The sequence below is a fragment of the Arvicanthis niloticus genome, chromosome 23 (assembly GCF_011762505.2).
Source record: "Arvicanthis niloticus isolate mArvNil1 chromosome 23, mArvNil1.pat.X, whole genome shotgun sequence".
In the NCBI taxonomy this organism is placed as follows: domain Eukaryota; kingdom Metazoa; phylum Chordata; class Mammalia; order Rodentia; family Muridae; genus Arvicanthis; species Arvicanthis niloticus.
In genome coordinates this window covers 10,952,700-11,085,281 of record NC_133430.1, presented here as the reverse complement: position 1 = coordinate 11,085,281, position 132,582 = coordinate 10,952,700, and the positions used below count along the sequence as shown (strand labels likewise).

General features: G+C 49.6%; 1 protein-coding gene across 5 annotated transcripts; it reads right to left on the bottom strand.

The window, feature by feature from the left end:
* Positions 1 to 36,645: 36,645 nt before the first annotated feature.
* Bcl11b (BCL11 transcription factor B) lies at positions 36,646 to 131,086 on the bottom strand. Of its 5 annotated transcripts, none has more exons than XM_076921236.1 (4): positions 129,746 to 131,086; positions 115,989 to 116,351; positions 92,030 to 92,245; positions 36,646 to 43,569 (listed from the first exon to the last, which is right to left on the bottom strand). In XM_076921236.1, the coding sequence occupies exons 1-4, from the start codon at positions 129,801 to 129,803 to the stop codon at positions 41,555 to 41,557; spliced, it is 2,652 nt and encodes an 883-aa protein (XP_076777351.1). In that variant the 5' UTR covers positions 129,804 to 131,086; the 3' UTR covers positions 36,646 to 41,554. The 5 variants fall into 5 exon arrangements, with proteins under 5 accessions (XP_076777351.1, XP_076777352.1, XP_076777350.1 ...); XM_076921237.1 differs by having other exon boundaries at positions 92,042 to 92,245; positions 115,989 to 116,354; positions 129,746 to 131,085; XM_076921235.1 differs by having other exon boundaries at positions 115,989 to 116,354; positions 129,746 to 131,084.
* Between the last annotated feature and the right edge of the window lie 1,496 nt (positions 131,087 to 132,582).

The window sequence follows — 132,582 nt, the reverse complement described above, 5'->3', positions numbered from 1 at the left end:
TGTCTAGAAAACCATTCCTCAGGTTACTATGGGAAGAAAGATTATGCCTTCCAGAAGAATGGGTCTTCAAGGAACCAAAACTGAGTGAAGCCTCCAAAAGAGTAGAAGCCAGGAGAGAGGCAGGAGGCCTGGAGCCAACCATTGAGTGGGACCAGGTTGGGTCCAGCAAAAGGTGCCCAAACCCAATGAACCCACTGGACCCCCACTTGGAGAGATTTTAGAGTCTTCACTTTTTAGAAATGAAGGCAAGACTTCATGAAACTACTCACCTAATGGGGAAGCTGAGACTCAAACCAACAACTGAAGGGCCCATATTTCCAGGAGAAAGGTAGCCCACAGGTTAAGTTCTAGCCACACTGCCTTTGAACTCTGTGCCCCTTATCCTAAGTCATGGATTCAGAGATACTCAGCTCTTTGTGTGTGTGCTTTTCCAGTTACTGGCTGTTACTATGTTTCCCATCTACTGTAAAGACACGGGATGCTCCGGTAAAGCAAGGGCCAGGCTATTATGAATTTATTCTCCAAATGGATGTCTGTAGCTGAATTCACAAACGCTGGGGCCAAATGGTGTAAATTCTATGCAGATGCAGCACAGGCTGAAAGGTTGGGGTTTGGTATGTAAACACAGGTCCAGAAGTTAGCTTATTAGACTTACGAATAGGTAGAGCAATGATCTCAAATGGGAAGAAAAATCCATCACCTGGCATTGTTCAATGGTACTAAGGCATGGGAGAATAAAAAACCAGCTTACTGCGGTTGAAGCTCACCTTGTAAGTTCCTTGCAGGCGCTGAACCCTGTAGACGGGCTCTTTCTCGAGTCCTGGCCAGTGTGCACCATGACCTCTGCCCTATAAAATAAACACTGGGCTTTGACAAGTGGGGAGATGGCTCAGTCAATAATGTGTCTGCCATACAAGCATAAAGGTCTGAGTTCGATCCCTAGCACCCATGTTGAAAATAAGCAAGAAGGAACCCACAGCCAGGCATAGCAGCATGTATCTGTAAACCAGCGTTAGGGATGGGGGAGTCAAGTGGTTCTCTGAGGCTAGCTAGAATATGATGATCTTTGGTTCAAAGAGAGACCCTGCACCCTGCCATATATATATATATATATATATATATATATATATATATATTTTCTTTTTGAGGAAGACATCTGACATGATTCACTGATCTCATATGTGAATATGTATGCACAAGTGCACAAACATGCATGCGCGCACACACACAGAGAGAGAGAGAGAGAGAGAGAGAGAGAGAGAGAGAGAGAGAGAGAGAGAACACAAGAACTCAGGGTCAAGGATCAGCAGCTGAGCCAAATAGGCTGTCTCAACTAGCAAGTATCAGAAGTGAGGCTTTGTCCAGGGACAGATGCTCATCCCACTGTCCAAGGCCCCTCTCTGCCTTGATGGGGCACTAAGTACTCCTCCCAAGAAGGCACACTTTTCCTGAAAGGAATATGAGCCTCAAGACCACATCCAGAAGAACCAGGTTCAAGTCCTGGACTCATCTGTGACTGGAGATATGGTATCATTTCAGGGTTCCCCACAGGTGCTCCATACACACTGCTCAAAGGGTTACACTAAGAGACCACAGGTTGGGGAGCAAGTCTTAAAGGGAGCATTGGCAGGAGGAGGGCTTACCCTGAATTCCAGGACCTATTTTCCACCTGCTGGAAGATTAGGATGGCCACCATCTGGAGGAGGAGAGCCGGACCAGGGGCTGTGGGCCAAGAAGCATGCTCCTGAGGAAGCCTCCCGGGAGCCAGGCAGCACCATGTGTCTGAGCAGCGCCATTTACACCCAGGAGCCCGTTATTTAGAAAACAGGGCTGGTCCCAAGCACGCCATCTGTGGCCATGCTTTCCCGGCCCGTCACACCATATTGTGAAAGGCGCCGGCTGAAGGAAACAACGTCCCTGTGTCGTGTCGAGCAGTGTTTGTTTGGTTTGGGGCTTTTGTTGGTTTTTTTTTGTTTTGTTTTGTTTTGTTTTGTTTTTTGTTTTTTATAACAAATTCAAATGCGGCTTCCTCACTTCGTAAAGCAGGCTGACTGATCCCATGGCGTTGCTGGAGGCAGAGAGGAGTCGACGAAATGTGTGATCTGTACACTGGCACTAGGTGCCGACTAGCACCCGGCGCACACCAAGGGGTATTCTGTCAGGCGCTTGGCTAAGGGTGGCACACAACACATACCTCATATGTGCGTTTCTGTCATTTACACAGCCACCTCATGTGGTATTTACCGTCACCATTCCATTATATAGATGTGGAAACGGGAGCACAAGAGAGACTGAGAAACTTGCTTGTGTCGACACAGCAAGCAATGGCAGATGCCAATTGAGCTGGGTTCGGTCCATTACCACCTGGTTGATTTCTAGAACCTTCTTAGTGGCTACTTTCAGGCACTCTCTTTCGCTTACCCTTCTGTATTTTCTTCTCTATGTATTGGCTGGCTATGGAACTGTCATCTGTATTCATTTGTTTTTTTATGTTGCCCTCACCAAAATGCCAAGTAGAGAGGGCTGCTCCTACCTAGTTACCTATGGACCCCAGTATCTAGCACAGGGCCTGATAATTGTGGGGCATTTGCCGTCCACCCCAGGTGTACCAGCATGCCAGTATATGAGGTGTACTTCAGACTGCATCTCCAGACCCAGATGTGACCTGGGACGGCACAGTGGCCCTGGTTTAGCATATACTCTATGGGAGATGGAGCCGTGTCCAACTTCTCTGCTGCTTGGCCCTGATAGTTTTTTTTTTTGTTTGTTTGTTTTTTTTTGTTTTTGTTTTTTTTTTTTTTATCATAGGACATTCCTATTTCCTTCTCTCTGCCTCAGTTTCCCCATCTAGAAAATGGCCCAATGTTCTGGAAAGCTCTATGCCGCTCTGGCACCATTTGGCCTCATTCCTCCAGCCACACAGAGCCCGGAGGGCTCCGCAGTGGAAAAGATGACCAGAGAGCACAAGACAGTGCCCTGACATGTAGGACAAGGCCCAAGGTGCTGCACCCTGCACTGGTCAAAACCAGTCTCCCAGCAGCCCCCCTGGAGAGGAGCCACCCATTAAGGAGCCATGCGCCACTCCTTTGAGTGACGGCAGGAGGTTTGGAGAGTGGGGCAAGCTCTACTTCGGGAGTACGTTGTAAAATTTGATGGAATTAGTAGTGAGTAACACACATTACTACTAAGATTGTGCTTGCTTGGCACTCCTTCCCTGCCTCGGGATGCCTTCTTTCTTTACCCCCCACCCCCACCCCCGCCGCCGCCCAGAAAGGAAAAAAAAAAAAAAAAAAAAAAAAAACACTCTTCGGGAACCGAAGCAAAATAAAAATGCCAAGAATTAAAAATGCAAATTCATCCAAGATGTTTTCTGCCCAAGACAGCAGTGGCCACATGGCTTGATAACATTTTAAATGTTAAAAAATGGGTAATTTTCAGTAAAAAAAAAATCAACTTTGCCAGAGCCCGAGTCTAAAGGAGTCCTGTATAGCACTCGGGCACCCCGCCAGTATTAATGAACAAGTCCCTGCAGAAGGGTATGTACTATTAAAACAGGACAAAAACACAGACTTCACATACACAACTCTGGTCCTTGGGAAAGGTGGATGACTGGCTGTAAATCCAGCTCAGCCACAACCTTGAACAGGTCTGTTGCGCCCCCCCCCAACCGCCTCCCCTCCCCCACCACCCCTCCCCACTTCACCCCCTCCCCCCACCGCGCATGCGCGCTGTATTTGGCCGTCTGTCTGTACTCTGTGCATGAATGAAACCCACCTAGATTTCCTAGGATGCTAAGATCAGCAGAGATATATTAAAAACAAACAAAACACACACACACACACACACACACACACACACACACAAACCAAAACAACAAAAACAAAAATCCTAGCCTGTTTTCTGTAGCTAGAAATAATGCAGAAAAGATAATGCAGAAAGAAAGCCAAGTTTGGCAGGAGCATTTGAAGGTGGAGGGTGTCCTGCATCATCTGCTCGGCTTCAGGGTAGGATCGCAGGCAGCTTCCGTTCCGGGTCGGAAGTCAAAGTATGAGCCGCTGCCTGCAGAGGAGAACATCGGATGGTGGGATGTGCCCACCGTACATGTGCTCTCCTCATTGCTATGACAAAGTGACCAACAGAAAGCAGCTTCGGGATGGAAGGGTTTATTTTGGCTCACAGTCTGAGGGAATGCTGTCCACTGTGGCTGGGAAGGCAGGGCACGGGGTGGGGGCTGGAAAGCTGGTCACACCGTGTCTGCACTCAGGAAGCAGAGAGGCAGGAGTCCCTGTGCTCGGCTTGCCTCCTCCCTTCTCTACAGTCCCGGCCCGAAGAGTGATATCACCTGCAATTAAGGTGGGTCTTCCTGCCTCCGCTAACCCAAGATAGAAGCTTCCTCACAGACTTAGCCAGATGTTTGTCTGCCAGGTAACACTAGATCTCATCATGCTAACAACCAATGTTGACTATAACACCCATGTTCAATAGACCAGTCTCAGAGAGACACATTTAGCCCCTTCAGTCCCCCCATCTCCCTACCACAACCCTGAGAAACTCAGTTTCTCCTCTTCTTAAGATGAGTCTATATAGCCCTGGAGAGCCTGGAATTCATAATCCTCCTGCCTCCGTTTCCCAAATGCTGGGATTATAGGCATGAACCACACCTGGAGGCCAGATTTTCAAAGGGAGTTTTGGTGGAGACAAGCCACATATCCATGTGATAGCAGACAGAATTAGTGTCTTCTCAATGAACACTAAGCAGGTACCCTGTTGCAATACCTTGCTAAATGGAAATGCTTAGAGACGTCATACACACCACATTTGTTCTACAGTGACATTCCCTTATCTCCCCATTGAAGTAGGCCGGGTGTATGTGATCTAAATTTTTGAGGAGAGAGAAGGCAGTCAACCTAACTGTTGGCACCCAGGTGGGAGCCCTGGAATGGGGGACCACACCTCACTGTGTTGATGGGAGATCCTGCCTCCAAAAGGGTCACTCAGGTTAAATGTGTACCCACCTCCTCACCTTCACTGGGATCATAGGTGTCATCTGATACACGGGGATGGTTGGATTCATGGGTAAATCCTGTGATTTACCCTTCATCCTGTCTCTGTCCTTTTAAAATGCGCGTGCTGGGAAGAGCTAGTATGAGGTCTCTCAGATCACCCAACACTTCATGATTTCCCCCCTTCAAGAAGGTTGTCTCACTGTGTCTGTGGACTCCTCCACTTCTCTCTCCAGCTCTCTTCCAGAGGTAAATATCCACAACAGTTTCAGCACATCCCGCCCTGCGTTGTGGGATTTCTCTGTCTCTCTCCTCAGCAAAGTGATGCCTGTTATTCCGCCAGCTAACAAAGCCAGACAGTCAGCACATCCATTGGTTGGTGGATGGATGAACTAGTTAGCTGATTGATTGGTGATTGGTAAATTGGTTCACGGGTCAGTTTGTTAACTGACAGATTGATGAGCAGTGGTTGGCCGATTAGTTAGTGCACTGGTTGGTATAGGGCAGGTTTTGTTGTTGATAGTTGGTTACTTGGATGGTTGCTTTGCTGACTGGTTAGTTTATTCGCTGGTAGGCTGAGTAGTAACCTGTCCAAGGGTCTGGCTGTTTGGTTTATTAGTTGGTTATATATTGGTTAACTAGTTGGTTGGATATTGGTTAATAAGTTAATTGGTCGGTTTGCTGGCTGGCTGGCTGTATTGCTTCAAATCAGCATGATTTAGCACAGTGTCTTGTACATAGCAGATGTATGACACACATTCTTCAGCTACTCTCATGGTCCTTGATTTCTCAGCTCAGTGACATGGGCAGGGAATAGGAAACTTTGGCTGGGAGAAGGCTGATGCCCATCCACTCACGAAGGGACCAGGCATCTCCTAGCCCCCTATAGATAATTTAGTGTCCTGTATCTTTCTGGGCATCCCATCCTGCTGTCCCATGGGGTCTGGATGGCTGTTATCGGAAGAAGGTGACAGAGACTCATTGCAGGGGCTCTCCACTCCATGAGCAGCTCTAAAGTCAGGATGTCTGGTTCAAGTAGGATAACTGCCTTCTGAGCTGTGGCTTTCTCATCCTGAGAGCCAGTGTCCCCAAGACTCCTTTGCAAAGACTTGTAGCAGATGTACAAACCATGAGCTCCCAAAGCAGAGGAAAATAACCAGGACATAGAAGAACCAGGCAGGAGGCAGGCACCCATCACTTGACAGGCAGAGCCTTCCCAGAGCTCACTCGGGTAGATGATAGTCGTGGAGATGGTAGGCCAGGAAAAAAACTGAAGGCTCCACACAGAAGTCCTAGTCCTGCCAAGAGCTCCTTACCCACCAGGCTACAGTGCCTGACTCCTTCTGGAACCCTCCAGGGGCATAGCTGAAGGGGCAGTATGCTGTCCTTCCCTGCACAGGAGAGATTCAATCTGGAAAGCCAGAGTTCAAATTCAACAACTCAGGCCAGGAGCCAGGCATGGAGCAAGGGAGTCCCTGGGCCCCTGGCACCACCCCCAGCCCACCCCCAGACTGCCAGCCAAGCTCCTGGAGACTGTCAGCAGGCTCTCGCCTCTGATGAATGAGAGGAAACCCTCTACAGCAATGTCAAGAAAAGAAATGAGGGAAAATAGCATGTTTGTTCTCTATTACTAATTGTGCGGCCTTTGGGTTTTCTTACTCTGTATTTTTGGTCCACTGGTTTTACATAAGCACATTACTCTCACACCACTTTACAAATTCAGTTAGCAGGCCCTGTCTCCCATGTCCTCGTGCACGCCGCCATGCCGCACAGGGCAAGCGGCGCTAGAAGACCATCTGTTTCAAATGCACATGAACCTATCAATTAATTACCAGCCCCACCCTAAGGAGCTTCCTACCTCACTACTACCTAGGGGTGTGCCCTCCATCCTTCTGCTTACATAAAATCCAATGAATTTCCAAAGGTCACTGGTCACTGTCCCACCCCTGCTCCTAACTGCAAGGCAAAGGTAATGAGTGACCTCAGGCAGTGACTCCCCAGCCTCATCAAGGAACTCACTGGCTTCACCAAGTTCTAGTTCATAATCATCCAGTACCTGGTCTACACACATGGCCTGTGTAGGAATGATACAAAGCCCTTCACTGCATCTTACAGGGAAAATATCGGGTGCGGTGCGGTGCGGTATTGTAGTGTTGCCTTACGTTGTAGTGCATTGTGTGGTATTAAGAACCAAGGCTTGCTTGGGTTCGGCATAGAAGCCAACCCTTCCTATCTATCAGCCTTCATTGTTCATCACCCTTGCTTTCCATAGAAGGAAACAGACTCTAAGAGCTGAGGACCTGGCCTAGGATACACAGCTGCTGGTGGAGGGTCAGGGATCAGCCCAGGCAACTGCTGGTGGTGTTCCCATCCATTGCCGCCACCTTTACAAGCTCTATATGGTTGATGTCGTTGCTACCACTAAGGTAGAAGTGGGCACAGGGTCAGCCTGCTCGGGTATTCTAGCCTGACGTTGGCAGGCAGTTTGCTTTTCTCCTGGGGCAGATGGAGGGTCCCTGTCTCTGGCATAGTGTCACAGTAGCATGATCCACACATAAAGGAGACTGGAGTTTGCAAACCCAACCCCACGGCACGCTCCATCAGTATAGAAACCATCAACAAAGACCTCCAAAGATGAATTGTAGCCACTGTGGGTTCCTGCCAAATCCAGCCACCCAGCTTGCGGGACAGGCGCACGCACGCACGCACGCACACGCTAGCTCACTGTCACGACTTGCCTCCCCACTGCCCCATCAGAGGATAGAAAACTAATCCTTCAACCCTTTCTTCTCAGCACGCAGGCCAGGAATGCCCAGGCTGCTCCAAGGAGGGGTAATTTGCTAACTCCAGCCTGTTCCAAAATCAACAGAAAGCTTGTACTGCCAGGTTCCTCCTACAGTCTGTGAAAATGATGTGTAATTTCTCTTTCACACCACGCATGCTTGTGCATGCGTGTGCTTGGACCGTGTGTGTATGAATGAGTGCGTAGTGGATGTGTGTGAGCTGGGGGTGGGGGTGGGGATGGCACATACCTTCCCCCATGGAACAGTGCTGCTGAGAACTGGACACACTGAAGAAATGCTTTTTCTCAACGAATTGCCACTAAAATTCCCTCCCAGCTTGTCTCTCCCTAAACACCGTAGGCAGAAAAGCCCTGAACCTCCCCCTTGGCTCTTTTGTGCCGAAGAAATAAAGCCATACTGGAGAAGGTTACAGGTGGCCAACTTATCAGTATGATGAGAACATCATTACCCTTGTCTCTACTGAATGCATTCTGTAACCACTCTGGGCTCCATCACACCGCACTGCATGTTGGGACCAAGCTAGAGGGCCTAGACTGCCACACTGGACTGCCTGTGGGGAGAAGAGTGGGCTGAGCCAGTGCAGGATGGGGTCCTTCAGCCGGTGGAGCATCTTATTGATGTAATTCTTGAGAACAAAGATTATTCCATGGCATCATGGAAAGTATCCACTGTTCCCCGTGTCCCTGAGAGCTAGGCAGGTGAGGGGACAATCAGACCCATAACCACTGAGGGGCATGAAAGGAACAGAGCTTTGAGTGTGGTGGTTGCCAGTGATGGGTCAGCTGTTACAGCTGGGTTAAATCTGGGCAGAGGATCACCTGAAAAGCAAGCCCACGGTCCTCTTCTTTCCAAATGGTTATGGGGTTGATTTTCCTGCTCTGTTTAGATTGAGTAGCTGCCAGCACCCAGGCCATCTAAGGCCTGTTGAGATGGGCACCTGAACATGGCCTGGAACTAGACAGGCCCCTGTGCAGGGCCTGGAGCTTCAGCTACATCCAGGTCTGGTTTTGACTGGCTGTCTCACTGAGAGGACACCACGTTCACAAGTTGGGGTCTTTGAGGGGACAGAAGCCCCCTGCAGAGGAGTTGAGGTAGCTGAAGTGAGAAACATGGGTCCTTTGCAGGGTCTGCTTCTGCCTCTGCCCTTCCACCTTGGTCTCTCTGCCTCAGCTTTTTTACTCTTTCCCTCAGACCCTATAAAGTCCTCCCTTTCTCTCTCTCTCTCTCTCTCTCTCTCTCTCTCTCTCTCTCTCTCTCTCTCCTTCCTCTGAGTCTTCAAGGCACTTTCAACTGCATCTGCCTTGTGATGATTTGCATATGCTTGGTCCAGGGAATGGCACTATTAGGAGGTGTGGCCTTGTTGGAGTAGGTGTGTCACTGTGAGCATTGGCTTTGTCCTAGCTGCCTGGAAGCCAGTCTTCTAGCAGCCTTCAGATGAAGATGCAGAACAACTCTCTCCTGCACCAGGCCTGCCTGAATGCTGCCATGCTCCCACCTTGATGATACTGGACTGAACCTCTGAACCCATAAGCCAGCCCCAATCAAATGTTGTCCTTACAAGAATTGCTTTGGTCATGGTGTCTCTTCACGGCAGTAAAACCCTAAGTAAGACAGAAGTTGGTACCAGGAACTGAGGTATCACTGTGATAGGCCTGACCATGCTATCGCTTGGAAGAATGTGGATTTGGGAATGTTGGATTTGGAAAGCCATGGAATGCTTTAAATGGAGCTTAATGGGCCATCTTAGTAGGACTATGGAAGACTTTGTTAGTAAGCATAATTTGAACTGTACAGACCTGGCCCAAGAGGTTTCAGTGAAGAATTTCAGTAGGTGGCCTGTTTCTGTGGTATTTTGGTGAAGAACATGGCTGCTTTTTGCCATTGGCCAAAGAGTCTGCCTGAGGTTAAGGTGAAGAGATTTAGATTAATTGCTTTGAAAAAGGAAGTCTCGAAACAGCCTGATATCAATTCTGTTGTGTGGTTGTTACTAAGCATTTTAATGAAAAGGAGCAAGCTGAGAAAGGAAAAATACAAAATATATGGTTCAAGTATTAAAGGGGCACCAGGAAGTGGACTGGAGCTGAATCCAATGTTTTAGGAGTTAACAGATTAAGAGAGTGGGACTTTGGGACAAGATCCCACCCAGCAAAGATTAGGTCTAGGCATGCTGGTACACCCCTTTAATCCCTGGAGACAAAGCCAAGCAGATCTCTGAGTTTAAGGCCAGCCTGGGACAGAGCAAGTTCTAGGTGAAGAAAAAAGGTTAAGTCCAGGTGTGGTGGTACATACCTTTAATCCTAAAAAAAAACAGCTGTGCAGATCTCTGAGTTCAAGGTCAATCTACAGAGCAAGATCCAGGACAGCCAAGCTTAGGCAGTGAAAGAGTTGGAAAACAGAAAGCTGTAGATAACGGAATAGAAAATGGGGGCCGGCTGTATTCCAACCTCAGCAAGCAACAGAAGTCGTCAGCTTTGACCACATGGCTCTGGCTTTAAAGCCCAGAACAGAAAGGACTACTAGGACAATTGATGCTGGCTAGCTAAAGCTAAGAAATTAACGGTGATTAATAAGAGACCAGCATCACTGAGGTGAAATCTTCTGGAAGTGTTTTCTGAGAGCACAAAGAAGCTGTGTTCCAGAGATAGCCAAGGTTGTACCTCATGCTGCAGCTGGACTTGGTAATGTGTAAGAGTCACCCAGGTGGTACTGGTTTTGATGGCATGAACGGGTCATGAAGAACAGCTGAGGCTTGGCACTGTGAGAGGCCATGGAAGGCCATTGGTGAAGGTGCAGCCTGAGTTGCAGTTGATGACCCAGGACTGAAGGGGTCATGCAAAGGAGCTGAGGCTTGGCACCATGAAGAGAGCCCATGAGAGGCTATTGGTGAGGCCTAGTTGCAGCAGAAGATCCCAGTGTATTGGAGATGCCAGTACCCAGTACCATGGCCTGATCACCAAGAACAGCAGCAGCAGTGGAGTGGATCAACCTGTGCTACAGAGGGCAGAGCTGGAGAAGTGACGCCAGCTTTGGAGGAGCCCAGAAGATCATGTGTGGATTCCAGACATTGGAACAAGAAGCTGTAATATTGAAGTTGCCTTGGAGACCCTAAGATGTTACAGATGCCAGAGCCGTGGGCTATGTGCTGAGGAAAGCTGCTAACAGAGAGTGGAACCAGCCCAGGAGAAAGACGTTTGTCGCAGTCAACAAAGATGGAAAAGGAATTGGAGATCTGAAGACCACTTTGACATCAGACATGGAGATGCAGAGTTTGGAATTTGCCCAGCTGGTTTACTGCCTTGCTTTGGGGATTACAGTTAAGTGGTTGGATAGAGCTCAGAAGAGACCTTGAACTTTGGACTTTTAACATTGTTGAGACTGCTGTAGACTATGGGCTTTTGGAAGTTTGACTAAATGTATTTTTATTATGATATGCTATGGGTAGGTATGGCCCCCATAGACTCATGTGTTGTTTGAACAAGCCTATGGGGGGCCAGGGAGTGGAATGTGATGGTTTGTATACGCTTGGCCCAGGAAGTGGCACTATTAGGAGTGGCCTTGTTGGAGTAGGTGTGTCACTGTGGGCTTGAACTTTATCCTAGCTGCCTGGAAGTCGGTATTCTGCTAGCAGCCTTCAAATGAAGATGTAGAACTCTCAGCTCCTCCTGTACCATGCCTGCGTGGATGCTGCCATGTTCCTGCCTTGATGATAATGGACTGAATCTCTGAACCTGTATGCCAGCCCCAATTAAATGTTGTCCTTATAAGAGTTGTCTTGGTCATGGTGCCTGTTCCCAGAAGTAAAACTCTGACTAAGACATGCCCTCTGCCTTCCTCCTCTCCAGCTTCAAACTTGTGTGTTCACTTCCAGCGTCCTACTCTTGTCTCTCCAGTTTCCTTTCCCTGGAGGAGCTTCCCTCAAGTTCTTTATTTCATCTGACCACACAAGGGCTGCAGGGCATCAGCTTCAGAGCCAGGCTCCACCCACCCAGTCTCTAACCACCAGAGATCACTGATCTCTCTCTGACCTCTGGGAGAGAGTCCCACGCTGTAAGATGTCTCATCAGACTCTCAGGAGGACCACTGAGGTGATGCACACAAAAGAGCAACAAAGCAAAATTCAGAGATGGGAATGTGGGCTACACATGGGCTGTGCCCACCTTCCTCTCCTCTCCTCTCCTCTCCTCTCCTCTCCTCTCCTCTCCTCTCCTCTCCTCTCCTCTCCTCTCCTCTCCTCTCCCAGCTCAGCCTCCTGGCTCCTCCCTACCCAGATCTTCCTAATCTCAGGGCTTCCCAAATGCCAAGTTGTCCCCAGCTGTTCTTAGTCCCTCTTCTCAAGAAAGAGCTAGGCTGGAGCCCATTTGGCAGAAGAAGAAGCTGGTAGACAGTTCTAGAAATAAAACCTTTACCACGGAACAGAGAGACCCTTCTTTGCCTACTTGCCATCAAAATTGGCAAAATTAAATAGCCACAAACTAGGAAAGAACAGGTGGCACATGAGCTCATGGGCTACAGACAGGAAGAGAGGAAGGAGACAAGGTTCCAAGCATCAGTGTCTACTGAGTGGGGGTGGGGCTGTGGGGGAAAGACCGCAGCAGCAGATGAGAGCACTGTGGAGTGTGGAAGTGCATGCCTGTGAGCTGGCATTCAGAGGCTAAAGGCAAGAGGATCATGAGTTCAAGACCAGCCAGGACTACATAGTGAGACACCCACCACACACACACCATCTGAAAATAACAAAATGAAAAATAATAATAAATCAACAAAATAAAGATTTTTTTGATTTAAATTAAAATGAACATTGTAAAAATCTTTTCGAGTTTTTTTTTTTTAAAAAAAACTTTTATATTTACTATATCAGATAGTTTGCTAAGCACAGAAAGGTTAAATAATTTTTCCAGAGACACACAGCTAATAGGGTTCAAACATATAAAGTTATAAACATATATGATATATATGTTAATATAGTATATATACAGCATAAATAGTACATAACATATATCAATATAGCTGATATTAGTTTTGAATGTGATGTATATTTAATAACTTAAAAAATTTATTAATGATACATAGTTTATAAAAGCACATAGCTTGTATCATGAATCTATAAAATATCTAAAGCATATATAAATTTACAAATGAGAATATTGTAGCAGTATGAACTGTCCAGACATGTCATTGGCTACCTTAGGGAGCTCTCTAACGTGGGAAGCATGCAAGCAGAGCCTGCAGGGCTGTCATGGGAGCAGCTAGCAGGCATGGAGGACATGCACTGAGGGCCCATGGTTCTCATACTCTCTGGGTGGGAGCCAGCTCAGACTTCCCTTTGCAGGGTGGGTAGCCTGAGACCAGGCAGCAGAGGTCAGGGGCAATGTTAAGAGCAGCCGGCTTTTCTTCCCTGAGGTTGCCGGGTGGCATGGCACCACAGCCAGTAAACAGGTGATGCTCGGTAGGGGATATGAGAAGACTGAGCAGTCATGCGGCTTGGGGGAGTGCCCCTGGCAGAAGCATGGGCGAGCTCTGCTGGAGGCTCAGCAAACTGTGGGTTCTCCCTTTCTACCACCCAGCCCTGGAAGTCTGAACCAGAGGGATGTGGTTCTAAAATCAGCACTGATCCCCAGTGACCCGAGTAGCCATTTGTCCTGTCCTTACTTCCTCCTCTATAAAATGGGCTAACATCAAGTGTCAGTGGTATGATTGACAGCGAGTGGTGTGATTGCCAGCAAGAGGAAATGCCATCTACAGAGGGACCAGCTCTGAGCCCTGCCCACTTGCCTGGGCAGTCCAGCGGGATGTGCAAACTCTATAAAACGTGTGAGTCCTAATGGTAGGCTGAACCAGGCAACACTCTGAGCCTAGGTCCACTTCTGCCTACCCTATGCACTCCCTTTGCTTCTCGTCTGAGAAATTCGGGACTCAAACCCAAAGTTGATCAAAGACTGCACACATCAGAATAAGCCTCTGACCAAGGAGACATGCTGGGCATTGAGTCCACATCTTAGAACATCACAGGAACCCATGACAGACAGAGACTAGTGACCCGCTGCTCAGGGTACATTCTCTTTCAAGTGGACGGCAACCCCGAGAGTCCAGAGCTCTGTGTTTATTGCTAAGATGGGGGAAACAGAGGCCATGTCCGCATCCCACAGGGTAGCATTCTACCTCGTTCTCTTGGCTTCAAAATCAAAGCATTTCTCGTCTCCACTTCCTTTTCCTGGAAAAAGATATGCATGAAATAATCTTAACAAGGCAATGGTTCAGGCAGCCCTCTCCACACTACAGGGAAGCCCGGAGCTAAACCAGTCGCTGAGTCTTGAATCTGCTTTCTTCGTTCTTTTCTGAGCCCCGAAGCATCCATGGCTTCCTCAGTTGTCCCAGTCAGAGCTGGAAATCTCCAGAGAAAACCAAAGAAAGAAGACACAATCAGAAGGCACTGGGAGGCAGGGGCTACGGGGCAGGGCTGGGGGGGTAGCATCAGAGGATGAGGCAGTCTTCTGTGTCTTCTCAAAGAGGTGCCATGTCCAGAAGCCTCTGCCTTGATTCTGATTGGATCTGCCTTAGATGTTCTTGGGAGAGAAAAGGGACTTGTCACATTTCTGCCATGAAAGCATGTTCATACCGAGAACAAGGTAAGGCTCCCACAGCAGTCTTGCCATCACCACAGATGGCAGCTGAGTTGAGGACTCTTTCCCCTGGGCACGTGTTCCTGGTCGCCTATGAAGCGGCTTCTCTCTGGGGAAAGCAGAGCTCCCTGTCAGTCCGCAGTCTCCCAGCCAGCCCTCTGTCCTGTCTCTGCTGCAAGTTTAAGAGACCCTGTTTCAGGAATGACAGTTTTCTCCGGGGTGAAGACAGAGGAGCCAGGGCCAACTTCTTATGGAACAGACTTCTTGGAAGGAAGCCGGAGGTTGTGGCAAGGAAGACCCACGGTGGAACTGGGACAGCAGTTCCCAGGAGGAGCCCAGCAAGATTCCACATGATCTCAATCAGGGAAGGACACCCAGCTGTCAGCCACCACCTCCCAACCAGAGCCAGGCACATGTGTATGTCTACAAAACATCCTGTCTTCCAGGTGTCCTGCATCTTCCCTCCCAGGAGCCTCTTCTTGCCTCTGGGAGCCCACCTGATTCTCCAGTACTCACTGTTCTATTCTCCAAGGCCAGTTGTTACCCAGAACATTCACGTCTGGATACAGTTTACGGAGTGTCTGGTAGCTCTCCTAGTGTTGAACGCGAAATAATAAAACAGCATAGGCCCTAAGCTACTCCTGGGCTGCTGTTCCTGGGGGAACATTTCAAAGAGTTACACAGAAAGTGGCATGGCCCTGTCTGTACTCAGTGGGATCGTGTTTCCAACCAGAATTTCCAGCAAGAAATCAAAGGGATGCATCCTTCTGTCAAAGGGAGGGCTTATACATTTCGAGCAAATCTCCACACTTAAGCACTAGAGCCAGCAGGGGTGAGGGGCAGGGGCTACGGCAACACTCAACCCTGCCTCCATCTGACATGTACAAGACAAAGCAGAGAGGACTTGCTAAGGCAGCTTCAGGGCACAAAGCTAAGTAAGGTGTCAGCACAGACCCAGGCCAGTAGTTCAAGCCAGAGCAGCAGGGGCTGATCTAACAGCCTGGAAGATTGTCCCTAAGCCTCCCTGGCCCCTTAGTAGGATTGGCCAGGAGCCTCTGTCTAACCCCCTTTGCGGTCTTTCAAGTGAGATGTGATTTGGTTGAATTCTGCCTACCCATGAGCCACTTCCACTAAGTCCCCAGATTAAAAGTCCATCCAACATTACTATCCATATACAGATAGATAGATAGATAGATAGATAGATAGATAGATAGATAGTTACTTACTTAGTTAGTTAGTGGGGCTTCCCTAATCCTCATTGAGACTCACACCACATTGAGCAAAGCCCGATGGACAGACCAGCTACAGAAGCCCCACTGCGTCACCTTTAAAATGTACCATGGTGCCCAGTCCACAGACACCTGACTGCTGCTGTTCAGACCATCCTTCCTCAGGGTCAGAGCTGGAGACCACTTTGGCTGTGATCTTCCTCATCTTCACCATCTGTTCTCCCAGGCCCCACACCATTTGTCCACCTGTAGTCAAAAGCAGCTTGGCCAAAAGACATCAAAGGATCTCATCCACTGTAAGACCCGGGGGACTCTTCTCTAGATTCAGCACCCAGTGAGGTTCACAGAAACCAGTGAGGTTCAGGAGCAGAGGAGAGAGGGTGAAGATGAAGGGTTCGCGCTGCGCCATCAGGCAGAGGTGAGGCCCAGCTTTCCAAGAAAGCCTTTGCATAGTCTCAGCTCTGGGAATCTCTCAGATCTGCTTGCCAACTCTGTCTGCTCCTTCCCACACCAGGGCCTCCCTCTGCTGGGCCACGGCAGGGGCCCATTCTGCTCTGAAATAAACACTGCCAGAAAGATCAAGAGATGTCAGTGGATCTGAAGGGAACCTGGGTATTTAGATCAAGTTCTTTAGTCTTAACCCTGGACCTGACAATGGGGAAGGGGTAAAGGGGACCAGGGGCCACTTTCCTGGAGGAGGCAGGGGGCATTGATCAAGCTCTCGGACTGTTCTGCCCACTGCCAAAGACTATGAAAACTGAAGCTGGAGCTGAGAGGGAGGAGGAGGTTCCAAGTGTCTGCTCCTTGGTGAGTTGGCCCATCACAGAGTGCTGTTGGTAGAGGGCCGGCTTATAGCTGGCTCAGGGACGACGTGTGCTGGGTATACAGTGGAGACTAAAACAGTCTGCAGGGATGGGGGCTGTCAATGATTGATCAGGTAAACATAAGCCGATAGTTCTGGAAGGCTGAAGAACGAGCCCAGAGGGCAGCCAGCAGCCTAGCAGGCTGCTGAGATAGGAAACGGTCTCAGGGCTTGAGTATGGACACAAGACAGGATGAAGTCACATCCAAGAGTCCTGAGTCCCTCCAGCTCGTCATTTGCAGATGTAAAGAGAGGTGCGTGGTCTATGCAAAGGCTGGGACTAATAATACATTAATAATCCACAAGGCCTGGCTGAGCAACCCCATTGGGAAACTGGAAATGAATATTTGGGGTGCCTCCCTCTGCGGCTTCATGGGAACTTCTAACATCTCCTGAGTGGCTTCTGAAAAGAATCCTCTATAACCAGAACCTCCAACTGCCCTGGAGACCTGCTTCCTCCCACCACCACAGGTAAGGGTGGCTTCATCCTCAGGGGGACAGACACATGGTGTACCATGGGCAGACTCCCATTGTTGGGGGAAGATGGCAGAAACCACATCAAAGTCCCTTACTTATCTGGAGACTGGGAAGAACACAGAAACCCAGGGGCCAGGGTCTGCTTTTCACAGCAAAGACTGTTCTAGAACCATAGCACATAAAGCCGTCCGTCAACAGTCCATAGCTGGAGAACAGCAGACCACATATTAGGTCCTGTGGCTGCTTCCAGTGGACAGAGCCAGAGCACAGCTCTGAGCTTGGAAAGCACCACTCTCACTGGTCAGTCCCTGAGTCCACAGTCTAGCAGTCAGCTGCTCTTGGCATGAGAAAATGAGCATCGGATGACACTGGCCCAGAGTGGAGCAGGACCGTGTGCGGGGACGGCTGAGCTCCAGAGATCAGCACAAGCGGGTGGGTGGTCCAGCCAGCTGGGATCAGGCCCTCCCACACAAGCAGCCCTCTGCCCCCTCTGCCACTGTGCCCAAGGCTATAAAGACCTGAGATCTCACTTACACAGCATGGCCTGCCCACTGCCTGGAATTCCACAGGCGTGGCTACATCCGGGCCTTGGAGAACAGAGGCCACACACACTCTGTCTGGGGAACATTAGGGCCTCCACAAAGGAGCAGGGACAGGGCTGGACTTGACCTACATAGCAAACAAGAAAATACGGAGCAAGGACAGTCAAATAGGGTATTTCTTGGGGAAGGGTAGGGATTGATGCTACACAGACTCGGCAAAATAATGAAGCCAGGATAAGGAGGCCAGAGCTGGACACAGAGGAGATATCCATGGTCATGCTGAATCAGGAAGGTCCCCTCTCAAGTTCATGACAGCCTCTGACCAGAGCTGTGTCCTGGTCCAACTAGCCTTTGCAAAGGAAAGCAAGGAGAGATGCAGCCAGGCCCTCACAGCTCCCAGCCCGCCTGGCGCCAATCAATTCCCAAACCCCTCCCCCTCAGGAAGCAGGCCTAGGCTAGCTTGGAACAATCCCAAATCAATAATACATCTTAATCAAATAGTAACAAATCTTTAATTGAAACCAATCACGAAATTGCCTTCCCCTCCCTTCCCCAGAGCGTGCTTTTGATTAGGCAGACAGAAAGTGGCATAATTTCCCACCCAGGGACTCGGGGGTCCTATCCAGGCCCCCTTCTTTGCTCGCAGCTGGGGAAGATAAGCTTCACAGGGGTGGGGGAAGTAGGGGTGGTGAGTTCCCAGACAGGCCTGGGTCCGGGGCTGGCCTGCAAGTGTGGGTTTCCCTGTGTGGTCCCCAGAGTGTAAGAAACGCTTGGGTACACCTTCTGTGGTACCAGAGAAGCTTCTAGAGCCTACAGGATGGGCTGGTCTCCCCAGGCTCCTAGAGTCTGAAGGAATGGAGGATTCATGGGTAGCTAAGACTAGAGGCACCATGAGTGGCTTGCCAGTAGAGGCCGAGGGCTCACAGTGCGGGCTACCAGCCTCTGTCTCTGAACTTCTAAGCCACTGTTCGAATGCAGCCAAGAAGCCACCCCCTACCCTGTCACGTATATTCAGCTTTGAACACCTAGAGACTCTACTTTGTCAGTAGGTAAGTGAGCTCAACCTCAATCCCCTACTCTTAACCATTCATGCCTTTGACCCTGGCCCTGTAAGGTGACCTGTACCTACAGGTCTAAGCCCCCCGTATAGCTGTATGCTGTGCTTGCACACCCAGTAGTGCAAGGGGTCCCCCAGGGACTTTCTCAGGGCCTGGCTTTGGGCCTACCTACACCACACCATTCTGCCCAGTGCCATGCCTCCTCAGGACCTCTGGATCATGCTTCGAACCATCATTGAAGTTTGCCCAAGCCTTTGGGGTAGGCAGTAATAGTTGTAAGCTGGTGCCATGTGAATATCACCCTTTCTACCCATTCTTCTGGTTCCTTCGAGGGTGTTCCAACTCCATATGGTACTGGGAAGATCAGATCCTGTCTCCCATCCATACAGTAGCCAAGCTGTCAGAGCACCCTAACCTGGCTACAGCAGCTTGTCTAAGATGGACAGAGGAACCCAGGAAAGAACAATCCTGCTAAGCTTGAGAACTCTGAGGAATATCTCCAAGATGCCAGAACCATTTTAGCTACCAGCAGAAACCAATGGAACCACAAGATTCAAGATGCAACCATTGTCCCATAGAAACACTTGAAGCCACACGTTCACCTGAACTTGCAGGCTTACTAGAAAGCCTTCGGTCCAGACCCATTTGAGCTTAATTTGGTCACTGGCACCAAGCGATTACTAAGTCTGTCATGAGGAGTGCTCTTATCCTAGTGTTGATGGAAATGTCACAAGATCTGTGAGCTTCTCAGTGTTTATATGTCTGGTTACAAACAGACAGGCATCAAGACACTGATACAAAGTCCATGGTCAGTGGCTCTCAGCCACGGACTTTATAATTCTGTCAAATCTCCCAAGTCCCTACAAAATAACCCCTGCATCTTTGGTGTCCCTAGACTGAGAAAATATACAAATCAGTACATTTTTAGAATGAATTTGGTTTCTACATCAGCTGCATCTGCATATGCCAGAAAACCACAAAGCATCTTAGTTTGCCTTCTGTCTCTGTGATAAACACCACGACCAAGTTCAACTTAGGGAGTGAGTGTCCAGGCTGGTTTTATGTCGACTTGACACAAACTAACGTCACCTGAGAAGAGAATCTCTCAATAGAGAAAAAAAAAATGCCTCTGTAAGATTGGGCTGTAGGTAGGCAAGCCTGTAGGGGAGTTTTAAAATTTGTGATTGGTTGAGGAGTGTCCAGCCTATGGGGGGGGGGGTGGAGCCACCCTGGGCTGGTGGTCCTGGACGCTACCAGAAAGCAGGCTGAACAAGCCAGCTCCTGCCTCCAGGTTCCTGCCCTGTTTAAGCTCCTGCTCAGACTGCCTTTGATGAAGAACAGTGTTGTGGAAGTGTAGTGAGCATAGTGAACCCTTTCTCCCCCACGTTGCTTTGGGTCACAGTGTCTCATCACAGTAAGAGTCACCCTGGCTGAGACAGGTGCAAAGAAATTGATTAGGTTTACCTGTCCGGGTCACAGTCTGTCACTGAGGGAAGCCTTGGCGGGAATCTGGGGGCAGGAACTGAAGCAGAGCTCATGGAGGATTACAACTCTTTAGCTTGCTCTTCCATTCCTTTGCTCAGCCTGCTTTTTCTCTACAACCCAAGCCCGCCTGCCAGGTGCCAGTACCCGCCCCCCCCCCCAGTGGACTGGGCTCTCCCACGTCAATCACTAACCATGAAAATGGCCCACAGATGTGCCCACAGGCCAATCCAATTAGAGACAATTCCCAGGTGTGCCAAGCCGACACCTAAAGCTGACCGTGTCACAAAGAGCCCTTCAAACGTGCCGGAGACTGTTCTTCAGCCCTAAAAATGTGTAGTAGAACGTGGACCTTAGTGGGAATCCTGGCAGCACCTCCTGAGGGGTTCACTTCCATCACCGTGACAGAGGATAGCATTTAGGGGAGAAGAAGGGTCCCTTCTGGCTCAGAGTTTTGGATGCTTTAGCCATGGTTACTTGGGTCTCCGGCTTTGTGGCTTCTCGGCTCATGCGTGATGAGGCAGGTTGTTTCATGGACCAGAGATACTAAATAGTCTTTCTCCAGCTAGGCTCTCCCTGAGAACTTTCCTACCACTTCCCAGTCCTGCCATCCTATTATGGTTCAATCAATGGAGTCCACTGATTAGATCAGAGAAAGCCCTTTGGACCCAATCGCTTGTCATTTCTCAATTTCTGGGGGCCAAGCATTCATTTCATGAGCTTGTGCTGGGGTGTGGGGTTGGTTCATATACCAATAGCAATATTCAACAAGGTTGAACCTTCGTCTCCAATCCCTGAGTGACACAGTCACTCTCACACTCCAGGTCCTGCCCTGAGAAAGCAGTAGTCAACTTCCGCCAGGTAGCTAGGAGGCCGTTTTTTTCTCTGATCCTACCTCATTCTCTTTCCAAAACCTCTTCACTTTTTCCAAGAGGTCTGTGCCACCCTTGAACCCTGGGTCTGCCCAGCCACCACCAACCAGCCTCAGGGATGCTATCTCCAATTCTATCAGGGACATTGGTTTGCGGCCCGCCTTCACGATTTCTACCCTCTGTTAGAGGAACCATACATACTACAGTATGGTTGTTTTCTCTTCAGGTCCCTGGAGAGGTTCCCAGAATTTGGAGAAACCTGAAGGTGGTGAAATCACCTTTGAAAGCACTCTGTAGCTGGGCACATTGTCTCCTGCCTGTAATCTTATCACTGAGGCAGAGAGATTGCTATGAGTTCAAGGACAGATTGGGATAGAGAGTTGCTACAGCCACTGTGCAAAGCTGGATTCTAGTCTAGCCCCCACCCCCCAAGCCCACTAGCCCCCCAGCCCCATCCCTGATTCCTTAACCTCCACGACCCCCCAACCCCTTATCCTCGCCACCTGCAGCCCTGGCCTGCCCCTGGGAAATGGTGTTTAATGACGTAGGATTTTTATAATGAACTTTTGGGCAACAGTCTGACTCTAGACTTTCTTTTGGAAGACACTGTAAGCTGCAGGAGGCGTGACTTATTTCTCTCTTTGCTTTAGCAGCTTGGAAGCTCAGAGCCAGAATTCTAGCAAGACTAAAAGCGTATATTTCCCCTTCATGGAATAGAGTTTCTCTTCTTCTTCTTCTTCTTCTTCTTCTTCTTCTTCTTCTTCTTCTTCTTCTTCTTCTTCTTCTTCTTCTTCTTCTTCTTCTCCTCCTCCTCCTCCTCCTCCTCCTCCTCCTCCTCCTCTTCCTCTTCCTCCTCCTTCTTCTTCTTCTTCCCTTGATGACCCTCATTCAATAGCTTTTCTTCTTACACTATTGTCAAAATGCATGAAAAACTTGCTGGAACTGGAATCAGAGTCTGCTTCTCCTGACCCCACCCTTACTTCAGTGCTCTCCCCAGGCTTCCCCAGCCTCTCCACAGGTCTCCTTCCAAGGAGCTAAAAGTTGTGGGATCTTGGTTAGTTCGTTCGTTGGTTGGCTGACTGGTTTGTTTGTCTGTTTTTGTTTGTTTGTTTGTTTGTTTGTTTTTGTCTGTTTGAAACAAGTCTCACCCTATATCCCAAGCTGTCCCTGAGCTCATAGTAATCCCCCTGCCTCAGTGATACAGGCATGAGCCAACGCACCCAGATGTAAAGTGCTTTCAAAGGTGATCTTACCACCTTCATTTCTCCAAATTTTGGGAACCTCTCCAGGGATCTGACTTCACATTTTCCCAGCATGCAGCAAGCACAAAGCAAAAGCTCCAGTTCCTACCTTGCTTCTCAGGTGAACAAGAAAACCCAACAGAAAGCAGTATCAACGCACTTGGTTACCATGACGACACTGGGTGGGTGGAGGAAGGGGGAGACAAAGGTCACTGCTTCTGATCTGTTTGTGTCCCTTTGTAAATGACACTGCCTCCCATAAATACCCAAATATTACAGAGGGTAGAACTGTCCCTCGGGACCCTGCTCTCTGTCACTTTACAAGGTGGTGATTAGCTGTGTACAGAGGACTCGTCTGTCCTTTGGCACCTTGTAGATTGGTCTTTCAGTCTTCCTGGTCTTCTCTCCATAGCAGCTCAGGAGGTTACAGAATCTAGACGAATCTAGAAGATTTTCCCTGCCTTACCCAGCATGCTAGTGCAAGCAGGGGGAAGACTGTTGTTGCACCCCATTTCTCTCTAGCTCTCTCACTTCTTAGTAGATGGAGTTAGAAAGACCTCCCAGGGGAAATCACTGTGTAGAGCAGGGACAGAGGTGACATTCCCAGCAGAGCCTGGCCCACGGTCCCCTGCAATGGAGTCAACTCCTACCCTGCAGCCCCTGGCCCTCTGCCACTCTCCCCAGATCACAGTAACCAGCCACACATTCAGGCCTGGGGACATGGCGGCTCACCACTACCAATCCCAGCCTCTTGTTTCTTTTAGTCCCACCCTGGACTGGACGTCTAAAGTACCTTTAAGCTCTGCCTGTCCCTTCCTTTTGTCTCTGTGCCCAGATCTCTTAACTACAAGCTTGACTCCTCCATCTACCAGACCTGGGAGAGATTTCTCGCTTGTAGAACGAGGTCCCTGAGCTAGGTGGTGTTCCAGCATCCTTGCCTTTCACCCCTAAGACACTCGTCCTTCTCCAGTTTTGGGTTTGTTGTCGTTCACCTCTCCATCCACGCTGCAGATTCCCAGGTGAGATGGACACTGCCACCGTCAAGCCCACAGCATATTAAAACACGTAATCGGACTGAAAGCATCTGCCTTTATCCTACTCAGAGAGCTTGCAAACAGACGCATATACACTGTGAGAACTTGCTTGTATGCTAAGGCAGGCTCACCCATCTTCCTAATGAAAGTGTTTCTGACTCAAACAGCTAAGCATAAAAACCTCAAGGAGGTTTTTACATCTCACTGTGAGTCTTACAGAGCCCCATTGCATCCAAGTGGGGGGGGGTCCTCCCATACCGTGATTGTCCTTGAAATCTGCTGTGGGGTCAGAGGTCATGGGGGGGGGCAGAGGTCACATGAGCAGTGTCAGGGCTCTGCACATTGGCCAGTGGCAGGCTTTAACAGGTGATTGCATCTGTCTAACAATGTGTAGAGACAAGCTGGGGAGGGGGAGAAGGCACTGACCAGTGAACGAACACGGCAGGTCGGGCTGATGAGGCACGGGACAGCAGGAATGCCAGGGAGTGCTCCCGGGCTTCAGGTTCTTACAGCAGCGTGTTCAGAATATAGCATGAGTTCTACAGTGGCTAAAATCACACAGACAATTACAGATGTGTGCTTCTCCCAGATTTGCCTCCTTCTGCTTTCCCAGAAAGTTACCAAGTTCATTGTTAGGTGTTCTTGTAGACAGCCACCTTCGGGAATGTATATTCAGTGAAATTCACCAATTTTCAGTGCGCCAAGTTGGAAAATTTTGTGACCTATATTCAGTCCTGTAGCCACCACTACAGTCACCTCAGAAAGCGTTTCCACCACCTCCAGAAGCCCCCAGGACCCGATGCAGTCAGTCTCCCCATGTACTGGTCTGCTTTCCAGCACTTGGCTTCACCCACACCAGAATTCTGCATGACTCCAGTCATGTCAGCATCTTTCACAGAATGTTAAGAGTCATCTTTGAGAGTCACCTGTGGTCCTGCAGGAATAAAGGATTCCTCCCTTTTTCATCGCTGACTAGTATTCCATCCTGTTTATACAGTTAACCATGGATGGACACTTGGACTGTCCTCAGGACGGAGGTTTTGTTCTGTGTTGTTGGCTGGTTTTGAATAAAAGTTTTTGCTTTTATTTCCCTTCAGCGAAGGCTAAGAAATGCAATCACTGGTTCCTGGGGTAAAAGTATGGTTAGCTTCCTAAGGCTCTACCAAGTTATTTTCTAGAACTCTATGCCATTTTGCATTGCCCTGGGCAGGGGGTACCCTTGAGTTTGTGTTGCCCTACCCAGAACCAGTATCTGCCAGTCTTTTAACATCAGCAATCCGTGGCTACGATTTCTCTTTCTGTTTGCAATTTGCCTTTCCTCAAAGCCCCATGGTAATGAGCACCCTTCCTCTACGTATTAAACATTCATGGAATGTCTTTTTCGTGGAATGTCTTTACTATACCGGATTTCACACCTGTGACCTATTCTTTCCGGTATTGTCTTCTGTCGTTGAGTGGTGAGGATTCTTTTTCATAGACTACATCTCCCAGTTTGTGCCAGCCTTCCTAGCAGAAAGGAACTCAGAAAGGTCCTTACGGACGAAGCCAGGCTGGTGGGGGCAAGGATGGTTGAGGCTGAGAGGCCACTCTGACCATAGCACATCTCAGAGGAGCTCGGCTGCTGGGAGACCATTTGTGAATTCGACTAGAGCAGTGCTCCGGGTCTGGAGTCACAGCAAACATGACATTGTAATCTCAGTTATGTTTTATTTATGGGGAGTGTTGCTGCAGCCAGGGTGTGTTAACAAACAAAGATGATTGCATCTGAACCACTCTCCCTTCCTGAGGTAATTAACACAAAGTAATGCACCAGTTGTGGGGTGCAAAGAGATGGCAGCTTTTTTTTTTCCATAAGAAAATGTGATCCTCAAAATCCCGGCGGAAAGGGTGGGGGCCCAGGAAGCTGAGACATGTTTTATCTTTGGGTAAAGGTGCGTCATTAAAAGGCACTGGCATAAATTATTCTTCCTCTTTAAAAAAAATCCATACAACATTAAGAAAACTAGAGAGTATAAAATGTCAGGGGCAGAGATGTGTGGATTCGCAGCTGTTAGCAGAGTGGGCCGGGGGCTCCCTGTGTATCTCGAACAGCATAAATTAAAAATATTGACTCCAACCCAAATAGCATTTGCAATCAGCTCGATGTTGCAATGTGTTATACACACCATTTGCTTTTAAAAAAATTAAAATATGAATCAAACCTAGATGACAAAGAAGTTCAGCTTCTGGGGGAAAATCAAATATATCATCCAAAGGCCACAATTCATGGACAAATTGCTGTTAAAATTTATTACTTGTTTGCAAAATGTACTCTTGATCATTGGTAACTGCTAAATGCTTGGGCGCTTCTGACTAAATAAATAAATAAATAAATAGCGTGCTCTGTGTGTGTTATGGGGGAAAGGTATGAAAAAAATACCCAGAATGCTCCAGGCCAGGTGGAGGAGGACAGAAGCTAACGCTGTCGAGCTGGGTGGAGCAGAGGTAGGGAGAGCATGGAACTCAAATGAATAAGGAGGAGATAACTGTGGACCATCCATTTCTGATTGGCTCCTTTCTGGAGCAATCTGAATTATCCAGTAATGTGAGAAGCACCAAAGTTCAAGTGGCAGGCTGACTTTAACCGGGAATGATTGTGAGGCCATGGGACAGACTCATAGACCCTGCGCAAGTCAGTGACGTGTCCTAACAGCACGGTCCAGGCAGCACGGTCCAGACCTATGCGATGAAGCAGGTATTTGAGCTTGTTTGTTTACAAGTGAGATTGCATATAGGTCTCTGAATTTCCGCATGTATGAGGTCATGAATTCTACTAGTATTCGTGCTAATCCCGTCCCTAGCAGAATGCCACACGTGGGGCGAAGTCCTGTTGTACGCATTGTGGTCTGTACCTATGACTCCTCCCACCCTCTGCACCTGAGCCGCAGCCATGTGCAGTTGGTTTGTGGGCTTCTTCCAGCCGAGACTGGTTTGGGACCAGCCAATGAGATATGAGAGGAGGATGGCCCGAAGCTTCAGGTCTCCCTGACTTCTGAGAGCTTTGGGGGAATTCTAGCGATTGGTGCCCTGACACGTTCGATACGGGTGAAAAATACAGGAGGAAGAGTGGGCTAAGGGGAGTTGTGAGATGAGACTGGGAACACTGAGGCCATCCGGAAGGATTTAGTCCCGAGATGAACTTCAACAGAGTTCCTGAGATCGAGATGGAGACACATCACTGCCTCCTGGTCAACCAGACTGGGACGGAAGTGTTGGAAGTCGTGTCTCCCAAGCCTGGGACATAAAGACCCCTGAAAAAGAACCTGTTGTCTTCTACTATGAATGGCTCAAGGCAGAGGATTCAAAGTCAGTACTATCCAAAAGCTTTCTGTGTTAACACAAGTATGTCATGTTTGCGCGCCTGTCCCAGTCATCAGCCATACTGTGGAGCGCTTGACATGCAGAAAGAGCAGCTGGGGAATTGGAGGTTTAACTGTAGTGACTTTTAACTAGATACAGATAGATATAAGTATAGATATAGATATATAGATACATAGATACATAGATACATAGATACATAGATACATAGATACATAGATACATAGATACATAGATACATAGGTACATAGGTACATAGATACATAGATACATAGATACATAGATATATAGATATATAGATATATAGATATATAGATATAGATAATAGCTTCCATATTGGACAAGGTAGAAAGAGCCCCCTACCTACCACATGAAGGACTGTTTCCTAACTTGCTGGATAGGACTATGGATTAGCAAGAAAGACACCTACACTGGACCAAGCTGGAGGATGTGAGGGTTGTTTGTTTCAGCATCTGGCTGATATATCCTGACCAATACACTCAGCCTTACTGAATGTTTGCTATGTACAAAAGGCTCAGCACTCGCCTACACATGAGTCTATGGGACCATTTCTGTTCAAACTGCCACAGGTTCCCTGATGGGGAAGCACCACACAGCCTGGGTGTGGGGTGGTCCAGCAGCCAGGGCAGAGGAATCCAATATCGTATAACAGAAGCGGAAGTTGGATGGGAAGACAAAGGCTTTTCCAGGGGGGCAGAGTCAGCAAAGGGAAGCCTGTGGGGCTCTGGGAAGAGCAGGGTTTCATCTGAGGAGTAGCTGGTAGCAAATGCGGGGGAGTGGGAATGGAACCCCCATCACTTCTGTAGTTTGTTTAGACGTCGTCATTTTCTGACGTTAGTTTAAAGACACGGAGTCTTCATCATGCACCATGTCATCAATCCTGCCCACTGTGCTGTGCAGACAGATTGTCACCTCATTGAATTTGCAGAGAAAGGGAAAGGCCAAGAGGTGAGGGGACAGGTCAAGGTCACCCAGGCGACAGGAATAGCAGATCCTGGAGTCTATGATGGGTTGAGGATCCCAAGTTCCAAGCTTTACTAGCTACATTATAGCTGCCCTTGGCCTGAGCCCAGAGCCCACCCAGTGCCCCCCACCTCCTTTCTCCAGTCTCTGTCCCAGGAACCAGGCCTTAGAAAGAGCTGTAGACAAGAGCGAAGGGATTCATGCTAACCTGGTCATAGGCTAGGACAGGCAGGCCCTGAAGACTGAGTGTGTTGGACCTACAATAAGGTTCTTGCTCATGCCCCTTAAACAGTCCCTGCCCCAGAACCTTGCAGGATTCATGTTTGAAGACACAAATATTTTACGTTCTGAGCAGGGAAACCAGGAGTCTACATTTTCACAAACTTCACAGAAGATCCATCTAGTTCAAGTGTGAGAACTGCAGGATGAATTCTGTGTTCTAGTCCTGCACAGTCAGGACACCTGTGAGCTTTCTCCCAGTGGCACCAGGGCCTCTCAGGACACCACCTTTCCTGGGGTTCTGAAAATGACCAGAGTTGGGGTGGGGGTGAGGATCAGGCTGCTGCCAGAGACATACAAGCTCATAATGGTGTACACCCTGGGTGGAGGAGGAAGAGAGGATCTAGAAAAGATGGGGCCACAGCATCAGGAGAAGCCCAGATAGGACCAGGGAGACCAGGCTAGAACAGAGTCGATGGCGTTCTTAAAGAGGCATAGCCCGGCTAACTGTAGTAAGAGAGTGAAGGGGGATGGGGGAGGGATGTAAGAGCACCATCATACATGTGTGGCTTCTAACTCCAGGTCTTCCAACCCTCAGAGACTGAGGAACAAGTGGACAGATTGGTAGTGTCCTCTAGAGGTAGCCCTTTTGACCCCCTCCCCCACATGCCTACCAATCCCTACCCAGCTGCCAGGTGTCAGGGTTATGCCAAGTGGGCATCTCTCTATCAGGAGACGCTCCTTGAAGGCACTCGAGGGTGGGGCATGGATGGCTCAGACACCAAGAATGCCAGCAAGTGTCCAGGGACTCTGGTCCTCTACAGTGGGCCAGACAGTGTTTGTGATACAGGGGGGAAAGAGGCTGCCTGGGGTAGGTTGGGAACTTTCTAGGGACAAACAAGAATGGAAAAGCCAGTGGGTCCATGTACCACCTTCCCGGTCTTCACCTATCTGACCCTCACAGGGGCTCTATAGATATCCTTACCCCCACATTGCATATAGGGGAACAAAGGCAGAAAGATTCTGGCCCTCGGCTACTTAGCTAGCAGGCAAGAGGCAAAGATACGATTCCTACTAAAAGTCAGGCTTGCTCCATTTTAACTGCTTGTTCCTGGGGCTGAAGTGGTGGCTCAGTGGGTAAGAGCACTTTCTGTACAGGCATGAGAGCGTGGATCCCAGAACCAAGAACTAACAGTAGGCATGACCACACACATGCACCTATAAACCCATGCTGTGCAGAAAGGAGTCTGGGGTATTGCTGGTCATTGGCCTTACTGCAGGTCCAGTGAGAGACCCTGTCTTGAGGGGAATAAGGTGGACAGCAGAATAAGCAGACACCCAGCATCCTCTTATGGCCTCTGTGAACATGCATAGACATGTATACCCACACTCGTGTGTGTGTGTGTGTGTGTGTGTGTGTGTGTGTGTGTGTGTGTGTATGCACCATACATATACTTCACACCAAACACACACAAAATAAATAAATTCCAGTTCCTTCCCCCACAGATGTGTCTAGCGTTCGACGTGAATGTTCACACTTGAGAAGCACATAATCACGTCACAAAAAGCTTGCAAAGGCGAACCTCATAAAATTATAAACCGGTTTATGATTTTGTGCTGGGCTGAATTCATAGCCATCCTCAGCCACATGTGGCCCATGGACTGCAGTCTGCTATCACATTTCTCGGGTCTTAATAACACTAAGGACAAATGGAGTTTGGAAGCAGTACAGTTTAGAGTATCAGAGTTGTGACCCTCTCCAGCCATAGCAGCTCAGATGGCAAATGCATCCGGGGCCTGGACAGGAACAGACAGCATGGACAGGCATCCTGTATGGCTCTGTGGGGACACTGGGCATCATCTCTTTACTTATTAATAATTCTTTATAAGAGCATCTTCAATATTCATGAGGTTGCAATAAAATTACATAGAGAATGGTCGTATCAAAATGCTGCATCAAAAAGAATATAGAAAGAGGATTTTTTTAAACCTGAAATGAATATTTCTGATGTTTTGATTGAATATTAAGTTTAACACTGAGCCCCCTGACAATAGAGGCAAAATGTAAGGTGCAGTTAGTTGTGTGAATTTGAATACAAAATGAAACATTAAAGTGTTAAGGGGGTAGTTATTCCTCACTGCTAAGTCCTTACAGAAGGATAGCATGTTCCAAATACTTACTCTCCTGTTCTATTTATATAAGTATGCATTTATACAAAAGACAAACACATATGTATGAGCAGTGTGTCACACACATATATAACAATACACCTGTGTGCATATATTCAATTTATGAACTCTAGGATACGTGAAAGCCAGAGATGAAAAGCCAGATTGTTAAGAATTGACTCTGCAACTTAAGGGTTTCAGACCCAGAAAGGGAAGTAGGGACATTGAGTTCTAATGTCCCTGTGTGACTGTACGCGTGGAACCTCACGCACACGCTTTGGCTTTTGCGAGTTAATCCATCATCAAAACTAAGATAGGAGAAGATGCGTTCATCAGAAGGCAGTTAAGAAAGTGTATTGCCTACCTCGACCCTACTTGAGAACGAAAATTTGGAACCATGAGTGCATGGGGTCCACCAGGACAGTCTCTTCCTGTATTAGTTACTCTTGTTTCTGTGATCAAAGACTTAAGAAGAAGCAGCTTCCATCCGAGGTAAGGGTTTATTTTTGGCTCCCTCGGAATACGGCCCATCATGGTTGAAAAGGCGTGGCAGCTGGTCTCATTGCATTTGCAACCCAGTGACCCACTTCTCCCAACAAGGCTCCACCTAAAGGCTCCCCCCAAGGTGAGAACCAAGTTCTCCAGCACGTGCACTTACTGGGAACATTTCACATTCAAATCACTCCCAGCTAAAGTCCCTAGACAGTCCCCAGACAGAGCCGAGAAAGGCACTGAAGCTTCCAGGGCTGTTTCCATCGTCAGGACACTGCAGATGTGCTTGGGAGAAATCTGCAAAGATGAGCTCACAAGTCTGAAATTGCAAACTAAAGAGTCAGATCGATGCGAGTCCTCAGAGGAGAAACCCCCCTGCGGGGATGTGATGTGGGTGATGGAAGGCACTGAGCGAGACTGTAGAACTTCTATGTTCCATGCTCGGCAAGCTTTCTTCTTGTCCCCACGGTCAAGAGAACTGCTTGGTGGCAAGAGTTCTTCTGGAATGACCTGTCAGCCGCAGATACAAACCCAAACACTACAGTGAACCTTGTTTTTGATGCTTATTTATATGGACCGAGCAAAGATTAGGCGATCTGGATCCTCCTCCCATCCCTCAGATTGTCACCTCCCCATTGTACAAATGAGGAAACCGAGACAAAACCACGTTGCATAATTGGATCCTGAGCTCACAGGCTGCAAGTCCAGGGCACAGCTCTAAGCCAGGATAGTAGGCTCCCAGCATGCCTCTCGCTCCCAGCATGCCTCTCGCTCCCAGCATGCTTTTCGTTCCCAGCGTGCCTTTGTTAGCAGAGCTTGTGTGCAGTTGCTTGGCAGACAGAGATTCCCGAATTCCCCAGCGAGTCTGTGAGGATGATTTTGTCAGCCTTTAACTATGTATCCTCTCTGGCTTCCCGAGTCACAGAGAACTCTGGATCCCCTTCCCTGACTTCCTGTCACCTCAGGCTTTTCCTGCGTCAGCATGTACTTACCCTGCTGCCTCTCCCCTTCACTCCCACACTGCTTCAGCCTGCTTTCTGTTGCTGTGATAAACATGACCAAAAGGAACTTTGGGAGGAAAGGGGTTTTTGTATCTGACAGCTTGCAGTCCATCATGAAGGGGAACCAGGTCAGGAACCCGGAGACAGACACCGAAGCAGAGGCTACGGAGAAACGCTGTTTACTGGCTTGCTCCCCGTGGCCTGCTCAGCCTGCTTTCTTATAGACCCTAAGACCACCAGTTGTAGGCAGTTGTGAATCCCTCTTCATGGGTTCTGGGAACTGAATTTGGTCCCTCTTGCAAGAACTGTGTGTGCTCCTAACCACTGAGCCCTTTCTCGGGTGCCCTTTTCTAGCCCTTTAAACGTTAACATTATCCTGTACAGTTTCCGTGTTATTACAAAGTCTCCAGTCCCCTCCGTCTGGGTGGATGTAAATATTTTCTAATAAGAAAGTAGTTCTTGCGGGGGGGAGGGGAGGCTGCTTATAAAACATTGTCATCATACATGTCACGTGTAACAAGTATTCTCATGCTTAATGAAGACCGTAGTTCTGTTTCCCTTTTCCCTTGGGCTGCCAGGAAGCTTACATTCAATTTATGGTTTAAGTAGACGGTTCTACTTTTTGTGAATGTGCACAGGTACTTTATCTTTTAGGATCTCAGATCCTGATGCTTTGTCTTATTTGTGTCTTGTATGGTTCCTACTGATGGGCTCAGAGCCTGTGGGCCAAGGACGAACACCAATTGTTAATAAAACACTGTCCTGAGGTGACCACCCAGGCACCGAGTTTTTTCCATTTGTCTGGGAATCACTGATCAATCCCCTTAGTTTTCGAGAATGACATCACTAGATCAAACACTCAGAATATCATTTAGACTGTCCGTACACACTAGCTCAGAGCTTTCCCGGGAGAAGAGGGACATGGGGTTGAAACATGTTGCAGATGATAAAGCCAACGCTCAATCATACTCCCAACACAGGCAAAGGGTGGGGCCAGCCCCAGTGTGGAAGGTGCTTGGGTGGCATCACACCTGCTGACCACCCCTTAGCTTCTTAGGTTCACTCTGAACCCAGAAGTTCCGAATTCCCCTCCGTGGTGCACAGGACTTGAGCAGGCTCTTGGCAGAGTCTCGGTGATAACAGGGGAAGAGGCAGGGTGGGTGGCATTGTTCTTAACCGAGGTCTCCTTCAATGGATGAGATGCTAGCCAAGCCTTTGGAATCTGCAGTTTTCAGTGCATTCTGAGCCAACGTCTTCTATAATCTGGACCAAGAGCTACACAACAGCATCACTTAGGATTTGGGCAGATAAATGTTCCTCTCCTTGTTCTAGACAGGGCCCCTAGGATCACACCCTGCACTGTGTCCTAAACCAGACAGTTCCTATTCTTTCATTGCTTTTAATTACAAAAGATTACAAAAATACAAGTTCCTTCCCAATGTGATCTGAAAAACAAACCATAGTAAAGAGATACATGGGTAGGGAGAGCCCTAGCTCCAACCTCCCGCTGAAGCCTTATTGATCACCTTACAAAGCCCTACTTACCTGTTCCCTCGTGGCATGCCCAGCTAAAATGGAGTGATTCTATTATACATGGTCTGTGTTTCCAGGCCCTGTAGTGTGGGCCAGAGGTGGGAACTCAAGAGACTGAAAGGAACGAATGAGTAGGTGGGCGGACAGGTAGTTGGATGAATGCATGTGTTAGATAACTTGTTTTGCCCACTGAAATAGAAGTTCCTGAAAGGCAATGAGAATTCTACTTCCCCCTAACTTCCATCAGTGCCTGAGACACGGCATGGGTCTTCAGTGTTTGTGAAGAAACATGTGGGTGGGTGGATGAGTAGATGTCTGAATGAGTGGGTAGGTGGGTGGATGGATGGACGGATGGACGGACGGATGGATGGATGGTTAGATTGGTGAGTGGATGATTGTTTGCATTGGTTATGCAGATGAATGCATGCATGTGTGGGTGTACTCATGAATCAGTGATTGCACTGAAGTACTTCGGGGTTTGGGAGGAGTGGAATCCAATTCCAATGTTAGCTATATATACTAAATGAGTTTTAAGGATGTCAGCCAACTCTGGGATTCTGCTTCTCTATGAACTTGACTATGCTCTTCCAAGCGCTATGGGGCTTCTGCCTCGTGCCCTCTCAAAGAGGCGCCATGTCTTCCTTGGTTCTCATCTTCCTGGTGAATCCTCTTCGAAGGAACAGCGTGCTTTCCCCCTGGCCCTCCTGCCTCATGGCTGGTCCACTCCTCCCTCTTCTTTACCCCTTTGCTGCCCACACCACCTAGCCCGGAAAAAAATCCTGCCTACCCTGCTTCTCTTCTTGGAAGCGAGGAGACAAGCTGAGTCCTCCCTGCGTTCACACTCATGACATTCAGCTCAGTCCTTGCCTTGGGAGTTAAATTGGTTTCCAGGTTCAGCCTGTTTAGACGTCTTTTAAGCGTCCTGGATGGTCTGCAATCAGAATCCGATGGAGCCGTTTTGAAGACTATTCAGGGTAGGCAATTAGTGGCTGAGGCATCACCTGCACGGAGCGTCAGCGTTTCATCCTCCCCGGCTTGAAAGTTACATGAGATTCATTATGTATCTGCATCACATTAACATAAAGAGTTCCATTCATCTAAGTTTATCTCCAAAGCAGACAAGGGAAATTTTCTCATTTTAATTGCTGGACCTTGCAGCTCAGAATGGGGTGACTAAAGCTGTCCAGAAACTTCAGAGATGCCCCCAAACCACAACGGGATGGTTGGAAACTGCAGAGATCCCAGGATTTCTATAGAGGGGGCTGGGGGGCGGGGGACCTTCAATCGCAACCACCAACTGGGACGTGTTCTTCTCTCAAGACTCTCATTCTCAGTTGGTGGAGCCCAGGCAGCTGGTATTATGTTGAGGAACTTTCTGTCTGAAGGCAAAATGGTTCAGGCCTGTTGCTTTAACCCTTTGCTATGCAACTAAGGAGACTGAGGCCTGGGTTGAGGGGACTGACCTGAGATCATAAAATGAGTTACCAAGGAAACCAGTCGGAACTCGATCAAGCCCCACTTTGTCCCCAATTTGCCCCAACGGCCCTTCCGTTTGTTGTAAGCCTGAGCTTTGGTTAACTTGTTCCTCTGAACAATTTCCGTGACTCAGCCTAGGCATTTGTTAAAGAGGGGAGTGTCTGCCCCTGAACTTCCAAAAGAGCTCACTCTCTGAGTTCTTTGGGTAAGAGACAGGAATATTTCAGCTCCACTGTGTCTCTGGGTAGGAAGTACCAAGGCTCAAAGCCTGTGTTTCTAAGCCAACTGAGGGAAAGGCTGAGGGGGGGAAAAATTAAGCAAAACGAACACACAAAATGTCTTCCCTGGGAATTCTTGTTCCTTGGGCTCAAGAAAGCGCTCGGGCCTCTCCCACTCTCCTGCTCCTCATCCACAAGCTCCACTCCACTTCCGGTGCAGCCGTTCAAATTGTACTTCCTGTTCAGTCATGTGACAGCTTCTCCGGAGGACATTGTCTGGTTTGCGCTACAGACTGGATGGAGAGGAGCACACCGCTGCCCATGCTCTGTAATCTCCGCGGGCGGTACCCACAGAGCGCCTTGGCGGTTTGGTTCCTGTGTTTCCTTCCCTTCATTGTGCGCTCCCAGCACTCAGCTCATGAAGAGAGTGGTGGGTGATTTCAGGTGGACTTCCCATTTCGCTTTGAGATCAGGAACCCAGGGGGACCCTTCCTTCTCCCCATGGAGCTCAGGTGGGCCTTGCTCACATGGAGTTATAAAATTGTAACTTCACTGTGGTGGATAGCCCTAGCCTCTTGTTGTCATGGTAACTCCACTCCTGGGAGGGGCTGCGAAGGAGGAGTGAATCTTGTAAACCTTCTGTCCAATCAAATTTGTTAAATAAAGGCTACAGCCAGTGATTGGGCAGTAAAAGAGGAGTGGGAGGAGCCAGAGGCAGGAAAAGTGAGGAAGACGAGGAGAGAGAGAGGGCGGCATGGAGTTGGCAGTTGGTCGAAGCTAGAGGGCAGTTGGTGGAGAGAGAAGACGAAGAAGACCTAGGAAACTGCAAGTTGTTAAGAGCTCTCATAGCCGGGGAATAGTGTAGTTTAATGGTAAATCTGCCCAATCTAGGCATGCAGCATTCATTTGATACTTATTGACTTGTGTCTTTTCTTCTATGGACTTCCAATGGGCGAGAGATTTACCGCAACACTTCACCTGTGCCCAGAACCCTACAGAACCCCACCTTCTTCCAGCCAGCTGCTCTGCATGCGAGCCAAGTTCGAGGCTCTTTCACTGTGCACGGATCGCCATTGATGAACCCCAGAGACAGTTTCTTCCACTTGTTAACGCCTTCCACAAAGGAAGGGAAGGGAGGGGAAGAAGGGGAAAAGGAATCCTCCTGTGTGACCACCCGAGAGGCTGCCCGAACCCCGAACCCTCATTCAGCACCTAGAAAGGCAAGAACGCTGCCCAAGAGAAGCTGGCAGGGCCCCTATACTCTGGTTTCCAGTTCTGAGTATCTGCCTGCTGCTTTTCCTTCTGTCTTTCCTCCTTCGTGTCTTCCTTACCTTCCTCCCCTTTCCTTTCTCCCTTCCTCCCCATCTTCTCTCCCCCCCCCCCCCCCATACATGATCTTGCTATATAGCCCAAGCTGGCCTGGAACCCATTATTAGAAGCCAAGTTGGCCTCAAACTTGAAACCTGGCTGCTGCTTCCAGAATGCCGAACTTAGAGACCACAACGAGCCGAAGCCGCCATATTTTTACCCAGAGGCAAAACATAAATAAGTGGTTTCATGTGGCACAACCCGGAATTGAACTGAGCTCAGGATCTGGAAGCAACATCTACGAAACCCACCGCAGAGTGCTTGACCATGACTGAGTAGGGATTATATTATCGCATGGACAGTCCATGAAGATCAGAGTCATCTTGGGCTATCCTGAACTACCTTTCATAGTCATTTCCCCTCTTTGCTTTTTTATTTTGCTGTTTGTTCTTGCAACAAGGCCTCACTGTTGCGCACACGGTGTATTGCCTGGGCTAAGACCCCTTTGAAACCTCTCTGCTTCCTGGAAGTGTTTTCTCTCCTCCTGGCCGTGGGTTTAAAGTGTGGGTCAGAAGGGAGATAGTGAAAGACTTTCAACTCCCTTAGAAACGAGGTGTCCATCCCCCACCTTTAAAAAGACACAGAAAAGGACAAGGTTTGGAGATCAAGTTAAATGTCCCAATTTATTTTCATAACTTGAAACCAGAACAAACTTAGTTTTGAACAAATGAAATGGCAGACACATGCTGAACTCAACATTGTGACATTAAGGGGGGGAAAAGAGGCCCAAAATCTTGTACAGAGAAGCAAAGGAACAATAGGTATTTTTACTAAGCCATATTGAAATGACCTTCAGTCATCCCAACATTTTATCCATAATTAAAAAAAAAAAAAAAAAAACCAAGTGCCCATTCTTAAAAGCAGAGCACAAATACCAAGCAATAATAAATAGCTCCAAACTTGTTGTAAGAGACAAACCCTCTAGGCAAACAACAAAAGCTCATACAATAAGTAATAGAAAAGGTAATATAAATATTTCGCCTTGCCAGTACAAAAGCGAACAGCTGACATCAACATACCTTTGCTATGCAGGGCAGACACAGAGAGCACCAAAATCACGGAATCAAACCTCGGACGGGAGGGCCAGGTAGAAGGCTGTTCACTTGGGGGGGGGGGCGGGGTTCACATTTAGCTTCGAGTAATCAGTCTCCTCTCCCCCACCCCCTCCCACAATGACCCTCCAATGGCAAGTGGCAGGTTCCAATAGGGGGCAACTTCGGGTGAAGTTGTGGCAGTGTGGAACCCGACCTGAGGTCGGCTGGGTCACCCACGCTACAGCCCTTTGGCTGGGTCACCTGCTTCGGGTAGGTTGGTTGGTTGATTTTTCTCTTTGATAAGAGAAGCAAAATTCTCTTCTCTCTGCAGTTGACAGAGACACACAATCCTTGTGCTTTAGGATGGCTTAGTCCTGGCATTCTGGTGATGGGTGAGCTGGTGAGCACTGGCTAGCTTTTATGAGCACAGGAGAACCACACAGAGGCTCCCAGGGCAGCAGAGAGGCGGGGTGGCAAAAGGGCAGGGTAACCCTGGGCCTTAGGGCAGGCATGCAGGACACCGAGACCTAGGCCTGGCCTCCCACTAGGCCCCCGTCCTTTAACTGTGCAAAGGCAAGTGTCAAATGGGAAACAGTGAGACAGGCTCTGCATTTAGTAGTAAAAATCTGCCTGGAAAGATGCACGCTCATGCTTTCATAACCTGAAATGATGATGGTTTCTTACATTTCCTGAAATTTAAAAAAAAAAAAAAAAATGGCTTCCTGATATAGGTATTTGTGAAGTGTATTATTATTCCCTCATCCAATAAACAACCACTTTATTATCTTAAAGCTACTTGGCTTTACAAAAAAAAAAAAAAAAAAGGAAGGAAGGAAGGAAGGAAGGAAGGAAGGAAGGAAGGAAGGAAGGAAGGAAGGGCGGGCGGGCAAAGAGGGTCTGGGAGAGGGGACAAAGAAGAGGGCAAAAATTAAAGATGAGTCGAGAGTAGGCGGAGACTGGGGAGGGCAGAGGGAACATGGATGGAAAGGCACAGAATCCCTTCATCCCAGGCCTCACCGTTCTGAAACGGATGGAATTGCAGAGAAAAGCAGGGAAGCAGAGAGGGAAATCGAGCAGACAACTCCCCGCGGAACAGGACCTACATGCAAGGCCCTCCTCCGTCCACCTGCACCAGTCTCAGTGGCAGAGGCTTCCCTGGGCCCAGCTGCTCCTTCCAGAAGCTTCGCTCCATCCAGGTCTGCTCAAGGACAAAAGCAGCTGTCGATTCTCTCTCTGCTCCTGAGGGTGGTCAGGGGGCGGAGTGGGTAGCCGCAGTAGCCATGGCGAAGAAGGTAACCTCGCTCTCTCACCCGCGTCACCATCTTAGAGATGGCCTCTTGGAGGAAGGGCTCCCTTCACTCAACACAAGTAAGGGCTCGACATCAAGTCGGCTATGGCCTCACCAAGGAGGGTTGATGCAAAGTTCGGGCCTTCGAATGAAAGCCCAAAACCAACAGTTCTTCTGAGTAGGCCAATTCTGACAGACTATATACACCTAAAATGACTTGTGAATCAAAGCACATCCCCTTCTGTGTCTTTTTCTCTTGAAGGCTGTCAAACAACCTCCTTTCCTCCCTCCTACACAAGAGGACTTAACATACAAACGTGGGTGGGTTTTTTGTTTGTTTGTTTCGTTTTGTTTTTTGTTTTTTTTGTAATATTTTATCCTGCCAAATTAAAAAAATATATTATGGCAGCCTGTTTGTTTTTGTTTTTTTTTTCTTTTTATTTCCAAATTCACTAACAAAAAGGTACATTAAATCCCTTTAAAAGGACAAGCTTACGGTTAAAAAATTACAAGCTCCAGTAAAAATACAGCGAGAGCCTACATCATATGAACCGACCAATATATCCATTCCAGAGGGAGGTGGGAGAGAAAAATAAGTACAGGTCAAAAGTGTGAATTTTTTTTCTTCTGCAAAGCAGTAACAATATTAAGCACTTTCTCTACATACTTTTTCTACACATTGTAGCAATCCCCCTTTAACCCCCAAATACAAGTTTCTATACATTTTGTTTTTCAAAATAAAAATTCAACACCCAAGGCAGAAAAAAATTTACTAAAACTCCGACTTTACAGCTTACTGTGACAGAACAGATTTTATAGACCCACCATTTAAAACTTACTGTAACGGTTTCAAGGAAAAGAAAAAGGACTTTTTTCTTCTTCTCATTTTGTAAAATGCCCAGGCAGTCTCAATTATTACAAATACTGGTCCACTTTGACAGTAATCAAGAAATTTCAATATATATAATGTATACTAAAACCCCATCACCAAAAGAAAACAATATACACCTAGCCATTGTGGCATTTCTGTATAACCTATTAAGCAAACTTTGAAAATAAAATAAAATAAAAAGATCGCTCCAACACACATACACACGATTTATTTTACCCTTGTATGTATCCAATACTGTAAACGTATTTTTAAGACAGAGTGCACTAAATTTAAATTTAGGAAAAAAAAAATCAGCCATTGTTCCTGAATTGTTTTTTTGTTGTTTTTTTCATTCAACGATATCGGCTTGTGTCACATGAGTTTTAATTCAGCAGTAAGTCACCTCCACTCCATATCTAAGCAGCGTTGCCCCAAAAAAGGGGGGGGGGTCCTGAAAACAATTCTGCTAAAGGATGTCCAGGGGTGTGCTGGGTTTATTTCTTCATTTGACTGGATCTTATGGCATTTTTCCATCCTCTCTCTTCAACCAGGAATTTTTTTTTTTTAATTTAAAGTAAATGTGGCTTTGTTTCTAAAGAATGTACTTCTCTTGTTTGCTTTTTTTTAAAGTCTTTTTTTCATCTCAAAAAAAAAAAAAAAGGAGTTTTGCATTTGTCTCAAGAGACTCAAATAGGAAGATCGGGTTTCAAGGCACGCACATCAAATTGAATGGCAGTAGAGAAACTGTCCAATAAATTATTTAATTTTGTTCTTTATAGTGCCAGTATTGTGAATGCCACGCTTACCAACACTGACACTCAATCTCAGCTGTCCCTTACAGTTTAACCCACCTCTGGGCCAAAGACAAGAATATGCTGCAATTTCTTGTTTAGAAGCCATTTAATTTAAATGCAAACAAAAGCTTTAAAGTGCGGGTCAACAGAATTCAAACATCAAATCCCAACAAGTCCAATGTAGAGTATGTCCCAACTAATTGGAGGAAGGAAAAGACAAAAACACAGAAATGGAAGCAGCGTGGGGCACCTTGGACACAGCTCTTCCCATCTCCTCAAGGAAGAGAGATCGGGGCGAGATACCCCTGCCCTACAATTGCCTATCAGCTTGAGATGAGCGACCCCGCAGCTAACTTCTCCAGTCCACCATGAGGGCCAGTTGTCTGCATGGGACACGGTCAATTACCACTGTAGCAATGGGCACCTGGGATTTATCTGTAGGCTGGGGGCTGAAAAGAGAAGCCATCGTGCCAGGAGAAGCCTGAGAGAACATTGTTAGTCTCTTCCTTCCTGACACTACAGGCCACTGCTGTCTACCGTGGGTACCCTCAGACCGTCTTATACAGCCACATCTACAGCAAAGGGCAGAGGTGGCTTCCCAGAATACACCAAGCTCCCCCAGAAAAGAACAGTATCGGACCTCCTGGTAATGCACAATTGCAGGATGCGGGGGTGGGGGTGGGGGCTATTCCTAGAGTCACCCTGGAAAAGATTCTCGGGGTCCCGAGTTGGGGAAAGGCTCGTTTGCCACGCCCCCTCAAAGTTTTCCTTCCATAGCATGAAAGTTGAATTCCACACAGAGAAGCCTCTGTGGCTCAGGAGGACATCAATGCTACCTCTCCAATGTGATGCTAAAACAAAGTGCTACAATTTTAAAGATTGTAATCCGCTGTACATCCACCTCCCGGAAAAAAAAAATGTTTTTGAAAGCCACCCCTCCCCCCGGAAAAAACAATATCCCACATGCCACTTTTCATTTCAGGACAAAGTAAATGATGAAAACGCAAACAACTTTAAAAGTCATTTAGGTGTTGGCTTCTTGACAAGAAATTACACATGCTTAGCTTAAATTTCAAAAAAGCAGCACCCCCCCACACACACAAAAAAAATTTATAATTTAAAAGATAGCTTCCCTCTATATCACTTGCGAGTCATTGCTCAGACTACTACTGGGTTATTAAAAAATGAAGGGATGGATACGCAACAAAATCTTTTAAAGGAATTTAAACAGAAATAATAATAATAGGTACCTGCACGTACATGCCAAAAAAATTACAAAACCCAATAAATACAGAAATTATTGCACAGTTAAAAGGCTCCACAATTTTTTTTTTTTTTTTAATTTTTACTGCCTTAATCAACCCTCAGGTTTCCATAGGACTTCGCAGACACAGGTTAGGTTGGACTGCCGCCTCCCTGGGCCCCGGGGATGCAGAGGCCAGTCCAGTCACCGGGTCCCGTTGGCGAAGGTTGGCGATGGTCACGCTGTACAGATGCACGCACGCAGTGTCCCCCGCGTACACGCTTTAGCTCCTCTCAGCCTGCTCGATTTTGACTTCATTAGTCAGCAAATGTTCGCCATGCCACTTTTTCATGTGTTTCTCCAGGGTGCTGTAGACACTGAAGGGCATCTGGCAGATGTCGCAGCGGTACACCTCCTTGCCGATCTGCCCGTGCGTCTTCATGTGGCGCGTGAGCTTGCTGCTCTGTGCGCACGCGTAGTTGCACAGCTCGCACTTGTAAGGCCGCTCACCGGTGTGGCTCCTCCGGTGCACCGTCAGGTTGCTACAGTTCTTGAAGACCTTGCCGCAGTACTCGCACGTGTCGCTGCGGCGGCCCTCCTTGGAGCTCGGCCGCCCAGGACCCGGGCCACCCAGGTGAGGCGTGCTGCCCCCGCTCGCCGTGCCACTGCGCCCGGACAGCCCGCCGTCCAGCAGGTCCCCGGGTGGCGTGGAGAAGCGCAGGCTGCCGTTCTCGGAGGAATGTTCCGACGACGTAGCGAAAGGTGACTGGCGCGCATCCGTGAAGCCCAGGAACGGGTCCTTCATGAAGTGGCGCGATGCTGCGTAGCCCACGAGCCACTGCGAGTACACATTCTCAGATGGGATGAGGGCGGCGGGTGGCAGTTCCAGGTCTTTCTCCACCTTGATGCGCTTGGCCGCGTGCAGCGCGGGACCACCGAGCCCCGGGCTGGGCAGCGGTGCCGGCTTGCGTGGGAAGAGCGCTGGAAAGGGCTCTGCGCCTGGCGCGAAGGCCCCGCCACGCCCGTTCACTGCGCCCGGTGCACCCGCGTCCCCACAGCCACCAGCTCCGCTGTCACCCGCGTCGCCTGCACGCTTCAGGAAGGCGCCACGCTTCTCCCCATACTGCGGCAGTGCGCCCAGCCCTGCGTCCTCCATCACCTTGCCCAGTGCCAGCGCCTTCTCATCCGCCAGGGCCGCGGCTGCAGCCCCTGCGCCCGCCACCCCCGGTGGCACACCACCCCCGTTCTCACGGCCACGGCCCAGCTCCGAGTCCATGCTGAAGCTCGACTCAGGCCGGCTCTCGTTCTCCAGCAGCAGCTCCTCTTCTTCCTCCTCCTCGTCCTCATCGTCCTCGGGCTCCGGGCCCAGAGATGGGTCGCTCTCATGGTGGCGGAAGTCGCCATCAGCCGCTTTGAGGTCGCCTGGCAGCTCGCTGGTGCCGGGCTCTGGGGAGCTGGCGGCCGAGAGCCCATCGTCTGAGCGGCCAGCCAGCGAGCCCGCCTTGTGCATGTGCGTCTTCATGTGGCGCTTGAGCTTGCTCGCCTGCGAGCACGCGTGGTCGCACAGCTGGCACTTGTAGGGCTTCTCGCCCGTGTGGCTGCGCCGGTGCACGATGAGATTGCTCTGGAATTTGAAGGTCTTGCCGCAGAACTCACAGGACTTGCTCTTGGCTGGCGGCTGCGGTGGCGGCGTGCCTGCGGGCATGGGTGGCAGCGGTGGCGTGCTGAGGAACGGGGACTTGGGGCTGGGCTGGAAAGGGTTCAGCAGCCGGTGCATAGGGTTGCCACGGCCTGGGGACACGGGCGGCGGCGTCGAGCTGTTGCCGGCCAGTTCTCGCAGCCGCCGGGAGAAGTCCATGGCGGGAGAGTCTATGGCCATGGGGTTCAGGCGCATGACTCGGTCGAAGGCACTGGGGTGCTGGGCCACGAGCCCCATCTCCTCTGCACTGAGGCGGTGTGGGTCCAAGTGATGGCGTGGCGGTGGGCTGAAGAGCGGTGGCGTACCGGGCAGGCGGCCCTCTCCGAAGCCAGGGTGGTCCCGCAGGATAGGGCCTGTCATGCGCAGCAAGTTGAAAGGATTGCTGTCCCCTAGGAAATTCATGAGTGGGGACTGCGCCACGGCCTCCGGCCCGAGCGGCGGCGGGATGGTGAGCCTGGGCGTGAGAGAGGTGCTGGCCGGCCCGGGCTCCAGGTAGATGCGGAAGCCATGTGTGTTCTGCGCATGCTGCAGCAGGAACCAGGCGCTGTTGAAGGGCTGCTTGCATGTTGTGCAAATGTAGCTGGAAGGCTCATCTTTACCTGGGGAAACATGAAGAAAGGCAGAACGTGAGCAGTTGCAGGTGGGGCTGGGGTGGCCACAGGGCGGACAGGCCTCGCTGTGTCCATCCAGAAGGCAGAGAAAACAAGAACTGCGAGCAGGCCCCGGGAGAGGGGGATCCTTAGGCTCATTTGTGCAGCCGAAGGGTAGACAAGCCTCACCAGACCACCTAGATGGCAGAGTACAACGGGATCTATGAGCAGAGGCTTCAGATCATCCGGGAGTGGCTTGCATTTAATAGGTCCGGTGTCCCCTGTAAGTGTTATTTTCATCATTTTGGGGACTGGAAGGGACAGAATGACAATAACTACACTATGTAAGAGACAGGGTAATAAGCTTCACCTCCACACCATGTAATCCGGGGTTTTTGACTCAGTCACTGCTGACATGGAGACCCCACCCTCATAATTCAGTGCTAGAGTAAAGTCTCCACACAGTCGATGCCAATATCCCCACCCTCCAGTGGTGCAGACAGAGAAGAATGCTCGTCATGAAATGTCTCCTCTGGGGTAAAAAAAATCACCCCACCACATCCTCCCCTTGGGAACTACTGACTCCGTTGCTTTGCAAACTTAAAAAAAAAATAATTTAAAAAAAAATGAACAGAAATTCCTATGAGGCTCCATCGTGGAATATCTAGCATGGATGAGGACGCAAGTTCAATTCCCAGGAATGCTAGAGACAGACATTCACCCAGCACTATGATACCTGGTCTATGGCTGAGATTTTAGCCACAGGAAATTCCCGTCTCATGGGCCAGTCAGTGTTGTGCAGAAAACACTGTCCAAGAGAAACCCAGATAAGTGAAGCAAGATTATCACAGTGCAAAAGCCTGCTACTCGCCCTCACCTACAGCTCCACACACCCACACTGTGGAAATCGGCTCCCCAGCCCTGAAGCAGGGCAGGGGCTGGGGGATGGGACTCCAGCCTAAAAGAGTTCTTTGGTGTCTTCTGCCAGAAAACCAAGGGACGAAAGGCAGTCACCGAGTGTGACAGCAGTCAAGATGAACAGCCACAGGTGTTGATTTGTTACAACTGGCTCGGGTGACATCAGTAATAAATCGCAGTGGACACTGGCGGCTCTGAGCCAAAATACTACATATTTGTCAGTCAGTCAGGGCCAGTTGCAAGACGGAAGCCGAATCTCTCATCTGGAGCCGTTGACCTCAACGTGAGGCCATACTCTGCTTGCCAGAACCTACCTAATGCTTTAGAGGAGCAAGACAGGCATGGACAGGCCTGTCTGCCATCAGGGGATGTAGCATCTCCGAAGTGGTAAGAACAGGCCTTTTATTTCAGACCTGGCACACGGTATGGCAGCCTCAGTCTTGAAAATCCTCTCTCCTCTCTTTTAAACTTGCCTCTATCAAACAGATCTCAACACTGACACTAAGTCAGTAGCTTCAAACTCTCTGGCAAAGCCAAGCATTAACGCTGTTGCCATACCCTACAGTAGACAGGGCTGTGGAAATGGACCTGAGAAGCCACCACCAGCCTAACCTGGGACTTCTACAATCCTGGGTAGACAGTATCTCCACTTCCTACCAGCTAATGACACTTTGTAGGAGGCTGAACCCCACCCCCACTACAGTGTATATATGTTCTGAAGCCTCTGTTCCCAGCATGCACCTCTCTAAGTTAGGTTTGCCAGCCAGCCAGAGAAGTGCTATGCCAATGTGGGGCAGCATTGGGATTCCCTTGGACCATTGCACCATCGGGCCCAGGGCAAGCATCCCTGGAATCCAAGACATGCTTTTGCAAGCCAGGGATTTTCCCATCATCCTGATACTGTATCTGTAGGTTTGGTGTGGAGGGGAGTAAAGCAGAGAAAGACAGAAAGAAAAGAATCTGAAAGTCCAGCCTCATTCCACTGTACATGTGTGTTCATGTGTGCAAGCATGACGGCATCCGGTGTCATTCCCATCGGGTATCATCTTTTTTTTGAGACAGGGTCTCTCAATGGGACCTAAGGTTCACAGACTAGGCAGGACCGGCTGGCCAGTGTGTTCTGGAGATCCTCTCCCACCTCCCTCCCTCGCTCCCATTCTTTAAACTGCCACAAGAGAATCGAGGACACAGCTCAATGGAACAGTACTTGCCCAGCATATACGAGACCCTCCAGCAAAACTAAGCAAAATAAAAGCAAAGCAACAACAACAAAAACAGTGTGGGGAAAAACAGAGGCTATTGCTCTCTGCAGCTGTCCCAGCCTGTCTGGATGGGTCTGTGTTGGGCAACAAGACCCATAACGAGATTCTTCTGTCCTAGACTGGTTTCACAAGGCCTGGGTAGCCATGATGCTTGTGATCAGACTGTCGAGCTAACAGAAGCTGTGCCTCTCCAAAGCCCTGTCTGCTCCATACTCAGCTTATTAACTAATGTGCTTGGGGAACAGAGTGGCTTGCCCTAGATAACTCACACAGAGCTAGCCAGATGACAGGTTTAGACTCTTCCTCACATCGTGTGTGTGTGTGTGTGTGTGTGTGTGTGTGTGTGTGTGTGTGTGTGTGTGTGTGTTTCATAAGAAGGTAATTATAAGTCCCTTTCAAACACATTGGAGCTACTAACACAAATGAAGTACCATGTCCTAGGAGGTCACATATCAAATTAAAGGGTGTTTCTGTGCCCTTCTCTGGGCCCCAGCCACTCTAAGTGATAGATTTATGATACATGACTTCTGAGATCTGGGGCCCATCTCTTCTCAGCATCTCCATTTCCTTGAGTAGCTCTGAAGTACTTCCTGTCTCTTTATCTGGTGGCCACACGTTTTTCTAGACTGTTCTAGCCAAAAAAAAAAAAAACAGAAGTCCAAAGCGGACTAGGTAACTAGGTAGCCAAAATACTTGATTCCATGTTTTTAGAAAAGCAGAGAGAAGGACAGACATGTTCCGAACTGCATGTTCTAGAACCCAGATGCCACCTCCATAATTAAACTGTGAGGAGAAAGGGGACTGACTACTTGTCCAGTCAGATTTCAGGGCCACTTGTCACCCCAGGGTGAGAGCTATCTTTATCAGAGCCCCTAAGTGTCCCTCTACAGAACTCTAGGATTCACTCACTATAGGCAGCAGCCTCCTCCAGCACCTGACTGAAAGAGAAAAAAAAAAAAAAATCTCCCAGCCCTTGAGGGCCCTCCCTAGACAACTCTCTTTCCAGCCACCCCCTTCTTTTTTTTTTTTTTTAAAAAAAATAAAATGTTCATTTACATAAGACGACCTCATGGCTCTGTCTTGCCTACAAATAGCCCTGAGCATGGGATGCTCACTTTAAGAACTGAACAACGTCAGAGAGCCTTTGACAAGCCACTTGGTACACCTTTCTATTCGGGAACTGAATAAGTATCTTATAGACACTGCAGACACAGATGGCTTGCTTTTAGACGAGAAGAACCTTAGACAGCAGGTTGCTTGACTCAGGACTAGCCTTAGCTCATCCAACTCTTCCTTGCTGCCTCAAATTCAGAGTTACCTGCACACAGGTGTTGTGGTGGACGTCCTGCAGTAGGTGGTGGCTGCCTTGCTAATAGCTAGGACAGGGTCTATTGGCCTCACACTGCTGCTACAATGATCCTGACTGCTGGGGCCAGATGACTTCAGAAACACCAATCCTGGCCTACAGACCTAGAAACGTCAGCTGCTTTTGTCTCGCTACATCACACGGGGCAGCTCAGAACCCAGGGCCCTGTTGTGTCTTTTCTTGCTTCCTCCCTCCTTACTTTCAGATCTTTAGAGCACACACTGAGTCTTCTTTGTTCTTCCAGTATGTTGTCTGAGGATTTGCCAATGCAGAATCCTACCCAAGATCTCTTCTGACAAGAGCCCCCCCCCCCCCCCCATAGGAGTGTCAATAAACACTTGGGCCTTGCTCACTAAAGAGTGTAGCCAAACATGGGACCCTCTCTGAGCCTTGCTTGCTACTTGGCCCGGGGATGGGGGGTGGGGGGGGGATGAGGTTCTGCCTCTATAAACGGCTCACTGCTGTACAGATGTGGCAGGCAGTGGACAATATACAGTGTGGCTTTGTTACTCATCCTTCTACACGGCTATGAGTGTTTCAGGGATGCCTTTTAGTTTAAGGCCTGGCCAAATCGTAATGTAGCTTGACTCAAAAGCAGCAAATGTTGAAAGACACTTCTGATCAAGCAGGGGAAGTGGTCTGGGCCTCCCGGGCTCCTCAGCGAGTCACAAAGCACCACACAACTCTCCTGGCATTATCGTTGCCTCCGCTCATGTCACCCTGTTCACTAACACCTCTGAAGGAAGCCATGTGAGGATCATGATCACATGATCATGCTAGACCACGAGGACATGCAGTTTAGAGAATCAAAGTCACACAGCCAGGAAGGGGCAGGGCCACGCCCTCACCACCTTCCCAGCCCCCCCACCCCCCCAGGATTCTCGTGGATTCCCTGCACACACCTGCCAACCCCTAGGGTCTGTCACTGTTTCTGCGTGTGTCAGATTGTCAGTGGTTCCACATTGACAGTGCTCTCTCATGGAAGGCTACTGAGTGTCCCCGGACAGTCTCCCAACAGGTCTACCCCGTGGCAGACATTCACCCTAGGACAGAATAGGGAGTCATTTTACAGAGCCAGAAAGTATACTGGGTGGCATATGCTACTTGGGGGACCTAGTGAAGGGACCACATGGCAGTGATGTGGTTGAACCTGGGACAGGAATTAGCACCCCTGGGTGTCTCACAGTGATCCTCCTCACCCTGTACCCAAGCAGAAGACTGGTCTTGCTTCATTACTTAAACCCCACACCAACCCCTCACACACACACACACACACACACACTATAATTGCTAAGAGTGCTGTCTCCACCACTCTATAATGACAATCGGTATAACCATTATTCAGGTGACAAGTAGATCTCATGTTCATTTAAAAACAGCCTGCCCCACTATGGGGCTGGAGAGGTGGCTCAGTGGTTAAAAGCACTGATTGCCCTTTCATAGGACCCTGGTTCAATTCCCAGCATTCACACGGCAGTTCACAGTTGTCTATAACTCTAGTTCCAGGGGATCTATTGCCTTCTTCTGGGTTCTGTGGGTGCTGCATGCACATTCTACATAAACACACAGAGAGGCAAAACACACCCCCACACACATACACACACGAAAGAAAATAAATAAATAAACCTAAAAATAAAATTAAATTAAAACAGCCCACCTAGGCTGGAGGTATATTCCAGGGTCCCAATGGTAGAGTACTTGCCAATCCCCCATACTCTCAGCACCCCAAAAATAAAAAAAAAAATTAAATAAAAATAAAAAAAAAACATCTTTTACAATGTCACAGAGAAAAATGTCAGCTGGGCTCCTTGAGTGCTTATAGTCATCTTCAAATCCATAAGCATCCTGCTGGGTCATTCACTCAGACCTCAGCCCTGGGAAGCAGAAAGCAGAGCCGAGGGACCACAGAGGTAACAACAGACAGTGAGAAATCTCTGCCATGAGCAGAGATGAGCTAATGAGCTAAGTACACTGCAGGCTTCATGCAACACCCCCACAGCTCAACTGCCACCAGTTCCATTTTACAGATGAGGAAACTGAGGACTGGAAGAGATGAGGAGGTCTGTCTAATGTCCCACAGCTGGCAAGTGGCAGTGTCTGTGTGGTACACTGTAAGGAGAAACGTTGCTTAAGAGAGAAGTGTCTGAAGCTCAAGGGCCTAGGGTAGAGGTAGGAATGTGTGTCTTAGTGTTTGACCTTTCATCTGAGCGTGAACAAAAAAAGTCAAGACGAGTTGCTTTAGGCTAGAACTGTGGTAACTGGGTCTATGCCGACTAGCTCTTGAGAATGGGATAGATCCACAGAAGGGTGTGATACCGTGGTGGCTCTGACAGTGGCCGTGGGGATGCTATGTAGGATTGTTGACACTTGGTGATGCACTCATGCGCTCAGCTGGCCTCCATCTAACAGACAGACCCACCTATCCACTTACTCTCCCTGCAAACCTCAGAATCCTCTTTGGTCTGTGCTTCAGAGAACCTTGAGCAAATACAGGGAGTCTGAGCCTCTCCACTGTCCATGTATTCCGTACACAGGAGCTCAAGCAGTGGGAACCGGAACAGAAAGGACTAAAAAAAAATATGTAAGTCCTTCATGTCACCATGGACCTTTATCTCACTGACTGGATACTCTTAGGTGTTTGATGCTCTGCTGGCGGCTACATGCACTCAGCTCACAGTCCAGGGGAGCTGGAGGTCACCTCGTAATTATTTAGTGAGAAGGAGGAACAATGGAACTGGGGAGACAGTTCAGCCAGTGAAGTGCTTGCCTTCAAAGATCTGAGTTCAATTCCCAGATGTTCTTTAAAAAAAAAAAAAAAAAATCGAGACACACATTAGAAATCCCAGCGATGGAGGGAGCAGAGTCTGGGAATCACAGAAGCCCTTTCTCCAGCTAGACTAGGGTACTTGGCAGTTTCTGTGCTCATCAAGAAAATTTTGACAGGTGATTAACATCTGAGATTGTCCTCTGGCCTCTAACATATATGCACCTCTACTTCACAACACACACACACATTCATGTGCCCGCAAACACACACATACATGAACATGCACTTGTGTACGCACACACACACATACACATGCACACTCACACATGCACACACATGCACACACCATACACACATACACATGCACTCACACATGCACACACCACACACACATGCACACACATGCACATACACGCACACACCACACACACATACACACACATGCACATACACATACACACACCACACACACACATACATGAACATGCACTCATGCATGAACACACACACACACTCACACATGCATACACACGCACACACACACACATACACATGCACACACACATGCACATACACACACATACACACACCACACACATACATGAACATGCACTCATGCACTCACACACACACATACACATGCACACTCACACATGCACATACATGCACACACCACACACACACACGCACACACATGAAGTTGTATGAGTGGTGCTGAGGGAAAATTTAGGGTGCTAACTGAATATCCAAAGGCTTAGCCACATTGGGGATTAGAATCTGCATTACACTGACTTCTGTCCTACACCCCCATAACTGCATATCCTGACCATGTACAGAAGAAAAGAAAGGTAGTGCAGGCCAGACTGACTGGCCTTGGACTATCTGTTCAGACTCCATCTTGTGGCTGGATTCCAAGCTTATCTTGTCAAGTCCTAGGACTATAGCCCCCATGTCAGTAAGGATCATGGGTGTGCTTTAATGTCTCTGTCCTGTGGTCCTGCAGTTCAATGTAGCCTGGGACGTTCCCTTAGCTTTTGCAAGCAGACACTTCTGTTCCCTTCAGACTTGACACTGCAGTCAAGTTACTGGACAACAAGGAAGCTCAGGCTTCTCACTAGAAGGGGGAGGTCTTCCTGGGTTGTCTGTTGTGGTAAATTGCCCAAGATGGGGTCCCCTATCTTCTACTTCCTGAGTACACAGCAGGTGACTCAGGGGACACAGAAAACGTACACCCTGCCAATCCAATATGTTACATGTGTTTTCCCACGGTATGTGACACAGAAGTGGAATACCTGTCTCCTTCTCCCTGCCTGAGCTTCTTCCACATGTCAGGCCCTTTTAATGCTGGATACCATGCTGGATCGCCATTCTCTGACCTAAGTCTTTTTATCTGTGAACCACGGGAGGAGGAATGTTTTTCAGACTTCTTAGGAAAAGGAAATCAAATCTCATCACAGGTGAGTGGGCCCCACAATTCCCACAGCTTGTTAACTGGACAACCCGGAATTCACATTCAGACCTAGCCTGATCTGGCTCATTTTGTGTCCTTACTCACAGCCAGCTACCCCTGTCACAGAAGAAGTGTTGACTCTGTCACTGGCCCTAAAGGGGGCTTGAAGCAGGCAGTGTGTGCTCTTTCCACCTGCCCCTATGAACACCAGAGAGCTGGACAGGCAGAGAAGCCATCAGTCAGTCAGGTTCAAGTACAGGAAATGGTGAAGCGGATATAACATCGAGAAAATCTGATTCTCTTCCCCTGTGTGGTACCAGCACCATGTAGATGACCACGTGGCTTCAGCTACCAGGTGTTACCTCACCCTGGGAGAAAAGCTCTGTACTTACCGCCTTCACCACAGTGGCAAACCAACTGCCATAGTCCCCTCAACAGCCAAGTCTTACTGGAAATGTCGGTGACTCTTGCTTCCCTCCCTTCCAGGAGGCCACAGGTTGGGGTATGGGCATGGCGTCCAGTTAAGCATTAGAGCCCGAATATTGTCGGGCTAAGCCAAAGTGACTAGTGAACTTCAGAAATACCAGAAAGATTGGGGGTGAGGTTGGAGGTTACAGTCAAGCCAAACGTGAAAGAACCAGAGGTGCCGAAGTGAGGAGAGAGAGACAGGCCAGAAAGGCAGAGAGAGGCCTGCAAGGCAGAGGCAGGCCTGCAAGGGAGACTGACTTTCTGAGCACAGCTAGACGCAGGGCAGGTAGCCGTGATGGAAGACACAGCTCTTGACTGCTGGAGAATAAGAGGCATGCAGGAGATGCCACAGCTACCCCGCAGAATCCAGAAGTTTTGCATTCCAGAGCCTTGGATGGAGGGCTGGCCCCGCCCACCCACTCAGCCTCCCAAACTAAACTAAAATGCTGAATTGTTAAGAATCGGTCTGTTCCCAAGTCTGTCTCCAAGGTCACACCATGTCTGGAAAGGAAAACTGTTCCTTCGTGTACATGTTCCCACAACTTCTCAGTACCCTTCATCCTTGTGTGGCCACCTGCCCCTCTCTCTCCACTCTACAGACTAGTAAAGCACTGTGAGCCAGGACCATTGAGCATCAGGAGATGGGAGAAGGGCTGCTTTCACTGGGCCTACAATCCAGCAAGCCATTGGTGATTACGTGACCTCCAGCAAGGGTTCAAGCATCTGGTCCATAAAGAAAGGTGAGTCCTGGCAACTTGGGATCCCTAGAGAAGGCCCGCTGAGAACACATAATGCTGACTTTAGAAGGGAGAGAAAGGATAGGTTAGTAGAGAAAAGGAGGTGTCCAGAGCATGGAGATGGGACCCTCGATGCAAAGGGGAAAACCCTGGAGGCAGAGCTCAACCACGGGTTTAGAGCCTGTCGGGGGAAGGACCAAAAATGTGTGGGAAAGAAGATAACTTAGCCCGATATAAAACAAATTCCAATTTCTAAAAAAGAAAAATAAATAAAAATATTTTAAGCCCATACTCAAGGCCCATTCAAGACAAGAACTGTCTTGTCTATTAAAATCTCACTACAGCAAAAGATGCAGGTAAAGAAAGCCAACTGGATGATGCCCCTGCCCCACCACCACCTTCCAAAATGCCAGTCCAATCCGTGAAGGCCTGTAATGTAGGAGGTAGGCCTCTATCTGTCTCTCAAGCAGGGCGGTTATGACGACAAGCCTCTCATTTGACAGCTGAGAACTGTAAACCCACACCTTCAGGGCCAGGATGGTCTAGGCAAAGTGCAAGAGAAATTCAGTTACGGTCACCATGCACCCCACGGGTCCCCAAACAGTCTTCCTTTCAACCGTTCAATTTTGTGGTCAGACCAGGTGTGCAAGGTCAGGCTGGGAGAAACAGCCACTCAGCTCCAAAACAAAGAGAAATCACTGACCGAGAGGCTGATCTGAGTAGGGTGAAAACAGAGGTGTTTGTCACAGACATGAAGAGTGGGGGAGGACAGGGCAAAGGGCACAGGTGACTTTACAAATAAATAACAGTCCCCCCTGAAGCGCCTACAACAACTACAGTTGGTCACTCTCAGAACCCTGGCCTCCCATGAAATCTTCAAGTTCGTGAGAGACCACCTCAGGCTTCTACAAAGTCAGAACCCGTGGAATCTGCGTGTCACAGGCCTCTCTGAACCACACCCACACTTCTCCAGTGGGCTTTTCTTTATGTGTGTGGGTATGTGTGTGCAAGTGTGTAGTGGAGAGGTAATCAAAGTCTGTGCAGAGGCCGGAGGACAACCCACAATGCTGTTCCACAGGAGACATCCATCTTGGATTTGGTTTGTTTCATTTTGAGACAGGGCCTCTCACTGGCCTAGGGTTTACTAAACAGGCCAGACTGGCTGGCGAGAGCATTCCAGGGAGCTGCCTGTCTTGGCCTCTTCAGCCCTAAGAGCACAGGTTCATGCCACTACCATGCCTGGCATTTTTGTTTGTTTGTTTTACTTGATTTATTTATTTACTTTTTTTAACACAGGCTCTAGGCATCAACGGCAGATCCTCAGGCTTCCAAGCAAGAGCTTCACCGGACAAATTCACCTGAGTGGTTGTGTTATTCCGTGTCACCCCCACCTGGCGTGGGTTTTTTTCAAAAACTGCACCGAGAATGTGCTAGAAACAGGTAAATCACATTTATCACTTAATGGCCAAAATGCAGTGAATTAAGAAAGCAAACAGGACCGTCTCCCCCCCCCCACCCCCGTAGGTGTGTGGGAGGCTCCACGGCTCCACCCTGTTCTCTCACATGGCAAGTGCACCTCACCCCATGCGGCTTTCTAGCCTTCTAGGAGACACAGGATGGGTGTCTCATGTGTCATGGCTTCCTTCCCAGGAAACCCTTCATTCTTCCTTCCTTTCCTTAAATCCACAAAAATCTCCCACTTTCTACCCCAAGAAAGATGGCCGGGGCAGTAAATCTCGTTTTAATGGAGTGTACGTTTAGCTGTGAGGAGATAATTGGCGTTATGGAGAGCCTCAAAGCCGAGTTATATAGGTTAGCTGATGCAGAGGGGACTCATTACCGACACACTACAAACAAGTCGTAATATATGTATATTGTTCTGAGTGGTGTTATAGCGAAAGTGTTCCGGTCCACGGGGATTGATAAAGCGCGAGAAAACAGCAGATACGCACTTGTAAATTTGTCTCATTTGTCTCTGAAGTTAAAGGTTATTCCCTTGTTCTGAATTTGTAATAAAAACATGCTAGCCCAGGGTTTGTGGAGAGTGTTTGAATATTTAAATTGTGTATAATGATAGGCAATTATAGGGTAAAAACTGGACCCTGTGAATGGGGGAGCACCGTGTGGATCACAGAGTGCTCCCCCACAAGCCCTGCCACGAGACTCTTTTTATCTTTAACGCATTTTGTGAGCACTGCCACTTTCTCTCCTCCTCCCCCAAGGGTTGAGGTACATGCCACACGCCACAGCCATTGAGCAGGGACCAGCTAGACTTGAGTTTGCCTGGGTAGCCCCCCCTCCCCGCTTCTCTTCAGTTTTGCTTCCTTCGGTATGCAGTGTGTCTCTCAGATAGAAGCTGAGGCACACGGCTCCTCTCAGAGCTGGTGTCAGTGCTGCTGTGTGGCTCAGGGGATGACAGGCTGGGTGTGAGGAGGAGGTACAGAGAACAGGATGAATTTCCTCTCCCCTCTCCCCTCCTGTCATATTCCCTTCCCCCAGGAGGGGTTGGCAGAGAGCCCCAGCTGTGGCCACAGCCTGGGGCGGGGAAAGGGGTGGCATTGTGGCTCTCTGCAGCAGCCCAGTGCCCACCTGGTCTGGGCCGCAGTCTACCCAGGTTACCCAACTACAGTGTAAGAGTACTCTAGCCAGCTTGTCACCGAGCACAAAGTCATCAGCCAGCGACTGCTCTTTTCTTGCACCACAATTAAGACGAATCAATACGACGTGCCACAAATGGTATTTTACTCTCAATAAGAACTGGAGCTGAGTTATTCAGAATATTTTAGCGCTTCCCCGGGGGATTTTGGGCCGACGCAGATGGCAAATAAAGCAGTCAGCCTGAGGCTACAGCACATTATGGTAATTCTGATGTCAGATGTACTTTAATATACAGCTCTATTTAATCACCCCATTATTTCACATTTCCATATGAAAAACCTGCGGCTCTTCGGCACAGCTTTCCCTCTGCCTCCGTGCCAAGCTTCCTCCAGCCCTCTGCCGGCAGCCGGGCTGTGGTCATCCTCACCAGGCACAGCCCTACAGCACTGGAGTTTCCGGGTACCCAGATGAGCCGTTAGAAAAATCAGAGGCTTCGGATGCAGGCCAACATCGCCACCATGGAAGACAGAAGTTAAGCGCAGGCTCACATAAAAAAACTGAAGGATGTGGGAAGTGACACTTCCCAACCACAGACACACACACACACACACACACACACACACACACACACACACACACACACGGACTCAGGCACTAACAAGCGAAAGAAATTAATGTCACACTCGGTGATTCAAGCTATGGCTTACATACCGCCTCCAAACACTAATGGCCCCAGTATGGTTGCTGGGTAGCCTAGAATCTATGTCCAGCCACGGCCTGTGACCAGCTGTGCCCACTGGTCCTCCCAGCATCCTGTCCACCACCGTAGGACAGGAGGAAGTATACACAGGCAGCCAGGAGGGCTGGCCCAGCAACAAAGGAGGAGGAGGAAGAGGTCGGAAGGGGCAGGGCTGTGGAATCACAGCCCAGAACCATAGGCCTGAGGCCAGAAGGTCCCTGAACCTGGATGCTGTATCAGAGAACCAGAAACCATAAAGCCCAGCCCCTGGGGCATGTGGGGTCCTGTGAATTCCACATGTCTGCAGAGCCTCAGGCTGGCTGGCTGGCCAGCTGGCTGAGAGCAGCCAATAGAAGCCAGAGTTTTGGCTGGGACCCGGAAATCACTCTTGTATAGTCACATGGTATTCCAAAGAAGCTGGGCACAAAATCCATTGACCATCCAATTCTAGATTTCTTGAAGATGAGCCCCTGATGGGAGATGGTGACACCTGACACCTGGCCCTATCCGGGCCTCACAGTGATGAATCAATTTAAAGACATAGAACATGCTTCTTAGAAATGGTCCCAGTATGGGTCATTAGAACAGGCTTTGCCTGGGAGCAGGCTAAGTCTGATTCCTAAGAATGGGTCAGGGGTGGGGTGTCTCCAAGGAAGGAGGGAGGTAGAAAAGCAAAAGCGAGTGAGGAAGAAGAGAACCCAGCAAGTCCCAGAGAACATGCTAGAGCCCTACACAGTCTACTAATGGAGGCAACTGGCTCCTAACTGTAATTCCGGTACCTGGGAGGCAGGGGGGCTACTGTGAGCTAAAGGTCAGCTTAGGCTACACAGTAAGTTTCTAGGGTGGCCTGGATTAAAGAGACTTTGTCTTGCCCCCACTAAAAAAAGAAAGAGAACCAATTCTCCCAGCATTGTCTTAGGGGCTCGGAATGGGAAGATGGCAAAGAAAAACAGCTTGATTATAAATACCTGGCTTACTGACCACACAAGTTTATGGGTGATCTCTGTGACAGCCAGCGTGCCACCTGGAAACGCTGCTGCCTGTATGGGACACATCAAAGTCACTATTAAACCAAGGTCAATCATATTACATATTAAAATACACTTTGAATGTAAAACTTGGCAGTAGAATTCAATCTTGATTTTCAAGGCCATATGTGTGTATATATATATATATATATATATATGTGTATGTATGTATATATACACACAAATATGTATATACATATATGTGTGTATATGTGTGTATACATATATATGTATACACACACACATATATATATGTATGTATATATATATATATATACATATATATATATATTTCTTCCCGTTGCTATTTTGCAACATTTCTGGCCCTTTATCTACTCGTGGAAAACAGGTTAGACCACCAGTTTTCTATTTCACTCCCTCCGGGGGCCTTAATCTGGAGACATTTTGATTGTCTTGTCCACAAGGAATTGACGGGGGCTTCAGGCATCTCTTGGGAAAAGGCCTGGGAGGCCATGATCCATAGGCTATTCCTCCCACACATGCTGAGTGACCCAGCCCCAGGTATGCAGCCCAGTGGGCAAGCAGTCCTGCACTGGACTCTGCAGCTTTGATACTGATCCCCATACCTAGCAGAACAGACTGAAAAAGAAAACTGAGGACAGAGATGAGGAGGAGAGAGAAGGGAAGGGGAGGTTACAACAGGCAGCAGGAGAACACAGCGCTGAGGAAACCACATCATCCCCCTTTTGGTGACAAAACTCAGGGCTAATGACAACCTTGAAGCCCCTGTGCCTTGGAAAGGTGCCGGTAGCTTGAACAGTAAAAGCAGACCAAGATCCTGACCCCACATCAGTGACACTGCCACCAAGCATGTCTATGTATGAGGGATGCCTCCCCTCAGAGCTCAGTCACCCCACTGGGGCAGGGCAGCAGAGCTTGCCCTAGATTTGGCAGCTCAGCTGTGAGCCATGCAGCGGCTGCTGCATGAGACGAAAACCCAAATACACTTCCTGAAGCCGAAAAGATAAAAATACGGTTTCTACTTCGTAGACCACTCTCGCATCCCCACGTTACATATGGGGAGGTGGGGGGTGACCACGCAAGCATAAGTGATTTTAAAAAAAAAATGATCTAGAGAGATTACATAAAAAGCACAATTAAAGGACATTCACCATCCCGGGGCCTTCCAGAGTATGCTGCTTCTGGGCTATTTTTAGAACAATCACTGAAGTGATTCTTCTTAGTTGTAAAAACACTCCAAATCAGAAAGTCAATTTTTCCTCTATTTGCAGAAGTGAGCTGGCTCCTCTGGACGGAGCACGCGTGTTTTGCTTGGCGCCTGTTCATAAGACTGTCTTGGCAGCGTTTCCTTGGAGTGCGCACGGTGAACCTGGCTCGCACACACAGTAGCACTTTCATTTGAAGCGCCCAGCCACACTTCCCTAATAACAGCCTGGGAACTGCAAAAAAACGCCCGTGAGCCCAACCCTTTAAATAGGGAACAGAGCAGGGCTCTGGGGCCGGCTCGCCACAACAGGGACTTAGGTTCAGGCCTTCTGTCCAGAAACAAGGCTCCCGTTAAAAGCAGAAAACAAAACAATACCAGTAAACTTTCTGGTGACAGCCACAGGCTAACTCTCATCTCCATCCTGACTCTCTCCTTTCTCTCTATCTCTCTCTCTCTCTCTCTCTCTCTCTATCTCTCTCTCACTCTCCTTGGAGCATCGTGCTACCCCCAACAGATGCCAGGGTCCCCAATCACTTGGGGGTAGACAGACCTGGCTTTCCAGCTTCCTTGCCATAGCTGAATTTGAATGAGTGAGCTCTAGTCTCCTCAGCCATGATGCAACCGACTAGTACCTGTATTGAAGATGTAAGAAAGATGCCAGAAAAGGCATGTGAGGGGATTGCATCCGATCAGCGCTCTGTAGACACAGCTCCTGCACTGAGACTACCACAGAGTGAATGACTAATTGTAAGTGAATGAATGAATGAATGAATGAGTGAACCAGTGAGAATAAATTAGTGATTGGCCTCGTGAATGGTTCAGCGGTGAATAGAATATGTGAGCAGAAGCAGACCGACAAGGCAGGACTACCAGATCCCAACTCTCAACTCCTGGTGAGCCAATTCCTTGAGCCTCTCTATCCACCCCTTGCCTGTTTGTCCCACTTGGACCTGCAACTGGGAGCTGCCATTCAAAGCAAGACTCGCAGGTACAATTTCCATCTCTCTGCAGCATCAAGAAATGTCGCTCCTTAGGCCTCTTGGAGCTGGCTCGTCACTACCCGCTCCGTTACACGCATTCCCTTTTCTTTCTCTCTCTGTGTTGTTTACAAAGGTTTCATTATGTTTTCAACTAATCAGAAAGGCCCCGCTAATACACAATTAACATGTGATTATAAAAAAAAATTAAAATAGCTTCCAGAAGAAGGAAACGTAATTAAGTAGAGAATGCTTTTCAATAAGAGCTTGCTTTAACCCATTGTCAGAACACAGTCTCCGTTCGTCCACAATGCCTGGAACAGATGCCAAGGGCAGAATGTTAAAAGCAAGAGAGAGAAAGAAAAAGAACATTATTCTAGGGGAAATAATAACCACCGCTTGGCACACTGCGCCTGGAACTCAGGTTCCGGCAGCAGAGGGGCGACCTCCCCCAATGCACTTACACGCTGTAAAAACACCTCCCTTCCACAGATGCAAAGTGAATGACTTTGGCCAAGCCCAGAACAATCAGAACAAGTGTCCAGTGTGGAGGGGGCAATGGGGCACACACAGGACTTAGAGCCCACTGCTAACAGAAAGAAGTGCTAGGCCACGGGAGAAGTGCTTAATTGCTGGCATCCCACATTCATTCCTGGTGACTTTCTTTTAAATAATTTGAGTTCAGAATTCCAGAAGGGCTCTGTCTCCCCAGCCAGCCTCGATTTAAACCAACTGTCGGGGAAGTCAGTGAGCAAGTCATGTCCCTCCCTTTCTCTCCCTTTCCTCCCATCACTCCAAATCTTTCTTCGTGCCCCCCAGATGCATCCATTTCACCGGTCCTGATGTTGGCTGATGCAACTTCAGGCACCAGAGTGCAGAATGGTCTCTGCCCATCCACATGGCCCCAGAGCAACCTGGGAATCTGACAGTCCCCAAAAGATGGGGGTTTTGTGAGAGCTGAGCATACACCTGGCCCATAATGCATCTGGGGCTCATGGTGGTTCTCCCAAACATGGTGGAAAAGAAGCAAAGGGGTGACCTCCCCCAATTCACTTACACCCTGTAAAAACACTTCCCTTCCATGGATGTAAAGTGAATGACTGTGGCCAAGCCCACGACAATCAGAACAAGTGTCCTGTGTGGAGGGGGCAATGGGGCACACATAGGTCTTAGAGCCCACGCTAGCATAGATCTGTCTCCTCTCTACAGAGGCTCAGCCTAGGGCTAGATGAAGGCTTGAATCTCTAGTTTTCCTGTACCGGTATGGTGGGACAGACTTGTGACAGTGGCACAAGGAAGGGACCTAGGGTGTGGTCAGCACATTATCATCCTATGTCTGTTCCACTTAGAACCCCAGCCCTTGTGACCTGTAGAGAATTTGACATCACAGATCAGTGACCCTAGGCAAAGCACCTAACTTCCTAGTCTGCCCCAGTTGTAAAATTCCTTGACTATAAAGGAGCCTTAGGGAAGGGGAGGAGGAGAGAGAGAGAGAGAGAGAGAGAGAGAGAGAGAGAGAGAGAGATTGATTCAAAGGGTTTCTGGTAGCTAGTCCTAGAGGAAGAGATCCAGGCAGCCAGGCAGCCAGGCAGCCAGGGCCAGGCCTGGAGGATGTACTCATGAGCCAGCCTCTATCCAAGGGGCATGCTGCCTTCCATGGCAACAGCCCAAGGAGGAAGCTAATAGCTAGCCGTGAAGATGAGGCACCTCACCACGCTCACATGGCAATCCCATCTTACCATGGCTCCCAAGGGGTGCGGTGGAGCCAAAGCACAAGAGTGCAGCTTATTTACGAGCCCCACTGACAGGGCTTTCTAGTGGGATGGAGCCCACCCCTCCCACTCTAGCTGGCCGTGGCTCAAAATCTCTCCCTGGAGGGCACAGAAGGAGAAATTGACACTACCTAATGCAAAATGACTTCCAAGGTGGCCGATCTAGGTCTCAGGCCCTAGAGTCCTGCTGCTCCAGTGATAGAAGGTCTGTGTCTACCGAAGCAAGCACAGGAGATGTCCTCTGAGGTATGCTAAGTGAGCTAGCCTAGGCTCTCTGAATTACATTTGAGTCCTGCTCAGCAAACCAACCATAAGGACTGACAGCGTTCACTCCGACCCACCGCTTAGTTCATAGGAAGAAGAAGAAAAGGCCTTCAATGGTTCCCCAACATCCCTCTGGCTTCCTCTGTGGTATACTCCATCCTTCTGTCTCCTACTGTTGCTAGAACTCAGAGGAAGAAAGCACTCCCAGCATCCTCACCTGGTCCTGCTCCACCCCAGGACACTTCTCTGGGCTCAATACCCTTAATATTCTGCCCCCCTCCCCGCCCTCAGGCTTGCTGAGTAGTTTCGAGCACCTGTAGCAATCCTGTGTGAGGTTTGTCTACTTTAGAATCCAGACTGATAAGAGTGCAAAGCCCCAAGACATAAGGCGACTTTTCAGAGACCACAGGGTTCACCTCCATCCCGGGAGCTCTGCCACAGAAACACGCAAAACACAACTATTCTTTTGTCTACACCCTCAGGAAGACTGGTCTCTCATGGGCACTGCCCCACTCATCCCTGAAACCCTATCAGCACACAGCACATAGTAGGTACTCAAGCAATTCCAGCCGGACTCATCTGAGAAGCTGTTCAAACTCTGCAGTCAGCACCCGCCCTGCGTGTCCGCACCACGAGGCAAGGACTGACAATTCCTCCTAGATAAATATCTGCAAAGAAGTCGAGAAACAATTAAAACTAGAAGCTAATAAATGATGAAGAAGCCCAGGAGCCAAGTCCTGGCCCACTTCCCAGTCTTCATTCATGCATCAAAAAAGCCCCAGCGGTCCGAGGCTTTGAGAGGGCAGCTGGGCAGTGGGGCTGTCCAGTGTAATAGAAATGGAATTGTGATATGATCGAAGGTGCTCATTGAGTCCCACAGCAGACACTATCTCCCCCCACCTCCCACAGCCTGCCACATCTCCCCAGCCAAGCACCCTTCTCCGGGAACACGTGACAGATGATCTTGTAACCAGGCAACCAGGGGGAAAGAAAGGTTCCCAAGTTCCTCTACACAAGCAAGGGAGGATGGTTGCGTTCTTTGCACCGTGGCTACAGGCTGCAAATATCTTTTCCTGGTCTTACAAAGCAGGACAGGGGCAGCATTTAAATACCTGGACGTCCCTGTCCACACCAGGTGGGCTGACCTATTCTGGAACCGGCAGCTCCCTGTCCTCCCCAAACAACCGTCACCCAAGCTGGCTCCCAATGAGCTTGCAGTGTCAGGCCCAGGACGTTATGTTTCCAGATCAGCCTTGCTCTGCAGCAGGGAGCCCCTACCCTCCTTTCCTGATCATGCTAGGCCCCAGCTGTGGCAACAGGTGAGTGCCTACCCTCAAGGTAGCTGGAAGTCTGACAGCACTCTAGGGAAATGCCCACCTTGTCAGAGTGTATGTGGGTGGTATCTGGTGAAACGGGAAGATATGAAGGGGTCTCGAGGTTCTTACAAGTGAAACTGAGCCCTGAGGATGGTCAGGGTGTGTACCTGCAACTCTAGATAAACCATGATGTTTCTCAGGATGGAGGAGATATCCCAGAATCCAAACACCTACTGTTTACTTTGGTACCTCACCTCACGGCTGTTTGGGGGGTGTTCAGGCCCCACCCCTTAGAGAAGAGATCCTGCCATACTAACTGTGGTGCTATTGAAGCCTAGGCTAAAAGTTGTAGACAGAAAAAGAACCTACGGTGTGCTGGGAACTTCACTCAAATGTCTCTTTTATACTTGAGGATTTACTCTTGTACCTGGAAGTTTACTTATCTTTGTGTTGTTGTCCACAGTTGGAAGAACTGAGGCCCCAAACCAGAGCCAGAAACCATGGGCTGGCCCTTTGGCTTCCCTGGTCCTTGAGTCCTTTGGTGAACAACCCAGTCTTTGCTCTGAGCTCTAAAGCATTGTCAAGACAGAAGGCTGGTGACAAAGCCAGAAGCAAAGAGAGGGTATGTGGGAAGAAAAGGGATCCCTGGGCAGAGGACACATAGCATCGGGGACCCAGCAGGTGCCAAGAAGCAACCTGGAGGCTCCAGACCCAGTGGTCCCTCCTGCCAATCAGTATAAGCTACTATGCAAAGCAGGAGCCTGCACTATGAATTCACAGCAGAGATGTCATTTTCTTTCTCTCTAATATCCATAGTGCACCTAATAAAGAAAATAAGTGAGTATGAGAGATGAGAAATTGGAAAGAAAGTAATTTTTTCTTTATGTGACAAGACTCCAGCCCCTCTGGGTGTCAGGAGGTGTCGAGGGGCATTCCAGAAGGAAATGAAGACCTCGCTGGGGGGGGGAGGGGGGGAGGGAAAAGGACCACCTGTATATCTAGGGAGCTTCTTCTGGTAACATGGAGAGGCCCAGCTGCTCACACCCCACCCGGCCCCATGCACAAAATAGGATTATTACCACATCTATCTGAGTGTCAGTGACCACAGCCAGAGGCCGCTGAACAGTTCCGGTGGAGGAGACTGGGAAGCCATCAATTTACCAGCCACATAAAGAGACCCATCCTCACTCAAAGAGTCACCTCTCACATGCCCCTACCCTGGGATATGAGGGTCTGAGGGTCCTGCCTCCCCTTCTGGAGTCCCTAACAAGGCATGCAAATAACTCCAGTAAGCAGAAGGTATCTCCCAGGACACAGGGCTGTGGAACCGTGTTGGGAATCGATCAATCACAGCCCACTGACACTGGTATCTTGAGCACAACCCATTACATCTAAGGGCGGAATGGTTTTCTGGGAAGAGAAAAGCTAGAGCTAACGAAACCACAGGCTTGGCACAGGCTGCTGGCACAGGGTGCCCAGCCAGAAACTTTCTTTTCCCATCAGCAAAACTCACTGAAACTTTGAGGCTTGGGGGGGGGGGGGGGGAGTATCACAGAGTTTTCTGCTTTTCAAAGGTCAAGTTTGTCTTGACATGCAAACGATATATAGACAAGGATATGGCGGAGAATGTAAATGCTAGTGTGAGCTCTGTTAGAACAGGGATCAGCCATTATTTTTTCTGTCAGACGTATACCAGCTACCCAGTTACATGGCAGACTCTGAATTCATCCTTGTCCCTCTTGGTACTTCCCCAATCCCTGGAAATGTCTGTGGTATCGCCATGTTTAATTGATGTGCACTGTTCCTTCCTGGGGCTGCTTTCCCTGTTGTCCTTCCTATGGGAATCTACTCCTTTCCAGCACCCCACTATCACAGGGATATCATAAGTGTTTGCATGACCCATGAGCCCCTAAGGTCAGTCTTCATGGTATCTTGGAAGTAGCATCCCTAAGACAACAGGACTGAGAGCTCTTGTCACATGCTTCCAGCTCCTGTGTATGGCTCAGGACACCCACCCTCAGGCCCCAAGGATACCGGCTTCCCCTAACAGAGATCAGTACAGTAGGAAAAAATTCCCACCGTGCCACGAATTACCATGGAAAAACATTGCCCACCTAGGGCCAGGGGGAGGTGGCCTCTCCACGTTCCTGCCAGGCACGACGCCATCTCTCAGGGTGCCCTCCAGAAGCTAAGCCCCGGTGACATGCCTAGACACCTCCCTCAGGCTCCCAAGTCACAAAACAATGCTTTGTCCACAAACAATCATGTTTTGAAAAACAAACAGAAAGAACGTGGCTGGTACTTTCCCAATACTTTCCACTTCCTGGAAATGTGAGATAATGAATAAAAATGTTCATTACTGAATTATTCACTTTTCCTCCCCGATTCACGTCCTGGTAATTACCGTGACCAGCCTAATAAAAACTGCTACAAACCGAGGGTCAACTGGCAGTTAGAAGTGTTCATTTTCATCTCAATGTATTCATCTCTGGCTCCTAATGGCCTCATTTTCTCCCATGCTCCTTAATAAATACCACTGAATTACAGGTTAAATAGCTAAATTAAATTATTGCAATTATAGCGTGCAGAGCCCTGAATCCGGGTTTACCTTTCCTAGTTCAATTAGAGACGAAGTTTCAACAGCCGCAGAATCATGATTGCTGTCAATAAGCTCGATCCTGAGAGTCTCGCCCAGATATTTGGTGGGGTTTTAATTCTCCCTTCTCATGTCTGAGGGGCTGATTGGAGCGCTCTCCAGTGCAACTGTATCACACAATCAAAAGTGGGTTTTGGAAATCGACCACAAGACATAATTGGTTCTTTTCTACTGAAAAGAGAGAAGACTTAGCAGGGTTCTGGCTACATGCTCGTGTGTGTGTGTGTGTGTGTGTGTGTGTGTGTGTGTGTGTGTGTGTGTGCGTGCGCGCACGTACGCACATGTCTGTGTATGTGTCAGTCTATATCTGTGTGTGTGCTTGTGTGTGTCTCTATGTGTGCATGTGTGTATGTCAGTGCACATGCATGTATCTGTATATATGTGACTGTATCTGTATGTATGTCTGTCTGTATCTCTGTGTGTGTATGTGTGTGTCTGTATCTGTATGTGTGCATGCATGTTTGTCTGTGCATATGTGTGTGTATGTATGTCTATCTGTATCTGTGTATCTGTGTATATGTGTTTGTATCTGTATGTGTCTATCTATATCTGTGTCTGTGTCTATGTATATGTCTATGTGTGCACGTGTGTGCATGTCTGTGTATATGTATGTGTGTCTGTGCATACGTGTGTCTGTATCTATGTGTGTATCTGTCTGTATCTCTGTGTGTGTCTGTGCATGTGTGTGTGTCTGCATGTGTGTCTATCTGTTTCTGTCTGTGTGTCTTGTGTGTGCATGTGTGTGTGCATATCTATGTATATGTGTGTGTCTGTGTATGTATATATCTGTGTATATGTGTGTCTATCTATATCTGTGTGTGTCTGTCTGTGTGTATGTGTCTGTATGTGCGTGTGGTGTGTGTGTGTGTCTGTGTGTGCACACGCACTTGTTTGCGTATACATGACCCCATTTTCTGAAGGGAAAAGTACATTTCAGCACATACAGATGGACCCTTCTCTTACTCATGGCACAAGCCCACAGGAATTTTCCTGATCCACACTAAGGAACTTCCTCAGTATTTAAATATATTCTTAGAACGCTTGTTGTTTTTACCTCTCCCCAGGATTAATTATCCAGCGTCCCCTATAAGACAGAGTATCTTAATAATACAAAGTGCCTAAGAAGGAAAGAAAAATAAATAAATAAAAAGCCCTGCCAGTTCTGCTTCCCCAAATTGCAAGCTACGACAGCCTATTTCTTGTGTAACAGCTCCCCCTGACTTCTCCAGCCCTCGGCTTCGAAGGCAAGGAATTCTACCACGGACAGGGACTCTTGTCTTTTTTAAACAGCTCTGCTAGTAACACAAGGCACAGGTGGATGGTAAAAAGCCCAAGAGCCCACCAACAAGAGTATGTTGAAATCCAGATGTGGTGGGTAGGAGTCTGTAGCTGGGAGCAGAGCCCTTGGTCTAAGCAACAAAGGCCAGGTCTCAGTGCTAAAGAGACAACAGATTCCCTGGCGGGCAAAGGAGTGGTTCTCTTTGCTCAGAAGCCCCGTGCTCCCCACCACTGCTAAGCGCCCAAAACCAGAACTACCCAACCCAGGGGTCATGAGCTGTACCTAAGACCCTAAGCACAGATGTAGACACTATGTAAGTCTTCACACTAGCTGACCGTCTGAGCCTGTATCCCCAAACAGAAGAGGAAGCCTCCACTTAGGCCCAGTATAACCAAGGCAATGAAATGGTATCCAACTGCCCACGTGCTTAGAATCACAGCCATAGCCCCAGACCCCTACAAACCTGCAACCCTCTCTCCCCAACTTCAGGGCCACATGTCCCTGGCCTAGGGCAAGAAGCTGGTACAGCTGTTCTTGGCCTACCATAGAGTGGATCTTAAACAACCAGTGAGCCTGGAGCTCCCAGAAGGCAAAATCTGTACTCCACTGACCTCTAATCCGGGGCCTTCCAGGCTTGCACAGAACATTCTGTTGACCCAAATAATATTGGGCTATGAAAGATGCAGGCCCCTCCTAGATCATATGGGACCATAGAGGGCCATGGGCTCAGCTAGCTCCAGTAGGCAAGGAGAAGGCGGAACACTGTGGCAAGGCAGACCAGAAGGGACACATGCCACCCCAAGTTCCCCAACATAGGCCAAAGAACACTCAGAACCTGGGCAGGTGGCCAAGGGTCTAGTGCCAGTATATCTATCTACAGGGGAAAAAAACAATTCTGGCCAGGGATTTCTACCCTAAAGCAAGAACTGGGCTAACTCAGAAGGTCAGGAGATCACACTGGCCAGTAAACAGCAACCTACCCAACCCCAGGTGCACACACATCTAGATCCAAGCCTGGTAACAAGCTGAAGAATGTACCAGCACCACCATTACCCATCTCATGGCTCATAGGAGATGTTTCTTCCTCAGTTAGAGACGAAGAACCTCTAGGGTTCAGAGGGGTAAAGTGATGACCCTAAGACCACACAGCTGGAAACCGCTGGGTTGTCCCAAAAAGACTGTTCCCTGGGAAATAAGCAACCCACTCTTACCCTAGAGCAGAGCTTCTCAACCTTCCGGATGCCGCGACCCTTTTGCACAATCCCTCGTGTTGTGAAGATGCCAACTGTAAAATTATTTCATTGCTACTTCATAACTATAATCTTGGCAGTTATGAATCATAATATAGAGATCTGATACGAGACCTGGAAAAGGTCGAGACCCACAGGTTGAGAACCACCGCTCTAGAGCAATGTGTTTGCCTTCAGGTGGTGCCGGTGGCCAGCTGGACCTCCCCTCTTTCTGCATTCTGTCCTAGCACCCAAAGAATGAGCGTTGCTGTTGACAGATCTCAGGACACTTCTCCTACGATGGTACGCCCTGGTATCTCCTCCATAGTGCTTTGTGGGGTGGGAGAGGTCTCTGTCCTTGTGAGTGTGAGGCTCTGACTCTCAGTAGACTGCCTGATATCCAGGCCACTGGTCGGCACAGCACACTGCTCCCTGTCGGCAAGGACCTACACACAGACAAAAGTCCCCAGTGGATGCCAGGGAGAAGCTGTGGCCTCAACCACACACGCCAGAGCCCCTTGCTTGACCTTACATGAGACCCTTTCCTCGTTCTGAGAAAACACCCGACATTGAAGTCAAGCTAAAGGAGTTTATTTTTGGCTCACGGTGAGAGGCATTCAGTCCACCACCGTGGTAGAAAAGCATGGTGATATCACATTCAGTCAGGAAGCGGAGACGAATGTGGCCCTCGGCTTCCTGTTTCATCTGCTCCAAAGTTCCAGTCCACAGAACAAGTGCAGCCGAATCCTAGGTGGGTCTCCCCTCCTAACTGAACCCTCTCTGAAAACACTCTCAGGCACAGCCAGAGAAGTGTCTCTCCTAGCTGACAGCAACCATGGTCTGGCTGACAGGAACAAACCATCCCACCTTAGGATCCCTTTCATCAAGGAGGGAACTCAGGGGGAATTATTATTGTTATTTTTTTTCCCCTCTGTGGTAAACTCATCCAGCAAGGAGGGATGGTAGTCTCCATTGACCACCTGCTGGGGTTTCCATCAGAGAAAGCTACAGGTGGTAATTTAAAGATCTTCCCAAAGCATACCTCAGGAGAGAGAAGAGGACAAGCCTAAGCCTGCACTGGGAAGACACCAATATTAACAGTTCCATCCTAGGCAGGAGCCTAAGAGAGCACCAGGAGAAGTGTCAGAGCGGGGCACCTATGGGTACAGGGTGACTGAGCCTACTGAGGTAGTGTAACTCCAGGTTAAAGAGTCTAGGGCTTAAGCAGAACAAGCCCGAGTCTCACGGTGCTGGGCCTGGGCTCTGGTTAGGGAGGAAGGCGGGCCAGAGTCTAATGTATCACCAAGCCAGCACCTCCTACCCAAGCACTATGGGGAAAGGGTAGCTGCTCTTTCAAGCACTCTGGGGAAAGGGCAGTGCTTGGGAAAAGCTGTTCCCACACATGAGAAGCCAGCTCCTGATCACCTCTACCCTCACTGGCCAATGCCCACTCCGCTCTGACAGAACAAATAGCAGCCTCTCTAATCCCCCTACTATGCCATGGACTGAAGCTGGGTCCAGCCATGTGTTTCCTCATGAACCACTCCACCATCTCCCCAGGCTCCATTTTTGTGCCTGTGGCCTTAGGGAACACAGGCTCAGCCCCGATAAAGAAAGAAGCTTCTGGGCTGAGATCTCCGTGGATCACAAATGCCTTTCCAGCAGCTGATAATGTGGGTTTAGGACGAGAAGAGACTGCAGGGTCCACGGGTTTCCTTTCTTAAGGTTTGGGTCAATGAGGTTAATGGGAGAGCATGAACACACTGGACCCCTGAGGACCAAGGCAGGGAAGATGGGTTCTTGGCTGGCGCATCCATAGAACAAGTGTTTCCCAGGCACCCGCCTCTGCCCTGGTCACTGGGGGATGCAGGAGAAGACCCTGACACAGAGTAGCATCCACTTACCCAGTGCCCATTCATTATTGCCTACTGCACAAATGTCTGCTGAGGGCATCTTTGGGTCGGACAATGAATTGGGGTGGGTAAGGACATTAGGAAAGGGAACACCCCCAAATAAGGCACCTATAAGACATCAGAAAAGGATAGAAGGCTGTGGGGCACAGCCTGCTGCGTGACTAATCCTCCTTAAGCACGTCAAGCCCCTGGCTGTCAACAGCATCCAGAAAACCTTACTGCCTCCCATCCTTCACCTCCACAGATGGAAAGCCCTCTTTCCTAAGGGCTTCCAGAAACTTCCCAGCCCCAAAGCATGGATATTTTTAGACTTTCCTGGCCAGGATCCTGCCTTACAGGGGAAGGGACTGACTCTCGTACAATGACTCAGGGCTTCAGGCAAGGGACAGAGTCCTGGACCCAGAAAGCAGTTGCCCAAGGTGGCTAGCCATTCCGGGGGCTGAGAGGGAAGGGAGTCTGAAATGAAGGGAGATGGCAGGGAGACTGGAAATCCTGTGAGCACCACCTCCCCCTCTGGCTGGCCACATCTGAGCTCATCCTGTCTGCAGAACCCAATAGCTGTGAGTGAGGTGGGCTAACCAGAGGGAAGACGCAAGAAGGGGGACCTCGGAACTTGGCCCATCCACATAGAGCACACAGTCCCATGCTTGTGTGCTCCTGGGACACTCTGCTGACTTAACGTAGTGACCCAGCACTAGCTGCCTAGCCCACAGACAGTTGAATAAATCCCTCAACAGCCAGGGATAGTACCAGGCAGCCCAGAACTTGACAAGGGTCTAGAAACTTCTCTTTTTCTCCCATACACACGCAGAGACCTAAAGAAACACTTCAGACAGAACTCAGGTCCAGTGAGTCCCTGATGATGGCCAGGGAAGCATGCAAGCATCCCACATTCAAAATATCAAAGCCATGAGGAACTCTGCCCCCTAACCCTGAACCTTGCCACCTACGGCCACATTAAACAAACACAGTTTCCAGATACAAAGCCTAGATGGAACCCAGTGTATGGTCAGTGTGCTATAGCCTCTGCCCTCATCAAGAGCATGCTTGGACAGGTGTGCTAGGCCCCAGATCACCTGCCCTTGGGTCTGGTCACATGACCTCTGAAGGCAGATAATATTCTGACAACTTCCCAGCTACTCTTCTCAGGGCAGGGACAGAGTAGATCCCAGGCAATCCAGAAAGCCTCGAAGGACCTTACTGGTGGCCAAGGAAACCATGAAGCTGGTCATGACTGGGCTTTTGTCCTGGGCTAGTTCTTCAAAGCAGGGTGTTCAGAGGGTCTCCACCCCTAACAACCAACTTCCCAGTACCCCCAGTGACTGAGTCACCTTCACTTTAGGGATCCCCACGTTCTAGCAGATATATCCAACCCAAGGCCCTTAGGCAGCATGAGACCAAGGCTAGTTAGTTATGAATGTCACCCAACCCAAACAAAGAATTCTGAACTTAAAGTATTATTAAGACTTTGGCAGGGCGTGGCAATACACGCCTTTAATCCCAGCACTTGGGAGGCAGAGGTAGATGGATCTCTGAGTTCAAGGCTAGCCTGATCTACATAGTGAGTCTCAGGATAGCCAAGGCTACATAGAGAAACCCTGATTCCAGAAAAAAACAAACAAACAAAAACCATGAGATTTTTGTGAGTGTGAATTTTGCAACTCCTGGGGAAGCTTTTTGTCATTTTGCAACGGCAAGAGCTTGGACTGGACTGGACTGGACTGTACATTTAAAGTCTGTGTTCCATCCGATGGCTTTACTTCAGTCAAGTGCAGCTGACAGCCAGGCTGGCCATAGCAGCACCTAGGGAGAAGGAACATCAGAGTGAAGGCCCTCCTGCCTGCCTGGCTTTCACGAGCTCAAAGTTTCCTGTCCCTAGGAGGAATGGCACCAACCCCACGGGATGCTTGGCATGGCTGCACCTCTCCCAGCCATTGAGTAAGGGCAGGAAGGTGGAACTATGGGAATTAGGAGAGAAGACAGAACCATCACTCCCCGCCCTACAGAACTCCCCTGAAGCAAAGGAAACAGTAGCCTCCCTCTCTATTCCCAGAGCAACTCAGCCTCCCCGCCCCACCACAGAGCACACCCCAGACACCAGTGACAATCGCCACCAGTGACAAACGCCACTGCAGCCCTATACAGAGGATCCCAAGGGAAGACAATGAGGGCCTGCTGGCATTCACCAGAAAGGGTGGGACCTAGAGAAGGGACACCCAAGCCAATGGGGTTCAGCTAGTGGCGCCCAGGATCGGTTGTAGGCCAGAAGAGGGCACTGGATCCTCTGGAACAGGGGTTATAGACTGTTGTGAACTGACATGTGGGTGCTGGGAACCTAACCCAGGTCCTCTGGAAGAGTATCTAGTGCTCTTAAACAGTGAGCCATCTCCTGCCTCTTTCTTTCCCCTTCTAATAATGGCTAATGTATATTTCAATAATTTCATACACATATATAATACATTCTGGTCCTACACCGAACCCCTTCCTCTCTTGCCCCCGTCATGAAGCCTGCCAACCAGACCCCCTCCCATTGTCACGTCTTTCTGTAACCCATTCTATTCCTATCATTCAATGCTTCATAAAGCATGAAACTTCTATTCCTCTTATTACAGAAGTTAATTCTAGCTCACAGAACAGAACAGAGTGGCTGCCCCAGCTCTTGGGCCTCCCTATACCAGGCTAAACCTCTGTACACTCACTATGGGAATTTACCCAGCCAAGGGCCCTTCATTCCTTCCCTTCCACACAATCTTTTGCCTGATTGATTCGTCTAGACTCAGAAGCCTGCACAGAGTTAGGGGAGCTTTGAACTCTTCACTCTCGTCACTCCCAGAGTCTTTCTCACTTCTGGGCAAGAGGGCTCCAAAGATGGCTCTCCATCACCCGGCTCCTCACTGGCCTTTTACACCAAGACAAACAGGAACAGGAGATGATGCAGCAAGCATATGCGTACATGAGAGCATCATCGGGCTTTCTCCCATACAAGGTGATCGGATAGGTCCTGGGGTGTGCTGGGGCTGGTGGCTGCCCAAGGGTTCTTTCCCAAGGTACAGCATTCTGCTGGCTCTCGGAGACTCATCAGGAACAAGGGCCTGGGCCTACTGGACAGCATCTGGCTTAACCAGGAGTCCCAAATAACAGAGCTCAACCACCCAATTACAGCTGATGGGATTCCAGCTGGTGGGGTTCCAAAGGTCCACCTGTTAAGTCTACCAGAAGAGCACCTTGGATGCAGAATGGAGGACCGGAGTCCGGTCTCCATAGCAACACCATAGCTTTAACAGCAGATGGAAGTAACTGGACTCTATACCCAGCAGAGAACAGGTACTTATCCACGAAAGCCATCCCCAGCAGCCTTCCTAGACTTGTGGGGTACCAAGGCAGCACAGAGACTGAGCTGGCCCCTGGGACCTATACACCTCAGTGAGGAGCCATACCAATCCTCCATCTTGTCCACAGAGGCTGAAGGCCCAGCCCCAAGCTCCAACCAAGTCGCTTCTTTGTTACCCACCCACCAGCAGGAGGAACTCAGCCCTTTGGTGACCCAGGAACAATGTTGATGTCAGAGACACAGAGATCAAAGTCCCTGGCCCTCAGTCAGGATTGGCTTAGAAGACGAACTCACAGATAGTCATATACATCCACAGAAGATAGACTGCAGCCAGGACAGACATGGGGACTGGAGCCCCCAAAGGACAAGAGTGTTGTGAGCACTGCTGGGACATGGGTGGCAGCGTGAAGAAAGCCCTGATGTGCCCTGTCAGAGGCGACACTGTGTGGCAAAGCTGGCCTGAGAGAGAAGGACAGACACCACAGTGCAGGCTCACTCAGGAGGGCCTTGGCCTTCTAAGCCTCAGTTTATCCGTCTCTAAGATAGAAGTAGCCTTCACCTTAGCAGGACCTGAAGAGGAGAGAAAAGAAATGACCGAGCTCCTGGAGGTAGAAGGAGGTTCCCAGTTCTCTCTCTCTCCCTCTCTCTCCCTCTCCCTCTCTCAACTCACATTCCTAGTGGACCCTAGGACTCCTTGTTGACACACAGCCTCTGCTGACATCAGCAGAGAATTCTTGGGTGACTGGAGAACAGGCCATGGCCCTGGGGTGGAAACCCACAGAGACCACAGAGGCCATGTGACAAAACAAGGCGCAGCCAGGGTTAGGGCAGTATGAGGATAGGCTCTACCCTGGATGTAATTCCAACAGAGCACCCGGGAACACGTGGGACCCCAAGGGAAGAACAGGCAAGATGCCAAACCACCATCTCAGCAAGATGCCTGGGCCCCTGTTCCCAGGCTGGGGAGACAGCCTCAGTGACGCAGTGCCTACTTCCAAAGTAGCCAAGAGCCACCTGGAGGGAACCCTGGCATCCCTAGCACTGTGAAATACGAGATCCCTGGGGTGGTACTGACTGATCCGCCATGCTCTCTGATCCCACAGTGGGACCTCAGGTCAAAGCCTTCCTTTCTGTGATCTACGTAAGGTTGGGGGTCTGACTCCAGCACACGCCGTCTCTCACCAGGGAAGCTGTTATCTATGAGCCCCTCCCTCCATTCAGGAAAGCCCTGCCAGAACAGAAGAGAGGCTTCAACTCCTGGCCAGTATGATCAATTACTACTGCCTGCCCACCTCTCATCTTGAATTATCCAGATCAGGGAAGGTGGTGATCACCTAGTAATGTCTGCCATGGTGCAAAAAAAGCAGCCACTCAGACACAAATGCATCGTGCCAAAGTGCACCCATAACAACAGCACCCTGCTCCTTTCAAGAGAAAAAAAGAGATGAGGCCAGGACTGTTAAAAAAAAGAAAGAAAGAAAGAAAGAGAGAGAGAGAGAGAGAGAGAGAGAGAGAGAGAGAGAGAGAAAGAAAGAAGGTTGTTGCGCTGTTCCAAAGGAATGCCTGAAACCACCAAGAGAGGAGGGTGGGTAGACTAGACACCCAACTGCCAGGGCTCTCAGGGCCCAGGGCAAGCATGCAGCTTCCCTAGTCATCTTGTCTGCAGACATGCTTACTGTCCGTATCTTCCCCAGGGAGAAACCATTTCCAGATCTCTCAGTCTCTCCATCCACCCTCTAGTATGTCGCCCTGCTTTGTCTGGGTCTAAGAGGCTCCCAAATGAGACCAAGCAGCTTATGCAGAGGATGGAGAAGCCTACCACCTCGAGTCAACCATGAGGATCCTCCCTGCTCTGGTTTGGAGAGAGCCTGACAAAAGCCGAGAAGCAGCTTAGGGAGGGCCTCACTCTGGCTGGATGGAGAGAGGGAGGGTAGGCTTATCACTGGGGACACAAGAATGCCATTGACAAAAAGGTTTCCAGAGCTAGCCAAGCCCAGGGTCCCAGCCTTCCCATCATGCCTCAGCTTCAGAATTGCTGCAGGCCTATCAGATTATTGACACCTTCACCCCGAATACATTTACCAAACAAGATCAATCATAGCCTGCTTGTGCTGGAGCCTATCATGTGTCAGTCCCACCCTGAGCACTGTACATAGGTAGACTGAGGTAACACCATCATCTTCTTTAAGCAGAGAGGGAAACTGAGGCTGGAACATGAAAGTGAACAGTCCCCCAGCTATAAAGGGGCAAAGCTGGATGGATCAGGCCAAGGCTCGTCTTGTACTCCCTCAGTGCTCTCCCAACTCCACTCTGCCTCAGGCAGGAGAGCATCGAGGGGTATGGACACCCACCCCCAGCCTACATCTGAACCACTGAACCACAGCAGGTCACAGTGCATTTTGGGTGCTGTTCCTACAGCTCACTTCTTTCTGATTCTGTGCATTTCTGGCTCTGGATCCCCACCTGAAATACCACAGCAGCCGATCTCAAACAGGTTCTCAGAGGTGAGTGGAGACATTACACACACACACACACACACGCCTATGTACATGAAGACATGCAAGCACATAGACAGACTACACTTGCCTCTGACTGCACATGCGCACACCTTGCACGTGTATGTACAAACACATATACATGTGAGCACTTACATGCATCTACACCTGCATGTACATGCATTAGCAAAGGAGCAGGAACACATGTATGCATCCAAACCTGCATGTTCATGCACATGAACACGCTTGTGCTCCCATGCACCCACATGTTTCTATACATGTGCTCATGTGTACAAGCCTGCTCACACATGTACATATATAAAATCATGTCTACGCATGTCCACGTTATAGGCTCACATGTAAACTGCTAGTGTACCCACATGCTTACACACATGTATAGTGCATACACACCCCTCTTGGACACTCCTGTCCATTGTTCTTGCTTCCAAGGAGCAGGAACACTTGGTCCTGGCCTGCTGGTCCATTCCCACTCTGAGGTTCCCGATGGACTTGTCCCCTCCCTACAGAATGCCTGCAGCTGGGCCCTTCATTCTAAAACCTTATTTATTTTATGGAAGATTTAATGAGTAAACGAACTGCCTTTCCAGGCTGTGTTTCGCATCACTTTCTCGGGGTTTTGCTTCTTACTCGTGAAAAGAGGAAGCTTCTGCTTATTATAAGTAAATGGACTTGAATTCCTGCCCACCCCCACTCCCCACATCCCAAAGAGAAGTGTTATTCCAAACTCAGAAACCACACTCATTCCAAACCCAAAACCTTTCCCATCGCAGTCACCGGCTTCCATATACCCTCTCCACCCCTGGCTTGTCTCCCCTAGGTGCCAGACGCCAGAACCTCCACCTACCCAAGGGTTCACATGAGCAGCAGGTGACCTGCAGCAACTCTTGAAATAAAGAGACATAAAAGTAAGACGACCCCCTAGTCTCCAAAACTCAAAGACTGCACCCCAAGCTTTGGAGACGCAAGTCTGGTTCATTTGACAGCTGCGTTTCCAGGGGCCAGTGTTCTTCAACTAAGCCAACCTACCCTTGTTCCAGGACTGGAGTAGGCAGCCCACACCATAGGAAACAGGCTCCCGACTGCATCTAACCTGGGCTGTCTGTCACACTGGGTTTCGGCTTTGACCTGGGCTTGAGAAGCAACCAGGGTCCGCTCACTGGAGCCAAACATTGACCTAGACACATGGCATCCAGGAACACCCAGGTTGGTCCACAGGCAGATGGAATAGATCTCATTGGCAGTAACAGAAGCACATAAGGAAAAGACCCAGAGTCAGTGGGAACCTCCCTACCACGATCTTTAGCAAAAGCTGAGGATGAACCTGAGAGGTCACGGTAAGAGAAACACGCAGCTTAGGAAAGGTGATATCATGGCCACAATATCATCCAATTCCTCACCAGCCTGGCTACATTTCCCAAAGCGGATCCAAACCCACCTCCAGTGACACCTCTCTGCCTATATATGTCTCTCTCTTGATCATCGGGGATACCTGGGGTCCACCCCCCATCTGAGCAGAAAACCCCTGGTTCCAGTTCTAAGAAATGGACTCCCATCTCCTTTGAATTCACATGGGCAGCCAGACATGGCACCTTATCAACCAGACATTAATCATCTGTGGCAATTAGATACCCAAGACCATGCACGAGGAATCTGATGAGCCCAGAACGGAGGAAGAAACTCTGGGCAGGCAACAGTAAAGGAGAGGACGGCACCGTGCAGAGGGCTAGGTTACCAAGCGTCTGGTGGATTACCCAGCGATGAGGTTTAATTGCAAGGATTAGCATGAATGTGATGTTTCCCTTCCAAAAAAATTCGAGGAACGTCAAAACCACTCTCATCTGGGCTGGTGTGACTCATGCTTTTAATAGAAGAACTTAATTTTACTCGGGAGGAATTTGGACTCGGGAAAACATTGTCTAAGAAACACTCATTTTAGACCCCAGACAACAGGAAGTGCCACCACCACCACCACCACCCCGCCCCCAACGCCCAAAAGTAAAAACAAAGACCCTAAGCCAGTCTTCTAGACTTCATCCTGAGCCACAGGGTGTGGCTCAATGCAGTTTTCAATGGGAAAGTGAGGAGTTAAGTCAGTCAGGCAGGTCCTGGCTCAGCCCAGTGGCCTGGGGCAAGTCCTGTCCCCCTACCCCACTCCCCAGAACACATTGGGTGGTACCTATGAAAGAAGCCTGGTAATGAAGCACAGCGTCCCCTGGAACAGTCCCCAGAGGAGCAGCCTACATGACCAAGCACACAGGCATAGCTAAAGTGAATCTTTTTCTGATCTCCAAGAGTAGGATGTCATAGCTCCTCATAGCTACTGAAGAGAGTCAGGCTACACACCGTAGCTGACTGGATCTGTCCCATCCAGGAGGGCAGGGTGAGCTGGAACAGGACCCACCAAGAGGCTGAGCCCAGGACACCGGCCCCTCCGACTCTGACTCTCAGATCCCAAAAAGAGGGTAGGGAATTTGGGCCCATTGGTTCATAGATCAGCCGCCACATTGCCAGATACAATGCAATGACCCACCCCGACTGCTCCCAGCTGGTATCTGCAGAGACCTTGGAACCTACAAGCTTCAAACTTACCTCCCTTCCCTGGGACTCTGAGTGACAAGGATTCCAAAACATCTGAAGTTGGGCTGTGTGGGCTACAAGCTTCCCACAAACCTCTGTTCCCCTTGGTAAGATGTTGTTATAATTTTCTGTCCCTCGTCCTTCCCAGCGGGCCTTCAGGCCCAGCAGGTCCAAGATGGTATTTCCTGCCATCTTGAAGGAGAGAGGCATCCCAGGCACCCCATTCTCCATGTGTGAGGACTTTGCAGGTGAGTATCTATCTGATGAAGCTAGAAGAATATTACCAGATGCCTGTGTCACACACGCTGGGTCTCAGAGCCACTGACCAAGGTCCTGGTCCCTGCCCCTAAGTCTCTAACTTATCGATGTTACCCTCCCAGCCCCCACCCTGCAATTAAGAACAGATATGCAAATATCCCTCCCCAAATCTTCCCCAGTCCTGCCCCAGCCAAGGGAGAGGCACTAATTTATAAGTCGCAGATAATGTCACCGACCATTCATCCAAATGTGTCACTAACATCCCATTAGACTGTAATTATTTTTTAATTAAAACTAAGAAAACTGGCATGCCTGAGCCGACTTTATGCATCTGTTATGGGTTAAAATAGCTTTTAAAAAATGTTTCAGAGACCACAGTCTATTGTGGCCGCGGCCTCTGCCAAAGAAAACGCAAGCTTGCTTATTTTCTCCGTGGGGCGCAACAGTGCCTGTGTGTGCCGGCACAGAATCGGCTGGCCGTGAAAAGAATTCTAAATAAAACACAAACATGGAATTTGGCAACGCCACAGAAGCAAGCTTAAGACTAATTCCAGCATGCGGACGACGCTCACATAGTAAGTCTGGCTCCAGCATAAATGAAACCAGGCACTGTAAAATACCGAGGCAAGTCGGAGCCTCGGCTTAAAGAGACAGGACGCTGACTGCAGGTATCCTAGCTTATAAAGCCAGCTCTCGCTGCCTTCATAAATCCAGAGGTTATTAGCTGTTTGCATCCAGCCAATCCCTTCGTAAAGAGACACGTACTGAGAGAGAAAGAAAGGGGAGGTCGGTAAATGGTAACCGTCACTTTGCACTTGACTCTCAGTTCCGATTCTGGGGGTGGGGAACTGTGTTCATTATCTCAATTAGAGCAGAAAGCCCGAGACCTCAAACGCACAAGCCCAAAATGGAAGAGCGGCGGGTACAGCAACAGAAGGAGTCGGTGGATGAAAGATGAGATGCCCAGAAAGGAAGAACATGGCTAGAAGTCAAGGCTGGCTGGGGCAGCAACAGAAGAATATCTCCACCCAGGAAACGGTTGCCGTAATGATCTCGAGGATGATAATTATAGTTACAACAACAATAAAATGTAACAGTGACACAAGGCCAGCTGCTGCTTGAGGCAGGGAGTGTATCACCAATGGGAAAGAATCAACAGGAACACTTCTGGAGTCACCGTACCTCAGTTTCCCCATCTGTAAAGTGGGATTGATGGTACTGCCTGCCTCTCAGCGATGGGCAAGGAGTGCTGGCGTAAAACCCCATGGTAAGCATGTGTCCTGCTGTCATGGCTGACTGGGACACTCGGTTGGCACCGCTCCCATTTTTTCAGATGAGGAAACAGGCTCGCTCACCCACCCACAATCACAGCTCATCACAGCCAGGATGAGAACCCGCCATCCACTTCAAAGCCTTTGGGCTCCCTGTGTACACTCATGGGTGGCCACACTCTGGACTGACCATGATGTCTTGGCCTCAGTACAGTGAGCTCCCCACCAGGCACTGGGAAGAAAAATCTGTCTTCAGAGACACCCTCACACCAAGGCCACAGCAGGCTACAATGTCAGGCTCTGCTGTGTCAGAACATGCCTGAACCAGAGACATCTAGTACCAAACAGAAGGGTAGGAGGAGCCTCAATAGGTGCTGTTCTTTAATAACACACTGTCAAAGTACACCTACAAACAACAAACACCAACATAACACACACTGACAGGCACACACAGATTTAAACACACACACACACAGGGCTTTTTATTACAGATATTGTGCCAGGCCCAACGACCCTGGCAGAAGCAATGGGAAAAACGAGGGAGATGACATGAGGCAATGTTTGGCTCCCGACAAGAAGGCTTGGAACACTTTCCCCTCAAGCCCTAGTCTCTCCTGCAGGTCTGCTGAGGTAGCAGGCCAGGCTAGTCTCACCACACGTTCCCCCTCACCCAAACCAGAGCTGAGCTACCAATCAGCCAATGCCACGGCTACCTGTCCAGGTGAGACCAGGATGTCCCCAGATGCCATCAGCCATAGAAGCCCCAGTCTGACTCTCAAGAACCATTCTCTCAGCAGAGGAAGGCTGAGGACAGGGCTCCTTAACTTCAGACCCTGTTCCCCCAGGGGCTGCCACCAGACGTGCTCAGATCACCACACATCAGTGGGCTCTGAAATACTCTTCCTAGGATGATGCCCAGCATCCTAGAAGACATAGGCTAAAAATACCCTTGGTTTCTCGGAGCTGGTTTACAAAAATAATTATGTTTTCTTAAAAAAAAAAAATAGATTATAGGCAAATGTGTGTCCAACTATTTTTAGCTTCTATTCAACTCTGTTAATTTTTTTTTTCTCATAATCATTACAGGCTTGTTGAAAAACCATCCCCCTATACACACACACACACTTTGTACTCTTGACTTGACATGGATTCGACTGGTGGGGCTAGATGTGGCCAGATGTGGCCACACGGCTTGCCACAGAGCCTGAGGAGAGCTGGCCAGAGGTGTCAGGCAGCTGAGAAACGTGACATTCCTGTGGCCATCTCGTCGGGGACCCAATCTGGAGTCCAGCAGGGGAATACCACACAGTGTGCAGAACTGCCCCGGACCTTAGCAGATCTTCCCAAAGGAACCACGCTGAAGTTCCTTTCCTGGAGAGGCCTACAGTCCAGCAACAAGGGGCATGTGCAGAGGGGTTGCTAGTAAGACCCAAAATGTTATACATGCCCGTGACTAAATCAGGGGAAGCTGTGTGTGGCCTCGTGTGGGTAAAATGAAGGACCGTGATACGAGGCCACCCTGGGTGGTCTAGGTGTACCTTCAGCCCATTGTCTAGAAGACAAGGCAGCAGACTGCAGCAGGCACTACCCACAAGGGTAGGGATTAGGATGATGTGGCCAGAGTCCAAGGGACTTACCTGAAGCTGGAAGAAGCAACAAAAGACAGTCTCCAAAGCAGGGGTTCTCAACCTTCCTAATTCTGTGACCCTTTAATGCAGTTCCTCAGGTTGTGGGGACCCCCAACCCTAAAATTTATCTTCGTCGTTACTTTGTAAAGTGTAATTTGGTACTGCTATAAATCATAATATAAGTATCTGTGTTTTCAGAAGGTCTTAGGCCACTCTGAAAGTGTTGTTTACTGACCAAAGGCATTGGGACACACAGGTTGAGAACTTCTGCTTTAAAGGAAGCCAGCATGGTGACTTTGAATCTGTAGCTTCGTCAACACCTGGTTTCTGTTCGTTTACCACAGACAGCCATAACACTCACAAAAAGGCATCAGAGATGAGGTACAGAGCAGCCCCGAGCAGCCATCTTTGCAGAATTCTCATAATCACTGTACCAGTCTACAAAGGACCCAAAGCCGTTCCCTAGACATCCTCCCTCCAGTCAAGGGATAGAGGCCAGCAAGAGCATCCTCTGAGAAGGAGAAATCCCTGAGGCTTAGAGAGGGCAATGTGTTTCCCTTCTTAACACAGTGCTCCTGTCAGGCTGCCTCCAAGTCACTGAAAATCACTCATTTGACCAAGTCTCCTCATGCTGAGTGAATGTTTAGCTGACTACTTAAAACCAGCTAACTGGCCAGGCAGTGATGGCGCATGCCTTTAATCCCAGCACTTGGGAGGCAGAGGCAGGCAGATTTCTGAGTTCGAGGCCAGCCTGGTCTACAGAGTGAGTTCCAGGAACAGCCAGGGCTACACAGTCCCAAAAAAAAAAAAAAAAAAAAAAAAAAAAAAAAAAAAAAAAAAAAAAAAAAAAAAAAAAGTAAAAACAAAAATAAAACAGCTAACTGAGTAGACAAAGTTGTCCTGGGTGGGGGGGAGGGTTAGGGGACTGGAACCCTTACCAAGAATTAAAGCAGGTAACTCAAAGCCGTGCTAAGCCTGAGTCAGTGGGGTCTGGCCTCAAATCATACCCAGGATGCACTAACCACGTCCTTTCAGTGAGCTCACATGTCCTTGATGAACGGCTTCCTTAGCCCGAAAACCCAGCAACTGGAGCCTCATGCAAAAAATCAGCAAGGGTCCAAAACAGGGCGACCTCTGTGGACAAGCTGAGTGACTGCCTCTAAATTAATAAATAATAAATAACAACAACAATAATAATAAACAATAACCACAGAGTCACCCACGATACACACTCAAAAGAACTTAAAGCGGGCCCTTGAGTACATGTGCACACCCAGGGTCACAGCTGTAGTGTTGACAACAGGTAAGGACAGAAGCTGCCCCACTGACAGACGAATGGAAGAGCACAAGAGCAAATGCAAGCCATCCGCACAAGGGAGTGGTACACAGCCAAGTACACGTACACACACACACACACACACACACACACACACACACACACACACACACGGGTGCAGTACACTGCATTCCACAGGAAGTCCCCGGAGCTGTGACAATGAAAGAAATAGCTGGGAGAACGTTGGTTTCCAGGAGCTGGGAGAGGAGAAACGGAGTCATTGTTTAAGGAGAGACTGAGGTGTTTACCAGGAGACCGTTCAGGAGAAGAAAGGAGGCCATGGCCACATAGTAGCCATGTGCTTAGCTCCACTGACGTGCATATTTAAAAACTGTTTCAAACAAGGCCAGGGTTGTAGCTTAGTGCTAGGGCATGCCCTACCAAGCTGAAGGCTCTAGGCTCTAGTACCGGCGGCGGCAGTAGTGACCACCTATCAAAACTGTAAATCTTACACATACTTTACCCACAATAAAAAAAAAAAAAAAAAAGACTTCATAATCCTACGTTTGTACCATTGTGGCACTCGATTCTACGGGACTGGAATACATCAGTTGGCACAGTGTTTGCCTAGCATGCAGAAGAAACTGGGGTTGATTCCCAGCACCACAGAAACTGAGTATGGGGGCACACACTTGTCATTCCAGCACTAAGGAGATGGAAGCAGCAAGTTCAAGGCCAACCTGGGCTACATGAGACCCTGTCTCAAAATATAATTTAAAAAAAAAAAACCTCATAGCATACCATGGGCCATCCGTCAAGGGTTTCTTCTATGATTAAATACAGAACGAATGAGCTGGTTGATAAAAACCCAAGGAAATCCAGGGCAAGGAGACCAAGTCTGAATTAACTAAGTCCAGACTAAGCTCACCCCGAGTCACCGACACACACACCCACCCAGTAGGGCAGGCCTCACCCCGTCAGCCAGTCATCACCTTATTAAGAAAGGCAATAATTAACGTCCAGTTTTATGAACCGATCCCATCTGCCGGTTTCTGCAGAAAGCAAGTTCAGTTTTGCATTAACCTCCTTGGAGAAGACCCGAGCCTTCTGACCCCTGATCTCCCTCCCTGCAGAATGATAAAACACAGATGGTCTTATTATCCAGGGCCCCGTAGGAGCATCTCAAGTCACGTCTGTGTGTCTCCCTACCAGCCCCCGCCAGGTAGAAGTGGTAAGGAGGGCATCGTTGGGGATTCAGGGAAGCCGTCATCAGACACGCCATTCTATATCAATCAAGCTACATCTGAGATGTCGGTGTGCATTCTGCAGGATGCCAGCCCCCAAAGATAGTCTGAATTCAAAACTCAGAAGGCTGGAGCCAAGGACCCATGCACATTGGGATTGCAGACAACAGCCTGACCATGTCCTGTGGGCCCAACACTAGGTATAAGGACCTGGATGAGAAAGAGAAACCAAGGCTGCTGCCTCTGTCACCTGTGACCACACACTGAGGTAATGTGACATTTCCTGATAAATAAGATCGAGAGGGAGAGAGAGACAGACAGACAGATAGACAGACAGACAGACAGACAGACAGACAGACAGACAGACAGAACTGTCCAGGACACGGTTCCTGGAAGATCTAGAACAAGCTGGAACACCTCCCACCGAGAGACCCTATGGCTTCTCCCCATTCCTGCTCCGATTCAGTTAGCCAGTCTTGACTTAGGTAAACCAGATTCCATGGCTTCAGAGACTCGGAGTTGGAGTTGCAGTAAAACACCTCCAATAAGCAGTCTCCCTCCTTCTGCCCCTGCCACAGATTTGGAAAACATGAACCACTCTATTCACCTGACCAAGCTCAAGGCTCAGGGTTCAGTCTCTAGAACTAAGGGTGGGTTGGGGGGGGGTGTTCAAAACTGTAATTCTTCCGTATAATTATGACTTTTAGAACTCACCCCAGGCCGGGCAGTGGTGGCGCACGCCTTTAATCCCAGCACTTGGGAGGCAGAAGCAGGCAGATTTCTGAGTTCGAGGACAGCCTGGTCTACAGAGTGAGTTCCAGGACAGCCAGGGCTACACAGAGAAACTCTGTCTCGAAAAACCCAAAAAAAAAAAAAAAAAAAAAAAAAAAAAAAAAGAGCACTCACCCCAGGCCACCCCACGACAGCAAACTCAGTTTCTCCCTCAGTGCAAAGAGGCAGGCTCCACACGGGTGAAGGAAGCAAGCCATCCTCCCCAGAGTACCTGACTTTGGACCTGCCTTGAATCTCCTCACCTTATCAGACCCCAGGATGGCCACGAGTGTCCTGGGTACCTCGAGGTGCAGGCCCTACCACAAACACAGAAGAGGCAGAGAGCACAAAGCCTGGCTCAGGCAGAGTGGATTACCACTCAGACACCAGAAACACAAAAAGTTGTCTTAGATCAATTTGCCAAAACTGTCTTTCATGGGCTCCCCCATCTCTTCTTCAGTGCTCGTGTCCCCCTTAAGTCCAGTCATGCATGAAGGCCCGCATCAAAGCTGCCATGGCCTAGCCGAACTGAAGGGCAGCCTTCCCCTCCTCCTGCCTCAGGAGTCTTGGGTACACTCCAGTTTTCACACACCCAAGGGTCCCATTTCTAGGCCAGGGTCAGACACAAATGTGGTCAGTGAAATAAAGAACCCTGAGGACCCTTTCAGGGACCATGTCTAAGTGCCAGCTGCTGTTCCACCAGCATGGTGGGCATCTGATAGGCAGGTACAAGCAGCCACCACAGCTCAATGGGAGGGCGGAGGGAACAGACAGAGGCAATGCAGCTTAGAGACCCAGCAGAGCCCAGCCTGCACCTTTGGTTCTGCGGATTTTGTGCTGTGTGACCTCGGTTGGGTGGCCTGCGCTCCCTGAGTAGAGGATACCCAAGTGAGATGAGGGGTTCTCTCTTCCTGGAGGAAGATAAGAATAGGATGTCGGGTGAGGGGCAGAGCTGGCACATAGTAGGTTTTGTGGATTAACAGCAGCAAGTTCTAAAAAACGGCGAGAGTAACGGCGCCTCTGCCGTCTCATGCATGTGCTAAGAAACTCCCACAGGAGGACTGTCAGAGTCGGCAGACTGGTCATCACAGTAGCCAGGGTCATCCGGCCTGCTCCCTCCTGCCCTGGCACACCCTGACAGAGGCGTCTCAGTCTTTGCCTTCCCAAAGGGGTTACTTGTGCCCCTGTATGACAAATGAAGAGACTGAGGCAGAGAGGAGGAGTGGGCAGCCTAGGGCCATGCATTCACACCCAATGGCACAGAGAAGAACAGGACCCAGGAGGTCCCAGATCTGCTTCCTGTGCCTAATCCAAAGAAGGCCCCATGGCAGCAGTTCCCAGGATAGACTGGACAGCAACCATGCAGGCAAGCCTACAGGCAGTCTCAGAACAGGTTCAAGCATAGGGGAGTGAACCACAGCAGAGGCCAAAAACCTCACCAGAGTCCCAGGACCACTTATTTGGGGTTCATTGCTGTCAAAATGCTACCTGCTGCCAAGCCCCAGCGCACAGGACATCGAACCTGGAGGCAAGACAGAAATTGGTTGTTAGACATCTCCCTTGGACGTCCATCCTTCACCAGCTCTCGATGTGAACTCAAGGTGGATCAGGATGCAGGCTGGTGATGTGGCACCAGTAGAATGTTTGCTTAGCATGCATGAAGGCCAGGGTTCAGTCCTTAGCACTACCCAGAACAGCGCATAGGGGTGTGGACCTGAAATCCCAGCACTCCAAGTTAAGACAGGAGGATCAACAGATCATGGGTCTTCTGTTCCAAGGATCAGAAGATCAGAAGCCTGGGATACAAAGGCTGCCGTTTCGAAAAGAAAAGAGGGCAGTGTTGTCTAGTGGGCAGAGCCCGGGAGAGGTAGAGCCACGTCAGCTCTGTCACCCACTTGTATCTTACGGTGTCTTCCTCCAGCCTGGCTCAGTTTCTCCATCTAGATGGCAAGAGGGTCTGATGAGATGTCCAATCAGAACCCCTAATCCTGGCTCAGGGAGGGTTGGCTTGACCCTTGGGCCACCGAAAACAAACTTATTTCTGGATGAGCCCCCTCGGCACGGAGGGTGGTGAGCATCCTCTTCTGCCAGTGTCAAATCCCCTTGAAAGGAGCCTGTGGCTGTTTGGCTCTGAGGTCTCTGATGTCCACAGCCAGCACTGGGCCTTCGCATCCACTAACTGCTTGAAAGTGCTGCACCCAGCGCTGCATTAAAAATTAATTACACATGCTATTTCATTGCCGGTCCATAACGTAATGAGCACCAGCTGTGCTAAACAGCCAAACTCCTTTTTAAGACAGCTATAAAAAAAAAAAAAAAGGAAGAAAGAAAGAAAAAGAAACTGCTCTTCCAAATGCCTCTCCTGTCAGAGCAGAAAAACAGCAACATCTTGTACAGATTTGAACAGAATTCTTTGATTTAGCTGTGCCTTCTGAAAGGCCGGCAGAGGCCGAAATGGTATCTGTAGTAACGCCTGTGCTGTTGGGACCTCTTTCATCTGAAGGTAGTCACCCCGGTGAGTCCTACCCCGCTGGCCAGCTGCAGCCCCTCTCCCCTGAGCCCACTGCAGCTGCTCTGGCCCTTGTTGGTGCTGAAAGGTGTGACTTGCTACATGGACAATGGACAGTGGACAGCGGTCTTTTTCTGAAGTCCACCGAATCCTTGTCAACCTCCAGGGGGCTGGCAGCTCTCTACTGGCATGTGTCAAGTCAGGGAAGACACTGTGCAAGTCTTAGGCAGACCCTGAAGGAAAGCAGCTACAGCAGAGCCATCCCAAGATCACACACACACACCAGAGTCAATCTTAGGAGCCAATCTCCAGGAATTGCAGAACATGCTGTATATGTCAGTCATGGGGCCAGACTACCAATGTCTTTGTTAGATAGACATTGAAAAGGGACAAATGACTAATGACTAACTGATTTTTTTTTTTTGAGTCAGGGTCTCCCATAACCCAGACTGACCTATGAACTTGTTGTGTAGCAGAGACTGACCTTGAACTTCTAACCCCCCCCCCCCCCCCGCTGCCTTCCTTTCCCAAGTATGAGTAACTGGCTGACACCACACACCTGCTTTACACAGTGTGCGACTTAGGGTCTGAACCCAGAGCTTCGTGCATGCTAGGCAAAGCACTCTGCCAACGGAACTACATTCCCAGTAGGGCTCTCTAAGTTTTTAATAATTCCACTGAGCCAGCCCCATTGACATGGGGACCTGTTAAACGCAGAAAGCACCCCCCACCCCACCCCCAAAAAAGCATTACAGTGCAGAGGAACTCAAAAGTGCATCTGTCACCTCCCTCTGGAGGCTTCCACACACGCCTCACTACTGCGCCCTCACGGCCCCTCCTTCCCCATGAAGGCTTGAACACCCCCCAGCACCCAGTACACCACACCCACCAGGCAGCGCCCTGGCAGGACCAGGGAGAACTGCCAACCTCTGTCCTCTGGGAGAGTGGCTGCCCAGGGAGCCCCTGCTGCTAATCAAACCCAGTCCAGAAAGAAACTCCAGCTTGCTCTTCATTCTGGTATGAAAATGTGCAGCGTGCAGACCATATCATTAACATAAAACTTCCAGAAATAAGGCCACTTTCCAGACAGACTGTATTAATTGCATCAAGTCTCTACAGCTAGGGTGGTCTGATCCGAGGCATCCCATTGGAGGGCTCCGGGTATAAAAAAACAACCGGGACGAACACCGGGATATAACTGAAGGAAGAGAAGACGATAGATTCTCTCGCTAAACCCTATTATTTACTTACAGGTATTCTTTTATCTTTATTGTCCCTTTAACCCATGCCAAGAAACCCCAGACTAGTTAAATAACACAGCAAGCACAATTTCAGTAGAAAAGTAAATTGAATTTAACTTTACAAGATTGCCCTGTGATTCCAGCATATACTAATGACTGCAACTGACTCCTTCTATTAAATCCAAACACTTCTACTTCCCCGAGCCTGGATGCTATGTGTTCTCGCGTGAGACCTTGAACTTCGCCAAGCACATGCATTAATCACTCTGGCTGATGACCATTTACAGCTTCTAAATATGCAATGAAGTCTCTCAGTTCCCGTTCCGCCTCCTAAGACTGGTGCATGACGGAGCCAGCCAAGAGGCTAAACGCTTTAAAGCATGGAAACTCAGGGATGCGGTTTAAGGGAAGCTCCCGCCCAGTGCCAGATACGTAACGCCGTCGGATTGCGAAACCCCTACTGCTTGCTTGCGTATAAATCATAACGTCTGGGGGATCATTACACCAGAGCATCATTCCGAATGCCTGCCCTAAATGACCTCACGCAAAGTCCTCCAGACAGCAGCAGGGCTTGCCCGATCCTTACGTCCATTTCACAGATGAGAGAACGGAGGAAGAGGAAAAAATGACAGGATGGAGCCCAGGGACATTCAGCTGTCTTTTGAGTACCCTCAGATTCTGCCTTGGGGCCCTAGCCAAGACCAGATCTACAACAGCCCAACATGTTCTAATCCACAGATACACTCCCGGAGCCCTACTTTGCAATATTACATAGAGATAGAGATATACGCGCACATATATGTGCATATGTGTCATGTATATGGGTATATACATATACGCATGCATGCATACACACACATACATGCATACATACATACATACATACATACATATGGGTTTTGTACAGAAGAGGGAGGTGAGGTTTACAGAGGGACAATGACATGCTCAAGGCCTCTGGTCCTTGGATATCATGGGGCAGGGCAATCGGCTGTGTTTCTTGATTGCACAGCTACCTTGATACATCTGAGGGAAGACCTTTTAGTTGCCAGGAGCACCTGACTCAAAACCTCAAAGGCTCTCTGTGGATTCCATAAGAAATGGGGCCCAGTGTCCCTTCTCCCAGCTGTAACCATCTACAGGAAGCATGGGTGAGGGGTCCTAGCAGGGCCTAGCTGTGTCTGGATAGTTTTCTCTCCCATGAAATCACACCCTTCTATAAATAACCCAGAGTGTGTTCGTGGGCATGCAATTAACCTGTGTGAAACTCAGGCTTCCTGAGTTAATTTGAAGAGATAGGTTCAAAGCATCCTGATCAGAAGAGGGACAAAGCGCTGTGAGTACCGCAGTGTTCGGTCTTTATGGCCCCTCCTTCCTCGAGGGTTCCTGGCGATTTTATGCCTCCTCTGCAGCTACTAATTAAACAGGCACTAAAAACACTTCAGCAAACAGCCCAGTGCCAGGAACAGAACCAAAGGGACAAAACCCACTGGAAGAGGATACTTGAATGTGTCAAAATTTATCAGAAAACACAGCACAGCGGTAGAGCCTCACGCAGGCAACGCTGACAAGGCAGAACAATGGTCGCCAACAGTACTGGATACAGGAAGAAGAAAGACAGCAGGTCCCTCAGGAACCGGCTGAAGAGAGAGGTCCCAGGGCTCAGCCCCTCCCTGCTCCTCCCCTCCCCCCCCCCCGCACTGCAATTCCCCACACGTGGACAGGATGCTCCAGGGCCCTGAACTCCATGGCAGCCTCTGCATTACAGGTGAACCAGGTACCATGTGAGAGTCACTTCTTCTCTGTGTTCTTCCCTTCCCTCCCATCAGCCTCAGGACATGGTCCCCAATCCCCCACTGGGAGCTGTAAGGTAGGCAAGGGACCCGCATACCTGACTCCGCCTGTATCGGCACATGGCCTACAAACTATGTGCTGAGGACCGCCGTCGAACTAAGGAAGGAGCCGGTTGACCTGTGAGGCCTTGGGGCTCTGAAGGTTGTCTATAACTCAGGAGTAAAGCCTTGACACACAACCATTTGCCTAGGTCAGGACAGACAGCTACTCTAAGAAAGTGAGGAGCCCATGTGAGGACAGACTGACTGGCTGCCAAGGCCCTGCAGAACTTGTCTGTCCTCCACTGGGCCTAGGCAGGGGCCATGTGGCCAAATGAACTAATCCCCAGGCCTTAGCCCAATCCTCCAAAGGAATTGGCCTCCCAGCCTCTGCCCTCCCACTCATTTATAAAATGAATAAAAAGACACCAGGCGAGCCCAGTCAAATCGGAGGCAACTCCGATTTGGCAGCTCCTACAGAGGGCCAGCAGAAGGTTAAGCTTACCCCGTGGCACGTGGGACAAAGAGATCGTGTTTCTACGCGCACAACTTGACCAAGTCCGATCATACACATGCAGGCTTATCTTTGATAGTGCAGCCCCTACTGAGTGGGTCTAGAGCTGCAGGGCTGCAAGTCTGCAACACACATTACAGGATTCCAGAGAAGAGGGCAGCTGCCCAGCCCAGCAGGTAGCCCAAGCTTGGTGAACAGGATCTTCCAAGCTACATGAAACCTTAGTCACTTGGGGGGGAGTGCGGGGAAGCAGGCTGACCAGGAACAGAAGCCAGCTTCTTTGTAAGCTGTTTTAACTCCTTCCTGGGTGACTTGAGTCTCTGCTTGATACACTCAAGAAGACATAAGCCCAATAAGGAACCAGAGCTCCCAATCTTGGGCAGGAGATCCAACAACATAACCACCTGCCATAACAGGAGTATGGGGCCCAGTTCTGAGGGCTGCGGGAAGCTCTACTGGCTGGAAGACCGGGGAGGGCTCATCCTGCAGCAGGAGCTACTTGTCTTGTGCAGAGCCAAAACTCCAGTAAGAGAGGTCCCTGAGACAGTGTCAATGAAAAGCAAAACTTGCCCCAATAAAAATAGTTTTCCTTTCACAGCTTGAGTCAAGAGAAAGCCTGCAAAGTGTCTGGCAATATAGCAGGGACAAACTGAATGTACCCCAGCGCCGCAGCCACCCTCTCCTCTCCTGGCCCTGGCCACGGAAACCAGGCCACAGCTGCTGGCCACGTGAGTCTGTGTCAGCATCCTGGCTCCCGCCACAGTGTGTTGCAAACCAGGCCCCATCATGAGGCGGCAGGGAAGGCCTTCTCTCCTCGACCTTGTGGGGACCCTAAGCCACAGAAGTCTATGTTTGTGGGGAGTCAGAGCAGGGAAGCAATGGAGGCTGTGTCGCCACCTGGCTGGGGATGCCCTTGATGTAACGGGGTTCACTGACCTCCAACAACAGCAGAGGTAACTGGAACAAGTTGGGGGTCCACCCAGAGCCACTGACCTTCAGAGACTCCTGCCCCAGACACCCACAATGTTTCACTGCTACCCGTGGCCACAGCTTTTTTAAAAGGCTCCTCTTTGAGACAACTTTTTTTTTTCCTTCCCTCTAAGTTAATGGGCAACACATTGTCCCAAAGAGAAAGTCAGCATTTTGAACGGCTCCAGCACTGTACACAGACAACCCAGGAATCCTCTCCTACCCTTGTCTGGGGTGGGTGGCAGGGCGGCAGAGGCAAGGGGCTGAAGAAAACTTCAGATGTTAAGTGTTATCCAATTAAACTTTAGCTAAACAGCCCAAAGAGATGAAATTTGGAGGTCGGGCAGTGCATTCTGGGAGTGAGACTCTCAGAATTTGAAGGTGGGGGATATACGGGGGCAACGGCCCCTTGACCCCCTGGGAACCAACACAAGTTACAATTCAGTTGACATCTTTGGCACTTCTGCTGCCATCCCCCCCCAAAAAAAGCTTTTTGGAGCAGGGGGTATGCATCCCCCCTGGGACCCCACCTTGGGTCCCCGGCTCTGCCCAGGGCACAGCCCGCCATCCCGGGAGCCCACCTCCCCCACCGCAGCGGCTCTGTTACCTGACAACTCACACTGGCATCCAAAGGGAGCCTCCATCTGACCCTCACCCTGAGTCCCGTCGCCCGAGATGGGGCGTGCACCACAGCAAGGCAGCGGGAAACAGGGTGGGAGAACGCCCAGGGCACGCAGAGGTGAAGTAATCACGGAGGTGGGAGGGTGGGAAGAGGAGGCAGCTATGGGGGCCATCGATGGCAGCTGGGCAGGCCTGCACGGCCCTGGAGAAAAAACAATAGAAAAGACTGGTCAGTTGGGCCCTGGACTGTACAAGGAACTTGAGGCACAGAGGGGTCCCAGGTCACGGGGCTACAGTACAGCCTCCGAGAGGGTTCGGCCCAGAAGACACCAGCCCTACGGTAATGGCAACTGGGGTCCAGGGGCAAGGGAGAAGGGGTGCACAGTGGACATTAGCAGGGGCTACACCTGCAGCTGCCAGAGAGTTTCTGGGGTGGGCTGCCTTTGTAAGCCCTAGTGCAGGGGGTTAGCACACAGAAGGCCTGTCAGGGCCCCACTCCCAGTTAAGATTCCCCAGAAGAGTCTTTCAGAACAAACTAGAATGGGCTTCACTTGAGAATTTGTTCTCTCAAAATATGAGCAACCCCTCTTTGAAAGAGGCAGGAAACTGTGTCAGTATAGGTTCTTCAGACAGCCCTGCACCACTTCAGGTCTACCTCCAAGGGTCTGGACATTGATGAGCTGACTGCCTGGGGCTTCTTTCCAGACCCTGGCAAGCAGCACCCAAGCCCCAGAAGCTCACAAGATGCCCTGAGCTCCTCCTCCTCCCTCCCTTACCACAAGAAAACCTAGCATGGCTCAGACCCCTCTTCGTGTCTTCATCCTGGTTTGGGAGTCCCCCACTCCCTCATCGGAGAGCCAGTGACAGCAATGAATAGGGCCAGCAAGGGTGCTGCCTTGCCTCCACCCGGCCCCACATTGAGCCTCCACTGCCAACAAGGCCTGCGTTTGATTTGGCCATTTATCTTACGTTGGTTAAGAGACCACCAGGGCAAAACATTTGTGTGAAGCCCTTGCCAAAACCACAAGTGAAGAAGCCCAAATTCCCTGGGTAAATAATTGAGCAGAGAAGCACCAGAGAGAGAGAGAGAGAGAGAGAGAGAGAGAGAGAGAGAGAGAGAGAGAGAGAGACCAAAACATCAACAAGACGCTGGGCAGCTAGCCTCGCCAGCTCTGCATGCAGGGCAGGCCGGAGCTTCACCTCTTGGCACCTGCAGATCCCCACAGGTGGGCCTCCCTACTCCATAGCCACCACAGAGCCTGTCCTTCTTCCTCAACTGGGTCTCTAACATACCCCTGAACACAAAGACGTAGGATACCCATTGCACAGACCGGAACAGAGGCCAGAACTGCAGAAAATCAGCAAACCTTAACAGTTTCAAGCCTCCTCAAAATCTCACGGGATCCAGGAACTTGGAACATTTGAGAAGCGCCCCAGCTCAGAGCTCGGGCACTGTGATGTCCAGCCAAGAGGCCAGTGCCAGCACGAACACTGCTGGACCCTGCTGAGGCAGGGATATATTCGTACCAGGCACCAGTTGTCTCTGCACTGGCACACAACCCCCAAAGGCCACGGTCAGTAAGCCCACGGTCAGTAGTTCCAGTACCAAAACAAGAGCAGAAAGCCATATCAGTTTTCCTATGGGCCTCAGGTAAGTCCAACCTGAGGCTAGACTTACCTAGAGCCCAGGGAGGCCAGTGCTTGCCTCAAAGCCCACTGCATCAGACACTGTACTTGAGCCTGTCCACTAATGGCCTTGAATCCCTATGGGGATCCTCCTTTTAGACCATGGAGAGCTCAGGGTCCTTAAAAGCCATCACAGTGAATCTGCACCAAATATAAGATAGCCACCATGTTTAGCAGGGAGGCCCACCTCCTACGGCACAGAGAGAAACTGAGACTCAAGAGGAAGCACTCTGGGACACGAACACGGCAGTGTCTCTAAAACCTGGCTGTGCTCCATTCCCACCTCTATGGCTGCAGCTGAAGTAAAGTGGCCAGGGTACCCTGGATCCAAAGGCCTCATGGGATGGGGGAAGACTGAGCAGCCTGGACCTCAGCCCATCCATTAGTGAAAGCAAAAGGCTTCTGATTCTACAAAAGGCCGTAACTCAGTCAGCACATAGCGTCATGGCTGAGAATGCCTACCGGAGTTCCTCAGAGTTGACGCTGACAGAAAGAATGGCCAATGATCAGAAAGGAAATTGCATGCCTCCATAGCCTTCTGGAATGATGTCCCTGGGGCTGAACCGGGGTCTGTCAGGATGAAGACACACACCCATACCAGGTGGTAACACTCTGGCTAGACAGGTGGCCATAGGCCCTCATCAGGTATGACAACCTCACTAATGTCTACCTGCTGCAAGGGCAGGAGGCGGGTGTGGGGTCCCTATAAAGCCTTTAGAGCAACCTTTGACCCACTAGAAGTGTCCTCAAGACACAGATTGCCTCCAAGCTTTGCACACAGAGGCACCTTGAAATCCAGCTCCTGCAAAAACCGAATGAGAAGCCACCGTGCCATGGTGAGCTACTCAGCAGCGAAACATCAGGAGATTGAGTGGTAATTACCAGGGGCTGGGGGCAGCAGAGAACCAATGGGTTATGTGGTCCTCCGGGGGTGTGATCAATTAAACAGTAGTGACGGCTACACAACATTGTACATCCATCGAAAGCCAACGAATGGAGCCAATTAAAAATAAATTTCACCATGTGTGCATCTTACTTTAAAAGGAAATCAGAGGTGAGGACAACCTTGTCTCTAGACCCCTGCCCACTTCCCAGCCTCAGACTTCCACTGGAAGAGATGCCGGCCTTGAATCTAGAACAGGCAGCTCTTCAGATCTGTTAACAGACTCCGTACCTGACACACAGAGAGATGTCAGCCTGGGGGTCTGGGGAGGGGGGGGTCGTGCAGAGACGGAAACAGAGATTTAGACAGAGACAGAAAAATGGGTTCAACTTCCTCCTAGGCCATTTCTCAGCCTGTGACCTCAAATGGTCACTTTTTCTGTTTCGGTCACCATGTTTTTTAAGGGACTGTCAGGGCGCTGTGCAACCAGAGCCAGACACCTAGTAAACGTGGCCACTGCCATCCTTACTGTAACTGTCATTTATTTCCAGACCTGGAGCTCTCTGTCCTCTCCTCCCCAAGCCTCTTCACAGCATGAAGCCTGCTCTCTCCAAGCCTCTGCAGGACCCCTTTTTTAAAAAGCTCTCTGGGATGTGGAGTTCAACATTTGAGTACTTTCCTAGTATGCTCTGGGACTAGGGTTCTGTTCCCAGAAGCTCCGCGGTAATGAACAGAAGATGCTGGCCTGTGAGATGCCTCAGCAGTTGAGGAAGGGCTAACCCACAAAACTGTCCTGAGCTTCTTCGGTGTGCCACAATCCACTGCACACACAGACACAGTAATAACACGCACAATACAATTTTACATTTCCTTTTAAAAGACACTTTCTTTTGCAGTCTAATGCAGTCCAAACAGACCCATATGTATCAAGGTATGTGGGGGGAGGGATGCAGACACTATCTCAGCTGCTTGTAGGATCCGAGCAGCTTAGTGAAACCCTGGCTGCCTCAGTTTTATCATAAAAGTACATTTTAATTAGGGCGAAAGAAATAAAAAAAAAAAAAAAGATACTTGTATTATGCCATGCAAGCTTAAAGCATCCCTATTGGGGTGGGGGATATATTGCCCCTCTCAAAAATGTGAAAACGAGGCTCCAAAGTCAACATCAGACTGACTTCTTGGTTTTTGAGCCACCTACGAAGGGATAGCCAAAAATTCTCCCAAACCGGCCTCTGATACAATGGCTAAAGTCCAAACAGAGGACAAGATCACTGTTGATGCCTTCCTGGGGGTGAGGCACTTGAAGGAAGTCTGAAGCCCGCCTTCCTTGCAAGCAGGTCCCTACAGATGCTGGGCTCCATGCCCTGCACATGCGCACTAAGCAGCAACACGCCCACCACCAGGAGCCTGTAGACACAAAAAAATGCCTGGAACCGCCCAGCCCGGGTTGAGGGAACCAAGCCTTCCCAGAGCAGCCTTCCTGGTGCAGCATCCTCCGAGGCTGCCACTCTGCAACCGGGAGGCAGCAGATCCCATGTTCCTACCCTAAGAGGTGGCGTGGCACACACCGTACAGAAGTCTATTTTTCTCCCTACTGGTGCCTTTCAACGGATACATTTTTTTTAAGGCGAGAACTCCTACTGATAGTGCAGAAATGAGTCAGAGATCAAAGAAGGAGACAGACAGCCACGCCAGCGCGTGTGAGCGAGGGACTCTGGCGAGGGAACCTGACAGTCCCCGCGCCCCTTCCCCCCCTCGTGCCAAGACATTAATTCTCACAAGTCGGAGAAAATTACTATGCATGAATGCAAAAAGCATGATCAGGAGTAATTAACATGGCTTCATATGCAAATTTTATTAATGCAGAAGTACAAAGTCATTATGCAAATGAAACTTACGTCAACTCTCTTGACAAATATTCATCTCTCTGAGCTCAAGTTTCTCTTTATTTATTTATTTATTTAATTCTATCTCTTCCCTACCCCCCCCCCTTTTTCCTTGTTTTTAGGTTATTTTGGTTTGGTTTTTGGGTTTTGGTGGGACTAGGGTGGACCAGAAGGACAGAGGAGGGAGATTTGTGACTCCGGTAGGTATCCCGGGAGGGCCCAGCAAGCTACAAGGGCTGTTTGACAAGTTTGCTAAGTTGTTTTCAACCAGAGGAATTTATTCTTGCATTGTTGATTTTTTTTTAAAGTTGTTGGCAGGTATAAGACAGCTCATAGAAGAAGGTAAATTAAAAAAAAAAAAAAAAAGAAAGAAAAAGAAAAGGGGAAAAAAAAATGGTCTATGGGCAGCAGGCAGCCAATCAAAACGCCAGAGCCAGTAATGAGAGCGATTGATGGCTGTTTGGCTTTTACTGCGGGGTAATGAACTAGAATCCAGTCTGAGGAGGGGGGAGAATATGAATATTCATGAGACTGTGCTTCTGCGTTTGATGATTAAAGAAATTTTTAATATTCAAATAAGCGCTTGCCAAGTGATTAACAAAGAACAAGCACGCAGAAATATGGAAATGGGGGCCGGGGAAGATTCGAGAGGCAAGCATACTGTGCGGGGAAGGCAGCCCCGGATTTCGTAAACAAGATAGGCAGATAACCCAATTCGCACGCGGGCAAATAAAAACATTTGTTTCTGATCACTTAAATATTTTGCCAGCTACTTTGTCTTAAGGATGATAAAAAAAAAAAATGCTGTGTATTAAGAGGGTAGAGGGAAAATAACATGTAACCAGACGCACTGCTCATATGTAAGAATCATTACCCTGACTCTAGCCCGCCTCCTCCCAGCTCCACAGGAAATTAAGATTCTTTTTCCGGTTTGGTAGAGAGACAGAAGATGGAGGGGAGGGCAGATTAGGCTTGAAAAGTCAGAACCTGCTCAGAACATGATGCCCCGTGGTGGTACAGCAGAGATAGGCCGTAATATACAGCTACATCTACTAAGGCTGAGCCCTGCTATAGGTTCACACATAATAACTGAATTAAGTAGTAAAATGAGTCCTGCAGTTAAAATTCACCTAATTAGCAGCCAACGACATCCATTTTGGCAATTTTCTATTTCAAAGGGGTGGGGTGCCACCTTAACGGAGACAGGCCTGGGTAACTCCCCAGACAAGGTCTGGGCCTGCCATCACTAGCCTCTCTCTCACTCTATTTATGAGTGGTGGGGCTGGGGGTGGGGTCAGGGGATAAGGAGTAGCTGAGACAGGAGGAACAGAAATGACCCAAAGAAAACCTCTCTGTCCCTCACTGTCAAAGCAACCCAGGTCTAGGGAGAAAGCTCAACAAGTAAATTCTTTTGTTCTTTCATTTGTAAGAAGTAAGCTGCAGTGATAAAACAAAGCAGAAGGGACAAGCTACGGCTCCGATAAACATTATCTATCGCCATGAAAACCTAGAAGCCAGATCAGGCCTCCAAGGCAGATCCAGAAAGCAAGCCAGGGGAAGGCTAGCTGGGCTCACGGCCCCACAGCTATTGCCCAACCGAGAAACTCTGTGAAAAGGTTGAGAGCTCCCCAACTCCTATCTCTCACTTCTAGATCCTCAGTCTGAGCAGACTGCTCCCCCATCTCAGGAATATGCAGCGTGCGACGGCCATCACAAATCGCCAGTCCCTGGCTGACCGGAATGTGGTGTGCATGAGTCTTTTGCCACAATGGGAAAACGGGGTCTCACAGATGTGTTTAAAGTTCCTCCTCCCAGATCTTCACATGGGAGACATAAAGCATCCAAACCCACAATGCCCTTCCTCTGGGTTGGTGGCCGTACAGGTGGCTGGGGGTGACCGAATGTTGGATGCAGATGAAAGAGTTTATGTCCTCATCATCTACTGCTTATGACTGGACTCAGAGAAGGCCTCTGTGGGATGGGTGTCTATGGCAGGGGAAAAAATGTCCGGGCCACAGCCTGAAGGACCACAGGCATGATGGAGCCTGAAACTACTGTTACTACCGCTTCCTGAAATGACCACCGGAGGACACCACTCACGGCCCCAGGCGCACAGAGCTGCACATCTTCCCTGAAGCCATCGTGAAAAGATTCAGAGGCACCCTAGGAGAAAGCCGCACATCTTTTGGATCCTGAGCCAGGCTGCCTTCCCCCAAGCCCCTCCCTCATCTGTAACTGCCAAAGACCAACACAGTTTTAATCCCCTGACAGGCATTCCAGGGAAGGGTTAAGGGGATGCAAAGAGAGGGTTGTGGCCTCCGCTGGCATGCCAAAACCTGAGTTCTGCCTCCTGCCAGTGTTGGAAAAGAGACCATCCTCTTGGGCAGCCGCATCTAACAATAAAAGCTGGTACACAGTGGCACCACTTCCCCGAGCTCCAGGAGCATTTGTTTCAATGGCTGCCAATCCTAACTTCCTCAAGACAAGGAGCTGCTGAAATCCCCTGGGGCAAGCAGATCCCCTTTCTGTACCCAAAGCCAAAGACAGATGAGGCTACACCACTTGTTCCAGAATCTTCCTACAGCTTCCAAAGGCTCCAGGGTAGAGCAGGAGGATAGTCCACATGCCACTAAGGTGTCAGATGACCCTGAAGCATCTCCTCAGATCTACCCAGGGTGAGGTGGAGGAGCCGGACAGTCAGTTCTTTGAGCCTCACCGTTCCAGCCCGTTTCAGGCACCTGCTGAGGAAACTGGAAACCAAAACCTCTTCTTTTGCTTCTCTTGAGGGAGCCTGGAGCTCTTGGAACTGCTGGAGAGTAAGTCAGCCACACTCACCTGCTGCTAAAGTCTGAGCCTGATAGCTTCAGGCTGCTGCGTACAGAACAGTAAATAGGGGTCATCATCTGTGATCTTGGCAGGCATAGCCCACCAAACTAGGGTCCAGGATTCTGGGAATGACAGGGCCTAGGGACACCAGAGGAGGAGGCCATGTGTTTAACTAGTTAGAGAAACATGGGTGAGCACATCTGTGACAAAGAGAGAGAAGCTAGAGACGCCAGCACACACACCAGAAGCATGCACATACATCTGTGTCAGAAACATGGACAGGTGAAGGCATCTACCTGGAGTCTACAGGGGCTAGGACAAAGCTGGGGCTGGCAGAGTCTCTAATCTTACCTATAAAAATAGCTAATGCCTAGCAAAGAAAGCCCCTCTTCCCCATGTTAGGCCTTTTAGCCAGAAGCTGCGTGGCTACATCAGCCCTTCTCAGATCCAGCCTTCCAATTCAAGTCAGTCAAGTACCTCAGAAACTTCATCTTGGTTTTGCCTCCAGAACAAATGGCTTACCGCATGTGTGCACAGGCTCAGAGCCCATGAAGATACCGCCTACGAATGGAAGTCAACAGCTCAGTACACTGTTTGGATCCCAGAAAGAAGAGCCTGAGACCCTTCAGTCCTTTCACAAATAAAACTTAGGACCAGACTCCAATGACAAGCTCGCTCATGCGCCCCCTATGTCCCCTTGTTTCCTTTCCAGCTCAGGGGGTGGAGTTGAGAGGAAATCCATAGTGAAAACAAGTCACATGACCATAAGGAAATAACCCACAAAATGAACTGTCAGATTTGGGGCCTCCTGGGAGTTTTAAACGAAGGACTCCTTTATCTTCCTCGACAGCATCCACTGGGCCTGACACACTGGAAAGCCCAAAAACACCGAACTTGTCCCTCAGATCTGACCCTGAACAAGATATGTTTGGAAGTTGCTGAGTTCAGGATGTTGTTATAATGAGAAGGTGCCAGGAGCTCCAAACTTAGCTTCTGGTTGAGGAAAACACAGAGAGTAAGGAAAGAGGAGACGGATGCACCTCTGAACCATGAGGATCCTGGAGAATTAGGAAAGAAAACAGCACAGGCCGATAAAAAAAGAAAGACTAGGAAAGGATCAGCACGGGTTTAGCACAGTGCCTCTGGCAGAGAGCACGGAGCTCACTGAAGGTTCACATAGGTAGAGCTGCCCAGGGTGAGGCAAGTCAGCAGTCACCCCCCCCCCCCTTCTACAGACCAGACTCTAAAACTCCACCAGGATGGAAGCGAACTCCCAGCTTCTGTGTTGCCAGGGTTTCTTGTTTCAGATGGAATAAAAGTAAACTTGGTAAAGAGAAAGTTCAAGGGAAAGAAAAAAAAAAAAAAGAAAGAAAGAAAAAAGAAAATCAACCATAAAAAGAGGACCCCCGCTAGCCCTTAACGGCGTGCTTTGTTTGTATTGTGTGAGTCAGTTATGAGTAACTGATCTCCTCCATTATAATTTTTTTTTAATCCACTTCTCCTCTAGACTTAGCTGACTTCCACCCTGTCATCTCGGTGCCTCTTTCGAATGGACACAGAATGTAGGGTTGAATGCTTTGCCTCACATAAGGGCAGGCTCTTTCTGTCTCTTTATGTTTCTACGCTAGGTCTGAAATGTCACTGACTAAAGAAAGGAGCAGGCCTGTAATTACTTTCAACCAAGTCGTCTCTTTACCTCAGTTTTCTGTACGTGGATGGTATTTAATACACATACTGTGAGCCTGCTTCTCAGCCTAGTAGCGTTTGATAGCAAAAATAAATAAATATGTTAAAAATAAATTTTAAAAAACCCACCCATTTCCTTTTAAGGGGGACCACACAGTCTGACAACACCTTTTTAATTTTTTTTTTTTGACGTGAAATTCATTTTCATCTTCTAACACACCAGAGGTCAGGCAGGGTGTGAGCACATCAAAATATGTAAAAATTAACACTTAGTGGGATTAATTTAATAAAGGTGGTTATCATGTTAACACTGGCAACAATGATGCTTCCAAGTCAATCTAGCGAGCTAACGGCGGAGGACGTACCGAAGGTTTACATTCAGCTGAGACTTATACCACTATTTAATGTAATTAAAGATGCTGGCAGCGCAGTCCTCAATGGAAATATCATTTTTACTACAAAATATTTCCATTAGAAATTGTGGAGAAGCATAGCATGTCTACTTTGATTTTATTGTAATTTTTTTTCCTGGCCATCTTGCAGCAGGGCTAATGTGTCCGATCATGGACACCATTCCTGCAGGAATCTTCCAGAGAAAACAGGTCTCACCTTCCTCCAGGAGTGGCCTGTTTATCTGCCACTTGCTTGTTTTTGAAATCATTTTTTTACATTTTTTTTAATCCACAAACCTGAACTTGGCTTTGATTACCCAGGAAGCCCTCTGCCTGGCAGGCAGGACCCATCACGAAAGTGACTTTTTCACGTGCCCCCAAAACAGCATCCCTGGTTAAAGGCAGAAGCGGGAGGCCTGTGTAGCCCATGCTGTACAGAAGCAGTGACTGTCAGTCGGGTGTCGACAAGCTCCCACCCCAGCCCAGGGTGACATTCCTAACTGGTACCTCGGAAAAAGAATGCAGCAAGTACCATTCTGGAAGCCTCCGGAACTAAACAGACCCAAAACTAAACAGAAGGAAAGAAAAAAAAATCATTGCACTGTATCTCCAAATCTGAGAAAATGAAGTCTTGGGACTGAAAAGGAGCTTGCTTGACTCAGCTCTCCGGGCTCAGAACAGCATCTGCACCTCCTACGGGTGCCTGCTACCCTGGGAGAACCGAACAACAACAAAAAAAAAAAAAAAAAAAAACCCAACCCAGACCTTTCTTCTCTAACCCTGCCTGCTACAAGCCCTAAGTAGAAGTGGCTAGGAAGCTTTTCCCTTCCCTCCCCTTCGCCATGTGCATTTTAAATACCCCTCTTTCTACACCCTAATTTCTTTAAGGGGGGAAAAATCAGTGTCACTAAAAAAAACGTCACTCTGTTTTGCAAAATCCAGCAGCTTCCTTGGCAGCAGGAAAGGCTGGCTGGCATTATCCCCTCATTTGACAAAACTACTATTTCTGGGCACAGACTCAAAAACAGGTAGGAAGCAAATGCTGAGAAATAAGGAAGTGGAAACAGCCAGCAGCTTTTTCACTACCAAGAACGCCAAGCGTAAACATGATTTATTTAGCTGTGTGTAACACGCCTGTCCTCCACTCAGCTACAAGCCCACTTGGGTTTAAGGGAAGGGTGGGTAGGAGGGAGCAGGAAGGGAAAAGCTGGGAGGACAGGAGGGAGAGAAGAAGCCATAGCTCCCTGGGGAGGCTCCTGAGTGGTTCCGGTTGAGTTTGAGGAGAACAAGAATATTATACCCCAAAATATATGTACGTGTCAAAAGAAGGCAGCCCTAATCTGCGGGTTAATTAAGGAACTGCCACTAACAAAAGATGCAAGAGCCTGCTCCTGCAAACAGAGTGTGCACGGGCTTCTAGGATCTCCGCTTCTCTCCGGCTTTTCCACACACAATTTGGGCTGCATGGAGTCGGGAGATGTTTCCAGGACAAATTCGGCCATAGAGTAGGGAACCTGGATACCTACCTTGTGCATCCTTGCGTGCCCACAAGGAACTCACTGAGGTCTGTATTCAATTACAGGTGCCATACTCCTGGGACAAGCCTACCCTACGATGCAGACCTAGCCCATCTGTGGTCCCCACACCCACCTCCAGTTCAGAGGATGGAACAGGGGCTCTGAGGGTGCGCCACGAGCACACACACAGGGCAAGGACTACAGTTCAGTGGTGGAATGCTTGTCTAGTATGACTGGAGCCTTACATTTAATCACTGCAATATGTATAGCTAGAAGAGATACGTGCGCGCGTGCGCGCGCGCACACACACACACACACACACACACACACACACACCCACCATCCCAAATCCAAGCCCAAGCTGACAAGCACTTCAGATATACAGCAAGGTCAATATCAGTATACCTGAAGAGCAGGACAAGCCTGAAGGCTTTGGGTCCAGCAAGAGGTTATTATTAAAACTGGAATTCAGGTCACCCAGCATTTGCAGAGGGAAAAGTAACCAAGCCTCTTTGAATTAAAAAAAAAAAAAAAAAAAAAAAAAATTGCAAAAAAAAGAAAAAAAAAAAAAGTAAAACGTTGGCCCCCTGCAGGCCACTGGAGGTCTGCTTCTCCCTAGTGAAGGAAGGTACCATTTCATAGTCACCAGCTGCCACTCAATGGGTACAGATGCTAATTTCTGAGAGCTTTGAAGAGGCAGAGAAAGAAAAGTGAGATCCGGGTTCCTTTTCACCTGCATTGAGCAAGACTCCGCATTTAAGGGCTGCCTGCTGTATACATTTCCCCTGGTCTGTATCCCATCCCCCCACACACACACACCCCAACTTGCTCCCCACCGTTCCATGGCCAGAAACTAGTATCAGAAGGGGAGAAGACATTTTTCTGGGGTGTTCAGGTCAAGGGTAACAGCCACACCACTAGGTATTAAGATAATGATTCACATCACGGTCCCCAAAAATGAGGATCTGGAGGTCCGGGATGGGCAGAGAAGGGCCGCTGAAGTGAATGGGGGCGGGGGAGGGGCGTTTCGTGGGGATCTGCAGAGAAGGACCGCTGAAGTGAATGGGGGCGGGGGAGCGGCGTCTCCTTGCGGTATGCCGTAAGCCTCTCCCCAAAGCCCCCAAATGCTTCCTCTTTGCATTAAAAACAACACCCTATACAAGCAGCTGTTGGATTCCTTTCCTCTTTGCAAATTAGTCACCCCGCCCCCAGGGCCCAAACAATAACAGTCTCGCCGGTATGAGGTCTATGAAATTAGCCGTAGCTTCGCTCCACTGGCTTTTGCGCCTTTATAGATGGGGACTGGTAAGTTAAAAAGACACGTCCCCATTCTACAGATACAGGCACCAGCTGAGGGACTGGCTGGCCCTGGACTGTTGGAGGATAGGCCAGGCTGTGTGCCAAAGGCCCCAGTCTCCACCCCAATGCCTAAGCCCTGAGGTGAACCTGATGCTCCAAAAACAACAAATATTTATCAAATGCCTAAGTGGGCTGCAGGTGCCATCAAGGGAATCGGTGTTATAGGAAATCCTACAAGAACACGGAGATTTCTCCAAGTCAGGCAGGGGTGCTGTTGCAGGCTTCCTCCATCGCTTAGGCTACCGACCCCAGTGGCTGAACTGCCAGGAGATCCAGCTGAGGGCTGAGGGCTCCATGCACACCACCCACACACGGCTCCTGAACAAAGCCAAGCAAAGCCACCTGTGCCCGGAGGACACAGCTCAGGGCTCAGAATCACATAGCCAGGCAGCACTCTGTCACCCTGACACCCGCACCGAGGCATGAAAGATATCTAACACCCTTACCCCAAAGGATGGCACGTGGTGTGGGGGGGGGGGGGGGCATCCAGCCCTAGAGGAAAACCTTCCACTGTGAAGCCTTAACTCAAATCGAGTTAAGGTGGGGGTGGGAGAAATCATGTATAATTTTTAAAATTACTTTTGAGTTGTCAAAGCAAGGAAAGCACAAGTGGTAAGCTGGCCTGCTCCTTGGGGTGGTGGCCATTTAGCATGAACAGTGAGTGAGCCCTCCTCCCACACACCTAGCCTCCAAAGACACTACTGAATACTCATCTCCCTTGACTGAGAAGAGCTAGGATGGAGAGAGAGAGAGAGAGAGAGAGAGAGAGAGAGAGAGAGAGAGAGAGAGAGAGAGAAAGAAGAAGAAGAAGAAGAAGAAGAAGAAGAAGAAGAAGAAGAAGAAGAAGAAGAAGAAGAGAAGAGAAGAGAAGAGAAGAGAAGAGAAGAGAAGAGAAGAGAAGAGAGAGAGTGTTTCATCTTTCATTCTGTAAAGGAACCCAGGTACATACACGGAACTGGCCTTTTCCTCCCAGCCCATTCTGAAGGCAGGGTGGTGATCTTTAACCCTATTTACAGATACCCAAAGGCAGTTTCTGTCTTGTTGGAACTGTCATAAATGGACGTCTGAGAAATCCAGGAGCAAGTTCGGGCAGAGAGAAACCCTTCCTGTCCAGGACTGGCAGGTTTCCGTTCCAGGGAACGACTTACTGCTCCCAAGGGGTTTTCAACAAATAAATTGACAAGTACCTTCAGACTCCACCAGAAAAGCCAGTCGCTCAAAGTTTGTATTAGCTAAACCTGTGTGGTTTTTTTTTTTTTTTTTTTTCCTTTTGAAGATCAACTTTCTCTCAAAATGCCAGGAAGGCATTGTTGACACAGGACCCAGAGAGGGCAGAAGGCGCAGCCCACGGTCTGGCCCAAACCTTAAGTACACATGGACCCACATTTTTAAACCACCTTGCCTACCTACTGTTCTAATGTATTGATTCTGTCTAACTCAGACCTATTTCTGAATAATGGAGAGCAGAGAATCGGGCCCAATCCTATGTTACAAAAGATGTCCCAGGTAAGGCAAACGCCTTGTCTTCCACAAGCAAGCCACATACGGTTTTTTGAGTACCAACTCCGGAGGAATGTTTACCACAGTTTTTTCAGCTCTAGGAGAGCTTCGACCGAGAGGCCAATTTCTAAGATACGGACTGGAATTCTAGCAAGGTGACATTTGCATGCAAATTCTCTCTAGGGGTGTGGTATGAGAAGTGGCAACGTTTGATTGAGCAGGGGGCCAGTATTTCCCAGTAATTCCATGCGTTCCACCCGACTCCAGTGGCGGGTTCCAATCCCGCACAATTGAGAAAACTTTTGTCCCCGAGTGTTTCAAAGTCACAACCCCAAGATTTCCCCCACTGAAACAGCAAGTCCTGATCTCCCACTATGGGGCAAGCCTGCAGGAGGGACTCAGGCCTCTGCCTTCCGGTCTCACCTGGATCCTTAGGCCAAGGTAAGCTTAAGATCCCATCTGAGCGATAGCGGCAAGGGTGAGAGTGGGGAAGGTCCCCGGGAGGCCCCTGGAGCCAAGACAAAAGTCACAAGGGCTGTGAGATCTGCCCCTCGCGGTGGCAGCTTCGGGAGAGAGGCCACTGGTAGCCTCCAGGAGCTTCTGAAATACAATCCCCCTGGCCAGGGGTCACTCGACTTGGCGCAGACACGGTGGGCAGAGAGGGGGCGAGCGGTGGGGGAGGGGCAGTCTGTGCACAAAGGGCCCCAAGACAGGCAGTCTTCCCGCCCTTGACCTTGGGTCCCCGCCTCCATCTCTCTCCTGCAGCCCGGGAAAAGGGCTGGCGTGGTGCCAGCGGCGTGCTTGCTGGACTGCGGCTGGACTGGGGGCCGCCAAGGTGCCGGGGTGGAGGTGGGGGTGGAGGAAGGGGCACATAAAAGAAGAAGGGGGAAAAAAAAGGAGTCTGGGACTTGGGCGCGCTCTGCAGAAACCCGCACTGCAACTCCTGCAGGAGCGGGTCCGAGCGGCTATGCCCCCACCCCAGCCCCCAAGCCCAAAGTAAAAGTTGCAAGAATGGAGGCTGAAAGGACGGACCCCCCCTCCCCCAGGAGTGGCCTTTCGGCTCGCCCAGCCCCCACCCCTTCCTCCAACCCCGGCCAAAGCGGACAGGGAAGAAAGGAGAGCGCCTGCCCCACGAGGCCAGACGGCTGCAGGGTCAGCTGCGCCTGCACCCGCCCCACGCGGGCAGCTGCTCCATTAAGCCCGGGAATTATGCATGGCCTCGGCCCCGCTCGCCTCCCGCCCAGGGCGCAATCAACGTGCACGGCGGGGAGGGCAGTCAGGAATGGCCCGAGGAGGACCTGGAGAGCTCCAGGGCCCGAAAGAAAGCAGCACGGCGGAGGTCCCCAGCAGACCCGGAGGGACCCGGGGACGGTCACCGGCCCCCAGGGAGGCCCGGGTGCAGTCTCCAAGGTGTAGGTGTGCACATCGCGTCTTGTACCAGGCCAGAGCACAGCGCGGCTGGCTCCAAGGAAGGTCATCGTGTTCTCCTGAGTGAACTGGTGTCAGTGGACCCAAACTTCCGAGAGCCCTCCAAGAAAGCAGAGTTTGAAGGTGCACACCACGTGGATGAGGCCGAGGAGCACAGTCCCAGTCCCCTCTCTCGGAGTCTAGGGGCAGGAGGGCCAGAGGCCGCGTGGGGGAGGGGCTGCTGGCGGCCAGAGGCGGGAAAGGTCTTTCAAGTTGCAAGTTCGCGGCGCAAGGGAAATCGCATTAGTTGTGCCTTGTGGCTAGAGCCTGAGGAAGTTCAAAGTCAGAATGGGCAAGATTGTGATGTCCATCCCCACCCCAGATTCCCTCCCGTGGGCCTCAAAACACCCTGAACCCTTAGGGACCACGACCACAACCAAGGACCACGTTCCAGACCCCTGCACTGCAGTATACAGACCCCGACCTCCTTTGCGGCTCAACAGACTCTGTTTACAAAAATCACTTTCTTTCCCATTTTCCCCAAAGCAAAGGCCAGGTCAGGAAAATTACATGCCTTTTTCCCCTTTCCCAGCGAATAAAGTCGCCTGGTTTGCAGGGAAAGTTTTACAAGCCAACGATGCAGGGAAGACCGCACTGTTTGGGTCCCTTAATTGGCTAGTTTTGAACTCGGGTGGGGGTGGGGCAGACCCAGCTCCGACTCCAAGAAAGAACTTAGTTCTGGTCTAGGACCCTGAAACAGTTTTCCAGCCATTTGCTGGAGGTGGAAAAGGGTTAAGAGAGGACACTCACTTCTTTTTAAGGGAGAAGAAACCAGACCCTTGCCAGCACCCTAAACCCAGGACCGGACCTGGCCTCTAACCTTGAGGGCCATCTCTAACTGGACCCCTCCCTACCCTCTCCAGGAATGTGGTCTGTCTTGGAAAAGCTGAAAGGAAACCACTCAGACAGCTGGAGGAAAACCAAGTTTATTCTTCCTGAATGCTAAGAGTTATTGGTATCATCACTGGGGTATAGCCCAGGTACTGGGGCTGCAGCCATTTTACATGACTCTGCATTTAAGGGCTGGTCCCCACACCCACAGCTGTCCTATTCCTGTAAGGACACACTAACAGCCTGAAAGTTATGGAAACAGCCCCCTAGATCTAGCCCATGGATGACAGGGATGTTGACAAATCCTTAGGTGTGGCTGGTTTGGACTTCGGGGTTGCTCTGGACAGGAAGGCAGGTCTACTTCAGGAGTATAGGATCCAGGTCCAGGTATTCTGTGTGGGAAGCCACAGATGCCACCCAGGGTCTGAGGCTTACCAAGAGGTCCAACCTTTCCCTATCAACAACCCCCTCCCCAGTACTGCTGACCCTCCCCATCCCCCCTCCCCCCACACACACCTAACACCCCTTCTCACATTTTAGCTTAGAAAATGGGGAACCAGACCAGGAATGGGCATAGTCAGGGTCACACAAGAATATTCCTTCCAGGTCTTAGATCCCTGCCCATCAGCCTGACCCTCCTCTCCCTGGATCCAGAAGCCTCCTGGTGGTTCTGATCCTACTGTTGGGGCAGCACACCCAGCAGTGGACACATAACCACAGATATGTACAGAAGAGGTGAGGCCACTGTCCTCCAGGCCCACTTCCTCTCGGAACGGCCTCCAGTAGACAGCACCCATTGCCCAGCTGGGAGCAAAAAGCCTGTTCCTAACTTAGTTAAAACCCACGGGGTCTCGCAGGAGGAGATGACCCAGTGAGGACTCCTTTGGGGGAAGGGAGCAGAAGCCAGGTTTCAGTGAACCACCCACACAGACTTAGGCCCTACCCTAACTATGTTACCTCTCCTACAAAAACGAAAGTAGTGGCTGATTTGCCGCGTTTAGAGGACAGAGATAACACATAGAACCAAGACTCAAGGAGAACTGATTCTCTGCTTGCCCCTCCACCCCCCATCTGTAAAGTAGGCTTCGAGTTAACCCCTACTGCGCGTGTTCATAAGGTTAACTGGAGGCTTGATCTTTACAAGGCCCTTGGAAATAGTGGCACACGGCATACACTAAATAGGCATGCGTTAAATTAAAAACCCAACAACAGAAGCCTCAACATCCCGTAAAAAGATGACCCGGGGTGGGGGGACAGGAGGAATGGCCAGGAGGTCTTGTTTGCACAGTCATGGGCTTATACATCCCCCGCCCCGACTTTATATAAGACTAACAACAGCACCATCAAGGAACCCTATCACACACGCTACATAAATAAATACTCCAGTCAACTGCTAACTACTGTCAAACAAACAAACAAAAAACAGTAACAGACTGAATGTGGTTAAATTCTTCCCCAGAGCCAAGTTTCTCTTTCCTTCTCTCTCCTCCTCTCTCAAGCTGCTTCTCTAAAGACTGGGCCAATATACCATCTAGCGAATAAAGATACACACCTAAAGGAGGGTGGGGGGATACCCTTCTAGCATACCAGTGTCCAGTAAAATGTTGGACCATTGCTCAGAACTGAGGCCACGCCTGTCACTGTTCCAGTTCTTATAGCTCATGAGGTGTCACAGGTGAAGTGGAACCCTCTCTGGGAGTCAAGAGGCCCCAAGCCTCAGGACTGGGCAGTGATGGCTAGCAAATGGACCATCTGTCTTGACTCAGGGTCATGAGAGCTAAGTTCAGACAAACCAACAAGTCTGTGGTGGCACTGTTAGTTCTACCAGTGTCGCCTCTGAGGCCGGCCTTCCTCTGAGCGGTCCTGTAACAACAGCTACTGGTCTAGGGGCTGGGTGTACAGACACACAATATCAAATAAAATTCACAGTAAGCCACCCATCCTGGAAGGCAGCAGATCATCTATTTTGGGCCTGAGAGGCCCAAACATGAGTAGCTAGACTTGCTCGAACCCTCAATTCCACAAAATAAAACAAATGATTTGTACTTGTGGGGTTGCAAATAATTGCAACAATGAGTATAAAATAAAAACAAAACATTTTTATGAACAAAAAAAAAATTTACAACCCAGTCCCATGGAAATCTACACCTTACAGCCTGCTCAAATGCCACCTCTCTCCAAAGCCTTCACATGCAAGGGTCAAGCTTTGGGGACCTGAGGACTTTTGGCTACATCCAGATTTTAGCATGGGACTCAAATGTCATCCCAGATGGAGTACAGGGGGTACTGCCTGCCACCTCCCAGATCTGCCAACCAAATGACAGACTGCCCTCTCCCTAAAGACATGTATCTACCCAAGTAAGCCAGGCCAACCATGTCTGACTCCCCTCAGCTGTGTGATTGTGGCAGATCCTTCAACGTCTCTGAGAACCTTCAAAACCCAATGCAGTATAGGATTAGCTGTATCTGTTCGGAGGTTTGAAATTTAAGTCAGGAAGCCCATCAGGCACAATGAGAAGAGCCAGGCATAACCTCTGTCTGGACCACCCAGCAGACATCACATCCTGAGCCCTGAGGTCAGGCCACCAGCACCCAACCCCCAATCTTTACCCAGGGTTCTGTCCCTCGGATGGAAGAACATAGGCCGTTCCTCACTGCAGGCAGAACTAATAATTAGTTGTTGGCGATTTAACAGTGAAAAAAAAGAGAGAGAGAGAGAGAGAGAATCCATACCACAATATGCATGGATTTAACTAATCTTAATTTGGAGGGAAAATAACAACTCCAAACAGATCAAATGCAAGTGTTTTGAGGCGTCCTGCAAGTGGGGTTATCTCCGGCTTCCAGCACGAACCACTTATTTTCTTCCTCCCACATCCAAAGTAACGTCTTCGTTTTTCATGATGAGTTTTCTATATAGCCTGCAGCGAATATTCTCAGAGCAGCATGTAAATAGTGGGGTTAACCAGGACCCCTTTCCTCCAGCAGTAAGTTTCTGAGTCCATATGCCAAGCCCTGTCTATACAAGGGCTCTACAGGCTGGCTCATCCTGGGCCCCTGCTCAGGCTGCCAACAAAGACACAGGCAACAAGTACACACGCCGCAGTGATAGCCACCTGTGCCTCCAAACTAGGGTTCTGCCGCCTCCTGTCACTACTACCCTAAGTCCTATTATTTCAGAAAGCTGACATTTGAGGGCTGGGAAATGTTAGGTCTCAAACCCAGGTCAACTGGCTAAGATACCTGTTAACATATTAAAGTAGACTCTGGCCACCAGGTTCTCCCAGCATCCCTTAGTCCCTGCCCGTTGTAGAGTCCTCCTGGCTAGCATACCCTTCCTTATCCTAAACTTCCCCTGCCCAGGGACTGGACTGGTCCTTCTCTTCCCTCAGCTTCCCTGGCTCCTATACAACTCAGTCGTTTTAGTTATGGCAGTCTCTTGGTCCAGGCTGCCCCTCTTAGTTGCTGGTTCCTCTCTTCCTCTCTCTCCTCGTGGCCTGCCTTGGTCTAGTCAGGTTCTCTCAGGACTCTCCCAGATGTCTCTATCTCTGCCTGTTTTCTCTCTTATATCTATAACAAAAATCTCAGCCCCTTGGGATCAACCATGTCCTCTTTTTATTATTCCATTTTTTTTTTTTCATTGAGGGAGAAGGAAAAGACAGCTGAGAGAGCAGACTCCTCTTCTCTGGGCCTCCTTTTTGGTGTGGACAAGGTGATAACATGAAAATGCAAACTTTCCTTTGGAGGCCGTCTAAGGCGATTCTGAGAAGGCAGAACCCACAGAGAGGGCAGGACTCTGGCTCCAAGATTGGGAAAGTAGGATCCCCGTCTCTGCTAAGCCAGGCGCATGCTCTCCTCTGTCCCACCATCCGTCTCTGAGGTGACCTGTGCTATGTGCTATACCCTAGGGTTCATTTCATTCAGTCCTCTGCAGGATGCTAAAAAGTGGACGCAGGAGGAAACTGAGGCTAGGACTCACCCTCAGACCAGCCAGAGGAAAGATGACTGGATTCAGCCCAGGAGACACCACAGGTCCCCACCCCCTACCCAGGGTGAGGTATTGTGTGACTGTCACAACATGACACCGGACAGAAGGGTGGACGTGAACTTTCACCTGTCTCACCCTGCCACTGTATCTGGTGTGTGAGTCTCAGAACCCAGCGGATGCTTCCACAGCAATTCCAGGGAGCCATTCTTAAAAAAAAAAAAAAAATTGCCATGGTGGAAAACCTCGGGCAGCACTGCACGTGTGTATCACGCCTGTGCCCTCCCCGTCACCGGGTACCCACACACAGACTAGAATCATCCTTAGATGCATGCACAGATAAGGAAGCTGACTCTGAAGGGCAGGGAGTGGGGTAGCTCTACATCCTGCCTTTCCCACACAGCTTCAGATCCTAGACAAGTGAGCCCCTTCCTCTCCATCGCTCTCACAGACAATCTCCCAGCAAACGCTGTGTTACCTCATCCCTGACCCAGGTGAGCTTAGGTGCTCCAACCTAGTGCCTGAGCAGAGTTTCTAACAGAGGCAGGGAGAGGCCACAGGAAGGAGTCACGAGGGACACACAGCATTTCCATGGGTCGGTGTCACCATAGGCATCACTCTTAGCAGTAGAGCAGCAAGAAGGTCCCAAGCCAACTACCAGCATCAAGGATAGGGCTGCTATCTCCTCACACATTCCCTGAGGGACACCCTCCCAAGGGGAACAGCATAGGTGTTCAGTTAGTGACTGACTGAATGTCCTCTAGGAACTGAGCTGTGTAAAATCTTCTCTGTACCTTCCTAATCCTCTATCACAGTATTTCTCAAACTGTGGGTCACAACCCTCTTGGGGCCAAACAATCCTTTCACGGGGATCGCCTGAGAACACCAGAAAACACAGATATGTATGTTACATAGCGATAGCGAAATTACAGCTATGAGGCATAAAAATAATTTTATAGTTGGGGGGGAGGGGTCACCACATCATGAGAAACTTGTATTAAAGGGTCACAGCACTAGGAAGGCCGAGGACCTTGGTTAGATCCCAACTCAGCTCTCACCCTGGAGACACAGTTAAGGGCAGGGGGAACTCTCACCTACTTACGAAACCTGCCTCTAGAAATGTCTGGTTGAGAGGAAAGGCTACCCCATCAAAGCGAAGGCTGCAGGCTGCAAGCTGCAGGCTTCAGAACACTCCAGTCTCACAGATACCCCACCATGGACTCAGCCACAAAGACCAGCTAAGAGCAGAATCCCAAGGATCAGCAGCCACCTGCTCACCAGCTACCAACAGGGACCAACAAGGCCAGTGGACACAGAGGCAGGACCCAGAGCAGCTGGGAAGGGACCCTGAAGCCACAGCCGGGAGGCAGGAGCAGGAGGCCCATTGAGGCCAGTGTGCCAGGGGCCTGGACAGCAGCTGTAAGGATTTCCGGAAGCCTGAGTGGAGGAGAGTCCGTGATTCCTAGCTCCCCTCTTAAAATATAAAGACTCAATTATCTTTGAGCAGCTTGCTTTACACATGAATTGACACATTTATTTTACAATAAATAACTGAAAGTTATCTGTGTTTCCTTTACTGTTAATCTACAGAGAAATAATAAACAAGCCTTGTCTACCAAGCTGCAAGGACTGCGGGGTCCTCGGAATTCAATTAAGCTAAAATAATTAATGCTCTCACCATATTAAATTACTTTATACATTTGAGCCACTGATGTTTTATTCTTTAATCTTTTCTTTCTATTAAATGGGGGGGGGGGAGAAAGAATAAGAAAAGTTGGTACCCAAGTAGGGAAGGACCAGGAGACCCTGGGGTAGAAAGGAAGGAAGTAATGGGTCGTAAGAAGTGGAATGGCCAGTTGCAGCTGACACACGTGCAGAGTGCTTTGTGCCTTTGATTAGAGTAACATTTTAACTGCTTTGAACAAACATATCTCTTTAGACTAACAAAGGCTTATTTTACATATTTTCTTCTAGAACGAAGAAACCCACTCCTTCCTCGCTCCCCTTGCCCCGCCACTGAACAGACAGACCAAGCATATCTCCCGTCACGCGTAAAATAAAACTACTGTGGGCCATTAACAGTACGAGGGGAGGAAACGGGGTGGGAGTGGGGCACAGAGGGAGCTGAAGGGTGAGGACGAAGCTGCGGAGAGATTAACTGCCTTTTGAAAAATCACATTTAGTTGCTTTCTTAAGCAAACTTCCCCACAGTGATCCGCAGGCTCTCATTGGGAAAGACCTTCAATGTAAAATGAGGATCTTGAGGACGGGTCAGCAGATGAAAGTCAAGTAGGGACCAGCCACCCCTCAAAGGCTGCTGCGCACTGCAGACACCAGGCATCCTCACGCTTCTGAAATCCATCCCAGGTGGGATGTCTGGCAATACAGACAAGGGATGAGACACCCTTTGTGCCTTAATGGTGGAGGTAGTGTGCAGGCCATGTCTGTCTGCCCCAGGCTGCCATTATTGTCATGCTTGATTCCTACTAGGACACTCATCAGAAAACCAAACCAAGGCCAAGCTGGCCCACAGATTCTCCCTGCTGCTCATCTTGTGCTTGTGGGGGTTTCAGACTGTCCAGTCTATCCCTTGCACAGGTGGATAAGCTTGAGCTCAGTTGTGGTGTATGGTGGAGCTTGCAGTGACTCTGAGTGCCTCTAGGTGATGCAAGGTCCTGGCCCATACTTTATATCACCTCCTAAGAGGATACAGTGCAATGGCTCCCCACTACCGTGTCCCAAGGGCTTCATGACACAAACACTGTGGGGACTGGCTTCACATTACTCCATCTGGCTGCCTACTTGAGTGCTGCACAGCCTGGGGGACACCCCCATGAGAGAGAAGCTCTCTCCTGCCAAAGCTCTTCTGGATCCCCCTTTCTCCATCATCACACAAGACATGCTAGGATTATCTGCTCCCCATTAACAAAAGAGAAAATAAGGCTCTAATTCTTCAGGTACCCAACCCAAAGTCAAAAGGCAAGACTCGAACCTTCATTCGCATGAACTCTAAAGCTTGCCTTGCTGTCTCATTGGGGGAACACAGCAGAACGGGACTCTCACGGTCCCCAGAAGCCAAAACTTTGGTTTGCACACCTCACAAAGGCTCCCTGGGAAGCTCTAGCACGCTATGGTATGGCCAGGAAGGACGTACAGCAAAGTCACCAAGTGGGAACATCCCACGGAAGGATACCAGTGGGTGGTGCTTGTGGCAGAGGCTCACACGTGTTCACCGGGTAGACAGACCAGATGTCCAGGTAGAACCAAAAAAGAATGAATGTCCATTGATCCCCACGGGATTAGAACTCAGACAGATCCCCATAACCTGTGGGTCAGGCAAACTGGGAAGCAGGCTCATGAAAAGAGGACCTACCCTCTTTTTTTCACAAACAGGGGAAACTGAGTACAAAGAGAGGAAGGTAGACAAATGCCATACACATAAGTGCCTAGAAGGACTGCCACAAGCCACAAGTCCTTCAAAAGTCGACACAAGATGGGAGGACGGGGGGGGGGTCTTCTGAACTCCGTCTTAGAGATGGGGAAACCACTGTTTCCAGGTTGGAAATAACAGAATCCAAACCAAGCCTGGCTCCAAAGCCAGGGACTGAGCCAAGATCACCAACAAAGAAAAGGCCAAGCCAACCTCCAAATTTCCATCTTGTGTTCCAGGCCACTTCTGGATTAAGCACAAGATAGAGAGTTTCCTCACCAAAAGCAAAGTAGCCAACACACAACAGTCAGGCCTCCCTCAACTGTCTTTCCCGGAGAGTCACCTGGAAGGTGAGCCCTCAGAAAAGGGGAAGCCCCAGATGGTGACCGGAGGCCATCTTAAAAAGCCCTGGACCTCCTGAGAATCAGTACTTCAAGGTCAGGGAGTGGCAGCTGGGGAGGTAGCTTCAGTAGCCACCAGGTAAGCAAACATCATACCTGCAATATTCTCCTGCTTGGGACAGATGCCTTTCGTGGGTGACAGTAGATGGTCATCTTCATCAGGAGTGACTTGGATCCCGATCTCCACTGGCTCAGACACTCTCCTGAGCTCAGAGCGAGAGGAGGGTGGAGGACTGCCCTTGTCCAGGACCTTGTCGTAGCAGGAGCCCAGGCCCCCACACTGCTTCTTCTTGTGCTCTATAAAAACCAGGATGTCCCCCAGTGGGAAGTTCATCTGACACTGGCCACAGGTGAGTAGGTCAGGGTCGGGGCCGCCCACCATCAGCCCCAGGCTGCTAGGCTCCTCTATCTCCAGACCCTCATCTTCCTCGAGGATGGTAGCTTCCACATGGTCAGCCTCTGCTGGAGACAGAAAGGAGACAGGGAAGGGGCAGAGAAGACAAAGATGGGCTTAGGTGATCTCACACTGGTTCCTTCCACCCTTTCCCAATGAGAAGCAAGCCAGCTTCTGTGGCTCCCCACAACCCCCCCAGGACTGGAGCTCACCATACCATCATAGCCCCAAGGTCAACACAACAGCACTGATTTCTGACACCCTAGAACATGCCCTGCACATGTGTGTGCACACACATGGCACATGGACACCCCAGCTGCCTGCACCATCAACCGAAGACAACTCTCTCACACTTCTGGGTATCTGAGCATCACTCCGGGAGCTTCTCGCTCCAGATCAATGATTTGAGAAGCCAAACACCAGCATTCTTTAAGCTGCCCCAACGTTATTCCAACGGGCAGCCTGGCTTAGAAGTAGGAAGGTAACGCTGTGGTGCCCCAAGCCCTGGCTCCAGCTGGAGCCAAGCCTTCTCCCCGACAGCTTTCATTCACGTTCAGGGCCTCCCCATTCATGAGCTTCCTACTCACATTCTTCTACCTGAGTCCTGGCCAGGCACCAAACTGGAAAACAGAAACCCAGACAGGCGTTGGAAAGCCAGTCCTGCCCAGAGAAAGCACAGGTGCTAGAGGGCACAGAAGGGAAAAGCAAACAGAAAAGGCACCCGGCTTTCCCGGAGCCCCTCGCTCCTGTTCAGACCTCCAGACCCTCATAAAATTCTCCTTGCTCATCAGCTCCCCGACATCCTTTCTGTTGGTCGGTTTTCCACTCATTCCGAGAAAGAGAACGGAGAACGGCCTCTTCAGACTGCAAAAACCATTTCTTGGCAGCTCTCAAACCACACTTTCAAGGGGTTGGATGTTTTTAAAATTTTCTCCAGCAGTCACTACACTTCCTCTTGTTGTTTATGTTATTTTTCTGGAAGGGGCACAGGACCTAAATATTTTGAAGCTAATAAATGCTTCAAAAAATCATCCACTCCCTCAAGGGATCCTTGGAAAACTCTGCAGCAAAGTGCCACAATAAATCAAAGGAAGTGGGTAAGGGAGTTCTGTGTTCCCCTCAGGGTCTGGGAGACTCTGGCTGGGATGCTTCCGTGTCAGCCTTGAAGACAAGTGGCCAGGTCTTCGTTGGAGCTGGGGACAAGCCACAGGTCTGACACCGAGGAGGAGGGAGATAAATTCTAAGCTGTCCAGTAATTAGGGATGGGTAGTGATTGGCACAGAGGAATTGGGGTGGGGGTGGAAATGAGGAAAAGACATTCTGTGGCGGTGAGCCTATTAATGAGCCAGAGGCAACGTGGAAAACTGAAGGAACGTTGTCTGTGGCATCTCCAATGCTACATGTAAGTCTCTGCTCCATGTTTTGTCAGTCTAAGCTTGCTTGGGACCTAGGTGAGTCCGGTGTGCAACACTGAATGTAGAACCTGGGGCAGGTGATGTGGAATGGGCAGCTAGGGCCGGGCAGGGAGAAGGGCAGGCACCACCAATGGGAATCACAACTTGAGTCTCTGCCCGTGGTTACCGGGAGGCAGGCAGGGCCCTCTGTGAATTAAACATAGAAGACACGCACCGGAAAACATGGCAGTTCAGAAACACCCCGCGTGTGTGTAAGTTCTAAATCTGTTGTCTGTAGATCATTAATAACAACAACCAAGGGGAAAGAGGAAAAAAAAAAAAAAAGACAGGAAAAAAAAGACAGGTAACGGTGCCATCCTCACCAAGCCGCCCAGAAACCATTAATTACACTTGAAAAAGAAATCGGAGTTTACTTTAAAAGGAGCTTGAAGACAATGCTACGTAATTAATTTACCGATTTATCTTATGAAAAGCTACCCTGCCATGGTTAAAATGTAATCACAACCTTCAAGATGAAGGTTCGAGGGAGAGACTGGATTCCCCATAAACCGTTTGTCAGGACGTAAAAGGTAATTATTCGGTGCCTCCTCTCCCTTTAATAACCTAACATTGAGCAATACTGTTTATATTGAAAAGCTTGCACCTTTAATTACCAATTATACATATACATAATTTCAGAGCCAAAGGAGAGGGGTGTGCAAACGGTCCTTTAGAAATATAAGGATGTACTGGGCCCAGCACACAGAAAAAGGAACACTAACTAAAAATAGGAAGAGGATGTCAAAATATTGTTTGGTCAGAAAAAACAAAAAACAAAAAGGGACAAAGGAAATAAACTGAAAAGCAAAACAAAAGAAGGGGGGCAAAGTGAAATTGAAATAAAGAATTCAAGCTAAGCAGGGAGAGGTGCTATCCCTGGGAAAACATCAACGTCCACCTCGAGCAGGCCTGGCAAGGCATCTGATCCTTACAGCCTTTGATAAAAATAATAAACCCACATCTCCAGCCCGGTGTTGCTCTCTGCAGCAAAGGGTTCCTTTTCGCTTTTTAAGTGAGCCTACCTTCGATGATATTATTATTATTATTATTATTATTATTATTATTATTATTATCATTATTAATTATCATTATTATTAGCTTTTTAGTCATGCCCACCCACCTGGACAGTTCTCATAGAATGAGTTCCACCCTCTTCCCTGAGAGGTTTAAGGGTATAACATTTCGAATCGATGTTCTGATTCCAAAGAATCAGGGATCAGTATAAACATTAATAGAGACCACATATACCTGTTCACAGTATCCTTCCCTCTCCACTCCTCATTTGACCAAGACTCCAAACCAGCATTGTTTCCTCTGTAATGATGTCTGGTTATGTGTCTGTCTGTCATCTGTCTGTCTGTCTGTCTGTCTTCTCTCTGTCGGTCTGTCCTTTCTCTACCCTCATTCAGCAAACCCTGTGAGCCCCAGTAATTGGGTGTGAAGTCTCCAATACTGTTTATTAAGCTGCAGTTCTGAGTTCTGTGTCTTCCCCTTTACAGGCAAGTCAACCTGGAGTACCCAAAGCCCTCCAGGCAGGCAGGCAGGCAGGCAGGCAGACAGACAGACAGACAGACAGACAGGCAGACAGACAGGTTGTGCCAGCACAGGCTTAGCTCAGAACTTAGATCTGAGCTTCCACTACTAAAGGAGTTAGGAGAAAAAGAAACCAGAAGAAACATAAAAACTACCTCCCCTCCCACTTCCAATGTTGAAAGCAAAATGCCTGCCTGTGACAGCAAGTTCACCCTGTCAATGCCAAGGAGTGGGGTTTCCTCTCCCCAACCCCAGGCTAAGTGTGAGTCTCTGAACTCTGGCCTAATAATTCTCTCCTGGGGAAGGTGGCAAGGTCGACGACTCCTCTCCCCCATCATTCAGGAACAGAGTCCCACTGAACCCCAACTTCTGGGTTAGAGTGGATGGACCAGGCAGCTGGCTGGGCTCAGGCAGCTCAGGCAGAGGCTCTCAGAGACACACCAAAGGCTGTGGTTTCATTTCCGCTGGCAGGCGGATATGGGCTGGGCATGTAGTGTGTGTGCATGTGTGTGTGTGTGTGTGTGTGTGTGTGTGTGTGTGTGTGTGTATGTGTGTGTACGTGTCTCTGTGTGTCCCTGCTAAGAACTGTATCAATAACGGAAGAAAGAAAAGGGAACAGAGCCTGTTGGCCAAGACCTGAGATCAAGGAGGCTGCCCTCTGGGAACCCTGCTCAGCTGCCCTCTGGGAACCCTGCTCAGCTGCCCTGTACGGAGGAGGATGTCTGTCTGACCCAGACATTTGTATCTCCCAGCTCTGAACTGCCTCGGAGGACCCAGCCTCTGCTTACACAGGCAGAGAGTCCCAAATGCACACACAGAGACAGATGAAAGCAGCCATTTCAACCTCAAACTCTAGAAGCCAGCCCCCTCCCTCAACCTCATCCTGTAAACTCAGCCTTAAAAAGTAAGGCCGAAAAGCATTCCCCTGAAAAGATAACGTGCTTTCCTGAAAAGCTCCAAGCGTTAGGCAGCCGGCAAGCCATTGCTCCTCTCAATACACTGCGAGCCGAATAAGAACAGCAGTTGCTAAAATGTTTGACTCATTAAGAGGAAAATGAATGGACAGATGCAGCCGGCAACTTGCTCAAATGTAAGACACCAGGGGATTGGAAAGGGTTTTCAAATATTAAATTTAAAGCATGTGAATATATATATATACACACACATACATACATACATACATAGAGAGAGAGGGGAGAGTTAGATTTTCTTTTACAACAAAACCACATTTTATTTACAAGGCTGGGCCTCCTCTCAGCTGGCAAACTCATTTAGAGGCAATGAAATCGAGCTTCACAAATAATAATAGGCATCGCTGTTAAGTAGAAGGGGATCCCTTGATCCTAAGGCAAGCTTCCCCAGTCTCAGCTCCGCTGGGAAGGAATTTGGGACAGAGGACAGGCATGGAGAGGAGCTGTTCACACTGGCTCCGCCAAGCAGCTGCTAAGCCTCCATCAGGGCTCAGAAGGCCTTACCTAGCCTGAAAGTCCCTCCGTGCACACAGATCCTAGGGCCCTGCCTGCCCTGGTCCATCAACAACTGTCTTGCAACCTGCCCCTCAGGGCATTCCAGCCAAAAGATCTGCTGTCCCCAGGCCATGGGTTGTGTGCACCGATACACACACACACACACACACACTCGTGCATGCACATTGCTGCAGGCACGCAGGCACACAGACACACATTGCTGCAGGCACACAGACACATATACACAGACACACACACACACTCCTATACTCACACTGCTGCAGACACACACATATACATAGACACACACACAGACACACACACACACACACACACACACACACACACACACACAGAGGGAGAGTCCTGCATGCACATTGCTGCAGACACGGTACATAGGCTACTGTCCCCTTTTACTTCTGATCAACTCCAAATCTCTATCCTTAACAGCTAATCCACAGTAAGTCCTGTTTCAATAATGTAGGTGGGGACAGGAAGGAAGGATTGGGGGTGGGAGACAGGTTGTTAAAACTGTGTGCCACCAGCGTCACAGCCCCCTTCACGACGCGTATGGATGTTTACAAGAAATGTTCAGCATCCACCGAGCTCTGTCTCCTCTGACTGGAGACTTTACGCCGGCTACCCAGGAAGCTAGAGCCAGCTAGCCCGTGCTTACCAACACTCCACTAAGGGAGCCTCTCATTCTATTCTGGGTGGACACTCAGGAGGGGCCAAGTCACCAAGAGACACAGCAACTGTGACACCACCTACACACGCGCACCCGGCAGAGCACAACCCTTTCTGAGCTTCAATCAACTTTTAATTTATTAGATCCAAGGGAAAATAACCGCCATAGGGAGGGGAAGGCTGAGTGGGAGAAAGCAGGAACCAATGCTTGGGAAAGAAAATGATCTATGGCTTTGATGACGCAAGGTGCTCTGACGACCAGAGGGTTTATGAAGTTCTCCAACTGAGGGAATAATGAAGTGCCCAGAGAGGAGGAGTTGGAAGCCAGAATGCTGAAAGGATTGTCCCTTTGGGGCCACAAAGGGTTAGGTCCCCAGCAGGGACCTCCGAGGACCCAAATAACAAGGTCCAGTGCAGGACCTACACATTCTGTTCCACTACCTCTGCCCTGGCCATCGGCCCCTTCAATGGGTTTAGAAGTCCTGCAAGTCCCAGGTGTCACTTCCCTACATCCCCCTGAGACCCTCCAAAGCCATCTCCCTGGAGAAATAGGGACACACACACACCAGGTTGTCACCCTGCCGGCATTATGTGTGCACACAACTGAAACTGAAATTTTCACCTTTTTTTTAATTTGTTTGTTTGTTTGTTTTCCAAGACAGGGTCTCTCTGTGTAGCCCTGGCTATCCTGGAGAGATCCACCTGCCTCTGCTTCCTCCCCAGTGCTGGGATTAAAGGTGTTGTGTATCACCATACCCAAGCTGAAATTTTCCCCATTTCTGACAACTGGGATAAATTGCAAGAGAAATCAGTCAGCACTGAACCTGAAGACAGAGTGGGTTTCTCCTCTGGGAGACTGGCCAGGGATGGGCCTAATATGATCAATGAGGGGCAGGATAGAACCCAGTCAGCCTTCCTGGAAGGTAGGGAGTTTCTGAGCCATGAAGAGGTCCTGGCTACAGGAAGAACCTCGCTTATACAGCCTGGGTCGACAGACTCAAGGTAGGGAAGTCCTGTGATGGGGGCAGGGGACCCCGGTCTGCACAGACTGTCCTATAACCTTGGGGAAAGTCAGACGGATTAAGAACAGCCTCTAAACATCTCCTAAAATGCTCTACGGGATTAGTTCAAACCCCTCTCTCCCACTGCACAAAAACATGGTTCAGGAGGCTAGATCCTCTCAAAACTAAGAAGAGACTAAGGAGGGAATAAGGTGATTTATATTCAGGCATTTTTTTTTTTTACAGACCCTCACCGTATCAAAACGTTAAAATGAAAAGCTATGCCCAGGATAAACGAGAATGAATCAGCTTGTGCTTTGATAAAATAAAACAGCTGCCTTTTAAAAAGAAGGAAAGGAAAGAAAAAAAACCCACCCATCAACAGTAGAACACCTTCTAAACACATTTGCCCATGACACTGCAAGTGTCTTCCATCTTCAGAGCCTCAACGGGGCTGCAATGATTTGATATAAGAGCATTCATTCTCTGTGGCCAAATGAGAGCATCTGTTTTGTTTAAGATTTGGGGTTTTCAAAGATACAGGAGGAGATTTCCATGGGTACAGCGGACATAGGCTGTCTCCGGAGGGCTCCAGATACTCAGAGACGGCAAGAAGCCCACAAGGACAACCGCTTCTTCCCACACCTCTTCTCCAGGGTAGAAAATTAAACATGACTCCAACTTGCAGCAGTGCCTCTGACTGAGCACTTCTTAATGGAGGTAATATTGGCACTCGGCTTCCTTAAGTCTCTCTGCATGCTGTTCTAGAAGGCTCCTTAGAGCGGTTCGAAAATGTATTTGTAGTTTAGCAGTTCAGTAGAACAAGGTCATAAAAGTTATAGCAAAACAGGATTTTTTTTTTTTTTACCCTCTTTTTAACTTTGAAGTTACTTAATTTTGTGTGGTCTGGCATTTCATTGCAGTAAATAGCTCGATCTGGCTAATTCCACACCAAAGCAAATTATCAGCTGCCACAGAGAATGAGAGAGAGAGAGAGAGAGAGAGAGAGAGAGAGAGAGAGAGAGAGAGAGAGAGAACAAAATTATGGAATTTCGGCAAGTACACAAAGACTTGCATATGTCAAAACACCATCCAGAGTCCCCGGAACACAGCCCTGCTCACAGTCTAGCATGGTTCTGTCAGTAAACAAGAGGCGGCTCCCTGTGCTCACCTCTCCCACTAGCTCCTGATGAGAACACAGAGTTATGTCCACTGACAGCCTGCTTCCAGCCAGTTTTAGGAACAACCTGAGAAAACCAAGCACTCAGAGGAGGCAGTCCACACACTAGAGACATGGGGAACAGAATGTGGGCAAATCTCACAGGCCTGCATTTAGCTCCCTAGGATGGGAAAGCAGATTTGTGAGATCCGGAGAATATGCTCCCTGACAGAGGGCAGAGCACATAAGACACCCCCCCTCCCTCCCCAGGCAGGATCATAGGAGCCACCCTGGGAACTGCTGTATGACAGAGCTGTCCACCATCCAGAGCTGTCTTCTGTCTCCTCCCGACTAAGCAGAAACAAGTTTGCCCACAGCTAATGAAGTCTTCAGGGCAGGCTGCTCAGCCAGCATCAATACCTTGATCATGACCATGTGATGGGATACGGGCCCCCAAAAGAGTTTATTTTATACCTCTCCACCCCAGATGTGACATCAGCATTAACCTGGGGACTAAAATCCTTGGAGAGTTTACGCTAAAAGAAAGGCCCAACCAAGCAGCCAAAGAGTCTTTCCTTCATGAAAGAGAGAGGTTCTCACAGAAAAACATCTAGCCGACGTCTGTCTCATCACCCCTTATAATTTTTTTTTCACGAGCTGAATGTCTGTGTTGGTGTGTAATCACAGTATGGGAAGGTCCCCAAATTCCAAGGCAAACAATTGGGGAGTTCCTATACACTGAATTAAAAACAAACAAACCAAACAAAGCAAGCAAACAAACAAACAGAAAAACCAGTTCTCTGTAGGTCATAAGCCGTTGCCCAGACCCAAGATTGAGAGGTCCTATATTCTTCATTTCACAGCGGTCCTGTGTTTGCCTTCATGATATGCTTACAACTGGCCAGACTCAAACATTAAATGAAGTAGAGACATCATCAGATAAATGGCTGGCCCTCTTCCTCCAGCTGATGACAGCCACAGCTTTTGTCTGACCTAATTTATTTCTCTTTCAGGTTAGAATAAAGCACTTTTCCTGTGTCAGGGCAGGCTCTTCAGCTCACCCACCGAACTCACACATACAACGCCAGTTCACTGCACTGTCTGCAGATTTCATGAACTCTAGCTAAGACATCACAGATCCAGAAACCCCCCACAATCAACACATATATATTCCCAGGCACTCAATCACATGTTTAGGGAGCGACGGAGCTTCATGACATGCCTTCATTCTATGAAGGGAACTCTCTGAGGTGAAAGGTGCACTGCCCCCCCCCTCCCCGGCAAGCACACACTGCTTGCAAACAAAATCACCCGCACAATTTGAATCATGCTATATCGTAAGGGAAAGGATGCTTGCTCCCTTAGTTCCGTGGGCTCGCTATGGAATACCGGGGATTGAGAGCTTTTATCAAATCGGAGCTGAAAGGATTGCCATCCATCAAGTTGTCTTGGGTCCACAACTCCCGTAAGCAGCAATTCACAGTGATGTTCCCACCCCCGGGGGAACATACGCTAAGATGGGCCACCCCTAAAATGATGACCACTCTTCCCAGACTCCCTAGGTAGAACCGTGAACGCTTAACCAACAAAAACAAAATGTTCAGAATGTCAAAACCATGGACAGACCAAGGGGCAGAAAAAAAACACTCATTCAGGAATAACAATTTTAATTGTTTAAAAAGAAAAGGAAATTGGAGGAAAAGGAAAACCGCCTCCCCACCTGCCAGGTAAGGGCTTACAAATCGATGGCAACGGCTTGAAAATAGATTTCTCAAACTTATATTCTCATTTTGTCCTGCACAAATCTCTGCAGGAAAATCAATATTACAACTTCACGCTTAAGACATTTTTGCAGCGACACAAACTGCAGCCGCTGCTGTAGCAGCCGCTGCGGCCCATGTGCTGATGGACGCGGGTTCCCAGGCATAGCGGCCGAGGCACCGCAGCCATGACACGGGCACCGAGCGCCCCCTAGCTGACGAGAGGCGCTAGGCGAGGCTTGGAGCATCAGGCTTTTTTTTTTTTTTTTTTTTTTTTTTTTTTTTTTTTTACCCTTAACCAAAAGCAAATTCCACTGAAAGTTTACTTTGGAAAGTATTTTATCACAACAAGCGACAGAGAGTGCAAGACGATGAAGACAAGAGGTGCAAAATGAATGCCTAAAGGTGAGGATTGACCGGGAGTCAGGTCTGATTAGGCGTTCAAAACCGCCTCTCTGCTGTAACTGGAAACTGGAGTCTGTAAGCAGACTGTTCCATGGGTCCATTTCACCTGAGATTACTGTCAAATGCACCGAACGTTGACCTTTCCTCTGACCAAGGGCCCTTTGGTGGTAAGCTGAAAAGTGCATCTAACCATCGAGTCCTAATCTTTCCATGTCCCTAAGGCCATCTCCAAAGGAGCAGCTGCATTCACCAAGACCGAGCAAGCCGACTTGTTTTTTCTGTTATGAAACATCCTGAAGACTAGATCAAATTTGCCAAAACCAGGGCACATGCAGATAGCAGGCTTCCCCCTCCAAACAAGAAACCAGCATATATACAAAAATCTTCAAATAAGAGGGGGGGGAAAAATCTCCTCTTAAAATAGGAGGGGTTGTTAAAATGTGCTCACGGCTGTTTTCTCTCGGGTGCGAATTACAAATGAATAAAATCAACCTGGCATGACACCTTTGACGAACACATTTTTATTCTCCCGTGGAATCTGAGCTGCTGACATGCCACACTTCTAAGGACTCGGGGCTCCTTTCTGTGCAAATGGCAGACAAACTTCACTGTCCCTACCTGACTACCAAAAAGAGAATAAAAAGAAAAAGAAAGAAAGAGGGTTCATGTCCTATGAAATTTATCAGAGATGCAGTAAGTGGCCCATTAGAGGTATACTGTACCCTCGGGTTCAGACAATTGTGAACGGAGCCACCTTTAAAACATGCAACAGCCACAAAACTCAATCTGAAGAGACTAGCACGGAATTAATACAACCAGCTTAACTTCTGCGGCAAATCTTGGGTCTCTGGCTGTTGTGCAAAATCACAGATGCATACAGAAAATTGCTATTCTTCCTTGGGAACCTGTTGGTGGGTTATTGAAAAGTTGGCTTCATTGAGGGCCTGTATAATTGACCACTCAATTTTACCTCCACGTTTCTTCAGAAAAACCTTCCACCGACCTCAGAATATATTTCCTTCTGCCTGGCCCTGCCTGGCATGGCTGGTACAGGCCCTTCCCTCTCTCTGCCTGGCCAGCGGCTGCCTCCTCCCTTCTTCCATCATCCCCCAGGCTGTTTTGTGTTTGTTTTTACTAATGTCTGTGTCTGCCCTCCTGTTTGAAAAGCCGCATCCATCTGGGTCAAACATTTTGAAACAAACCAGAAGCCCAGGTCCTCTTTTCCAGCTGCCTCCCACCCCCTTAGCTACCTCAGCCCCCTTCCTACCCATTCTGCCTGCAACCATAACACATCATGAAGCCCTTCTCCTACCCCCGACACACACGCCAAGATCATTGACGCTATTTCTGTGCTTTTCTGGTTTCCTGGGCCATCAGTGATTCTAAGTTGCATCATCCCCAAAGAACCTCAAGCTACTGCCCCACAGGCCCAAGGCTGCCACCCAATTGACAACGATCCGCCACGTTTTTAGATGGTTTCCTTCAGATCTGAAATCTCACATGGGAGAGCCTGTAGGGGCTGAGGCAACACCTGCTCTGCTGGCCAGCCCTTTAGCAACCAGGGCTCCTATATCCCATGGTTCATAGCTAGTCACATTCCTCAGGCTATGCTGTATCTCCTGCATCCCTGTCTTGCCACCTCTGGGGTGACACAGCACAGACAGAAAAGCCAGCTGCTTTTCTGAACATAGTTTGGACTGCTTTCCTTGCTTAACCCCCCTGAAACAATGCCCAGGCTCCCAGGGACCCCAGAGGGCAGGTAGAATTGCTCCCAGCCTGGCCTCCTGTCCCTGCCTTCTCCCCAGCACTCCTCTGCCTTCTCTGCCTCTGCTGCAGAGGCAAAGTCATCTGGCTTTTCCCAGCTGCTCTGAGCAAGGGTGAGACAGAGAACCAGTGCATGGAAGGATGTCACATGAAGCACCCCTCAACCCCAGGCCCAGCTGCCCACCGTCCCTCTGGTCAGAGCTTCTTTAGGATGTCCCAGGGATGCCCAGAGAAGGACAACAAATCTATTTGCCTTTCCCCAAATACTTCAAATGCTGGGGGGGGGGGGGGGGCTGCCAGCTTCTCCCCCTTCCCACTGACTCTCTCCCCTCCTCAAAAACCAATTCTAGCAATTTTACAGGGGCCGGGGGTGGCGGCAAACTGCCTCCTGGACAAATTAGGGTCTGGAAGTGTGGATGTTTTAACAACCACTTCACCTAAAGGTAGGAAGGGACTATAAAATAACCCATGGCTGCTGCGGTATACTAAAGGAAGAAAATTAATGTCATGTGGTCAAAAGGATCTCGATGAGACCAGGCTCGAATCTGGTTGCAAAACATTTTGTTTTAAATGCGACCAGCAAGTCTCCTTTGACATTACAACATTGAAAAAAAAAAAAAAATAAAGGAGACTCCCCTTCTCTCCTCCCCGTAAGAGACATCCCTCTCCCAAAAACCTCACTTTAATATATATGCCCCCCAAGATAATAATAATAATAATAATAATAATAATAATAATAATAATAATAATAAACAACGCACAAATTCTTACTAACGTGTCTGCGGTAACAAAGGAGAGACGGGAACAGTTAAGTAATAGCTTCGAGCAGATGGTTCCTGCGCTGGGTTGGAGGGGAGGGGAGAGCCCCTTTATATATTTATTTATTTATTTAAATTCTTTAAAATATAACATAAATATTCGGCTGTCGACTGCAGGGCAGCCAGTCCTCAGCGGCGGCCGTCATTCACAGGCTTCTCCAGCTCCAGCGCGGGGAGCCCGGCCCCAACGCAGCGAGGTGAACGAAGGATTGCAAGATTACAACCTGCCTGAGGTCTCGATGGCACCCAGAGGAAATTTTATTTCTATTGCAATAAAAAATTTAATAAATAAAAAGCAACCGCGACCAAAAAAAAAAAAAAAAAAAAACCCGCGGGGAGAGAATCGCGCAGGCTGCGGCCAGGGTGTCCCAGAGCTCAGCAAGCCGACCTCGCTGGTGGCAGAGCGGGGACCCGGCCGGCTCCGGGAGAACTGTGTACCTGCGCGGCTCGCGCTGGCGTTTTCTTTTCTAAATGAACCCAGCTGGGGTGGTGGAAGCTGCTGAGTGTCTGCCCTGCTGTCTGACTTTGCGAGCCCCGCCACTTGCTTGAAATCCAGCGGATTTGCACCGCGACCTGCCTTGTTTATTTAGATGGGGAAGATGAAAGATACAGAGATAGAAAGATGGATAAGAGGATGATAGGTATTTTCTCTCCTTCCCTTTTTTTTTTTCCTCTTCATTTTTACTGTTATTAGAGCATCCCTCTTTTCCCACTCATGACTCTTTTTTTTTTAACTCGTGGCGGGGATTTTTTTTTTTTTTACCAACCCAAAACCTCCCCCCACACACCTTTTTTTTTTTTTTTTGAGTTGGGGGGGAAAGAAGACAAGACCGTCCCAGGAGACGGAGGTGGGGAAATGAGGAGGGGGTGCTCCAGCCCAGCAAACAGCTGCGCAGCTGGATTCTTTTGCAAATAGCGAGAGGAGGGGAGGGGACGGCGGCTTCGGAATCCTAGCGGCGGCGCGGTCGGCGCCCTGCCTGGCTTGGAGCAGCGACCGGGAACCCGAAGCCCGCGGCCACCCCGTTGCCCTGCGGGTCCCCGGGTCCAGGGCGCACTCGGGGCTCGGTCCGCCCGCTCCTCCGAGCGCGGACCCGCGCGCTCGCCAACTTTTCCCGGCTCCCCCTCCCCCTCCGCTCCCCGGCCCCCTCCCCCTCCTCTCCAAACCCCGCCACCAGCGCCGCCGCCGCCACACACGCAGCTTGGAGGGCCGAGCGTCCAGCCGGGCTCGGCGCGCACAGCCGCCTGCAAGCCCGCGCGCCCCCTCCCCGGCCCGGAGGCCGCGGCGGCTGCCCCCGGTTGCAGAGAAACTTTCCCAGAGCCCCACGCTCGGCCGCTGCGCCCGGTTTGGTGTCCCCAGCCCCCGGCGCCGGAGCCCCAGCCGCCGGCCCCTCGCGCGTGCGGCAGACACTTACGCGTGATGAGTTCCCTCTGGGACAAGTGCTGCGGGTTGCCCTGTTTGCGGCGGGACATTGCCCCGGCATCTATTCTGGCATCGCCCGGAAAGCTGCACAGATGCGGGCCGGGGAGGGGGTCTGAGCCGCCGCCGCCGCCGCGCCTCCTCCTCCGCCCGGGTTGGTGCCTCTGCCCTTCCTCGCTTCCTCTTCCTCCTCCTCTTCTTCTTCTTCGTCTTTATTTTGCTCTTTCTTCTGGGCTGTGTTTTTGTTTTTGTTTTTGCAAAAAGAAAAAAGAAAAAGCCAGGGATATGGCTTGCTCTAAAATAGAGAAAACGCTAAAATAAATTAAAACTGCAGTAGCTCGCCGCGGGCTGGCCGGTTTCTTTAAAAATATATTCTTTTGGAGGAAAAATATCTTTCACACTTCTTCAAAGTGCTTGGCCTCTTAGACTTGTAAATGTCTTCTTGAAGTTACGCCGGGTTTTGCACCGGCCTCTGACACTTTTCTTTCGGGGTCTGGTAGGTGGATCGCGCACTTCCACCCAAGGGGAGGGGGGGGAGGAAAAATGCAAACAAATTTCAAAAAAGCAAAAAAAAAAAAAAGAAAGAAAGAAAAAAAAAAAAAAAGCAAAGAAAACTTGGGGACTTGTCTCGTACCCCCTCACCCCGCCCCCTCAAAAACCCGAAAGCAATGAAAAACTGCCTTGGTTCGGCTCTTTCTGGGTTTTCTGCGCGCTGCCTGCTTTTTTTCTTTCTCGGAGGCTGACCCCTCCGAGGCTCTGGGGGACTCCGGGAGCGGCTCCTTCCCGGGTCACCTGGCAGGCTGGCGCCGGCCGGAGGGGCTGCGGGTCCCCGCGTGCGCTCCCCAGCGCTGCCCGGCGCCGCGGGCCCAGGGGGAGCGGGGCTGCGGGGCGGCTCGCCCAGTGCGCCCGGGTCGGTGCGGGCGTGGACGGGAGCTATAGATTGCAACGTGAAGATGGCGGAGTCCGGGTTCTCCGGGAGCTCTCGGTCTCTCTGTGGCTGGGGCTGCCTCTGTACAATGGGATAAAATTCAAGTTCAAGTGCGGACGTGACGTTTAATCTGCTCTAGAGACAAAAAGACCCAGAGAGTCGGAGCACTGGGGGCGACTAGCGGTGGCTTTTTAACATTGTACCCTGTAAGAGAACAAGAAAGCACACACCGAGACACGCGCGCGCGCACTCACACACACACTCGCCAGTGCGCACACCCGCAACCCAGGCCGGCCACACGTGCAAACTACTGTTTTTGTGAGCTGGTCTTATCACCGAACACCGTCTGCGCAAAAGAGGGGGGTGGGGGTAAATAAAATGAAATCTTGTCCCCACTCACTCTTCCTCCCCCGGGAGCTGGACTCCCTGAGAAAGGGGGCGGAGTGCTGTGTGAGTAACTGAGGTACACTAAGTCCAAGCAAGTCTAAACCCACCCACTCAAGAAGGAGGGCTGGAAATCCGGGGGGGGGGGGGCTAGGGGGGGAGAGAGACTGAGGCTACAGATACAATTGTTTTCCTTCACTCCCCGGAAAAGTAGTTACAGTTGGTTTTACTTATTTGGGAAGGGGGGCATTTTGTAGAAACTTCCAAAAAGTGTCTCCATATATAAGCCGTTGGGGGTTGGTCGTCTTAAACAACAAAATAAAAGATACTAAGGGGGCACAGTAGGGGGGTGCACTTTGTTTGAATCCCATTCCAGTAGGGTTCTTCGCCTTTCTGGACCCCATTAACTCCTAGGGGTCAAGCATTGCCCCGCCCCCACACCCTAGTCTCCTTGGGAAGCACGCGCTAGAGGGACGGGGTCACTCCACGTGGGAGAAGTCTGGGACTCACAGACCCAAAAGTGGGCGTGGCCAGCCCTCGGAAAGGAGAGTGCCTCGGAGAGGCGCCCCCCCAATTCCCTCCGTGAAATCTCTGCAACCTGGAAGTCATCCCCCTCCTCCACCGCCCGGGATCAGACTTGAAATTGCTTGTCCGACCGGGAAGGACAGAGCCGCCTTGTCAACCGTTTGATCTCCAGCCGGCGAGGACAAGGGGAGTTGTGGGGGCCTGCCCGTGGCCCGGGGACAAGGCCAGGCTGCAGTCCCGAATGCACCGCCCCCTCCCGGCGCTCTCCTCCAGGAGACCAGCTGGGTCTACTGGATAACCTGGCCTCCCGCGCTGGGAGCGCCAGTAGGCTGGACCCCTCTCTCTCTCTTCCCCGGCGGCCAGGGCGGGTCGGGGCCTGGCTGGGGCTGAGCTTTGCGGTGAGCCTGGCTGCACCACCCTCACCCCGCCCCAGGCTCGGCGCCCCGGCTTCAGCCCAGGGATTGGCAAGGCTGCAAGGCCTCCAGGCGAGCTGCCTCTCCCGGGGCCTCTTCCTCAGGGGGCACCTGGGCTTTTTGTTCATCCTGAAAGCCATGGGTGGGGCCATGGCACCAAGGAGGCTGCGTAGTGCTGGGAGCAAGGACAGAAGAATCTCTCTTCCCTTCCCTCTTCACCCAAAACAATCACTGTACGATGTGCCCCGGCTTGCAGTTTCCAGAGCCTGTGGACTGCAGGGTCCACGGACCGAGGCGAGACTGAGTTGGATGATGCTGGGTGGGGGCGGGCTTGTACCTCCTTGTGCAGGCCACGTGCAGCTCACAACCACCACACACACATAGGCACCCCTCCACGTGGTCCAAAGAGTCTGGAAGCATCTCCTCTCAACCACCTCACGGGGACAAAAAAAAAAAAAAATCAGAAAAGTGGCCGGAGTAGGAAAAAAATATGGCCCACCCCACCCTTCAATAAACCTCCCAAGAAATCCATAAACTGGCCTTATCCGCACACCCCCGCATCAATTTTTAAGATCAACTAGC

Bases quoted from the DNA above. Each gene is read 5' to 3' on its own strand.
- Bcl11b (XM_076921235.1), bottom strand. From the start codon at position 129,803: ATGTCCCGCCGCAAACAGGGCAACCCGCAGCACTTGTCCCAGAGGGAA. The intron at 116,355-129,745 runs GTAAGTGTCTGC...TTCTGTCTCCAG, and splicing joins CCAGAGGGAACTCATCACGC to CAGAGGCTGACCATGTGGAA. The intron at 92,246-115,988 runs GTATGATGTTTG...TTTTTTCTCCAG, and splicing joins CAAGCAGGAGAATATTGCAG to GGCCGTGCAGGCCTGCCCAG.